At 42.0% G+C, this 104588-nt stretch overlaps 1 protein-coding gene and 1 long non-coding RNA gene across 10 annotated transcripts in view; one reads left to right on the forward strand and one right to left on the reverse strand.

Moving 5' to 3' along the window:
• Rtn4 (reticulon 4) overlaps window positions 1-6917 on the reverse strand; it is a 51683-nt gene extending 44766 nt beyond the window's left edge. The window contains exon 1 of one of the 3 annotated variants that reach the window (XM_021176410.3): window positions 6133-6917. In XM_021176410.3, coding sequence (XP_021032069.1) covers window positions 6133-6649 — 517 coding nt within the window. In that variant the 5' untranslated portion in view covers window positions 6650-6917. The remainder of the gene's footprint in view (window positions 1-6132) is intronic. The other 2 variants (XM_085829050.1, XM_021176407.3) reach the window with 2 other exon arrangements.
• A 49459-nt stretch (window positions 6918-56376) lies between these two features.
• Window positions 56377-104270, forward strand: LOC110304346 (uncharacterized). Of its 7 annotated transcripts, none has more exons than XR_015044794.1 (7): window positions 56377-56615; window positions 89299-89450; window positions 94172-94712; window positions 95911-96140; window positions 97698-97821; window positions 102954-103054; window positions 103942-104270. It is a non-coding gene; the product is annotated as an uncharacterized LOC110304346 (long non-coding RNA). The 7 variants fall into 7 exon arrangements; XR_003837951.2 differs by having other exon boundaries at window positions 102954-103006; window positions 103521-104270; XR_015044795.1 differs by having other exon boundaries at window positions 102954-103006.
• The last annotated feature ends 318 nt before the right edge of the window (window positions 104271-104588 follow it).

A 104588-nucleotide genomic window follows, 5' to 3' on the forward strand; every position in this document is an offset into this window, starting at 1 on the left:
GTTCTTTTAACACAATGTTGCTGGAAGTATAAGCTGAGTCACCCGCTCTATAGGGCACTTTGTCAACACCCAACGTTGTAAATACAAGCTCCTTTTGAACTAGAAATCTTACCTGAATGGATTTATTCTACAACCCTACAGTGAACCCTTCAGCATTCATCTCCAAGGAAATAATACATAAAGGTGTTCACAGCAACACTGTTTGTAACAGGAAAGGCTAATCTACATAACTACCAGAGCAGAAGAGATTAAATACAGCAGTTCTCTTATTCATGAGATCTTTTTTTTTTTACTATTGAGGACACCTGCAATTGGACTCCATATATACTATTCTTTGCCTATACCACACACCTATGATAAAGCTTAGATAAACTACTCTTGCACTTTGAGGTCATTATTAAGTGAAATAAAGGTCACGGATTCTCCATCAACCAGGGGGTATATGCCCAGATAACAGTGGACTCTTGAAAGGACAGTAAATAAACCCGAAATAAACTGATTTTCTCCCATATACAAATACACTTATGATAAATTTTCATGTTTTAATCAAGGGAAGTAATTTTACAGCTTTGCCAATCTCATTACTTTAGTGCTCATTTAAATATAAGCTCATTTGAAGTCACTAGTTTTTCTCCTAACAAAGAGACAAAATGGGAGGTACAACACAGACAGCATGGATACATTGGTTGGGAAAGGGATAATTTATCATCCTAATCAGATCAACATATCATTTAAAGCTAATGAGCTACTTCTGGAATCTTTCCACTTAGCCTCTCTTAACATAAAGTAATGAAATTCACAGAGTGAAATCAGACATGAGGACGACTGTGCTATCTGTCTGTGGAATCCCCTGCATCTATTTGTTTGTTTGATCAGTTGGGGCATGTGGATAGCAGTGTTTTTCCCAATGCTAAAAATCAAACCCCTGACTTGGAATCTTTGAGGCAATGCTCTACAACTGAGCCATATTCCCAGGACCTCTGCAGACACTTTGGTACAAAATGGAAAAGGTACACACATATAAATGCCATTCCACAGAACTGTAGACAGATAGTCAAGATACTTCCAACAGGTACAATCTGCAAGAGTACAACTTAGAAAAGCTGATGAGAAGGTATTTTTGGCATTACTTCAGTACTGTTCAAAAATACTATACAGAGCTTGGCTCCCACATGTCTACATCAATAGATAATCATATCTTTAAGAAGTGGGGACCACAGGTAGGCCTGTCTGCCCAAACCTGTAATTCCAGATACTTAATAAGCTGAGGCAGAAAGATCCCAAGTCACAAAATAAATGAACTTACATTAATATTAAAAGTGGAGAGGTTGGAGAAGTGAGTCAGTCAGTAGTGGCTTCACTATAGAACACAGGGCCATCAATTCAATACCCAGGGACAAAAAGAGAACAGCCTACTGGGAAGTGGTTGTAATCTGGGTTGTAATCCCAGGAAGAATAAAGGTTCTACCAGAACCTGAGTTCTCACAAGATGATGGTTATAAAAGGCCAAGACTGGTTCCTACTTTCTCCCAGGTTCCCTGTCTCACCATGTAATTGTGGTCCTCTAGTCCAGGCTCTCACCACTGTGACATTATCTACAAGATTTTTACCATGGCCAAGCAGATGACAGATGCCATGCCTTGAAACCACCATAACCAGAAGCTTGATAAATCTTTTTTCTTTTGAAACGAAACAAAACAGACTAACCAACTTATAAAATCTCATTATCAAGCTGGATACCACCGTCTAAAAATCTGTACTCAACAAGAGAGATACCCTCTTGTTCCTGGCACCTGCCCGAATGTGCACGCACACAAACACACTCACCTTTTTTTTTTTTTTTTTTTGGAAGAACCATTTTGATTTCATGATATAAAAGCAGCTTGACATGGCAGACTATGAATTAAAGTATGATAAGATCCAGATTCTTTTATTTTGACTTAATACCCTTCAGAATTCCGGATAATCTATCACACACTTTCAGTCACATTACCAATGTGTCTAAAGATCGGCTTAGTCATCTTAACTGATGTCTGCACTTTCCTCAAATCAATCTCTAAGTTTCCTTAGAACAAATGAACCATTCTCTCTAGAAAAATGGTCATCAAGTAAAAGGTACAGGTCTCAGTACATTACAATGGAGAGACTACAATCAGGAAAACGATAACTTACTAACTGAAGGATATCAGAGTTAAGGGAAAAAACGAATGTAAATAAATAGCAGTGTTAAACACACAGTTGCTAGGGTTTACAGCCTCTCCCAGTTTGTCTATTCTAACCAAGTACAGAGTGCTCTCACCTTTGTCTTTATTCTAATCATCTATAAACCTTCAAAACTACATTTTTGCTCCAAAATCACAATGTAATTATTCAAGTAGCATATTCCTAAAATAACTATTTTTTTAAGCCATACTTTTTACCGTGATCCAAAAGGCTCCTAATTACCTGACTTCAACCTGCCTCTGCATAGGTTTTCCTTACCTTTTTTTTTTTTTGGTTTTTTCAAGACAGGGTTTCTCTGTATAGACCTGGCCATCCTGGAACTCACTTTGTAGACCAGGCTGGCCTTGAACTCAGAAATCTGCCTGTCTCTGCCTCCCGAGTGCTGGGATTAAAGGCGTGCACCACCTCGCCCGGCGGCCTTACTAATCTTATTAACAAACAAGCTCACTCCTGCTTCAGGGTCTTTGCCCTAGGAATTCCTTTACATTTTTTTTTCTCTGCAGCTCAAACCTTGGTTCTTTTTCCTATCATCAAGCAACCTTAAAAAGGGTCCACATGGGGCTGGAGAGATGGCTCAGTGGTTAAGAGCACTGACTGCTCTTCCAGAGGTCCTGAGTTCAATTCCCAGCAAACACATGGTGGCTCACAACCATCTGCAATGGGATCTGATGCCCTCTTCTGGTGTGTCTGAAGACAGCTACAGTGTACTCATGTACATAAAATAAATAGATCTTTAAAAAGAAAAAAAAAGGTACACATGTTTCAGTTATTCTCATCCCTTCAAGCTGTTATCGTTTCATAACACCATCATTTTTAGTACTTTTTTATGTGCTTATTTTGTGTATTATCCCCATGAGGGGAGCGTGAGTCTTGCTTACTGTCTGTCACACCTTGGAAGCCCAGAGCTTTGTAAAGTGTCCTAGGTAATCAATAATAGGGACCAGCCAATAACCAAACTCTTCAGTGCATTAAGAAATCTAACCCCACCAGGCGTGGTGGCGCAAGCCTTTAATCCCAGCACTCGGGAGGCAGAGGCAGGCGGATTTCTGAGTTCGAGGCCAGCCTGGTCTACAAAGTGAGTGCCAGGACAGCCAGAGCTACACAGAGAAACCCTGTCTCAAAAAACCAAAAAAAAAAAAAAAAAAGAAAGAAAAAAAAAAAAGAAATCTAATCCCGCAATACCTCTCCTGGGCATATATCCAGAAGATGTTCCAACCGGTAAGAAGGACACATTCTCCACTATGTTCATAGCAGCCTTATTTATAATAGCCAGAAGCTGGAAAGAACCCAGATGCCCCTCAACAGAGGAATGGATACAGAAAATGTGGTACATTTACACAATGGAGTACTACTCAGCAATTAAAAAGAATGAATTTATGAAATTCCTAGGCAAATGGATGGACCTGGAGGGCATCATCCTGAGTGAGGTAACCCAATCACAAAAGAACTCACATGCTATGTACTCACTGATAAGTAGATATTAGCCCAGAAACTTAGAATACTCAAGATATAAGATACAATTTGTAAAACACATGCAACTTAAGAAGAACGAAGACCACAGTGTGGACACTTTGCCCCTTCTTAGAATTGGAACAAAACACCCATGGAAGGAGTTACAGAGACAAAGTTTGGAGCTGTGACGAAAGGATGGACCATCTAGAGACTGCCATATCCAGGGATCCATCCCATAATCAGCCTCCAAACGCTGACACCATTGCATATACTAGCAAGATTTTGCTGAAAGGACCCTGATATAGCTGTCTCTTATAAGACTCTGCCGGGGCCTAGCAAACACAGAAGTGGATGCTCACAGTCAGCTATTGGATGGAACACAGGGCCCCCAATGGAGGAGCTAGAGAAAGTACCCAAGGAGCTAAAGGGATCTGCAATCCTACAGGTGGAACAACAATATGAACTAACCAGTACCTACCCTGAGCTCTTGTCTCTAGTTGCATATGTATCAGAAGATGGCCTAGTAGGCCATCAGTGGAAAGAGAGGCCCATTGATCGTGCAAACTTTATATGCCTCAGTATAGGGGAACACCAGGGCCAAGAAGTGGGAGGGGTGGGTAGGAGAGTGGGGGGAGGGTATGGGGAACTATTGGAAATGTAAATGAAGAAAATACCTAATTAAAAAAACAAAAAAGGAATCTAATGTATTGCGATGAGTTAACTATCAATGACCACAACTCACTGTTGTTGTGTTCAATAAAGGGACTCAAGCTTCCAAAAAACACAATGAGTACAAAATTCCTGGGTAGACAACATTCCTCTTTTGTCTTCTAAACTTTGTTAGTATTTCTAAATCTTCTAAAATTTGTCAGTATTTCAAGAAAATGCTGATGCTGCCTGAGTCCCCTCAATATTCAAAGGACAAAACTATTATCTTGTTTCTATGAAAGTAGAAAAGATGAAAAATATAGTTTGGCCAATCATTATATTTCCAGTTTAAAATTTTAACTTTATTTTTTTCTACTTTAGTTTCCCTCAAAAAAAAAAAAAAAAAGGAATGGAAAATAAAAATGAAAAACCAAGGTAGTCTTCATCTTCTAAATTCTTTACTGTAGGCGTTGTTTTTGAATAGTGCCTTTGAGTGTGCCCATAATGAATTGTTACCCAGGAACACTTCTATTGGTTCATTATCCCCATTATAAAAGAGTTAATTGTAATAATAATAAAAAGATACTGCAAGCTCTCGGGGTGATATAATTTCTCTAAAAAAATAAAACCTCCTAGATCTGGAATGTTGTGAAAATTTCCCAGCAGGCAGTTATACCACTTAATTTTTTACCTTAATTTACAAAAAGAAAAAAAAAAAAAGCTTTTTGCTAGCAAGACACTTTGTCCCAAAGTAATAAACTACTTAAGATGCATTCTCGTTCTTTATCAAATTTGATTTTTTCCCTTTCCAAAATAAAGAGGGCAATAAAACAATATTCAATGCATTTTGTCAATCTAAATCATGTACTTCTAACTAACATAGGAACATTTGCCCTAAAACATTTCATTATGTCTCAGGATAAATCTACCACAAGTTCAACTAATTCCTGACCAGGAATCCACAAGTTTGCCCCTTTTTAAGGTCAACCATTTTGCCTTTTCTCTACAAGTCAATCTCGATGCATTTAAAGGCTAAGAGATGCCCATTAAATTTGGCAATTTCTTTTACAGCACAACTGAGGCCCTGGATAACTATGCCCCATCGGAACACAATGCCCAGATCTCGTTTCTCAGTCTGGTGTAAGAATCACCACATTAAACACAAATGAGCTGGGCGGTGGCAGAACTTCACCAAAAGTCTCTCCTTCCCTTTTCTCCTGGAACCACGCCACTGGAGGCGCTCGCTCCCCCTTCACCGCAGTTGGGTTACAGTATAGACGTTAGCAGCTCGGCCAGTTCCCCACCAGAAAAGGCAGAAAGAAACGGAATTAGTGCAAGGGGGTCCCCCGACGCCCGACTGGAAGGAAGAAGGCAGGCCCTAAAAAATAAAAAAACTGTAGAGTGGTCGACAAACGCCCATCCTTTAAATAAAGGGATTAGGGCACCACAGCCTTCCCATTCCCACCTCCAAGCCCTGCCCAGCCCTGCCCAGCCCTGCCCAGCCCAGCCCAAGGAATCCACCATCCTAGTTCTTCAACACACTGCTAGCTGCTGATAGGCGATAACTTCGTGCAGGAATGGGAACCAGCGACTTGGTTGGGGTGCACGTGCTCCCCGAAACCCCGACAAACAATGAAGGCACCCGGGCTCCGGCGTCCGCCCCACCCTTCTACCCGCCTCCCGCCAGCGGGGGCGCCATCACCCTGCCACTCGTAGACAAAGCCCTAGGGTCCCGAGCAGCCCAGCCCGTCCCCACCTCCCCCGGGCCAAGACACAAAAGAGGGAGGGGCGTAGCACAGCAGCACTCACCCACTGAGCCCGATCCCCTGCGCTTGGGCGCGGCCGGCGTGGAAGGGGGCGCGGCGGGCTCCGCTAGGGGGCTCGCGCCGGCTGGCGGCGGAGGCCGCGCTGGAGGCTCGTCGTCCTCCGGGAGCTTGGAGGGCAGGACTGCGGCAGCGGGCGGCAGGGATGGCGCGGACGGCGCGGGGCTGCGTTCCCAGGAAGGCTGCCTTTCGGGGGCGGTGGGGGGCGCGGCCGGCAGCGGCCCGCGGGGAGCTGGGGGCACCGAGTCGCTGCTGAAGTCCAGCAGCGGCGCGGCGGCGGCGGCGGCGGCGGGCGGCACCGGAGCCGCGGACAGCCCGGCTGCGGGCTTCCTCTCCAGCACCTCCAATTCCTCCAGGTCCTCGTCCTCCTCCTCCTCCTCCTCGTCTTCCTCGTCCTCCTCGTCCTCGGGCTCCGTCACGTACTGGTACTTGAATGCGGGCGGGAGCCGGGGCGGGCTATCCGCGGACGAGGAGACCAGCGACGACTGGTCTATGTCTTCCATGGTCGGCGATGATGCTGCAGCTACTGCCGCCGCGGGCCACTTCTCCTCGGAGCCGCGGGCGGTTGTGGGGGTTGGGCAGGACTGGCAGGGGCCGGGCTGGCCGAACCAAGCCGAGGAACCCGCAAAGGCGACAGCTCCCGGAACAATAAGACTTCTCCTCCTGCCTCCGCGCTCGAGATGCGCCACCCGCCCTGTCCTCAGTTGCAGCAGCCGCCACCGCCCAGACGAGCAACTGAGAGAGGCCAGCAGACTCTCCGCCCAGTTTGGCGTGACTCACCTTCCCGGCAGGGGAGGGCTGGCTGGCGCGGGGGACAGAGAGCCAATAGGCTGCGGGATAGAGAAGATGGATCAAGGGCTTGTCCAACAGAAATAGGGTGCAGGCGGAGCCTGCCATACTTCCTTGGCGGCGTTCAGAGGGCGGGGTTTGGAGCTGGGATCCACCCCCACCTAGTGTAGTTGGGGAATGGGGCGGGGACTTGGCCTTGCCTACAGCGGGATTTTAGTCCTCCAAAAGGGGGCGGGCTGAGGCCCCAGGATTCGGAGAGTTTTCCAAGAAGCCTGTGGAAGGGCGTTATCCTGGGGACCTAGGAGTGGAAAGTTTCCTCCCCCGAAAAGGGGAAAAAAGAAAAAAAAACAAACAGTGGAGAAAGGTACTAACAAGACTGAACTAGGTCTTACGGATTTTTTTAAATAAAAGACTTATTTTCAGACATGGTCCCAACGCATAACTACCACCACCTCAAAAGGAGAAAGAAAAACAAAACATTTATTTGACACTTTCAAGTTCCCTCCCTTTCTAGACTGCAGGCCTGGAATGAGGTAGGCAAAACAGCTGTGCTAGATTATCCGGAGCTCTGGGCTCACTGTTTAGAATGCTTTCGGCCTTGCATTCTGCTGGACTCTAAAAGTGCACGGAGAATGAGTCACCAGAAAGGGAGAAGAGGGAAGGAACATTGAAATAGATGCCTTGGAAGGCAAAATTGGTTCACTATTTTTCACTCACCTTAGGCTGATGAGTCAACATCCCGAATGATTCAGGCTTCCTAGGAGTCAGGAAGCCCTACACTCACTGGTTTGATATGCTGGAATGGCGCGTCTCCTGACGTGCGTTTTTCCCCCCCAAAGCTACACTTTAAAGAAAACGGTAGCCAGGCATGGTGGCACACGCCTTTAATCCCAGTACTTGAGAGGCAGAGGCAGGTGGATTTCTGAGTTCGAGGCCAGCCTGGTCTACAAAGTAAGTTCCAGGACAGTCAAAGCTACACAGAGAAACCCTGTCTAGAAAAACCAAAAAAGAAAGAAAGAGAGAGAGAGAGAGAGAAAGAAAGAAAGAAAGAAAGAAAGAAAGAAAGAAAGAAAGAAAGAAAGAAAGAAAGAAAGAAAGAAAGAAAACGGTAGAACATAGAAAACTTTGCTCCAAAGGTTTGGAGAGACTTTTATCTTTCTGATACACTTTTCAAAAATGCTGGCTACATGCCTACTCTGGAGAGAGGATTTGATTGCCTGCATTCCAATTGTTCAGTCTACATGTGCACTGTCTAGTACTGAAGCAACTGGCTGCTTTTAGCTCCTGAGCACTGAAATGAAGTGTGCTCTGTGAATAAAATACACACTATATTCCCAGAATTTATAAGAAATGTTATAATTTCTGTTTCACATTGGTTTTATGTTGGCATTGATAGTATTTTGAATATAGTGGGATGAGTACACTATATTATCAAGTTCACTTGTATTCTTTTTGAAGCAGCTTGTAGAAACTTTTAAATGCATGTTCTAATAACTATTTGATTGCCATGGATTTTGTTGGTTTTTAAGCAAATTCGTAGTCCCAACAAAGTAATTTCACCCTAGATTTAGTTTAAGTTTTAAGAAAGAATTGGGTGGGGTGGATGTTGGTGAGGGTTGCTGGAGAAATGGCTTTAACAAGACCTGAGTTCTGTTCCCAGCATCCAAGCAGCTCATAATCACAGCATACACACACACTCACACACATCTTTTTTTAAAAAAAACTTTAAAAATGTAATGGGGCTAGAAAGATGGCTAGTTAAGAGAACTTACTGCTCTTGCAGTAAATAAACAGCCCAAGTTTGAGTCTCGGGACCTACATGGTGATTTCCAACTCTCCATAACTCCAGTTCCAGCAAATACGAAGCCCTCTATGACTTCCTCAGGAGCCAGGCACTTGCGTGGTGTCCCACATATGCACAGCATAACATTCATACACATTCTGGTCATACTCATTCTGGAAGAAAAGAGACATTGAAAGAGACACCTAACTATCCCAGCCATAGTGATATTCTCTCAAAAATGTGACTTCATCCTAGAGCCAATATCCAGTCATGAAAAGTAATGTGTCACTGTCGCTTTAAACCACTGCCTCTTTAGGTGATTCATTACATAGCAAAAGTTTCTTGAAGTATCATCCGTTTTGTGTTTGCATTTTATGTTTTATTGGCTTTTACAAAAAAAAAATGCATTAGGTATGTACTCTATACCAGCACCAAACAAAGCAGATGCAAAGTTTGTCTATACATTTTCAGGTAAATGAAGGGTCACTACTCAGAAGAATAGGCTGTTCCAGTGCTATGGTATTAATACTATTGCAAAACACTTAATCACTACCTAAACTCATATGTGGAACAGGCTAAATTTGCCTTCTATCATGTATGCCCTTTGAAAAAGTTAAAGGGCCAGAGATGGATATATATATATTTGCATATATATTGGAATATGAAAGATGGGTTACAACATAAAACCTGTTTCAAGAGCTTTCTGCCATAGCTCTTTCACCTACTGAAAAGGACTTGCCTTTTTTCAAGTGCACTGCTGAGTTACATGAATCCTTTGTACTGGAAAAAAACAAAACACTGAAACATAATTTTGGCTTAAGTGGAAGTTTTAACAGCTTCCTGCATGATTGTCCCTAACACTTCCCTGGTTTTAGGTTCTGATATATAGAATTTTATGAAATGTAGCTTTGTAACCCTGGTTAATAAATGTCTTGGTTCAAAGTACATTCACTCACTAGTAAGAGTAAAAACAAAAATGAGATCATTTTCTTCAGCCATGTTTGTAATTAGTCTTGGACCTAAAATAAAAATTTAAGTCAGGAAAAGGAATCCCACTATCCAAATAGCCAGGAAATGGCAATTTACATATCTACCAACAGATGAATGGAGAATACAGAAGAAGTCCTGCACTTGGGAGGCAGAGGCAGGTGGATTTCTGAGTTCAAGACCTGCCTGGTCTACAGAGTGAGTTCCAGGACAGCCAGGACTACACAGAGAAACCCTGTCTCAAAAAACAAAAACAAAAACAAAAACAAAAAAAGAAGAAGTCCTGCTATGATGTATGAAGCTTTTGTCAACTTCCCTGTGACAGTCCACCTGTGCTAAATGTCATGTGTAATAACCAGGAACATCAATGAAGCTCATATAAGGGTTGGGTTTCCAGGAAAGTAGCCACTGTCCCATGGCCCTGAGACACATTTTGAACAAACTGGATGCTGATATTGTCTGTCTCCAAGAGACCAGAGGGCCCAGTGATATTCTAACAGTGAATATTCCTAGCTGTTGTTGCGAGCAGGGACTCCTGTTTCCATATCAGCAGTAGCTGTAAAGACTGCACTGCTCCAGTGGCTGCCGAAGTCCTGAGTGGTCTGTCTGCCATCCAGAACAGGGATGTCAGTTGCTTCAGAAACACAAATGAGTTCACCAAAGAGGATCTTCCCACACTGGATAGTGAAGGCCAGGGCCTCATCACACAGTACAAAATCCACACATGGTAAGAGAAAGAAGACCTCTACCCTAATTGATAGGTACTGCCCTGTGTGCATCCTGGGAAGCCTAAGAAGCTGAGGCTTCTTAAAGGCATGTTTCTATGGGCAGATCTGAGCAGAAGCCTACGCTAGCCATCATGTGACCATTCTCAGGGATCTGAATATGGCCCAACATCTCATTCACTACTATGAGGCAGGCAACCTGGTATTCTTTTAAGGAAACCAGGGCAGAGTTGAATAAGTAGCTTGCTCAGTAACCTGGGTACCAGGCCCCACATAGGGCTATTTACCAATAGTTACCACCGTTCCTGCCAAAGCAGAAAAAGACCTTCAACTACTGTTTGATGCTCAGTGGTAAAAGGCATCCCAACTACAACTCCTGGCTTGATTGCCTGCTCAGGCATAGGTCCCTGGTCATAAACACCTTCCAGGCCCCCATTCTGCTACCTGAAGTGATGGGCTCTGAATGCTGCCTGGTAGAAGCTATCTTGAACATGTCCTGAGTGCCAGCAAGATAGTGCCCAGACCCATATACCCATTTCTTCCTCGAGTTTCTTTATTACTTCTTGAACAAGAACTTGTGATTGGCACTTTGTTCTGCAGTTCAGCAAGCAAACCCAGGTCCAGAAGCAGCTAAACAAAACATGTTTGGGTTTAACCAGCCCTGGGAAAAGTCAGGCTGTCTCCACAAGAAGCCAGAAAAACCTGAGGAGCAGCTTCTGGCCTTCTCCAAACTTCCGATGTCATAACTGCAGATTCCAGAAGAGGATGCATTGGCCACAGTAGTATAAGAACAGCTTAGACTTTCAGAGGCTAAAGGTAAGAAGGAGGTACAGACCATGTTCTCTTTTTTTGTTTTTTTGTTTTGTTTTGTTTTTACAGAGACAGGGTTTCTCTGTATAGCCCTGGCTGTCCTGGAACTCACTCTGTAGACTAGGCTGGCCTTGAACTCAGAAATCTGCCTGCCTCTGCCTCTCAAGGGTTGGGATTAAAGGCTTGCCCCACTACTGCCCAGGCAGACCATGCTCTTGAAGACTATGCTAGGTATGGTCTCACTCATGCCTCTCTGAGAGGCCAGAGAGCCATGTGTAGTACATGCTGTGAATACACTGGACCTTCCCACCAAAATTCTGAATGTTTGTCTGGCTGTTGGCCTGGGAGCCCCTCCCAGGGGTGTCACCTCCAGGTCTAGCTGCCTTTTCTGAAGCAGGCTCCGGTGAAGCAGTTGAGGCCCAAGGATATGTGACATGGTCAGCCCTTGGAAGGTCCGATGCCACCTTTTCAGTTTTGCCAGTTTTTCATCCTTCCTTCTTTTAAGGCTTCCTTTTCTTCTCCTTTTCTTCCTTTTCCTGCCCCTCTTTCTCTTCCTCTAGGGCCTCCCTTCCTCTTCACACCTCTCTCTCATTCTTTTCATACATAGGTAGTAGCTGTGCAAGACGCTATAACTTAAAAATTTTTTTGGAAATGTATTTGTTCATAAACAAAATCTGTCTTTGTTTCAGAATAAAATGAAAATGTGACATAGAATTGCATATAGCTGTAAAGACAAGTGAAATGACATTTGCTGGGAAATGGGTGGGACTGGACATTGTGAAGTGAAATAACCCAGGCACAAAAAACACAAAGACTGCCTGTTTTCTCTCAAACAGGAAACCTAAGTCCAGAATGATATGCATGCTGGGGACATGTTTATCTATGTATGTTTGCTGGTCACAAAACTACAAAGGGGATTAGGAGAGAGAAGGAAGAGATTTGAAGGGAGGTGGGGGAAAGCAATGGCAATATATCTTAGGGTTTTACTGCTGTGAGCAGACTCCACGACCAAGCCAACTCTTATAAGGACAACATGTAATCCAGGCTGGCTTACAGGTTCAGAGACTCAGTTAATAATCATCAAGGTGAGAGCATGGCAGCATCCAGGCAGGTATAGTGCAGGACTGAGATTTCAATATCTTCATCTAAAGGCTGCTAGCAGAAAACTGGCTTCCAGGCAGCTAAGGTTAGGGTCTTAAAGCCCCCACTCACAGTAACACGCCTACTCCAATAGGGCCACACCTTTTAATAGTGCCACACCCTGGGCCGAGCATATCCAAACCATCACACAATAGAAAACACAGAATAGGAATAGAGAAGGAAGGCTCAGAAGGGAAGAAAGCTAACTAGCTTGGAATGGGGCAAGGGGTGAGAGGAAAAAATGAGAACATAGTTTAATGACACATTGATGAAACCTAGTACTTTATAGTCACCTAAATATTTAATTTAAAAACAATGAAAATAAAAAGAACCTAGGGCTGGGGCTACAGCTCAATTGATAGAGTGTGACCCTAACATGCAGAGAACCCTGGGTTTGAGACTTAGGACGATGTAAACTACAGGTGGTGGCACATTTATCACCCTAGCAATCAGGAATAAAGGCAAGGGAGCAGAAATTCAAGGTCATTCTTTGCTACAATGAGAGTTCAAGGCCAGCCGGAATGGCAAGAGACTGTACCAAAAAAGAGGGAGGGAAGGGAGGAAATGATTTAATCTCCTTAATCTCTAATTTTTTTTTCCTTTTCTTTTCTTTTTTTTTTTTTTCCGGTTTTTCGAGACAGGGTTTCTCTGTATAGCCCTGGCTGTCCTGGAACTCACTTTGTAGACCAGGCTTGCCTTGAACTCAGAAATCTGCCTGCCTCTGCCTTCCAAGTGCTAGGATTAAAGGCGTGCACCACCATGCCCGGCATCTCTTTAATTTTCATGGGACGTCCTCTGCATTATTACATTTCCTTGGGCAATTTCAATATGCATGATTTCTCTTGTGAAATATATTTTGATCTAGCAAAAGATTATATTGGAGCCTGAAAAAATTAATTTTAATATAGCAACAGAAATCCAAACTAAAATATACCTATGCCCCTTTAGACAAATAAAAACATGTCTTCATAAGAAACAGTGCAAGCTGGGTGTGGCAGTATATACATTTGTAGTGCTGGCACAAGACAGGCTGAGGTAGGAAGACAAAAAGGTTGAGAACTAGTCTCAGAAAACTAAACAAAAAAGAGGAAGTAGGGGAGGAAGAGCACGTGGTCTCACCACCTGATGATACCACCTCATTGTGAGGTTGTTTTATCCTCCCCAGGAGAAACAGAACCAAACTCTCACTATCTTTAGGATAGAAATTCTTTTATTTAACAATGTATTGGGTAGCCAGGGATGATGTTGAACACTTGTGATTCCAGGTAGAAGCAAGAGTTCAGGGGCATCGTTGACTTCATAGAGAGGTAGAGTCCATGGCACCTGTGCTTTGTAGACATCTATCTTAGCACTTCCTGCACCAAAAATTATTCATCATCTATAACAAATTAATAAATCATTTCTTGTTTTGTTTTGTTTTTAGATTTTTCGAGACAGAGTTTCTCTGTGTAGCCCTGGCTGTCCTGGAACTCACTTTGTAGACCAGGCTGGCCTCAAACTCAGAAATCCGCCTGCCTCTGCCTCCCAAGTGCTAAGATTAAAGGTGTGTGCCACCACGCCCGGCAATAAATCATTTCTTAATGCATGCTAAGGAAAACATAGTTTATAGTGTGTGTGTGTGTGTGTGTGTGTGTGTGTGTGTGTGTGTACAACAGGATTTCAAGAGAAGTACATAAAGTACTTGACACTTAACTTTTAAGGTAGAGAAGGTGTGGTGGTTTGCATATGCTTGGCCAAGGGAGTGGCACTCTTAGGAGGTGTGGTCTTGTTGGAGGAAGTGTGTCACTGTGGGTGTGGGCTTTAAGACCCTCATCCTAGCTGCCTGGAAACCAGTCTTCTCCTAGCAGCCTTCAGATGAAGAGCTCTCAGCTCCTCTTGCACCATGTCTGCCTGGATGCTGCTATGCTTCTGCCTTGATGATAATGGACTGAACCTCTGAATCTGTAAGCCAGCCCCAATTAAATGTTGTCCTTATAAAAGTTGCCTTGGTCATGGTGTCTGGCCACAGCAGTAAAACCCTAATGAAGACAGAAGGAAAGACAGATATTTACAGAGAGAGCACTAGCTCCAATAACAAAAAGGAGTAAAACAGCAAAACTAAGGTCTAGAAAGATGGCTAGCTAGAGCAGGTGGGAAGAGTCAGAGAAATGATTGAAGATAAACTAGGAAGTCACTTAAGTGTCAGAGAAGGGATTCAAATGACATGATACAAAGTAAAAGAATTATCTCTAAAGAAAAGGTCTTTAAGCAAAATGGTAAAATGACCTGATTGATAATTTATAGAAGTAATACTGATAAAGGATGGATTTTGGGTGCTAGAGTGAGGAAGGGAATATTAAAGATGCGATTGTAATGTTTTAAATAAGTGCTCCATAGCTTTATTTAAATGCTGTAGTTTAAGTAGAAGATAATTACCACTTGTACTTCAGGCAAAAGCTAATGAAAGCCAACCCCAATAACATAGAAAACGGGAGGAAATAAAGTTGGAAAGTACTAAGATGAATTCACAGAATTTGGTGACTAATAAAATGAAGGTCTGATTAAAAAAAAATGATTCAAAGATTTATGCTTGAGTGACCAGATAAATTGCTGCTGCCTTTACCCAAGGAAAGTCAGGCAATGTAGTACAGTTTAGATGAGTCACACTGGAGAGAATACAATGATCTAAGCTTTAAATATATTCAACTTAAGTTGACTATGGAACAATGGGTTATAAATAATCAGAAAGCAAATTGGGAGATGGCTCAGTGGGGAAGATTTCTTGCTGTGCAAGCCTGAAGTCCTGTAGAGTCCCCAGTACCCAAGAACAAAAAGCACTGCTTGAAGATGGAATTGTCACAATAACTCTCCATCCCAAATATGCCCCGGCAATGAAAACACAACACAATTAATATGAATTCATGTTGTGTGCCTAGATTGGACAGATCTACCACTACACTACCATCTTCCACATCTGAGACCCCTTAGAACTTGCAGTTTCTCCAGGCCATATGCTTCTGCTCTGCTTTTCTTCTTCCTTCTCCTCCTCTGTGTCCTCTCCCTCTTCCTTTTTCTCCTTCTTCTCCTTTCCTCTCCTTCCACTCCACCTTCTCTTTTATCTGCCCAATCATCAGCTCTCCTTTATTTTACAAATTAAGGTGGGAAGCAGGTTTACAGAAAATCACCTGAGTACTGACTTGAGAACAGAATTAACATCAAATATAATTAGCCCCAGGGCTATCCACAACTAGGAATGCTGGAGACTGGATTGCTGGAGCTTGCTGACCTCTAACCTAGTCAGAAAACAGGCTTGTTTCAAGGGAATGAGGAAGGAGTGATACAGGAGGATATCTACACCCTCCTTCAGGCTCTGCACAAGCACACACACTGCATGCACCGCATACACACCAGAAGAGAAGGAAGAGAGAGAGAGAGAAAGAGAGAGAGAGAGAGAGAGAGAGAGGAGAGAGAGGAGAAAGGAAATAAGGGAGGAAGAAAGGAAGGATGGACCAGAGAGCAATATAAAAATAGATAAGATTTAATATAGCAGTTTTCTTAGTTTGGGTTTTATTGCTGTGAAGAGACACCATGACCATGGCAACTCTTATAAAAGCATACATTTAATTAGGGCTGGCTTATAGTTTCAGAGGTTTAGTCCATTATGTGGGAAGTATGGCAGTGTGCCAGCAGACATGGTACTGGAAAAGGAGCTGAGAGTTCTACATCTGGGCCTTCAGGCAGCAGAAGAAAACTGTGTACCAAACTAGGTATAGTTTGAGCATAGGAGACCAGAAAGCCTGCCCCCACAGTGGCATACTTCCTCTACACCTTCTAGTAGTGTCATTCCCTATGGCCAAACATTCAAGTTCATGAATCTATGGGGGCCATTCCTATCCAAACCACCACAGGGGTTTATTCTGGAAAGCAGGTACATAAGTCTATTAATTATGTTTCATGAATCAAGGTTTGGAAGCAAATATTGGGTTAGGGAAGGGATAGTGAAGACAGTTTCTGCTACCTATAGGAGAGACAGGAATGAATCCTTCAAAATGTCAACATATACTACCTCAGGATGTATTCTTATAGTATTGCTTCAACCTTTAAAACAAAAGCATTCCTTACCCCAGGCCCAGTGCTTAATTTTAAAAAATAGTCTGTCTACCTTAAATATAAAACTCAGGACTATACAGAGAAACCCTGTTTCGAAAAAACAACAACAAAAAAAAAAACAAAAAAAAATAAATAAATAAAACTCAGAACTAAAAATATTATTTCTGTAAGTGCTCAGTATATTTAATACCAAGTAACCTGGTGCATAAGAACAGCACCAACGACATAAGCCCACAGATGACCCTCGCCGCACAACAAGCTGGGAGCTCCAACCTCTTACCAACCTGCTAGACTCTTGCTTTTTTCTCTAAGTATCCACTTATGAAGAAATAAACTACAACTAAAACACAATCAAATGGCTAATGAAATGGCTGAAAGAACCAGGGGTATAGCTTAGCAATAGAATGCTTGCCTAGCTGTACTGGTTAGTTTTTGCTAACTTGACAAAGACCAGAGTCAACTGGGAAGAGGTAACCTTAGTTCAAGAATTGCTTTCACCACACTAGCCCATGAGCATATGTGTGGGACTATTTTCTTTTTTTGATTGCTATAAGATGCAGAGAGCCCATTCCACTGTAGGCATGCCCTTCCTAAGCAGGTCATCCTAGGTTGATGGTCCAGTAAACTAAAATCTTCAATTCTTTAGTTCTTTTTGGTTTTTGTTTGTTTTTTGTTTTTTTGGGGGTTTTTGGTGTTTTGTTTTGTTTTGTTTTGTTTTGTTTTGTTTTTTGGAGACAGGGTTTCTCTGTGTAGTCCTGACTGTCCTGGAACTCACTTTGTAGACCAGGCTGGCCACGAACTCAGAAATCTACCTGCCTCTGCCTTCCAAGTGCTGGGGTTAAAGGCATGTGCCACCTCGCCCGGCCCAGTTCTTTTTTTTTTTTTTTTTTTGGTTTTTTTCGAGACAGGGTTTCTCTGTGTAGCCCTGGCTGTCCTGGCACTCACTTTGTAGACCAGGCTGGCCTCGAACTCAGAAATCTGCCTGCCTCTGCCTCCCGAGTACTGGGACTAAAGGCGTGCGCCACCACGCCCGGCTTTTTTTTTTTTTTTTTTTTTTTTTCCGGCCCAGTTCTTTAGTTCTTGATTCTTGGTTTCTGCCTGCTTGAGATCCTGCTCTGACTTCCCTCATTGATAGATTGTGATTGGAATGTGTAAATCAAAAAACCCCTTTCTTCTCAATTTGTTTTTGGCCTGTGTTTCATCACAGCAACAGAAAGCAAACCAGAATAGTGGGCAGAATCTGAGCACATTGTGATTTGAGGAGTTTGGATGGCTTTGGAATAGAAACCTGGCTGGATGCTTTAAGCTGAGCTTCAAGAGCCATTCTGGTAAGAGCTTGGAAGGTAGTCGTGCTGAGAGCAATGGAGACTGTAGGAACCCAGTTCAGAGGTTCCAGAGAGAAGCAAGAACTTGAACAGAAATGGGACTAGAGGCCGTTCCTATGATAAGTTGGCAAAGAATCTGCCTGCTTTCTGCCTGTGTCTTAAGAACTTGCCTGAGGCTAAATTAAAAAAATAAAGGATTAATTTTTGGCAAAGGACATTTCAAAGCAATATAATGTAAAGTCTGGGATATGGTTGTTATTAATAACTCTTATGCAGATTTATACTGAAAAGGAGCAAAAGGGATAGAAATAAAAACAAAATGTATAGTTTGAAGATAAACAGACCACCAGGAAGCTAATATTACAGCTAAAGTACATGCTGAAAGGGAGGCTGTAGTTGTTAAAAAAAAAAAAAAATTAAGTGTCAAGTAAAGAGAGGCTTCCTTCTCTGAACTGGAACAAGGGGAAAGGTGTCCAAGGTAAGACCCTACCTACCAACTAGGAGAGCTCCTAGAAATAAACTACAGCCAAAACCAGAAGCTGCTGCCTATGAGATCTAAGGGGGGAGAGTCCTTCCCTAGACTAAGCTGCACTTGGCAGTGTCATCCATGTGGTACTTGGTTTGTACTCAGGAAAAGATGCAAGAGTGGTTTATGAGTTCTTCCTCCACAGTTTCCGAGAGCCACTGATGCCAGGCATTGCTGGTGTCGCCTTGCAAAGAAGGCCCTGAGAGACTGTTTATGAAGCTTGTATTATGGTAGAGATGTCCAAGATGTTGGAGCTGCCTGAACAGTAAGACATCTGCCAAGGAGAGCTGCACGCAGAGAATGAAACCAGCCAAAGAGAGAGATGTAAATTACAGGCAGCAAATCTGAAGGAACAGGACCATCTAAACCCTTAGATATGGGACATGGAGCTGTGGATTTGGAGTTGGCCCTGCTTGGTTTCAATCTTGCTTTGGCCCAGTATTTCCTTGCTATACTCTGATTCCTCTCTTTGGGGATGAGAATATATACTCTATGCTACTGTACGTTGGAAGAGGATGATTTTACTCTATAGTGGGTTAATGGGTTAAAGTTAACAGATTGTCTCAGAAGAGACTTTAGACTCTTTTGTTTGGTTGGTTTTGGTTTTTTGAGATAAGGTTTCTCTGTGTAACCCTGGCTGTCCTGGAACTCACTCTGTAAAACAGACTGGCCTTGAACTCAATCTGCCTGCCTCTGCCTCCTGAGTTATGGGTTTAAAGGCATGCGCCACCACTGCCCTGTGGGACTTTAGACTTTTAAATTTGGACAAAATGCATTCTGTATGATAATATGTCAATGAGTCTATGGAGAGTGTGGAGAATGTGGTGGCTTTAATGAAAATGTTCCCATAGTCTCAAGCATTTGGAGGCACTGTTCACAGAAGTAATGGGGAGGTGCAATCTTGCTGGAAGAAGTACTTTACTGGGGCAGGTCATAGGGCATTTATAGTTCCCCTGACTTCAAATCTGCTAACTCTGCTGCATATTTGGAGTTGAAAACATTCTGTCTCAGATTCCTGCTCCAGCTGCCTGTTCCCACACCTCCTCTGCCTTTCTAGGCTCACCATCTGGAAGCATGAGCCAAAATAAGCCTTTTCTTCTGTATGTTGCCTTTGGTTATAGTGTTTTATCACAGGACAGAAAGGTAACTGTTACAGAAGCCTTGGGTTCAAACCCTAGTATCCCTAGCACACAAAAAGAAGTGGTTGGGGCTGGCGAGATGGCTCAGTGGATAAGAGCAGCTACTGCTCTTCAGAAGGTCCTGAGTTCAAATCTCAGCAACGACATGGTGGCTCACAACTGTCCGTAATGAGATCTTCTGGCACATCTGAAATCAGCTACAATGTACTTATGTATAACAATGAATAAATCTTTGGGGTCAGAGCGAGCAGAGGTCCAAAACAAAAACAAAAACAAAAACTTCAATTCCTGACAACCACATGAAGGCTCACAGGCATCTGTACAGCTACAGTGTACTCACATAAATAAATAAATAAATAAATAAATAAATAAATAAATAAATAAATAAATAAATCTTTTAAAAAATGAAGTGGCTGATAGAAAAGTTTCATAAGTTTAAAAGCTAAATAAATGACACATTATATTTTTATATAATTTTTAAAAGAGGCATTCATGTTGGTAGTGACTACTAGCTGTCTTAAGTGAATCTTACATTCAACAGGAGGGAAACATGACAAGTACCAGAAATGTAGCCAATTTCCTGAGACTAGTGAGGCCATGGATCTTAGAATGAGACAGGCTGACTCCATGGCAGGCTTCGAATTGACAGTTCAAGAGACTAGGCATAAATCTGTTTCCAAGAGCTGGGCAAGTCCAGGCAAGTCCATGCAAGTCCAGGCCTCAGAAGCTGCCCTACCACCTGACCTGAGGCAAGGACAATGGGTCAGCAGCAGTTTCCAGACTTCCTCAGCAACAGTTTCCAGCCTCCCAGGCCCTAGCAATGGTTCTGGAATGTCCCTAGAGAAAGAGCCAACAGATTAAGATAGAGGTCACCTACTCCTCCCTGGAATTCCCCTAATGTGCTTTAAATCAGACCTGTGAGCTCACTCAAGCACCTCCATTTTGGTAGGCCCCAGCATGCTGGACTTCTGCCAAATAAAACTCTCTTTGCTTTTACATACTTTTTGAACCCAGGGTATGATTCTTTGGCGAATCATGGACCCTTACAAGAACAGAAACTACTACGACCACTTTCCAAGACCAACACCATTCCTTACTGCATTCTAAATTGTATCCTTACACCCACAGATAGGTGTAGCTCCCGCTCTCATCAAAGAATCCTCTGTGTACAGCAAATGGAGACCACCGCAGAAACCCATAATTGGACACAGTGCAGAGTCAATGGATTATAAGGAATCCAACCTCAATGGATGCACCTACATCCCTGTTCCTGCATCCGTGGCTCAGGGAGCATCTAAGAAGAAAGAGTATAAAGATTGTGAGAGCCAGAATGCCAGGAAGTCTGAGTGAAACATCTCTCCTAGAACAAGGCCTGAGCAATTGCAATATCAATAGAAATGCCCACACAAAAAGGGGAGGCAATCTCATAGGGTCTCACCCCTGGGCAAGGAACTACAGACAATTGATAACTGCTGACAGAGGAAGAGTTAACCTTCCCCAAAAAATGAGCCTCTTGACTCATTGTCCAATATAGCAGTGAGCTCTGAAACCCTATACACACAAACGACAAAAGTAAGTTCAGCAGGCTGTGTTTACTTATTTGTACATAGATATACATTGTGTGTGTGTGTGTGTGTGTGTGTGTGTGTGTGTGTGTGTGTGTAAAATATCAATAAGCAGGGAAGAAGGGAAGAAGAGTCTATCAATTTGAGAGTGGGGGAAACATGGGAAAAGTTGGAGGGAGGGGACTTGGGAGGAGCTGGAGAAAGAAAAGGGAAGGGAGAAGTGATATATTTAAAGTAAAATTAAAATATATTTAACATTTAGATTTATTTTATGCAAAAGCATTTTGCCTGCAAGTATGTATATCACATGCCTATTGAGCTGAGCACAGGACATCAAAGCCCCTAGAACTGGAGTTACAGGTACTTGTGAATCAACATGTGAGTGCTGGCAATCAAGCCCTGATTCTCTCAAAGATCAGTCAGTGCTCCTAATGGCTGAACCATCTCTCCAGCCCAGTAAATCAAGAGTCCCCCAAACACTGCCTTTCCCAGGAAATCTAGGCACAGAAGCTCTATATCATCTGCCTGTGGGTTTGTTTTTCTTTAAAGTTTATGCAATACAACATAATCTCCAACTTCACTGAGGTGGCTGACCACATCCACAAGGAAAGCCTCCTCTAAACAGAATACACTTGCTGAGCCAGCCCCAGCCTCAGCTTTCTTGTCAGTTCCAGGGGGCGCAGCATTCCTTCTGTAGGTGTCCCTGTCTGCCTACCAGTCTCAGGACAGCTGCGGCGAGGTGGCACTGCCTGTGGTTTTTTAAAAACGCACTTATTTTTACTATTTAAAAGTTATTTTGGAGCTGGAGAGATGGCTCAATGGCTAAGAGCACTTGTTGTTCTTGCAGAGGATGCAGGTTTGGTTCCCAGCACCCACATGACAGTCAACAACTGTCCATAACGCAGGGAGTCCAGTGTCCTCTTCGGACCTCCTTGGACACTAGGCACAGACACACGGTGTGAGTAAAACATTCATACTCATAAAAACATTTTAAAATCCTTTTGAAATAAAAAGTTATTTTGATTTAGAATTTCAATTATATCCTATCTTTATTCATTATCCTGAGTAGGAATTCTTTTTAAAGTGGTAAAAAATACGTAAATCACTTATGAATGACAAAACGTTACTTACTCTAATGAATTGAATAATGTGCAGCATGCATTTCCCTTCTTTGCAGCCCAAACTATCACAATGTCATCAAAGCAATACAGATGGCAGAATAAAGGCAGAGAGAATGAAGGAAAAATCACAATGAATCTACAGAAGGCACAAAAGCAAATGGAGGCCGGGCGTGGTGGCGCACGCCTTTAATCCCAGCACTCGGGAGGCAGAGGCAGGCGGATTTCTGAGTTCGAGGCCAGCCTGGTCTACAAAGTGAGTTCCAGGACAGCCAGGACTATACAGAGAAACCCTGTCTCGAAAAAACAAAACAAACAAAAAAAAAAAGCAAATGGAGAAGTTACTGGCTTGGCAGAATGAATGAAATCACAGCTTAAATAACTTGGTAGTGGGGAGGGGAGGGGATCACAACTGGAAACAAAACAGTTCCTGCTGTGATGCTGTGACAGAGTAGGGAAAAGCAGAGACCTTCCCTGCAGGAAGTGAGGCTTTAACATCTTCCTGTCAGCATCTCCTACACCCTGCTCCCCTGCATCCCCTGCACCCTGCTCCCCTGCATCCATTGCACCCTGCTCCCCTGCGATGCACTCTTCCCAGTGGGGTGACTCCTATGGGGAGAAAATTGCCTCCAGAGAAAAGTTTCAGTTGAGTAGCCTCTGTGGTACTGAAGGAGAGAGACCTGACTACCGCGTCCATGCACTTAGCATTCTGCTCCCTCTCCACAGGGTCCAATCCACTGCATTCAGTTTTGCACTCTGACATATGAAACAAACAAAATATCATGAGATGTTTGACTGAAGCTTTCAATGAAAGCTAGAAATGGAAACAAATGGACAAACAATGAACAAACAAACAAACAAACAAACAAAAAACCAAAAAGTACAAAGTTAAAAATAAGAGACAAGAGCTGTAGAGATGGTTCAGTGGTTAAGAGCACTGACTGCTCCTCAAGAGGCTCTGAGTTTAATTCCCAGCACCCACATGGTGGTTCACAACTGTCTGTAACTCCAATCCCAGGAAAGTCCAGTGCCCTCTTCTGGCCTCCTTGGGCACTGCACATACATGGTGCACAGATATACATGCAGTCAAAAAAAAATTAAGGAAAATTTTACTTAAAAAAAGTAAAAAATTGCCGGGCGTGGTGGCGCATGCCTTTAATCCCAGCACTCAGGAGGCAGAGGCAGGCGGATTTCTGAGTTCGAGGCCAGCCTGGTCTACAAAGTGAGTTCCAGGACAGCCAGGGCTAAACAGAGAAACCCTGTCTCGGAAAAAAAAAAAAAAAAAGTAAAAAATTAAGTAAGTATATCATTAGATGAAATATCGAATACACTTTACAAAATATACTATTATACTTAAGCTATAAAAATTGTTGAAAGGATACAGATGGATTAAAACTGATTTCAAAACTTTGATAAAGCTATTCAATAAAGACAGCAGAGGGCTAGGAAGATGGCTCTGTGAGCATGAGGGCTTCAATTCACCCTCCAGCACCCACATCAAAGACAACAAGCTGCACAGGCCTGTAACCTCACACTGCAGAGGAAGACACAGGAGGTCACTGGCATACACTGGCCTTCCATTTAGCCATATTAGTGAGAGCTGGACTTAGTGAGAAACCTTATTTTTAAAATAATATATAGACTTATTGAGAAAGACATTTTCAATGTCAACCTCTGACTCACAGGACCATGCACACGCATACACACACACAGAGGAATCTATGAATCCCTCTTAGGAAGACTCTGAGAGTCTTCTCAGGCTTCTGAGAGGCAGACACTTTCCTTTTACATGTTTCAAAGCAACAAGATAGAGAAAGAGGGGGCTGGTGAGATGGCTCAGCGGGTAAGAGCACCCGACTGCTCTTCTGAAGGTCCTGAGTTCAAGTCCCAGCAACCACATGGTGGCTCACAACCATCCTTAAGGAGATCTGACTGGAGTGTCTGAAGACAGCTGCAGTGTACTTACATATAATAAATAAATAAATATTAAAAAAAAGATAGAGAAAAAGAAAACCCACATGACCTGCTGAACTTAGCAGTCTGCTTTACTCATTTCTCATCTCTAGAAGCAATATGCAAACTGTGAAAAGCTGAGAAGATTTGCAAATATTTTCATGAAAACTATTCAAGTCAGTGACTTGGTCATATATATCAATCAAAATATAGGCAATAATGCCTGCAGAGCTCTTATCAAAGTTTTTAAAAAAAGAAGAAGAAATTCCACAAAGGCCGAAGTGACTTGAAAAATTCCATCACCATACATATTTTAATAGTGTTATTACTTTGATTTTTTTCCCCTCTATTTCTCCTTCTCTCTCTCCTACCCAATCCTTTTCAGTATCTCTAGAAAAGATTTTTGTACCAAGGGATAATCAAGGTATCTTTGAGTAGGCAAATACCAACTCAGAGGATAAGAACTTAGAGGATACCTGCCTGACAACTGTCCCGAAATAGCTAAACCACAGCACTTGTCAATATAAATCTATTTGAGTCTCCAAAATAGAAACCTAATAGCAAAAAATCTATTTCAGAACTCTGTGGTAATCCCAAAATGTCAAACTTTTATAAAGCCATGAAAGCATTAGACAGAAGTGTGCTAGAAACCTTTCAAACATACAGTTTACTGCCTAGTCTAACCATCTGGTCATGGTTAGTAACTTCAAGTGCATTCTTAATGTTGGCTGTTAATCATACCATGTGTGATTTTTTTTTTTTCCTTTTAGGTGTCTTTCTGGGAATCACAGGCACTGCAGGGTCATGCTTTGGCTTTAGCATGGCTTTCCTTAGGCCATCTTTATCAGGTCACACTAACTAACTCTTTAGAGCCTTTCAAAGACACTATAATCACTGCCGTTATTCAGATCAAAACCTCCCCAAAGCTGAATCCCATCATGTTCTGCCCCATTGTCGGGTCTCACCCAAGCTTCACTTACACTTCTACTTTCAGAAATCTGATGCAATCCAACACTGACCACCCAGAGGATAGAGGAAGAAAGTCTACTAGTAACAGACACTTGGGACTCAAAATGACTCCGTGGTTTAGAACACAGACTTTTCCAGACGACCCGAGTACAGTTCTAAGAATCCAGACTGGATGACTCTCAACAACCTGTAAGACCAGCTCCAAAAGATCATATGCTCTCTTCTCACCTCCCAGCGAACCCCATTCATATGGCATACACTCACATCTACACACAAGTCAAAACACAAATTAGTGATACAGAGCCTTCCAGACTATTCAACAAAAGATGTCTTTCTGCTAGGTTTGTCCCACCAACAGAATCATTAGCAGTACCTACCCATCTGGGCTGAAGATGATCTTAGGCTCATAAAATAAGCACCCAACTGATTTGTGGTTAGCATAACTCAGGTCATCAGCTTGAAAAATATTGGGTTGGTCCACAGTTCTTTTATCAAAATTTCCTTACCTAGGGCCTAAACCCTGACATCCACTATTTCTTGCAGAGTTCATTAAGCAAGGATGTGTGCATAACTCAGGTCAGGCCAGTTTCTTTCTCGATAAGAATTCTACTAGGGATTTGAACTGAGTTTGTGTAGACTAAGCAGCAAGGACATAGTCATGTTTTTCCTTAAGCATTCCTAAGCTGTACTACAGGGAATGGATAGTGGGTGGGGATATCAGTGGACTGTTGATTAGAGAAGAGAAAAAGAGGTATTTGTGTCCTTGATGATTTCCTTCCCAAGCCCTGGTGCGTATCTTTCATGAAAACAAGTACTTTCTCTCTTCTTTGAAACATTATTTTAAAAATATATTTATTTTTGTTTATGCTTGTTTTGAAACAAATTTCTCTCACCTGATCCAAAAGATCCTTGATTAATGAAGCAACAGGCATCATGTAATATCTAGGTGGTAAAATTGCTCAGTTTGTTTCTCAGGCTGGCCCTGAACTTGTGGTCTTCTCACTTGAGCCTCCCAAGTTCTGAAGGCATGAGTCATCACATCTGCTCAAATACTTTTAGTTAATAATTGCCTATATACTCAGGTGGGAGTGAGGCATCTCCCCCTAATCTTTCTATGCAGTTTTGATCTTTAAAGTATATATTACCATTCAGAATTTTACCTTTAAAACTGTTAATAAAGGGCTTAGGGATATTGCTTACCAAGTCTATGACGTGAGTTTGATCCCCAGGATTCACAAGTGCAAGGAGAGAACCAACTCTAGCAAGCAGTCCTCTGCCCTTCGCATATATATGCTAAACACACATGCACAGTTAAAGAGAGGCCTCCAGGACTGGTGGAGCACAAAGGATAAGGAAGAAAAGACTATCTTAAATTTTGTTGAGTGCATAGAATTATTATCTATCAAATACTACTAAGTCAGTCTGTCTAGTATGGATATTTGTTTTGGGCAGATAGGAAACCACCTACGGATTTCACCAAAGCTAAGCTGAGATACCATGTAGGAGGGAAAAGGGGGTTTCTCTTCAGCACGAACAGCTTTACACTGAATGTGTAGGTGGTAATGTTAAATATGCCACACGAAATCTCAGATCCAGTTTTTTACCCATATGGACTTTCTATGCTATATATGCCAGCTACTAGCCACTTACAGCCTGCTCTAAGCTTTACAATTTCTGAATTGTTGGATTCTAGTGGAGTTTGGTAGTATATTCCAAATGCTCTCTTACAATGTTCAGCACGGTTTGTAGTTGACAGACTGTTTTCTCTCTTGGTGATCTCTTGAATTCTGAGATTACAGACATAGCAGTTTACTTTTAAAAAAAGGAGTGGGGCAGGCTGATGGCTGACATAGTGGGTAAAAGAACTTGCTGCCAAGGCTGACAACCTAAATTGAACCCCCCAGACTCACACGGGAAAGGGAGAGCTAACAACTGTAGGTTGTCCTTTGGCATTTATATGAGTGTATGTTTTGTTTTTGTTTTTGTGGGTTTTGTTTGTTTTGTTTTTGGTGGTGGTGGTTTGTTTTGGCTTTGGTTTTTGTTGTTTGGTTGGGTTTTTTGTTTCTTTGTTTTGGGTTTGTTTTTTTTTTTTTTTTTTTTTTTTGGTTTTTTGAGACAGGGTTTCTCTGTGTAGCCCTGGTTGTCCTGGAACTCACTCTATAGACCAGGCTGGCCTTGAACTCAGAAATCCGCCTGCCTCTGCCTCCCAAGTGCTGGGATTAAAGGCGTGTGCCACCACGCCCGGCTGGTTTTGGTTTATCTCTGTATAGTCCTGATTGTCCTGGAACTTAATCTGTAAATCATAACCTTGAACTCATAGAGATCCACCTGTCTCTGCTTCTTAAATGCTGGAATTAAAGGCATGTGCCACAACTGCCTGGTGAGTATATGGTTTTGGTTTTTGTTTTGTTTTGTTTTGTTTTGTTTTGTTTTGTTTTGTTTTGTTTTGTTTTGTTTTGTTTTCGAGACAGTTTCTCTGTATAGCCCTGACTGTCCTGGAACTCACTTTGTAGACCAGGTTGGCCTTGAACTCAGAAATCTGCCTGCCTCTGCCTCCCAAGTGCTGGGATTAAAAGTGTGCGCCACCACTGCCTGGCTGGCCTTTAACTTTTAAAACCCATCCTATTTCAAGAATAACATCTTGAAATAACATCTCATTTCAAGAATAAATGAAATTTTGCTGCCAAAGCTCATTGTGAATGTAAATATAAGAAAAAAAGGTGACCTTGGAGTTCTTCTAAATTTCTTTTTAAAAATGTGTGTGTGTGTGTTTGAAAGAGTCCCATGTAGCCTAAGGTGTGCCTCTAAATTGCCATGTAGCAAAGCTGATTTTGAATTTCTGAAGGCTGGGATTACAGACATGTATACCACACTCATGCAGAACAGTGGCTTGAGCCTAGGGATCCACACATGTTGGCTGAGCACTCTACCAATTGAAGTATACCTTCAACACTGTATTTTCTTTGTGTTGATGTTAACTCTTCAAGAGCAAGATTTTTAATTTAAATTCAATCCATGTTTCATATATATTGAATATATATATAATAGAAATTTAACTAATTCTTTTGGTTAAAGGTGAGCGAAATTTTTCTACTTGGATGTATTTAGCTACTTGGATGTATTTTGCCAGCAAGGCAGCAAACATGTGTCTTACTATCTCACTAAAATGGTATAAGGGGAAAGGCAGAAGGTGGAGAGGGGAGAAAAAGGACCTCACTATATTTCTAAAAACCTCTTGAAAAACACCCAGAATTTAGTATTTAATATTTGGTTATTTTTCTCTTACCACAGCAAACCATTTCAATACTGCAGAGTTTGAGTGACTATGGAACAATTAAATTAGGAACATTATTTTAACAGTTATTTTACAATTTCAATGATTTCTCCTTTCCATTTCACTCTTTGCAATTTCATAGTTTTTCCTTTTAGTGTGTGTGTGTGTGTGTGTGTGTGTGTGTGTGTGCACATGTGCTTGAAGGCACAAATTTGACCTTTGGGGTCTTCCTTGAATTCTCTGTACTTTATTCATTAAGGCAGGGTCTCCCAAAGGAACCCATAGCTCACCAGTAGGGCTGGTCTAGCTGGCCAGTGGGCTCTAGGGTCTGCTTTCTGAGAGCTGGAATTAGGGAACCATGCCCACCCAGCATTTACAGTGCTTTTAACTCCAGTCCTTGCAATTGCTTCCAGCACATTAGCCACTGAGCCATACACTACCTAAAGATCCCTCTTAGCTTTTTTAGCCCTCATTGTTACATGGCCACAATGTGCCAGGTACACTTGCTTCTAGGTATATAGAGATCTCATGAATTAACACTTGCTGGATTCTCAGTGAAGGTAATTTTTGCATTCCTTTTGCATCTTCAGTCCTTTAAAAATTGTACTGGAGTCCCTCCTCCAATACTAGGTTCTGCCTTACAATGGGCTGCAGGGTGGGGCAGAATACTCACAAGTCCTTGCTTTCATGCTGGGAGGCCAGCATGCAGTGTGCTAAGGGTTTCTGGTGGGTCCCCAAATCTGCCACCTTCTTCAGAAGCACATTCCCTAGGTCATGCTAGAAAATTTCAATTGAATAAGTCACTATAACATTTATTCTCCTAAATCTTAATATGAATATTTAAAAACTAAGACCTAGCCAAAAGAGAATTAAAGTTGATAATAACTCCACAATCATGTGCTATGTATACCCCGACACACTAAAAGTCCTCTCACTGCCTATGACGTGAGCCCTTTTACAGCAGCTTTGTTGAGACTAGGATCCAACTGAGAGCTCTGTGCTACATCTTGTTGTGCTTGGGGAGGTGTGAAAATAATGATGCAGGACTCATCTATGAAATTCTCAAAAAATAAAAATTAAACTTAAAAAGACAAACTTAGAATATGTACCAAAACATAGTTCCTTTATTGCTGTTACTAAATATTACAGAAAGAAATACAGGCACTCCTATGTAGAATATCCCAGCTTTTTCAGTTTGTCCGTTTCTTCTAGGCGCCATGTGTTTATATTATTTTGTAGTTAACAAAAAGCTGGACATTACTGAAAGGGCCTTATTAGACTCAAATTAAACATTTTGGGCAAAATTACACCATTAGTATAATGGGACAGAATACTTGAGCAATGGGTAAAATAACATAGCCCCTCTGCTGAGGACCTCTAACCGCTAGGCTCCACCCACAAAACATTCTTAACTGCTCTAAGGCCCAGCCCCACCCCATAAAATAAAAAAAATCGAGCGCAGGACTTCAAATTCCACCAATCTCCACCCTGGAAAGCTCTGCTTCCCCTCCCCCAACCCCCACACAGGGAACCTATCTAAAGCATATCTTCTGCTTAGTTAGTTCTCTGTTGCTTCTCACCCAAGCATTTTTTTCCGGGTTAGCGGGGTGTGTTGAGACAGGGTTTCTCCGTATAGCCCTGGCTGTCCTGGAACTCACTTTGTAGACCAGGCTGGCCTCGAACTCAGAAATCCGCCTGCCTCTGCCTCCCGAGTGCTGGGATTAAAGGTGTGCGCCACCACGCCCGGCTATAAGTGCCCATTTCTTTTTAGCTATCCATTTAATAACACTGCCATTAGTATATCAATGACGATGGCTTCGCACAACAAATAAACAAAGCCTATTTGTGTTTACAAATGTGATAGCATCAGAATGTCCTGTTAAAACATGTTCTACAAGAATTCAAAAATCAAAGCACCTGGGAACATGGGCCTATGCACATTCCCTCATGGAGAGAAAGGAGGCTCACGGGCTCGCTCATCAGACTTCACAGGATTCTTACCAGAGATAAACAACTGAGTTGGGTGGCTGCTCTTTGACAATGTAACTGGACATAAATTGTCTAGGGACTCGTCAATGGGTGAGTTTCTGTAAATTGTCCATACAGCAGGTGGAAATCCTTAGGGGAACCTCTCGGTGATGTGTGTGTGTGTGTGTGTGTGTGTGTGTGTGTGTGTGTGTGTGTGCATGTGTGATTTTAAGACAGGGCTTCTTATACTTTCTCCACTTAGAACCTTTTTCATCCAAGAACTTTTTATGTCATTGCAGGTATACAGACATATCAAGTGGGTATATAAGTGGAACATATACAGATATTAAGCCATAAAAATCTGCATACTAACAAGGTGGACATACTTGTTTATTTTTACATAAAGACAAAATTTTGCTGAGTATTTGTTAATGCAGAACACACTTTTCAGCATTGTCCAATATTTTGATTTTATAGTCATTAAGGGTGAGAAGATCATTTCATATAAATAACAGAAGTGTGTTTAGGGCTATTTCAAAAATTGGAAAGTTTTTGAAAACTTTCCTAATCCCAAGAAAAAATTCATTGAACATTTTTTTTTTTTAAAAAAGAAACTTATTAGCAACTCAAAGAAGCTTTCAAAATCAAATACACTGGGAGGGACTTGGGGGAAAAAACTGAGTAGGGACCAGGAGGGGGGGACAACATATGGGATGTAAATAAATAAAATAATTAATTAATTTAAAAAATCAGCTGGGCAGTCGTGGCACACTTTAATTCCAGCACTTGGGAGGCAGAGGCAGGCAGATTTCTGAGTTCAAGGCCAACCTGGTCTACAGAGTGAGTTCCAGGACAGCCAGGGATACACAGAGAAACCCTGTCTCAGAAAAGGAAAAAAAAAAAAATCAAACATTCTACCACAATATAATTCAAAGATGGTCTAACTGGATGCTTACATGCTAAATAATGGTAATAAGAGAATATGTAAAGTTTTTCTTTCCCATAATTAGGCTGTAAGATACTAGAAGGGCAGAAAGCATTGCATATACATTAAAAATATTGCAGTCGCCAGGCATGGTGGCGCACGCCTTTAATCCCAGCACTGGGGAGGTAAAGGCAGACGGATTTCTGAGTTCGAGGCCAGCCTGGTCTACAAAGTGAGTGCCAGGACATCCAGGGCTACACAGAGAATCCCTGTCTCGAAAAACCAAAAAAAAAAAAAAAAAAAAAAATTGCAGTCCATTACAGAATAGTCTCAGTGTGGGGCTGGTATTTCAGCAGATATGCTCATTGGTGTTTCATGCATGTTGCATGTACTCTACAAGTGAACATGTCACCCATTCAGAACCATAGCTGCTGTGAGGCTGTGAGATACAATAAGCCCACAGGACTGTTGGGTTAATTTTTGGTTGTGCCTTCAGAAACCTTTTTCAGTTGCCACATTTTTATCAACTTCCACAATTAGTTACATGACCTCATGTGGGGAGCAGCCCAGAGTTTAAGAAACTTGAATTCACTAAATAAAATATATACACATAGGATGCACAAACATATATATTACAGATGGTTGTATGTGCTTGGACGATTTCTAGAAGGATGTACTAGAGTATAGGGCTAAGGATTAGGGTTTATATACAGGTTCTTACTTTTTTTTAGTGTATAACAGTTTTTAATACTTTTAATTTTTAACCTACCCTATAAGGCTTTGTTAATATTTTTTGTATTTTAGCTCTGTATTAGGTTGGTCCTATGAAATTATCATTTTGCAATATTTGGGAGAATATTGATAGTTGAAATTGAGATAAAAGTTATTTATAATTGATTTAGCCATTACTAATTCAGCATTTAAAATAATCTTTATGTTCATCATGTACTGTATAACTCAAGCCCAATGTGATATATATATGTATGTATATATATATATATATGTATGTATATATGTACATATATATATATATATATATGAGTTTAATGTCTTTTTCCAAAAATAATTTAATCAACTTGTAAAATGTGATTCACAAACTAATTTCTAATGTTTTCTGAACCTATTTTTAAAATAGTATTATAAAAATATGATTAAATTGGAAAACCTAGGGCCAGATCCTAGCTCTTTCACTGTGGCTCTGGCCCAGGATAAGGCAGAAATTATACATGTGACAAGCAGGGGAGTATACTAGTCACTGTTACATAAGGCAAACAGGAGGCTGACGCTGACGCTGAGGCTTTTGTTTGATTTTGTTTCTCGAGACAGGGTTTCTCAGTATAGTCCTGGCTGTCCTGGAACTCACTCTGTAGACCAGACTGGCCTGGAACCCAGAAATCTGCCTGCTTCTGCCTCCCAAGTACTGGGACCAGAGGTGTGCGCCACCACACTGAGCCGCGGCGGGCTTCTTTTTTTTTTTTTTTTAATATTTTTATTACATATTTTCCTCAATTACATTTCCAATACTACCCCAAAAGTCCCCCATAGCGCCCCCCACTTCCCTACCCACCCATTCCCATTCTTTTGGCCCTGGCATTCCCCTATATTGGGGCATATAAAGTTTGCAAGTCCAATGGGCCTCTCTTTCCATTGATGGCCGACTAGGCCATCTTTCGATACATATGCAGCTAGAGACAAGAGCTCCAGGGTTCTGGTTAGTACATCATGTTGTTCCAACAATAGGGTTGCAGATCCCTTTAGCTCCTTGGGTACTTTCTCTAGCTTCTCCATTGGGAGCCCTGTGATACATCCAATAGCTGACTGTGAACATCCACTCCTGTGTTTGCTAGGCCCCCGCGGCGGGCTTCTTAATGCCAGTACTATGCCCTTCATGTGTCCCAGCCTTCTTTGTCATGCCCTGTGCTTGTAGGACGTTTATCAGTACCCCTCGCTACTACCTACCAAATCACAGCAATATTTGCTACCTTTCCTGACAACCATTACTTGCTCAACATATTTCCATCAAGCGAGAGTTAAGAGGTTAGGTTGGGAAGTAAAACCACCCTTAGTTAAACACTACTCTCTGGATGTATTAATCTTTGCATATAAAACTCCCCACTCCTTTCAAGGATGAACAGCTGGTCTGATTTCTTTTAAATGGAACTTCAAAACCCCAGGATGAGTTCCTGGAATGGTTTCAAAGTCTGCCTGGCTGCTTAGTAATAATTTATAATAATAATGCTATAGTAATAATTTACTAGCTACAGGGGGTGATAGATCCTGCCTGTGATCTGCAAGATAGACTGCTCAGTTCAGAGCCATCATCTTGAGTTCTGTTACAACCCTACAATTAACTAACTCCTTGTGTCTCAGTTTTACTGTTTTTCAAGTGAGAGCAATTGTACCTCTCCCTCATTATAAACAAGGATGGCCTGTAAGCAGAAAATGAACAGAGCTAGGAAAGTCTTCTGAAAGATACACAATATACCAAACACTAACAAGTCAGTACTGTCTGGGGGTGGGGGTGGGGGATAAACATACATTAATGGAATCATCAAGATGGCTCAGTGGGTACAGGTGCCTACTGCCAAGCTGGGTGGCCTGAGCTGATTCCTGAAAATCACTGTGGGCTGGAGAAAGGAACTACCTCCCTCAAGCTGTGCTCTCACCTCTACATGCACATCGCATCATAAAGTTAATGAACACTAAAGTGTTCCATGTGTTTTCTTATTTTTGACTACGAATGATTTGTCTTGCAGTGTAGGAGGGGGATCCTTTTCCCCCTAAATGCCAGCAATTTGCTGCTGCTGAACAGAGAACCAATGTGCTCTGACCATTGTAAAAGACGGTCCCTGCATCTACTGACTTCAGACACTGAGACAGACATCCTAGCCCATGCCCGATTACAGAGACTATAGTGCTGTCAACAGAAATAAGCAAGGCAAACATGCCAGAGCTGTGTCAGAGGCTCCAGGGATGAGGAGTTTAGGACAGATGAATCCAAATTGTGTGGGGCATATATACCATAATAATTGAATTAGCTTTAGGATTTTAGGACCCAATGGAAAGAGACAATGACACACGAGAGAAAAGAGTGGAAGGGGAAATTGCAAGATTGCCAAGATAAATGTAAATTACTTGAAAATTTTCCAAGGCATAACAAAGTCACAATGTTGATAACTTTCCTCTTTCCACTTCCTGTATTAAATGGCTGCCATCTTGACACTTATTAAGATTATGTATAGTCAAGTGAGCCACAGTTTCTGTGAATAAGGTTATTGGTGGTTTATTATTGTTTTTGTTTTAGTATAAAGGGGACCCAAGAACCTGCCTATCCATCCACAGGTATGTCTGGGCTTTTATGTTAAGGACTGTGGCCAGAGTGCCTTGTATGTAGTTGTGATAACTGGTGATGAAGTTATGTCATGTGTCCTTAGCTATGTTACCTTGTCTAACTAGAACTTGGGTTTCTGGGTTGGAAGAGACAGAGTCTATAAATACATCTGTGGAACCCAGGTCATTGTGAACTCAATGAGTTTTCAAGGATATAGAGAAGGACACGAAAGAAAAATAGAAATATGTGTGTGTGTTCTGTTCAAGAGCTTACATATCTAGAAACACACGTAAAGTTTATTTATTGAAGTGCAAGCCACAGAAATATTCTTTTAAGTGTTAGGTGATTTAACAATAGCCAAGGCACTACACATCAGCTGACAGTGTTTGCTTAGTTGGGGTGGAGTGTTTCTGTGCTTTAAGCCCTGAATTGTAAGCGTGTTCACACAGAAAGACAGCTTCTTCATTACCAGTAACTTCATTAGCAGTTATCACAACTACATACAAAGCACTCTGGCCACAATGTATTTAATGTAAACAGTTTTCATCTTGGATTAATGGCACCCCAGACCTACTCTTTTATAATGTTTTCTCACAATGTGGAGGAATACATACTGAATACCTTCAGAGAACATGCTGAGGAGATGGCAAGAAGGAATGAACAAGAAATCAAGTCAAAAGGTAACTCAGAAATCATCTAACACCAGTATCCCATTTTCCAGAAAAGAAAATGAGAAGCTTGGCTATACTCACAGGTGATAAAGATGAAATCAGAGTTGGCCAGGTCCCCACAATGAGGGCAGGATCATACCCCTTCTTTTGTAGTCTTTACCCTGGCACCTGGAAAGTTAGCAGCACTAACAACATACAAGTCCATACAGAGATTTCTTTTACAGATGAGGCACATAGCTTTTTTTCAAAAGGACTGGGGAGTATATATATATATATATATATATATATATATATATATATATATATACACACACATATATATATATACATATATATATATATATACATATATATATATTTAAATTTGGTGAAAAACAGAAATTCCTGAAAGCACAGGAATAGAGGACCATAGAAAACATGCAATGTTTGCCTATCCACTGCTACAGTTCTTTCTGTTCACATCTGACTCTGGTCAGTGTAGCTTTCTTATATTAGTTGCATAAATACATATGTCAACTGCAGAAACTGTCTCCCTGTGTGAACACGCTTACAATTCAAGGGTTAAAGCACAGAAACACTCCACCCCACTAAACAAACACTGTCAGCTGATGGGTAGTGCCTTGGCTGTTTCTGTTAATAGTTCCTAAATAGAAGCAAGTGAGATGCTCCTGAGGTACAGTCTCTCTTCTAAAGTGCAGATATTGAATAAAGAAGCAACAGTGACTCTGTACTCCTGTGCTCCTAGTAGGACAGAAAGATATTTGCTGTGTTGAAGGGGTTTCTTGTGATAATCTCCAGGTGATTTCCAACCACTGCTTATAAGAAAGTTCTCTAGAGGCCGTGCGTGGTGGTGCACGCCTTTAATCCCAGCACTGGGGAGGCAGAGGCAGGCAGATTTCTGAGTTTGAGGCCAGCCTGGTCTACAAAGTGAGTTCCAGGACAGCCAGGGCTACACAGAGAAACCCTGTCTCGAAAAAACAAACAAACAAACAAAAAAACAAAAAAAAAAAAAGAAAGTTCTCTAGAAATAAGTAAGCCGCAAGCCGCTCTCCTAAGAATGTTGAGTAAGCAGTCACACTGATCTCGCCCTAATTATGCCTGGAAAATTAGGACAGAATGCGAGATGAAGGAAAGGGAAGAAAACATAGGCAGAAGAAAGGGGTAAATGGGGTCAACTCTTTACTTCCCTGGTAATAACCAGTAGATGGCAGGTAGTTGGAGAGCGTTTTAACGAACTCCTTTTAAGGTCTTGCAAGGACACTGTATTTTGATGTACTTGCTTCTGTCTCTGAGTGCTTCATTCTTTTTTAAAAGAAAAAAGAACTCAGGAAAGATTGTTAAAAAAAATCTTGATTATTTTTTCTTTTTATAAAGAGTGTGTGAGGCACTCCCTTTGCTCCCGATCACTAACACCCCAAGTTAATGTATCTAGATGACGGTAAAGGAGAGCCATAGCCAGGCGTGGTGGCGCACAAGAAAGAAAGAAAAAAAAGAAGAAGAAGAAGAAAAAAGGAGAGCCATGGTGGTATTTATTTGGGACTAACTCCCTCCCCCCATAATTCATATGGCTAAAATTGACCCCTAATGTCATAAGAGGGGGTGAGGCCTTTAGAAGATAATTGGGTTTAGATAAGATCATGTTGTGGGTTTAGTGCTCTAGACAAAAACAAAAAACAAAAAACAAAAAACAAAAACAAAAACAAAAACCAAGAGAGAGCTTCCTCCCTGTACTGTGAAGACAGCAGCATGATGGCGTTCTGCCAACTAGGAACAGAACCCCTGCTCTCAGGGACAGAATCTTCTAGCGTCTTGTTCTTTGGCTTTTCAGCCTCCAGAACACTGCAGAATAAATGTCTACTGAAGCCACCCATGCTTCAGCAACCCACCTAGAAGCTACTTCCTGGGTACTGCCAGCTCTCTAGATGCATCTCTGTTGATAAAGCAGCAATAAATCAGATGAGGTTTGGTTTTCATAGGACTTTGATTTTGTTGGGGAAATTCTGCCACAGATCATAGCAAGCAAGCAAGCACTAGCAAAGGGTGCTTTCTAAGGAGGGAATAGTTGAGTCAAGTAGCAACGAGAAGCAAGTAGAAGACAGACTAGTGGAAGAACAACTCAAGCACTGGGAACCAAGCTGTCAATATTGTGCTTATGTAAGATGCAACAGTTACTCTGAGTTATGTCAGTAAAGAATGACATAAGTACAAGATAGACTTGAGTATTAATATTCAGATATGGGCAGGCGGGCTGAATAGCAAGAAGATTCAGGAAGAGTCGGCTTTTAAATAGCAATAAGATAATGATGGTTTCAGAAGGACTGCTCATCCATGCAACAAGAGTGACACCATGAAGTTAACTACATCCACAACTTACTGTGTTCACTTGTAAAATTAACATCTTATTTTAGTGGGGTACTTTTGTTACAATTAATGGACCAATGCTGATACATCATTAACACAAATTCACACTTGATTCAGATTTCAAATGCTCCTTTTTATTTAGGATCCCATCCAGGGAAACGTACTGCTTGTAGTCATATTTCCTTGGGCTTTTCTCATGGCTATATGAGTTCATAAAACTTACCTATTTATGATAACCTTTACAATTTTGAGGTTATTGAATAGTGTGGTCAAGAGTTTTGTGACATATCCCTTGGTTGGAATGTCTATGCTTTCTAAATCATAAATAGACTTCAGATGTGGGTTACTGGGAGCCTACAGAAGTGTTACTCTCATCACTTACAGTAACAACATAATCATTGTTGATGCTACATTAGCAGAGGGGCCAAAGTCATCCCATCCATTTGTCATATTCTCTTGTCTCTAACATCAAGTCTCAACTACCCTCTCCCATTTTCACAGTATCCTCCTTCAGCATCCCCACCACACTACCAAAGCTGTCCTTTTGAAAATAAAGCTCTGATCAATGTTAATAAATAAAAATAAAAAAGCTGCTATCTAGTCAAATGGCCCCACCTGGAACCAGAGCCATTGTCTTAATGGGAAGATAAGGCCAACGCTTTACTGCATTCTGTTAGGTCTTCTTCTCAATCTGAAATAAGCTATTTCCTAGTTTCTTCTCCTGCACTAAACTCTGAGCATGTTGTGATACTCCATTCATGAATATTCACTCTATCATAAGGCATGGTAATTGTTTATAAAGCTTTCCTTCATCATCTTCCTAGGAACAAGGATGCAAAGACTAAAAGAGCTTCCTACTCTTAACAGGTCCTGTGCAGTTGGAGTGATAAGGCACAGCAACACATAAGTAAGTGCAGGATGTGAGGTAGGCATGAAGCATTCATTCAGGCATGTACAAGCTGCAGACAGAAGAGTTCAACTCAAGGAACTCACAGTGGACTCAGTACTTAAAGGCTGAGGATGTACCCAAAGCAAGTATTATCTAAGCAAACACCTGGAGAAAGATAACAGTCCCCTGAGCAAAGAGGCCTTGAAAGGTCTTTGCAGAGGGCACAGCACACAAAGAATTAGGCACAGTTACCAAGCAAGTTTTGGAGATTTTATTTTTAACTGTGTGTGCACACGTATGCATATAAGTACATAAAGGGGATCACATTTTTGAATCTGGATCACAGGTAGCTATGAGCTGTGCGATGTGGGGATTGTGGACTGAACTCAGTTCTTGTCACTGTGGAGCTGTCTTTCCAGCCCATGGAATTCTATTGTTTTGTTTCATTAACATTTTTAGAAATTAAACCTAAAAACTTCCACATGCTAGGAAATACCCTACTGTTAAGCTACAACCTCAGATAATATGGAGAATTTTCAAAAGAGGATTGAACCACACACTGGATCAAAACAGGAATAAAACTTGCACTTTCATCCAAAGAACAGTTGATTTCAACCTGCTGGTCAATTTAGTGAGTTCTAGTTATGAGTATTCTAATGTGAAATAGAAACATTATTTTTGTGGAAATTGTGTTTCTTTTCCTTCACATATAGGTGTGTATGTGTGTGTGTGTTTGGACTTGCAATGTAAAAAATTTTTTTTCACCAGAGATCACCTTTTACATGAGCTGTACCACACATTTTCCCAGTGGTGCCGCAAGGCCAAGCATTTTCAGTGTTTTCCACACTTCCTAAAGATAATAAAACAAGGTCCTTCTTAGAACATAAATTCCCTAAGTTCCCTGGCCCCATCCAAGACTCAGATAATCAGGATTTCTCAGGAGAACCTGGTCATTTGCATTTCTGATGAGCACAGATGGCATGTCTGAGGGGAGCTTTGGAGCCCCAGTACTCTGACAACAAGATGGGAAGTAGATTGAAATGAGAGGCTAGGGGTTCTGGAATACAGTTAGTGGCTAGAGAGGGCAATTTCTGAATACTTCTCAGGAGGGTAGGCCATGAGAATGAAATTCCCCAGCAACACAAGCCATCTTTGATGAGCAAAGGCAGGAGCACTAAGTGCCACCCTGACTCACCCTCTGCTTCCTCCTTTGCTTCTATGAGAGGCCCCTCCTCTAATCTCTTTCCCAGTACATCTTGTCAAAAGACAACCCGCAGCCTTACCATCCTGGACATATTAATGTTAGTATGGAGCCACAGTCTATCGTCATATTTTCCTGTGTTGCATCTCCTGTTATGGCTCCTAACAGTTAGCACACAGTAGGTATTCAGTAGATGTTTGTGACACTTTGGTAAAAATTTAAGGATAATTTACCAATCTATACTTACAACTCTAATACTTAAAGTGTAAATGAGTTTATACAACAATAGCTAATGACCTATAATAGCATGCCTCTGTTTCATGATATAGGTCTATCTTCCTTTTTTTTAATCACAGGTGTAATAGTTTATTTTATTATTATTTTTTATTTTTGTCTTTCTCTTTTTTAGATTTATTTATTATTATATCTAAGTACACTGTAGCTGTCTTCACACACACCAGAAGAAGCCGTCAAGATCTCATTACAGATGGTTGTGAAACACCATGTGGTTGCTGGGATTTGAACTCAGGACCTTCAGAAGAACAGTCAGTGCTCTTAACCACTGAGCCATCTCTCCAGCCCAGTTTATTTTAACAATAGCTACTCAGGAGGGTCTCAAGGCTCCAGTCACATATGTAGCAGAGGATGGCCTTGTGGGACATCAATGAGAGTAGAGGCACTTGTGTTGGGAGCTATTAAGACAACTCTATTGTCTTGATCTCCGAATTGGGCCTCTCCCCCGGAGAAGAAAAGGGGGTCAAAAGCGGGCCGCCGACGCACGGTTCCAAGAACAACCACAGAATGTTCCAGCCCTAAGTCAGCGCCAGATGTCCTGAACACAAGATGTACCCTGATACCACCAAGTTCCTGCTTCCCCATGTAGCTGCCAAAAGAAAAATTTCCGCTGCCCCATCCCTCCTGCTGAGAAGTACTTCCTCTTTTGCTTGTGCATTTCTGCTGCCCCATTCCTCCTGCTGAGAAGTACTTCCCCTTTTGCTTGTGCATTTAAGCCTTGAGCCTTGCTGAATACAGAGAGAACTTGATGCTACTTAGACTGCTTCCCTGTCGTTCTTGCACTTGGTTTCCGTCTCTCTCTCCCCCCATTTGGTTCTTAGGAGAAGGTCCCCTTGAGACCCTCAAATAACTGGACCTGCTGGATGGGTCACACTTGGTCCTGTGAAGGCTCTATGCCCCAGTGTAGGGGTGTGCCAGGACAGGGAAGCTGGCGTGGGTGGTTTAGTAAGCAGGGGGAGGGGGATGGGATAGGGAGGTTTTCAGAGGGGAAATGAGGAAAGTGGATAACATTTGAAATGTAAATAAAGAAAATATATAATAAAAAATTCTAAGTAAAAAAATAAAAATAAAACAATAGCTACTTAAACCCATCTTTTCCATAACACTAGATAACATATAAAGAATATAGCCTTGTGGGTGATATAAAGCAGCTGATAGGCTAGGAGTAGTGGGTGTGTCTGTGATCACAATACTTGGGAGACAGAGGCAGAAGGATTGCTATAAAAATTGAAGCCAGATTATTCTAGATAGCAAGTCCAGGCCATCCAGTGCTACAGAGTAAGACCTGGTTTGAAAAATGCTAAAATAGGAAATAAATAAATTTATGGTATAATCAACCCTTTTCTAAATACTTTGGACCAAATTACCCATGAACTCTTAGGTCAGAATCAGTGTACATTTTGTACAATACACATGTCAGCATTCAGTTAAAAATGTATCATAATGATCATCAACATAACACAATAGTGGAAAAAATAGTGACAACCTCTATGAGCCACTCCCTAACACCAGGAATTATCAGTTCTGGTACAATCTATTCATCCCTACCTCCTATTACAGAGCATATTATTTTAAAGTAAATCTACACAAAAACTTTTAAAAATAACCACTTTTTGGAGGAGACACAACTCAGCTATCAAGAGCATGTACTGCTCTTGCTGAGGACTCAAGTTCAATTCCTAGGACCCATGTCAGTCAACTCACAACTCACTTGTAACTCCAGCACCTCTGGCATCTGTGAGTGTGTATACACACACATACATACATACACACACAGAGAGAAATATATACCCACATACACACAAACATATTCACATAAACATACACACAAACACATACACACATAATACACATACAGTTAAATTAAAAAATTTAAAAAATAACCACATTATGAGGCTCCAAAAAGTTAACAATACTTTAATATCATGAAATGCATAGTCATTATTCAAGCAATCTGGTTTCGTTTATAATTTCATTCATGGTTTTAGGAAGTTAGGATTCAGAAATGGTCTTCGTGTTCCAGTTGGTTAATACATTTTTTTTTTTTTTTTTTTTTTTTTTTTTTTGGTTTTTCGAGACAGGGTTTCTCTGTATAGCCCTGGCTGTCCTGGAACTCACTCTGTAGACCAGGCTGGCCTCGAACTCAGACATCTACCTGCCTCTGCCTCCCGAGTGCTGGGATTAAAGGCGTGTGCCACCACACCTGGCTGGTTAGTATATCTTTAAAGTCTAATTTGATCTCACACCTTTCTTCCCTGTGGGCAATTCTTTACTGAAGAAATCAGGTCACATGCTGAGTCTCTGTCACCAGCATTGTGTGAGATGTTCCTCTTTCCCACAATCTTTCTGGAATTGGAAGTTGGAATGAAAAGCTTTGTGATGTCCAAGATTTTGCTTATTTTGGACAATTTTTTATGGGGGGAGGCATGTTCTTTTTTGACTACCGGGAGGCACAGATTGCTTGGCCATCTGTGGTTTTCTTGTGTTAGCAATCAGTTTTCCTCAAAGCCTAGTGACACTGATCTTTTAGGGCCTGTAGAAAGGTGTTGGCTCAGCATCCTAATCCAACAACCAAGAGTCTTTAAAGTCTTTGGGCATCAACTTGATACACATGGAACATTCCACACCTGACTCAGATAACATCTCAGAATATTTCGGACAAGATATATTCAGCCTATGCTCCAACTCTATCTCATCTTTTGTAGTAATAGTTACTTCGGGACACGGTCTACACAAGGCAACCAGCAAAAAATGGTAGCATTTATTTACCAGCTTCCTATTTGAGTAATGAATTGCTTTCCCATCATCCTCTGAACATGACTATTTTAGTGCTATGAACTCACAGATCTAAACGTATTTGATATGGTTCATTTTATCACTGTTATTCGTATTAATATTCAAAGTATCACCTCTTTGAGGTGGCTCTGGAGTCATTTGAAACTGCCTAAACATCTCTGACATCTTCATCACCATGTCTGATGGTAGTTCTGCTTCCTTTTGTGAATTCAGACTTGCTGCTTCAGGCTGTGAGTTACCATTTTATCAAGTAGTATGGCTTTTGCTGATGGAAGATGCTATTTCAAAACTTTGACCTGGAGTCCAAGGGTTCTTACTACTTGGGTGTTGGCTAGACATTAACTTTGAAATTGTGGGGTTCTCATTTGTGGCTAACATCAGAAGCTCCTGGGATAGACAACCACCTCTGAGCATTTCTCTTGCCACCTATTACATGCATAACATGGAGTTAATTTATTGACTTATTCATACTGCAGTTTAATTTCTGTAAAATGTGAATAACTGCGGCTGAGTTTGTAGGATTATGCTGAGGTTTGAATAATGTAACATAAAGAATGTAGAATAGGGCCTGACACTTAGCTCTGTGTAAGACAATTATCACTGTTCTAGTGCCTTTCTAGCCTAGTCACTGTGCTTGCTCATACTGCATTTTATTCAGACCTAGTGACATAATGGTTTATTTTAATAAGGCTATTCTAGAGTTCTATCTACAGCATTTATCCTAATAACATGTTGCTCTAAAATGACTCAACACACACCCATATTAGAGCATTTCCTGTGAAGGAATCCAAGATTTACAAAACTGCAAACATTTAGATTGTCCTAGATACCAGGATATTTCCTGCTTTTTAGACTTGTCTGGAAAAGGGTAAGTTGGCAGGACCTAGTTGGACGTGAACCAACCAAGGAATTAATGTTTCTTGCTAAGCTGGAGACTTTGACAAGCCACATGTCTGTTCTTCTCTGGTTAGACGTTTAGAGCTACAAGCATAGCCTTCTCCAAGACCATAGCTCCCTCTCTAATCAAACAGGCAGAGCTGCAAAAATCCCTGATCACATGAACCACACCCCAAATCCTGTGTGGAAACCTATCAGTACTGAAGTCTGGAGCCTTTGCCACACAATTCTTTCTGCAAGTTTGAAGACTTAAAGATGTCACAGTGGCTTCCCCAGAGTGCCCTAGACTGGTGACAGTCAAGAGCAGTGACCCTGTGGGTGCTCATGTGCCACAGACTGGACCCAGTCAGTCCCTCAACCAGAGAATTCAGGGTCCTGGCTCTCAGGTGGACAAGAAGTCGGGGGGGGGGGGGATGACTAACAGACATAGACACCAAAGAGAGTGCTGTATCTGAATGTAATTTCTCAGACTTATATTACAGAAGAAAACAAGGAAGTTAGGTGATACATCAGCCAAGGTACAATGAGATGCATAATGGCTCTTTACACAAAACAGAGAGAATGCATACATAAAAGGTAACAGGAACCAGGCAATGTTTACAACTGAGATAAGATCAGCCCTATCTAAAGTCAACTATTCACAGGAGCCAGATGAAAGGGCTAATATGCCCAGATGCAATTCTAGTCTATTGTTAAACCCACCACCAGGGGCCCTTTAGTAAATACCTAATTATGCTATTCCTCTGGGCCTAGAGAAAAACATGCACCAGTGAAGTTCCTTTCTACTAACCTTTTCATGAATAATACAATACTCTAGTTCCTCCTTAAACCACAACCTACCTTCTTTCTACTTTTATGTAATGTAGGCTGCCATTCATGTCGATAATGAGAATTCTAAGTTTACTTTGTTGAACTAGTCCTGAGATTTCTAGCTCCTATCCAGCAAACTGCAATGCTTGATTTCTAACTATCAACACTGAAGGCATTTTGTCTGAATGAGTAACATTCTTATGAAAATTCCAAGCCCAGGGTAGGCTCAAAGACTGCCTAGGACATCAGGACATTGGTGAAGGTCAGGAAGCAAAGTTTAGTCTAACTTAGCTATTTGTCAAATCATTCCTTGGGGGCACCTATAATAAAACAATGCTGAAAGGAAACACTTTAAACCCTTCACCGACTATCGCAAAGGCATATCTGGAACATCTGTGCTATGGGATGCCAAGGCTCCAGGAGACAAGTTTCCATGAAACTTTTTGCTTCAGGACTGCAGCCAAGCTTTTGGACTTGCCACACAGACTTCACCAGAGTGGGTGTGGCACTCATGTGATCCATCAGATCTCAAGAAAGTTCCAGGGTACTTCTCTAAAAGTGGGACCCCCCCCCCAGGCCTAAAAGCGGCATTTGTTGGCAATTGCACATTTTAAAAAAATTTTATTGGATATTTTATTTATTTACATTTCAAATGTTATCCCCTTTCCCAATGCCCCCCCCAGAAGCCCCTTATCCCATCCCTCCTCCTCCTGCTTCTGAGGGTGTGCCTCCACCCACTCACCCCCAACTCCCTGCCCACGCATTCCCCTACACTGTGGCATCGAGCCTTCACAGGACCAAGGGCCTCTTCTCCCATTGATGCCCGACAAGGCTGTCCTCTGCTACATATGGGGCTGAAGCCATGGGTCCCTCCATGTGTACTCCTTGGTTGGTGGTTTAGACCCTAGGAGCTCTGGTTGGTTGGTATTGTTGTTCTTCCTATGGGGTTGCAAACCCCTTCAGCTCCTTCAGTTCTTTCTCTAATTCCTCCATTGGGGACCCTGTGATCAGTTCAATGGCTGACTGCAAGTATCCGCATCTGCATATGTCAGGCTCTGGCAGAGCCTCTCATGAGACAGCTATATCAGGCTCATGTCAGCATGCACTTCTTGTCATCCACTATAGTATCTGAGTTTGGTGACTGTATATGGGATGGATGGATGAGGTAGTCTCTGGATGGCCTTTCTTCAGTCTCAGCTCCACACTTTGTATTTGCTTTCATGAGTATTTTGTTACCCCTTCTAAGAAGGACTGAAACAACCACACTTTGGTTTTCTTTTTTCTTAAGCTTCATATGGTCTGTGAATTGTATCTTGGATATTTCTGAGCTTTTGAGCTAATATCCTCTTATCAGTGAGTGCATACCTGTTGTGGTAAATCTCCTCCCAAATATGCCCCGGCAAGGAAAACACAACACGGTTAATATGATTACATGCTGTTCGCCTAGATTGAGCAGATCTACCACTACACTATCATCTTCCACAGCTTATGAGACCCCTTAGAACTTGCAGTTTCTCCAGGCCATGTGCTTCTGCTCTGCTTTTCTACTTCTTCCCCCTCCTCTGTGTCCTCTCCCTCTTTCATTTTCTCCTTCTTTTCTCTCCCTCACCTTCCTTTCCACCTTTCCTTTTATCTGCCCTGTGGAAAGCCTTTTGGGGTACCGCTTGGCAGGAGTCTGACATTGGCTAAGGACAAAGAAGTGGGCTTCAGACAGGAATCTGACATTGGCCTAGGACAGGGAAGTAAGCTCAGACAGGAATCTGACGTTAGGGCAAGATAAGGCAAGAATCTAACTTTAGGCTGTAATAGGGAAGTAGGATAAGGCAGGAATTTTGGTCTCAGGGTGGAACTAGGCCTCAGATGAGACAAGGCCTAGTTTGGACGAGGAAGTGGGCTCAAGTTTTTCAGTCATTATGATAAGCCCTTTTTAAACAACTATCAGGAGTAATCACAGGACTGCTTTGTTAGTCATTCTTTATCATACTGCTGCTTTGTTCCTTATTGTACTGCTTGCCCAAAATACTTGCATGTAATTAAAATGGTATAAAAAGTGGGTTGGAAAATAAAAATTTGCCTTCAGTCTCAGAACTGACTGGGGTCACACTACCATGTTGTCTAAATGTCTTTTTTCTTTTTCTTTTTTTTTTTTAAAGATTTATTTATTTATTATATGTAAGTACACTGTAGCTGTCTTCAGACACTCCAGAAGAGGGCACCAGATCTCATTACGGATGGTAGTGAGCCATCATGTGGTTGCCGGAAATTGAACTCAGGACCTTCGGAAGAGCAGTCAGTGCTCTTAACCTCTTTTTTCTTTTTAATCCTCACTCCTGTGCTGGAGAACCTGTTGGCTGACTGAGTGGGCTTGGTCACTGCCCAATCTTTAGCTCTCCTTTATTTTACAAATTAAGGTGGGGAGCAGGTTTACAGGAAATCACCTGAGTGCTGACTCATTCCTTGTTCTAAGCCACTCATAGGAGAATGGAATTAACATCAAATATAATTAGCCCCAGGGCTATCCACAGCACATACCATGTGTGTTCTTTTGTGTTTGGGTTTCTTCTCTCAGGATGATATTTTCTTTCTCTCTCTCTCTCTTTTTTTATAGTATAGAATAGAGTTTATTCAGGGCAGAGGGAGGGGAGTCAAGAGAGTAGTAGAGGCAGAGAAAGGGAGAGAGAGAGAGAGAGAGAGAGAGAGAGAGAGAGAGAGTGAGTAGAGGAGTAGAGGCCATGAACACATGGAGGCAGGGAGGGGGGGCAGAGAGGAAGGGAATGGGGAAAGGGTGAGGGGACAGAGCCAGAGCAAGAAGGGAAGAGCAAGAGAACAAGAGAACAAGAGCAGGATGATATTTTCTAGTTCCCCATTTACCTAAGAATTTCATGAATTCATTATTTTTAATAGCTGAGTAGTACTTCATTGTATAAATGTACCACATGTTCTGTATCCATTCCTCTGTTGAAGGACATCTGGGTTCTTTCCAGCTTCTGGCTATTATAAATAGGGCTGCTATGAACATAGTGGAGCATGTGTCCTTTTTACCGGTTGGGACATCTTCTGGATATATGCCCAGGAGAGGTATTGCTGGATCCTCCGGTAGTACTATGTCCAATTTTCTGAGGAACCGCCAGACTGATTTCCAGAGTGGTTGTACAAGCTTACAATCCCACCAACAATGGAGGAGTGTTCCTCTTTCTCCACATCCTTGCCAGCATCTGCTGTAACCTGAGGTTTTTTATTTGTTTGTTTGTTTGTTTGTTTGTGCGTTTGGTTTTTTAAAAGATTTATTTATTTATTATATATAAGTACACTGTAGCTGTCTTCAGATACACCAGAAGAAGGTGTCAGATCTCATTACAGGTGGTTGTGAGCCACCATGTGGTTGCTGGGATTTGAACTCAGGACCTTCAGAAAAGCAGTCAGTGCTCTTAACTGCTGAGCCATCTCTCCAGCCTGTAACCTGAGTTTTTGATCTTAGCCATTCTGACTGTTATGAGGTGGAATCTGAGGGTTGTTTTAATTTGCATTTCCCTGATGTCTTGTTGAGAGCTATTAAGACAACGCTATTGTCCTGATCTCTGAATTGGACCTCCCCCCCCCCCCAGAAGAAAAGGGGGTCAAAAGCGGGCCACCAATGCACCGCTCCGAGAACAACCACAGAATGTTCCAGCCCTAAGTCAGCGCCAGATGTTCTGACCACACCCTGATACCACCAAGTTCCTGCTTCCCTGTGTAGCTGTCAAAAGAAAAATTTCCACTGCCCCACCCCTCCTGCTGAGAAGTACTTGTACTTCCCCTTTTGCTTGTGCATTTCTGCTGCCCCATCCCTCCTGCTGAAAAGTACTTCCCCTTTTGCTTGTGCATTTAAGCCTTGAGTCTTGCTAATACAGTGAGACCTTGATGCTACTCATACTGCTTCTGTGTGTCATTCATTGCACAGGGTTCTCGTCTCTCCCTCCCCCGATTTGGTTCTTAGGAGAAGGTCACCTTGAAACTCTCGAATAACTGGACTTGCTGGACAGGTCAATGACTAAGGATGTTGAACATTTCTTTAGGTGCTTCTCTACCATTTGAGTTTCCTCAGTTGAGAATTCTTTGTTTAGCTTTGTACCCCATTTTTAAATAGGGTTATTTGATTGCCTGGAGTCTAATTTTTTATATTCTTTGTATATATTGGACATTAGCCCTCTATTGGATGAAGGATTGGTAAAGATCTTTTCCTAGTCTGTTGGTTTCTGTTTTGTCCTATTGACCATGTCTTTTGCCTTACAGAAGCTTTGTAATTTTATGAGGTCCCATTTGTCAATTCTTGATCTTCAAACATCATACAAAATAAGCCATTGGTATTCTGTTCAGGAAGTTTTCCCTATGCGCATGTGCTCAAGGCTCTTCCCCACTTTCTCTTCTAGTAGTTTCAGTATGTGTGGTTTTATATGGAGTTCCTTGATCCACTGTGTTGTCATTGCACCAGCCACAAAGTCATCTGCAGTTTGCTGCCGAAGCACCTAGGCCTTTCATTGCTTCCACAGAATATACTGGCTTGCTTTAGTTTTTACTTTTCTGTTTTCTGTACTTTTCCCCGCTTGACATCTTTTATAAAGTAGCTATTTGCCAGTGAGACTGTTTGGAATTTAAAGCACTTTAAAATTAATTGTAATCCAAATGTTTGTAACAGAGAGAAATGATGGCATATTCATATAATGAATACTCTTCAGTTATTAAAAATAATAAAGTAGACTTTGAGTATCATTAAAGAAACTTTTTTTTCAGAAAAAAAGAAATTTCAAAACATTATTATAGAGTAATATTGTATTTTAGAAAAAATAATTGTCATACTTGCTAAACTATACAGACAATTGTGACAGCAGACAATCCAGGCAGTTTATAAAAGTAAGTTGTCTTCAGAGATGAAATTATCATAAGTTAATTTCTCTCTATTTCTGGGAAATAAGTAGGAACATCCATATTAAAGCATTTCCTGTGAAGGGAATCCAAGCTTTACAGCTCTACAGAATTGCAAGTATTTAGATGTCCTGAGGACCAGGATATTTTCTGCTCTTTAGAGTTCTCTGGAAAGGGGTAAATGAGCAGGAAGAGCTAAGGGAGCACCAACCAAGGAGTTAAGGTTTCATGTTGAGCTGGAATCTTTATTTTGAAATATTTTTTATTTTTTTATGAATATGTATTACTCTTTCGATCAAAACATTTTTTGTAAATTCACTATTGTTATAACTTGTTCAGAACATATATTACTTATTGTGATAACAATTTTAATGAGATTTTTTTGTGATACTTTCTTGGGTACCTTGTATAATGTTAATAATCTTCTGAAAATGGAAGTTATGATTAAAATATAACTAAAGTATTTGAAAACTGTATATTTATTCTTTGTTGACTCCAATATAGTTTTATATATATATATATATGTATTCATATGTATATATACATAAAACTTTATATGTATATATCTTCAGAATAACCGGCTGACCACTTTCATTCTCTAAACATTCACTTTGCTACATTTGCATGTAGTAGGCAATGTGCTAAGCATCGCAGTACTAACTCAATAGTGATGAAAAGGATGTACTTAGGTTCTGTTCTCATCTTTTTTTTTTTTCTTTTTTTTATTAGGTATTTTCCTCAATTACATTTCCAATGCTATCCAAAAAGTCCCCAATACACTCCCCCTCCCCAGTCCCTCACCCACCCACCCCCACCCCTTGGCCCTGGCATTCCCCTGTACTGGGGCATATAAAGTTGGCAAGTCCAATGGGCCTCTCTTTCCAGTGATGGCCGACTAGGCCATCTTTTGATACAAATACAGCTAGAGTCAAGAGCTCTGGGGTACTGGTTAGTTCATAATAATGATCCACCTATGGGGTTGCAGTTCCCTTTAGCTCCTTGGGTACTTTCTCTAGCTCCTCCATTGGGGGCCCTGTGATCCATCCAATAGCTGACTGTGAGCATCCACTTCTGTGTTTGCTAGGCCCCGGCATTGTCTCACAGGAGACAGCTATATCTGGGTCCTGTCAGCAAAATCTTGCTAGTGTATGCAATGGTGTCAGCGTTTGGAAGCTGATTATGGGATGGATCCCTGGATATGGCAGTCTTTAGATGGTCCATCCTTTCTTCACAGCTCCAAACTTTATCTCTGTAACTCTTTCCATGGGTGTTTTGTTCCCAATTCCAAGAAGGGGCACAGTGTCCACACTTTGGTCTTCGTTCTTCTTGAGTTTCATGCGTTTAACAAATTGTATCTTATATCTTGGGTATCCTAAGTTTTTGGGCTGTTCTCATATTATGAACCAGCACTGAGTGTGTTTTGTAGCACAGCGACAATTTACTACAGGATTACTTTACAAGAATAAGTCACATGCAAATTAATTATAATTCTAATCAAAATTTTACTGCTAAGATTATTTTGTTATTTGATAAGAGATAAATGCTTGAAAAGATTATTTATTTTATCCCCATATTCAAGTTCTAAAGCCATAAAAAAAACCTCTTTTATTTTGACTTACAAAGTCAGCATTTTTTTCTTTTTCTTTTTTAGTTGGGTATTTATTTCATTTACATTTCCAATGCTATTCAAAAAGTCCCCCAAGTCAGCACTTTAAAACCATCCATATCAACATCTTTAAAGATGAAATTTTTATTTCATAGCCTTCAGTCCAAATGATATGTGTACTTTCATGAAACAGATGAGGATGTGGGGAAAGGTAGAGAGGACCAATGCCAATAACGAGTAAAATGCAGCAGAGTGTGGCCAGATAGGCCTGAGAGTCTCAACACTGCTGTGGTGGGGCAAAAGTAGCCACAAAAGATACAAAAACAAATGGACATAGTTATACTTCAATAAAATCTAAATTATGTACATTGAAAATTATAATTATGTAATTTCCATGTTACAAGGTTTGTTTGTTTTTTTTTTTGTTACTTTTTTACTCTTTCCATTATTGAACAATATTAAATTGATTCTTGGCTGGCCAACTTCACAACAAAATGGTGTCAGGCTGGACTTGATCCAAGCCAGCAGCGGGGTCAGTTCATGTTTGGTGTTTAGAGTCAGCAGGTGCTGGAGGTGGGAACAGGCAGAGGATGGGATGGAATCTAAGAGATTAATAAAACAAAACATCATAATATTGTTTTCCACAAAGAATGAAATATAATCCCTTTATTAACTCTAAGTTGCTATTATAAAGAACATATTTTGCTTTGTTCCATTGAGAAAGGTTTGCCCTATTTTGCCCAGGCTAGCCCAGAACTTACTTCAAAGCCCACTACAGCCTTGAACTCTGGATCCTCTCTGCTTTCTGCTTCCTGAGTGCTGGGGTTCCATGTATGTGCTATCACACTCAGTGGAAAACAATTTAAAACCAAGTTCACAAAATACGTTTTTTAAAAAAGCAGTGAGTTTTAAAGGTTAACTTTAAGCAAAAGAGGTGCCTATCCCTCATTTTTTTTTTTTTGCTGGATATTAAAGAGAAATCATTCCTTTCCTTTCCTTTCCTTTCCTTTCCTTTCCTTTCCTTTCCTTTCCTTTCCTTTCCTTTCCTTTCCTTTCCTTTCCTTTCCTTTTCTTTTTGGAAAGAAAAAGAGTGAAATGCCCACACTGACAGTGTGAAGCCATAGCTCTTGCTTTCAGCAACACTTTGGATGAAAATGTTGTTCATCTTCATAGGCTTTTATCTTTTTTCTTTTTCTTTCTTTCTTTCTTTCTTTTTTTTTTTGGTGAACTGTTCATTGTCTTTTGACTTTCTATTATCATGTTTATTTTCTAATTTGTTTTATGCAAGTTATGTGGATTTATGATACTGTCCTTTATCCATTGTTAAGTCATTGTTGTCAAAATAAATCTTTTGTTTCTTTTTTTAAAAACCTTGTTTCTTTTCTCTTACACTTAAAATTAACTTTCCATAAGTCACATTGAGGGCAAGGATCCTCCAACACTCGGGAGGCTGAGGAGGGGTGCTCTCCAATTCAAGACCAGCCTAAACTATACAGAAAGACCTAGAATCAGGATTAAAACATATCTCCCTATCTCAAGATCATGTTACCATTCAATCATATTTTCTGCTATAGGTAAATTTTTATTTTTAAATATCAGTAAATGATTGGAATTTGGAATTTAATATAAACCAGTTGTCAAAAGTAAAGCTTTTCAGGGCCGGGCGTGGTGGCGCACGCCTTTAATCCCAGCACTCAGGAGGCAGAGGCAGGCGGATTTCTGAGTTCGAGGCCAGCCTGGTCTACAAAGTGAGTTCCAGGACAGCCAGAGCTATACAGAAAAACCTTGTCTCGAAAAACCAAAAAAAAAAAAAAAAAAAAAGTAAAGCTTTTCTAAATACCTCACTCATCCTCCTGTGTGATCTTCAACCCCAGAACTATTACACGGGCTCTGACTGTGTTGTTGTTTTCTTCTCCTTCTTCTTCTTCTCCTTCTCCTCCTCCTCCTCCTTCTCCTTTTTCTTCCTCTTCTCCTCCTCCTCCTTCTCATTTTCCTCCTCCTCCGTTTCTTTCTCCACCCCCTTCTCCTCCTACTCCTTCTTTTCTTCTTCTTTGGTTTTCTCCAAAGTTCTCATCTGAGGCCTCACATAATTGTGGAAAGAAAAGGAAAGAGATGGCAGCTTTAGGCTCTACCCCAGAACTGCTGGACCCCCCAGCCTGCAGAGAAATATCTGCTGAAACTTTATAGGCAGGTTGAAACCAGCATCCTTGTACATATGGGGGCTTTATGATAGAGAATTTAAGGCAGCCCTTATTTGAATAAAGTTGGTATTTGTAGAACAAGGTCACACACTTCAGGCTAAGCAGATAGAAAGGTGAGAGCAATGTCAGAGAAGCTCTAGACAGATAAAGGGCTCTCTGAGCATCCAGAGCCTTCATATCTGTCAATTTCAGGAATGTTAGTGTTAGAGACAGCAGGTTATGATGTTATAATGACAAAACCAGACATTCTGAAATACTGCAGCACTCAGAAAAGGCTACAGGAAAGGTGTAGGTAGGTAAATGTACATTAGCTCTGGAAGATCCTTTTGCTGATTTTAGAGGCTGGGTTTTAGCTGTAAAACATGCTTCTCCTCCATGTTAGATTTAGTTTGATATAACTTCAGGGCACACATGCCTGTCTCATGTCAGAAGGGAGAGGGGCAGAATGTGGAGGGAAGTCCATCATGGGTGGTGTGCCCACAGGCCTAACGGGGAAGAACAATAAATAGATTAAGAACCACAAACTGGTCAAATGTGACATCCTTGCTAGCCTTGGTAGAGGTTTTAGTTTAGTTTAGTTTAGTTTTTAACAGTGTTTTGAGGGGTTGAGCGCTCCAATAGAGAAGGCAGGGGGAGGAGCTAATCAAAGATGGTGGAACTAGTTCAGAACTAGTCAGAAATAAGAATCACCATGTTCTGTTTGTCTTCTGTTTCTCTTTCTGTCCCACAAAGAAGCAGTGACCAATGCCAATGACTACAATTGCAGGAAACCATACAAGTTGAGGATCTACATATTCTGTCCAGCTCTCTTTGTGTTCCTAAGAGGGCTGGACAGATGGCAAAGATGTCATCTGGAAGCTTTTTCAGGGCCACGAACCACAGAGAGCCAGTGATGACACGTTCAGGGGACCATTGCTCCAAGTTAAATTTCTGAGTTAGGGAAGGTGAGGCTGTATTAAATCTATGGGCCAATCTCCCTTGTCAAACCACAATCTTTAAAGACCGACAAACTACAAGGTCCTGAAACCTTGACATTTTAAAAAAAGCTACATATTAAAATGCTACATTGTAGCCGGGCGTGGTGGCGCACGCCTTTAATCCCAGCACTCGGGAGGCAGAGGCAGGTGGATTTCTGAGTTCGAGGCCAGCCTGGTCTACAAAGTGAGTGCCAGGACAGCCAGGGCTACACAGAGAAATCCTGTCTCGAAAAACCAAAATAAATAAATAAATAAATAAATAAATAAATAAATAAATAAATAAATGCTATATTGCTTTTTAAATACTTTAGTTGGCCAAAATCTAGCCATAACAAAAAGCTCAAGCAGAGGCCTGCAGAGCAGAAAGCCTTTGCACAGCTCTAGCATGTCAATAATTGATGCAAAGTTAAGAAAATGTCAATACCCATAATAACTACTGAGGGAGAGCCAAGCACAGTTTTATTCCACTGATCACCTCAAGTATTAACTGTGCTTGCAAAAGCAAATGTCCTTCAATCCTCACACTCTACAGAGAAACACACACGTTCAGTATCAGGGTAGATGGGCCTCCAGAAGGAAAAGCTCAGTTTTGATGAGAATATTCATTGCTAGAATTTCTGTACTCTAAAATTACAAAAAAAAAAAAAATATTCACTTACTATTCCTCAACCACTCTACTGAAACATCTAGAAGAGAAAGCACGTAAGCAGGGTAGTTATTTTACAACCATGCTTTGGAGTAAAAGCAAATTACTGTGCCAGGGGCTCATCTAGCACACGATGGAGGTAACACCTTTACCTCCCACCTTCCATGTGTGCTATACAGAAGTGCTACAAAGCCTCACAGTTCTGAAAAAGAAGAGGTGCAAAGTCTTGGGCTCCTGGAGAGATATAGTAACTGTTCTCACTTTAAAAAAAAAATGCTAAATAGTGAAACAAGAGAAAAATTTTGACATCTCAAATATCTCATCAATACGAAGTACAATTGCTTATGTGCAAGAAACAGACTCCAGGATGACTCCAGTGTCCCTTCCTTCTCACTTCCTGTGTTCTGATGATGGTGGATGTTCACTCAAGCTGATAGTAAGTACAAGACAGAACCATCAGTAATACCTTGTAAAATACTACCGTCAATAAAGGCTCAAAAGAAAAAGGTCTTGGGATGAAAGCAAGTGTTGCCAAGCACCACGCAGCACTTCCTGACTCCTTATTAATAATGCAGATGAGTGTCCCCTACCTCAGCAGGCTATTCACCCATCTGGATCCTTTAAAACTTGTTTAGCAGTCTTTAAATAGATGCTAATGCTATTCACTCTAGAAATAAAATGCAAAAGGCAACCTCAGTCAGTAAAGACACAGATCTAAAGTTTATGTATTTTCTTTTTTTTTTTTTTTTACTAACTTGTCAACTTATCTGCTAACCTGTTACTTTCTGTTTTCCAAAATTTTATTTTTCAATAAGTTATGAGGAAATTTTAGAATACCCCTTTGATAAGGAACTTTTTCACTTTAACTTATTCTCCAAGATCTTACAACACTGTTCAGGGGTGACTGATGAAGCCTTTGGGGTATAAGACATTCTCTGATCCTATGCCCCAACAGCAGGATCAGCAGAAACAAATGAATGCCCATAGGCCTTATAGAAAACAGATCTTAGTGCATACTCGGTGACCCCCTCTCTTTTGTGACACCTCACTCAACCTTGGCAGAAACATATGATCCCATAACTTTACCTATTGCACTTCGGGGTAGAGTGGAGGAGGGGGGAACATTCTCCTAACCAGGGCCACAGAAGGGGCTTTTTCCTGTCCACAAATGCCCCTCACCCTCCACTGAGAAACAGAGAACTATTTCAAGGACTCCCTGGGCTGTGGGGACTCCCTGGGCTGGGTCGACACCCTGGGCTGCGGGATCTGGAGCAGTGTGAGAAGGAGTCTCTCTTGAGAACTTGAGTGGGGTCCAACAAGTTCAAGCCGATGAGTGGTGCTCTGTAAACATTAGCACTCATCCTCCTTCCCTTCACCCAGACATAGGAACCAACATTCACCACATGCCTTCAGCAAACACTGCAATTTATGGCTGTGGGGCCTGCTGTCTGCTTCAGTGACTGGCTTTGCCATCAGACCTTGCAGTATGACTCAGCATACTTGAATCTAACTTTGTGGGCATGCAGAACTGTCAAACCTGCTTTGACTACCAAGTCAGCTGATTGCGATGAGTGCCCAGGGACTCTGCTGCAATGCCGATACTGAGAAGGAGTGACCACAAGGACAGACCCTTCTGCTACAGGAGCCCACCAGAGCTGAAGTGCTTAGTGGCTCTTTTTAGGTTTTTTTGAAAATGCGTCCTCAGTATGATCTTCAGGCTGACCTCTAACTCACCATTCTCCTGACACATCCTTCCAAGGCCTGGGATTACAGGAAGTCAGCCTCCAAAGCTCCTCCTGTAGGTAAGTTTTCCAGCCTGTGAATATGGACCTGTGACAGTGATGGCCATGACAGTAGTAGATAATACTGAACAAGATGTTGTGTACTGAGTAATACTTAGGTGCTGAGCCCTTGGTATGTGCTTTTGTCTCCTATAGCAGTCCGGGGGGGGGGGGGTGGTGGCGGGGAATGGGCAGTTAAAGACTCACCTTACAAGTGAGGGACCAAAAGTCACAGAACCAAGTCAAGCAGTGAATTACAAGGTGTGAGTCCAGGTGGTGGGTGTCAGAAAGGTACACTTTCTAGGCTAGTGCTGTTCCAGATCTGAGGGATGCAGAGCCTCTGAGTGACCTCTGCACTTGATATAGAGTAGCTCTTTCCAGATACTTCCCCTCCTGCAAACTAGGAGCCAGGTTGCCCCAGCTGCAGCAGCAGCAGCTCTCAGCCTGACCATGCAATTCCCTGCATCCAGGCTGCCATGTGTTCCTGGCCCAGTCTTGCAGCTTGAGTCAACTTAATGAAAAAAAATTTTGGGCTGGTGAGATGGCTCAGTGGTTAAGAGTGCCGATTGCTCTTCTGAAGGTCCTGAGTTCAAATCCCAGCAACCACATGGTGGCTCACAACCATCCGTAACGAAATCTGATGCCCTCTTCTGGAGTGTCTGAAGATAGCTACAGTGTACTTATAATAAATAAATAAATAAATAAATAAATAAATAAATAAATAAATCTAAAAAAAAAAATTTTTTTTCCTGAAGGTTCAGGTCTGCACTCCTATAACCAAATAATTAGTGGTTGAATATCAAAGATAATTAAAATAACAGATAATCCTCAGCTCTCTTGATGACAGGAGCAAAGTTCTCTAATTCACCACAGTACTGGATTCTCTATTTTATTTTTTCTGTTAACCCTCAAGTGGAGTTATAACTTAAAAAAAAAAAAAAAAAAAGGAAGCAGACAGCAGTGGCAGCAGCAGTGGCGGCGGGAACAGCAGTGCTGGTGATGTCTGATACAGGGAAATTGGTGACTGAACAACTGGGGGCAGCTCAACAGTCAGCAGCCCTGGCCACACAGTGACCCCAGGAACCCAGTGAAACACCAGGGCTGGTGCGAGGGAAGACTCCAGTCTGTGAGTGACAGACAGAACATTGTGCTGTAAATTGGTGTGCAGCTTCACCTGGCAGCTTGGGGGCGAGTCAGTATGTAGAAAAAAATCATTCCTCTAGGCAGGGGCTAGAGCTGGAAGGGGAAAGGAAGCCCAAAAGTCATTCCCTGATGATGGATGTTCACTGAAAGGCAGTGGGAGGGCAGCATGCCCATTTCGGCTACCTATGGGAAGCAAACTTGCTGTGTGTGTCCTCTGAAGAGTCCCTAGCTGCAAAGGCTGAGGAACAGTCATAGCTTGAAGGGTAGCAGCCCCACTCTCCACCTCCTGGGAGGGTTTATCGTCTGACAGCCAGCGTAAAGGATGGCTGAAGAGAGCATCTAACTCCTCTCCTCCTCCTCTTTTTTTTTTTTTTTTAAGACTTTCCAACTTTTTCTTTTCTCTCTCTCTCTTTTTTTTTTTTTTAAAATTTATTTATTTATTATATGTAAGTACACTGTAGCTGTCTTCAGACACACCAGAAAAGGGAGTTAGATCTCATTATGGATGGTTGTGAGCCACCATGTAGTTGCTGGGATTTGAACTCAGGACCTTCAGAAGAGCAGTTGGGTGCTCTTGCCTGCTGAGCCATCTCACCAGCCCCCTCCTTTCCTCCTCTTCATCTCGCACTAGCATGTACACAAGAACTCCTACACATGAGCCTGACCATATATTCAAGAATGGGAGAAAAAAATAAAAAAAGATCCCCCTTTATAGTTGATTGATTTTCCAAATTATATTCTCTTTTAAATTTTAAGACAATCACATGATTTATCTATTGTATAATACAATTTGCTTATTTTGTAAAAATAGAAGTTAAAGTGGCTTATCCAGTTTTCAGAAAAAAAAAAAAAAAAAAAAAAAACCTACCAAATTATATTCTTACCATATCAGTTAAACTGTGCATTGTAGCTTTCTATTGTTGTTTTTTTTTTTTTAACTACAAATTGATGATTTAAAACATACACAGCTGGGCGTGGTGGCGCACGCCTTTAATCCCAGCACTTGGGAGGCAGAGGCAGGCGGATTTCTGAGTTCGAGGCCAGCTGGTCTACAAAGTGAGTTCCAGGACAGCCAGGGCTATACAGAGAAACCCTGTCTTGAAAAAACAAACAAAAAAACAAAAAACACACACAGTTATGACCATAGTGACTTTTTCTATCACCTATATAACAGGGGGCAAGCAAGATGGCTTAGTGAGTGATGGCAACTGCTGCCGTGTTTGACAGCCTGACTTTGATCCTCGGAACTGGGCTCCACATGTGTAGTGTGCCCACATACATACATATTAAGTAAATAAATAAACCAACATATTTTAAAAAAAATCTAACATAATGCAAGTTAAAAATCAAGATGCCAGTTTGACCATGCTCCTTTCAGGAGGTAGACAATCTATTTACATGTCTTTTTGACTTTGAGAAACTCTATTTTCCTTGACTTTTAGGCTCACCTTGGTTTGTTCGTTTTGTTTTTTGTTTTCTCCTTTGTTGATGTTATTTTTGTTTTGTTTGGAGACAGAGTCTTCACTCTTTAGCCTGTGCTGGCCTGGACCTATACAACCCAGGCTGGCCTCAACCTGCAAGCAGTCCTCCTCCTCCTCCTCCTTTTCTTCCTCCTCTTTTTTCTTTTCCTCCTCCTCCTCCCCCTCCTCTTTTTCCTCCTCCTCCTCCTGCCTCTGCCTCACACATGCTGGAGTGACAGGTAAGTCATTCTGAATGTTCTCCAGTTGCAAACGAGCTTCATTTCTAATCAGGTAGAACAGGGAGTTGACAGGACCCTGGCAACATCAGAAGCTACATGACAGGTGAAAAGCAAGCAAGAGGGGTCTTCCAGGCAGCCCGGCAGAGAGAAGCACTTGCAGTGTGAGCCTGCAACCTGAGTTTGATCCCTGGAACCCACATAAAGACAAGTAGGGAAAACTGACTCGGTAGAGTTATCCCCTGAAGCACCCCTCAAAACACACACACACACACACACACACACACACACACACACACACACACCACACGCACGCACTTTATTTTTAAAAAAGCAAATTAGAGAAATACATCAACATAATGATCAGGAAGGTTAAATTGTCTCCACCACAAACAAGCCATCAGATCTTAGGCAATTTGGCTTTCCTGAGCCACAGTTCCCTCACATGAAGATTAGGGTGACAATAGACTAAATCATTACTGTATTCTGACCAGGCCCCCTCAGTCAGTCAATGGGTTCTCCAGTGTGGGAGTGAAGATTAAAAAGAAAAGACAGACAACATTGACCCCAGTTGCCAGGCGTGGTAGTGCACGCCTTTAATCCCAGCACTCGGGAGGCAGAGGCAGGTGGATTTCTGAGTTCGAGGCCAGCCAGGTCTACAAAGTGAGTTCCAGAACAGCCAGGGCTACACAGAGAAACCCTGTCTCAAGAAAAAAAAAAACAAAACATTGACCCCAGTCAATTCTGAGACTGAAGGCAATTTTAATTTTCCCAATCAGCTTTTTATACCATTTTAATTACATGCAGGTATTAAGGGCAAGCAGTACAATGAGGAACTAAAAAGACAATAGTCAAGGAACAAGAAAGACAATAAACACACAGCCCCCCTGATCACTCCTGTGATAACTGTTTCTAAGGATGATCAAGATATCTATGCCTACTTCTTTGTTCTACCCTAAAATCAGATTCATACTTCCTTGTCCTTGGGCAATGTCGTTTCCCTGCCTGTACTTACTTCTTTGTCCTGCTCCAATGTCAGATTCCTACATGAGCTTAGTTCCTTGTCATGGCCAATGTCAGACTCCTGCCAAGTGGCACCTCAAAAGGCTCTCCACAGTATTCCATTATCTTGACCACTGGAAGCTTTTGCTCACTGTTGCCCGGGGTTACTTTAGGTGGCATGCTAACCAATTTTGAAGCATTTCTTAACTAACCATCACAGCCCCACAAGGTGTGTCCTAGCATTAGATTCCATTCCTAAGGTGAGGAGGAGTCTATAGTCACAGAACACAGGTCACAGTAAGCCTGGAGCCTAAGCTGGTTTGACTCAAAGACCATACTCAATTTCTGTGGCTGTTCTGGTTAATTTTTTGTCGACTTGACACAAGCTAGAGTCTTAAGAGAGGAGGGAGAGTCAGTTGAGAAAATGCCTCTATAAGATCAGGCTGCAGGCAAGCTTGTAGGCATTTTTCCTTAATTAGTGGTTGATATGGGAGGGCCCAGTCTATTGTGGATGGTGCCATCCCTGGACTGGTTGCTGGTTCTGGGTTCTATAAGAAAGCAGGCTGTATAAAGCCATAGGGAAAAAGCCAGTAAGCAGCACCCACCATGGCCTCTCCATCAGCTCTTGTCTCCAGGTTCCTGCTCTGTTTGAGTTCCTACCCTGACTTCTTTCAAAGATGAACAGTGATGTGGAAGTGTTTACTGAATAAACCCTTTCCTCCCCAAGTTGCTTTGGTTATGGTGTCTCATTGCAGCAATAGTAAGCCTAACTAAGAGTGAAGAATAAACAGCTTGGGGAAAGATCAAAGATACTGCTAAATGTCCCATCTCATCTATACACTCTAGTCACTGCCTTTTGCACAGTCTAAGGGACCAGAAAACCTCAGTGAAATGACTGAGACACACATATTATCTTGGAGGAGTCCTGGCTTTCCCCATGCCTCATCCAAGATTCATAGAACATTAGTTTTGTGTTTCTGGGAGCTCATAGCTCAGATCATTTCCTTCAACAAAGCACCCCCCCTAACACACACACACACCTATGAAGGGTTCCCTGGACCACCCATCTCACAGAAGGGCAGAGAAAACACAGTTGCAGCCAGAAGCAGTAACCCTGGTCCTGACTCCGCAACATCCAGAAGAAGGGGATGGCTCAAGAAATATTGCAAAATCTCTACTCACCAAGTTTACTTTAATTTGTTATAACTTAGAGGGAAAAAATATGCTTCTCTGAGGTCTAGAAAGTAAGGGGATGTGATAACTCTACAAGGGGAAAGAATTGCTGTCTTGAAAACTTAATGAAATCTCACAAAGTATTGCCAGCAAACAAACAAAGAAACAAACAAAGACACAGCTGGGTCTGCTGGCCTGGAATGCAGGAAGGTCTGAAGTTCAAAGCTAACCTGGCAGCTTAGTTAGACTCTCTGTATTAAAACTAAAGGTGGAGTCTACAGATATAGTTTAGTAATAAAGCATTTATCATAGCAAGCATGAGGCCCTAGGTTTAAGTCAAATACTATATATATATATATATATATATATATATATATATATATATAAAGTCAGTATAAAACTCTAGAGCCTTGGCAATTCCACTTAGATAATGTAGAAGCTAAACAGCACAGGGAGAACTAGCCTGTGCTATGGAGGGATGCAGTTTTAGAAATCAAAAATGGAACTGAGAAAAAAAAATTGATCACCACATTAGTCAGTTACTACTGGATGAACAAAGGGGTTGAATTCTACTGGGAAGGGATTTCTTGGTGTGTTGACAATACTCCTTGACCTAGGTAGAAATGGCACTGGGTCCCTGTGGTGGTTTGAATATGCTTGGCCTAGGGAGTGGCACTATTAGGAAGTGTGGCCTTGTTGGAAGAAGTGTGTTAGTTGCTGTTGAGGTAGGCTTCAGAGTCTTCTCTTTGCCTTTGGAACAAGATATGGAACTCTCAGAAACTCCAGCACCATGTCTGTTTGCATGATGCCATCTTTCCCACCATGATGATAATGGACCAAACCTCTGAAACTGTAAGCCAGCTCCAATTAAATGTGCTGTGGTCATGGTGTCTCTTCACAGCAAAAGAAACCCTAACTAAGACAGTCACATGGAGTGGCTCTATCAGGAGCTGTGGCCTTCTTGGGAGTGTGTAACTGGGGTTAGCTTGAGGCTTCAAAGACTGAAGCCAGGTCCAGTGGTTCTCCTTTGCTGCCTATGAGTCCAGATATAGTCCAGAACCATATCTGCCTGTATGCCACCATCCTTTACTGTGACAATAATGGACTAAACCCCCGTAAGCCAGTCACAATTAGTTTTCCTTTATAAGAGTTGCTGTGGTCATGGCATCTCTTCACAGCAATAGGAACCCTCATTAAGACAGTCCCTTTCATGTTAGCTCACTCAGGTCTATAAGAATCCTCTAATGTAATCCATGTACTTTTCTGCGTGTTCTGTTTCAAAAGAGCAAAGGTATTATTATCATCATTTTGTTTTGTTTCAGTAAATTTCTAACAAGCTGCCAGTTCCCTGACCTTGAGAGACAGCCAATGATTTATTCCATGTGACTTATGTTATGAGCTTCTGCCCCACTTCTAGTTTGGGCTGATTACTGAATCTAGTTCAGGGTTATATATGGAGTCCTCTCCATCCTTCAACACACACACACACAGATACACACACACACACATATCAACATTTATATCCGTGGTTCTCAACCTGTGGGTGGTGACCCCTCTATGTCCAAAAATATTTGCATTATGATTCATAACAGTAGCAAAATTATAGTTATAAAGTAGCAATGAAAATAATTTTATGGTTGGGGGATCATCGCAACATGAGGAACTGTATTAAAGAGTCACAGAGTTAGGAAGGGTAAGAACCACTGATCTATATCAAGTTCAATTTTTGCCAAGTCATGAAGAAGTTTAATGGTTTCTGAAGCCTTGTGACTATCCATCAGCACCAAGAGAAGTGAGGGATTCTGAGAGCATCACTGTTCTGCTCTGATATTCCTCCTCCTCAACCTTTCTATCACTCATCAACTCTGGACATCTTATCTAGAAGCAACTGCCTGGCTCCTCTGCAGTTTAAAGTCTGCATTTGTATTTCCCAAGATGCTACACAAAATGCAAAACAGCAGCTAAAATTAGAAACAAAGGTGCTGGCAAGGCTCACTGTGTGGGGAAGGCAGATCATGCAGTGGGATAGGAAGGACTCAGAGGAGGAAAGGGCCTGGCAGGCAGCTGTAGTCTAACCAGTTTTATATCTTCAGAGACTCTGTATGAGGTTTTTGTTCCTTAAAAGCTCCCTGACCCTGATTCATCATAGCACATTCTTTGTGAACTGCAGTCACATTTCTTACAATTACCCAAGGTAGTTTGGTTTTCAGCATTGGGAGCTACAGCCTTGGTCTCTGTATAGTGCTTAGCTAATGATGACTGTCGAACAGAAAGCAATCTGCAGTTTTTTTTTTTTTTTTTTTTTTTTGGTTTTTCGAGACAGGGTTTCTCTTTATAGCTCTGGCTGTCCTGGAGCTCACTTTGTAGACCAGGCTGGCCTCGAACTCAGAAATCCGCCTGCCTCTGCCTCCTGAGTGCTGGGATTAAAGGCGTGCGCCACCACTCCCGGCGCAATCTGCAGTTTTAAATGAATGCATCTGAAAACTTTTGAGAAACTGTTGAGTCTATTTAAGAACAAGGAGCTCACAAGATATCTGGCTTCACCCCTCACATTTACTAGATATGACCAAAATGCCTCACAGGAGGAATAAATATAATAATACTGGGATTGATAGGGCACTTTTCTTCACAGAACTTATGTTCTCTCTGTACAGAGTAACCAGCCCCACTTGGAACCATGCATACATTCCATTATAGCTGAGGAAATAGTCCAGGCAGTGGTGACCAAGGATGAAAAGCTAGTGAGACAAGCGAACAGCTGCTCAGGGGTCTCCCAGGGTGGCCCTGCTGGGAAGCAGGTGGAGCGCTGCTGAAATCCAGGGCAAATGCTTTGAACAGCTGCCTCCGCCCTTCGTCCTGTCATAGGAGACTACTGAGAAAATGAGATTGACCACGGGATCAAATCATAATGTTACAGAAGTGGAGGGGGCCAGGTTCATGACGAGTTGACGTTTTCTTTCTGGCAGTGCTAGACACGGTGCTGGACTTTGAACATGTTAGGCGTGAACATGTGGTGGTGTGAATGAAAATGGTCTGCATAGACTCATAAGGACCAGCATTATTGGAGGTATGGCCTTGTTGGAGAAACTGTGCATAGGGCTTTGAGGTTTCAAATGCTCAAGTCAAGCCCAGTGGCACTGTTCCTTCCTGTTACCTGCTAAACAGATGTAGAACTCTCAGCCACTTTTCCAGCACTATGTCTGCCTGAGTGCCACCATGCTTCTCACCACTATGACAATTGTCTAAGCCTCTGAACCTGTAAACCAGCCCCAGATAAGTGTTGTCCTTTATAAGAGTTGCTGTGGTCATGGTCATTCACAGCCACAGAGCCACAGTCTCTATACAACACTGAGTAAGACACTAGGTAAGTGTTCTCTGTTCATATCCCTAGTTGGCTTCTTATTCTTCCTCCTCCCAGGCACTCACCAGATTCAGGTGCAGAAAGGTTCATATGGGAGTCCCAAAGCCCAGCTTTGTTCCCGGCTCTAGTTTTGGCACAGTCATTGCATGTAGCTGTTAAAAGCAAGCCTATGGTTTGGTGTGGGCCATGTGCCTCCTGGACTGCCCTGTGGGCCTGGGACGCAGGTGATGAATGATTCCCATACCCGCTGTGTGTTCAGAGCCTACCCTGCAGCTCCTGAGGAGGGCAGAACTGCATGGCAGCACCTAGGGAAAGAACAGTCTGGCTCAGGCACCAGAAGCAGATGCTCTCAGAAGGAAAGCAACTTTCCTGCTCAGCTTTTGTACTCAGCTCTTCCAAGAGGCTTTCCCAACACTCTTTCTCCCAATCCAAGGTGCGCACAATTAGGAAGAAAGTACAGGCTGATATCCTGAGGACACCAGGAAAACTAAAGCACAGGCTCTGTGCCACCTTCCTTCCTATCCAGGATTCCTGAGAAGCCTTCTCCTCAGCCTTGAACTGGCATCCTTTCTCCTTGCCCTCTACAGAAGATCAGCAAGTCATATTAGATAACTTGAACCTGACCACATTAACTTGAATACATTTTCAGCAGTTCTGCTTTTTTTGAGTCTCATTCCAAAGTCCAGGGGGGCAATGTCTGCGTGAAACTCTCAGGCACGAGTAAGAATACAGTGTTGTTATAATTAGTGCAACAGGGAGGGAGGGAGGGAGTCATGCCATCCCTGGGCAGGGCTCTGGTGGGCTGTGTGGGAGGCAACTGTCAACAGCTGTGGAGGAAAGCCTGTTTATTGTCAGCAGCCAGGAACAGAGAATCAGACAGACTCGGTCTCCAGATCACACCCACCTAGCTGCAGACAGCGGCTGTTGCTGCAGACATTGCATCCAACTGCAGGGTCTTGGGGATAACTCAGCCCACAAGGAAACAAAGGACGCCACCAAACAGCTGGGCAACTTCCCAGGGGGCCAGACAACCACACATTACCATCACAAAAGTACAGCATAGAATGCCCACTCCCACGGATGAAATCAAGCACCCTGAGCCAGCTCGAACTCCACACATGTTCATGTGCAGCCATTTTGTGAATGGTTACATTCACCCAACACACACTGCAAACCTCTACTGTGGGGTTGGAAACAAGGCAAGCACCAAGACCCCTGCTCTCACTGAGTTTAGAGGAAAGTTAACTGCAATTAGATTGGTTATCATGTCACAAATGTTAGGGAAAGGTCCAGGAACCATGCACACAAATGAAATCTAAAATGACAAGAAATAAGTACCTGACAGTGAACGACCACTGAGAGATACTGTGAAGTCCATGCTACTAGGATCTCAGAAGATGCCAGCCTCAGGCCATCTCATCTTCCTTTTAGCCTTCAGTTAATATCTGCCCATCTGGCTCATGTTTTAATTCATTATCAGTCTCTGGAGCAGAAAAATCTGAGAAAAAAATAATTATAACCAGAGAGTATCCATCAAAGTACCCAGAATACCTTGGGAAGTATGGTAAACCCACTCATGCAATGGGGCCAGTGTAATTGTACTTTGTTGATCCTTAGCTTGGCTCTTCCCTTGACAATGATATTCATAAGGAATCTCTCCTGAGGGAGGTCCAGCCCTCTTTGATCTTTATATCAATAGAGTTTTGGTTAGGCACCCTCAACCCCTAGTGTTCTGCAAACTTATTTCTAAGGAGACTAAAAATATATCTTTGCCCCTCAGAAGGGGCACCAAATGATATATGTACCAAAGTACAGTTTCTCCAAAATTCAACTTGGGAAACCAATGACTTTATTAGGCTTACTCACAGAGCATGGGTAAGGGGTCATTTACATTACATGGGGGCTACTTACTGCCCCTAGAGCAGTCACACTACTGAAAGTTTCCACCAGCACAGATGGCTACTTCCCCATAGCTGCGTAGATAGAATCTTCAGTTAGCTCTCTAGTACCTCCCCAAACCATGTGTGGATGGGGCAGAAATGCATCCAGCTGAGATCCAGTGGCAGGGTGGAGTCACACTGTTCAGGTGGCTGTTACACTCACTCGATAGTATTCCACAACATCTGGGTAGAACGAGTGATGTGCTAGGCTTGGTGGCCCAAGCTTGATTGTAATTCCAGGTACTTGGGAAGTTGAGGCAGGAAGACTGCAAGTTCAAGGCCAGATTGAGAACTTTAGTGAGACCCTGTCTTGTCCTTGACTCAATATACTGTGCCATCAAAAATAAATAAATAACAGCCGGGCGTGGTGGTACACACCTTTAATCCCAGCACACGGGAGGCAGATGCAGTTGGATTTCTGAGTTCAAGGCCAGCCTGGTCTACAAAGTGAGTTCCAGGACAGCCAGGGCTATACAGGGAAACCCTGTCTCGAAAAACCAAAATAAATAAATAAATAAATAAATAAATAAATAAATAAATAAAGCAAGCAACAAAAGAAATATAAAAAGAAAGAAAGAGAAAGGGAAAGAAAGAAAGAAAGAAAGAAAGAAAGAAAGAAAGAAAGAAAGAAAAGAAAGAGGAAGCAAGGAAGGAAGGAAAGAAGGAAGGAAGGAAGAGGAATGAGGCTCAGCAGGTACAGGGGCTTGCTGCCAAGGCTGATGCCCTAAGTTTGAGCCCCAGGACCCACATGAAGACACCTGGCTGTGACAAATTCTTCACTAACCTCCACATGCACACCATCATACAAGCACACAAGTACACTAAATAAATGGTTTGTTTGTTTGTTTGTTTGTTTGTTTGTTGAGGCACAGTCTCACTATATAGCCCTGACTGGCCTGAAATTCACTATGTAGACCAGGCTGGTCCTGAACTCACAGAGATCTGCCTACTGGGATTATAGGTATGATTTTGAAATTTTTAATAGAAGGTTGAAAAGGTACTCCAGTTTTTCTGTCAGTGTGGCAATCGTGGTGGCAGGTCTGACAAGAGTCTCTTCTGATCACAACATTCCCACTGTAAGTCCTGATAGCAACTCACGAGGCCCTACAAAATTCTCTCCATTCCTCTGCTTCTAGGCTCTCCTGGCTTACTATGTAGCTCCTTGACGGTGTTCAGACAACACACCAGGAGCACTGCATTCTCTGAGAGTTCAGATGGAATTCCCATCCTTCCTGCCTTCACCCACATACTTACTCTCTCACCTGGGCCGTGTCTTCACACAGATATCATATTGACAGTGGTAACATTCCTGGTGGTACACACCTTTAATCCCAGCACACGGGAGGCAGAGGCAGTTGGATTTCTGAGTTCAAGGCCAGCCTGGTCTACAAAGTGAGTTCCAGGACAGCCAGGGCTATACAGGGAAACCCTGTCTCGAAAAACCAAAATAAATAAATAAATAAATAAATAAATAAAGCAACAAAAGAAACTCCTGACACAACCCTTTTCTTTTGGGGGCTGTACTTGTCTTCCTAGAGAGCATCTCCATCTGACATGCTATATACTTGTTAGTTTCTCTTATTGCCATGGAATGTATCCTTGATATCATGTCTTTTCCCCAGTCCTCCCTCTATCCTGCATTATCATCAGTGTTGGAACAGTGCCTGATACACAAGGAAGACTTGGCCAGTATTTGTTGGCTGAATAAATGTGAAATTAGTTGGGGGATGGAAGGCACTTGCATAAATGATACTGAAATTGGGTCATTCCACATAAAAAAATAACAAAATTAATTTCTACCAAAGAAAATTGTAGATAGATTAAACATCCTACCTATCAGTAAAGATCTTTATATAATTAGATAAGAGATTATCTTTTGGCTTCAAAATAGGGTTAATTTTCTTAGCTAAAAATGATACTGTGAAGAGAAAACAACAAAAAGAATGCTCTCACAGGGGCCGCAGAGATGGCTCTCACCGGGGAGAAGGAGAGAGGGGGAAAGAAGGAGGGAGGGAGGAACAGACTGCGATTGAAAGTAGAAGTTATTCTTTGAAAAGAAGGGAAATGGGATTTAGGTGAGGTACCAACAGGAAATAAACTTTATCATTTACATTTTACTTTTTTTTATACAAAACAATCTGAAGCAAATAAGATAAAAAAATATTTAATCATTAAAGGTATTGGATATGTGAGCGCTTACTGTGTCAATCCTTGTATCTCACTATTTGTTTTCTGAGGCACAAACAGAAAACTAAAAGGGAAGTCTGAAGCTTGTCCCGAGGTTAACTGCATTATCTCCATCAGGTGGGTGTGTCCATCTGATGGTAGGTGTGTCTGTCTGATGCGTTAGTTTCTGTCCTTATAACAAAGTAAAGAGAGGACCAACTTAGAAAGAGAGGAGGTTCACTCTGGCTCACAGTTTTGGAGCTCTGTAGAGAGCTGGAGCATCATGGTGGGGACACATAGGAAAGCAGTTCATTTCATGAATTGGGTGCAAACAAGAGAACTAGAGCCACAGGATCCCCCTGAGGGCACACCCCAGTAACCCAAGACTTCTCCTGGACCCTGTTTACTGAAGCTCCACAACCTCCCGACAGTTCAGTGACTGTGGACTAAGCCTTACACACCGGGGCTGGGACAGTCATTTAAGACTGAAATTACAGCTGTGAACTGCTCTATTCTCCCTTATCTTTAATTTCTAAATAAACACATCTAAAAATATGATTTGATTTTGTAACAAAAAAATAGTTATAGAATCTTTCCAAGGCTATAGCTTAACAGCTGGACATGCCTTATTTATTTTGGAACCCTGGAAAGAAACAAATTCTACTAATGTCTTCAGGGATTTTGAGTGTAAGGATGAAGAAAGCACTTATTTAGAGCCAAAACAAATGTCTTGCCTAGACATAAAAACAGGTCTGGGTTCTTCCACTGTCCATTCATCTCTTTTGTTGGGTGCACTGAAGCCAGTGCCACTGCCCCCTCTGCACTGTTGGCAGCATGAACACCAGGGTATCGTTATCAGTGAGATGAGTCAGCTGGAACCTGACAATGATCTTTCCATGTGCTGGAGTGGCCCCCCACAAGGCCAAGGTCACCAGATCTTGGGTTGAGGATGGAGAAAATAAGAATTTCAACAATAAGCCCTCCAAACAAAGATACTTGCATTTTTACATCAGGCATACAGAGCTTCTATTTTTAGAACATACTCCAGAGTTTTATGGGTCCCCTGACTGAGAATACTTTCCAGTTGCAATACAAAGAGGCCACACTAAGATCTGAATACATGCCTTGAGTCAAAGCTGGCTCTGTGGCCCACAAACTGCAGAGTCACGCAAGCTCAGCTCTCTGAGTAAATTCCACCTTTGGTTGAATGATTTTACATTATTATTTTGATATTCTTAATAGATTCTCTTCAAACTTGTGTTCTGTAAGTGAGATCTGATGACTGGTGAGGAGACAGGTATGTGAGCTGAAGACAATTGAGTGTACTGACACAGGCTCAGTCCTGTGGGTACAGTGGACAGAGTGCTGACATGGAGCTAGACCCAAACCTGAATCCCAGCTAGTGATGGGAGTGGGGTGTGGGGTGGGATGGGGTGGCAGTAGTGACCACCCACCTCTACTCTCCCAGGAAAGGGAAAGGAGTTTATGTGGAAGTTCCCAGGCAACAGAGGGAAGCAATATACCTCAGGAGTCTATCCTTGCTTCATCTGCATCAATAATAACTCTCAGGGTCCCTAGTGTGAATAATGGGGTAGAAACTGCCAGTGTTCTGAGTAAGCATGTGTCGGTTAATTGCTACAAAATAGAAGCATTTGCACAGACTCTAATAAATCTAGGGGAGTTAGTAGAGTCCTCTGAAGACTTTAGATTTTCAGGTTTCAGAAACTGACACATCACCATAATGCTAATATCTGCAGGCTTAGAAAGAGGAATTAAAATGAAAGAACACTACAGTTTTTACATGAAGCTTCACATGAACAAAGTTAGCAAGAAATATAATTTAAAGCTAGGGTAGCGGCAGCCTCAGGAAAGAGAATCATGGGCTCAATGGCCAATGTGGACAACCTACTGAGACCCTATCTAAAAATAAAATTAAGATGGATTTTATGCCATAGGAGATAAAGCAATTACACCTAAGCAGGCATCTTTAATTATACGCAAATAATGAAACCTTTTTTTGTTGTTTGCATGCTTGTTCCTTTTTTCCTTCCCTTCTTTTTTGAAAACATCATCTGTGAATTCAGTGTGTTCTGGTCTCTGTAACCAAGACTGGCTTTGTACTCACACGTAAAGGTGTGAGCCACCACAGCCAGCAACTTTTATGGATTTCTTAAAAGAAAGACCAAAACACGAAAACACAATTGCAGACATTTATAATTCAAATTAAATTCAGATTTCCATGCACCTTCTTAAGATCTACCAAACATCATTCAAGACCTTGCACTTGCCAAGAAGTGACTAATATCACTTTCAGTGATATCAATTGAAAAGGAAGCTGCTGAGATAAAACTTAGGACGTAGTAAATGAATGTGCAAAGCAAGTGAGCCAGAAAAAACCTGATGAACAAGATTCTGGTCCATCTGTCCGATGATATTTTGCTTTCCTACATTTAGTTAAGTCAAACAACATCATTCCTATTACATTGTAAAATAAGACATTTTGAGGAGGATGATACCTTAACTGAAGTTTTTGCCTAATTTTAGATCACTGGCCCATTTTCATTTTGTAATGGACCCTGCAAATTGTGTAGTCAGCCTCCCTCTGCTGTTTTCTAGAGGTGGTCCACCAGACAGCTGGCTTTAGGTAATAAAATAGTCCATTCAGAGACGGACTTGGGACTTGTATACTCACTGTGCCCATCCATAGCTGAACAAAAGTAAACCTAACACAGAAGCCAGTCTCAGGATTCTACTATGGGCCTCAGTGCAACCACCTGCCTTCTATGACAGGCTCTGCAGTGAGGCTTGGGGGAGAAGATCACACTAGAATCCTGTCCTTCATCCATATTTGCACTCCTTTGGAGATACACCATAGATAAAGCCTGAATTTTCAAGAAGGGACTGAGGACAGGACACACTGAGACTCAAACAGCCACTTCTCACCTGAGTCCTGCGTGATGATTCCTGGTCTATGTCCCAGGTTAATGTGTCAAAGTTGTTAGTATCTCAGCAGTGAATAAAGCCCTATAGGTATATGAGGCTAAATGAGGCTAAATCAAAGGGAAGAGTCAGCATCAGCTGGGAGCAAGGACTCTGCCCCATTGATTTCAGAATAAGGCCGAACAGAACCCAGAAAACAAGACTGAAAAGTTCCACTCCACTCCACTCCACTCCACACATTCAGCAACTTTCATAAAAATATAAATAGGATTGTATTCACATCACCTACCACTAAACCTTTCTCCAACTTGTACGACCATACAGTTTCACAGCTAGATAGTTTACTGTGCCATTTTCTGCTCAACAAGAGTTTCTTGAACACAAAGCCACACTCTCCTCTTCCTGTCTCTGCCCAACAACCAGAACAACATAAGTTGTCTGTCTTAAGAGTAACCCTTCAAGCTATAATTCCCATTTCACAGAGGAGGAGATTAAAAGTTCAGGAAGATCACTGACAGTTCCACAGCTCCTAAAGGGCAGAGTTGGAACCAAACCAGAGACCCATGAGTCCATTCTACTCAGCCCTATTTAGGGCACTAACTCTTCTAAAACAGCAGCCTTCACTCTAGAATCACCCCTTTGTACATGGGAGGGCCCTGTTTTCTTCTGAAATTTAGAGAATGTGGGGTTCTTAAGCCCCCACAACATTTTCACCAGACTCCAACTTCTTTTCTGAGTCCCAAAAGTCAACTAGATTCTAGTGGTTAAGATAATAAGTCAGTGAGGCCCCAGATGCCTCACATATCATCATCGTTGTCGCCATCATCACCATCATCATCATCATCAAGGACAACAACAACAACACCTGGCAGTGGTGGCACACACGTTTAATCTCAGCACTAGGAGGAGAAGCAGGTGATTTCTGTGAGTTCCAGGCCAGCCTGGTCTACAAAGCAAGTCCCAGGATAGTTAGAAACTCTGTCCCCAAAACAAACAAACCCAAAAGCACACATTATGACACATTATGACCCTTAGTGCTTAATATATCAAGGTAGTAAGACTCTATCACTAAAGACAAAGCACACTTTGGTTCCAGCACACAAGCCCTAGACACACACACACACACACACACACACACACATCCTGTTAGCTAGTAACTCTCACAGTGCCTAAAGGTTTTACAAACTCTGCTGGAGGAGTAAAGTTATCAATAGTGTTATCCATGAGTGGATCCTGCATTCTATAACACTGACAGGCAAGCTGTACCAACTGGTACAACAGTGGCCCGACTCTTACAGGAATAACTAATACTTGTGGTTGGACTTGAGGGTCCGCTCCACAGGAGAAAACTCATGCCTAGTGCTATAAACCTGTTCAAAATCCCAGGAGGACACAGGCTGTAGGGGTGCTCCTGCAAGTGTTATTTTGATAAATGGGCATGTTGGGGTGGACTCTCAGCCTTGAGTAGAGAAGCTGCCTCTCACAGTGAGCACCAGTCTAAGTGCTGAGAGTGAGTGAGTATTGAGCGCTCATTCTTAAATGACATAGCTATTCCTCACACTCCCTGGCTCAGGTAACATCAAAGAAGAGGGAACAGGAAGAATATAAGAGCTTCCCCAAATGGGGAGGAGGTACCATGAAATGTCATCTTCTGGACACAACATGGTTATTGTACTCATCAACTAACAGTAGCTATGGTTACCGGCACAAAACTGGGGCAGTCAACATTCCAGTATGGATGGGGGAGGGAATCATGAGGCTCTACTCTAGCTGAGGAGATATTAGAATTGATGGCTGCTCAGCTACAGGGAGTCATTTTTCTCCAAGGACTGTGACTAATGATAGGTTGCTTATGCTTCTGTGGATGGCCCCTCGTCCATGTGCATGCAGGCAACACTAATTGTTCTCTGTTGTTATCAGAGAAAAAGAAGATGGAAGAGGAAATGATGGCATAAAGGAAGGTGTTGGGGGGGACTCAGGGAGGTGGAACTGTCGATGATCAAGATACGTGAATGGAATGGCAATAATACATTTAGAACTTTTTAAAAAATGGGAAAAGAGCATAAAATTCCAGAAGTTATGAAGAAAAAGACTAAAACCCAGATGATATAGTAATCTAAAATTCAGAATAATGAAACATATAATAAACAAAATTTAAAAACATGTTGTTTTGAAATACTAGAAGGTTAATAATTCTTATATTCAATTTTACACTGGGCATCAGTCATGAGGTTGACACGAATTAGGAGTTTGGAGGACAATTAAAGCATGTCAAGTTTTAAAATATGTGTGCTTTTACAAAAAATATTATTATTTTACTTTATGTGTATGAGTGTTTTACCTGCATATATGTATGTGTACCACATGTATAAGAGACCATCCTGACATAGATATCACTATGCCATCTAGTTTTGATATCACAAAACCACTAGTTGCCAATACAGTGGCAGCTGGGGCAACAAATGCCTTAGTCCTGAAGAGAAACTGGGGAAAGTACACCATGTCCAGAGGAATTGGGACCTGAGTAAGTGCCCATTTGTAAGAGAAGAAGAAATTTCTAAGGAGCACAAAGTCAGACCCAAGACACTGGGAGGGCTTTCAGGTGTATCCTGGGAGTCAGTCAAGACAGAAGCATGGACTTAAACAGCCAAGCCCAGGCCTTTCCTATCATGTCTACATTATCAACTCCCTCTATAGGATTCACGATGCCATATTTAATGGTGGGAAATTTATTGGAGGGGGGGGAAGGGAGGATGTTTTAATTACAAACAGCTATGTTTTATTCTTAAATGCTTGGGTAATTATCCTGTCTTAAGTTACCTTTATCCATAAAGAACCTAATTACAGTAAATCAGATCCATTGTTTAAAAAGTAGAAATGGGGAGGGGAAAACCTTCTCTGCTGCTGTTGCTATCTCAGCTGTCTGTAACTGAGCCTCGTAGCATTTTCCATTCCTGTCCTGTCATTCTGTTTAATTTAGGCTCTTCTGCATGAGGTCCACATTCCACAGAGGGTTAGTGGCTCTCATCATCCTGAATGCCGAGCCCAGAATGATCCAATGGTTACAAGAATGGAAATGTTTATTCTAATGTTATTCCTCTTTACAAAGAAACTACTCTTTTCCCACGAACTCTGAAGAAAAAAAAAAAAAAAAGCCTGCAAGTGATGGTGGGCATGCCTGTCTTCCAGCAGAGGTGGGTAGATGGTAGGCTCAAAGCCAGTCTAATGAGACATTATTTTAAGGGTGGGGAGGATCCTAGATTAAGCACTATTTCTGTGTGTGTGTGTGTGTGTTTGGATGAAATTAGTATTTGAAGCAGTGTAGGTAACATAGAGCCTTTGCCAGGGCCAGCAATTATTATTTGCTCCGACACTAAATACCAAAAGGCAGAAGAATCAGGAATTTGCCCTTTTGCTTCATGCCTACCTTCAAACTTATGGAAAAAAAAAAACATTGGTAGTGGGGTTTACATATGAGCTCCTTGTCCTAAGGTCTCGGACTTAAACTGGAATTGCAACATTGACTTTCATAGTGTGGTGGTTTAAATAGGTTTGGCACCTACAGACTTGGCATTAAATGCTTGTCTCATAGGGAGTGGCTTTATTAGGAAGTGTGGCCTTGTTGGAGGAAGTGCATCACTGTGGGGGTGGGCTTTGAGGTCTCCTTTGCTCAAGCTCCACCCAGTGTGGAATCCAGTCTCCTCCTCGCTGCCTTTGGTTCAAGATATAGAACTCTTGGCTCCTCTAGCATCCTACCTGCCTGCACACTGCCATGCTTCCTGCCATGGATGAAAATGGACTAGATCTCTGAAACTATAAGCCAGTCCCAATTAAATATTTACCTTTATAACAGTTACCTTGGCCATGGTGTCTCTTCACAGCAATAAAACACAAACTAAGACACCTGGGTCAGCTTGGACAGCTAATCACTAGACTTGGGAATTTCCATAATGGTCTAAAACAGTTCCCATAGTAAGGCTTGATCATTCAGCTTTCTATCTAATCTATCCATTCATCCCACGATGGTGGACACCTGTTGTGGTCTCCCTTCTCCCACCTGCTTGAACCTGCTTGCTCAAGGGTGGAGCTTCCTGCTCATTCGTCCTGCCACGCCTACTGCTAGACCCTGCCTTTGCTGCTTGGAGGCACACACGTGTTTGTCCTGCTACTGGACCCCGAGATTGTTTGGCGGGAAATCGGGTTCCCTCCCCCTTCCTTTAAAACTGAGTGTCTGGAAATAGTAAAATTGAGCTTTGATCAAAATATTGTCTTAGCTTCATTCCCTTCTCTCGCCACCTAGCCCCTCTTCTCTTCCAGGTTTCCAAAATGCCTTTCCAGGCTAAAACCCAGGCTGTGATCTGCTGGCCAGACACAACAACCTGTAATCTACCAATTGGTGGGCTGAGGCAATTCAACAAGTTCAAGGACATCCTAAGAGATACACAATAAGGCCCTGTCTCAAATAAGAGATGGGAACATAGCTCAATGGTAGAATGCTTGCCTAGAGTATGTAAGATAATGGGTTACATCTCTAACACAGCAAATGGGGAAAGAGGAAGATGGAGAAGAGAGATAGTCAGCTAGGGAGAGGGTGGACAGGATGGAATTTGAAGACTTCAATTTGTACTTATAGTACTCCTTAAGCTAGGTGGTGGGGACAACAGTGTACTATTGTGTCATAAGTGAGAACATTAAGACCTCTTATATCTTATAACTGTATAAAATACTTTTTAAATGTTTGCCCAATCAGAACCTTTTCAGCTTATTAATGTACATGTTTATGTTGATCCTTACTCTTATTTGAGATATTATGTGGCTTAAAAATAGAAAGACCGCATTGGTGTCTATTAATTACAGTGATATTCTTTAATAAAGACTCATGGAAGACTGATGGGCATGAACAAAAGATAGCCTGCCTGCCAGCTTTTTAGTTGTTGTTTTACTGCCAGACACCTTGGTCCTTTGAGGCAGTAGACATAACTAGCTTTAGTCAAGTAAGCTGTCACTCTGCCCCATGGTGTCTTCCTTCTTCCCTCATACTTTGGTTGCTTGATCTGTCTCTTTGATCTTCTCGTTCAGCCTCTATCCACCTCAGAAACAAAGCAAACTTCTCACATGCACAGGAGCAGGTGCCACCTGTCTCAGGGGCCACTATTAAACCCTTGGACATCCCTATCTCCTGTGTGCTATAAATGACCTGGATTTGTAATGCTAAGACGTGATTGCAGAAGGCTCAGGCCTTCTTACTGCACAAAGGGCATCTGAGAAGGGAATGTGGCCACCAGAGCCCCCCTCTCTGCTTTCTGGAGTCACTGCCCAGTGAAACCTCAGCAGCAGATTGTCAACTGTTCCTTAAAAGACCAGAGGGTCTGGGCAGCTCGTTCCCGGATTCTTATGTCCTCCAGGATTCTGTGAGTACACCTGCCTAGGAGATGATGATATTGTTTCCTGTTTGAGTCCACTATACATCCATATGAATGGATTTGCTTCTTTAAGTTTAAAGCTGACTGCTTGAAAATCTAAAATGTGGCTCATGTTATATTAATATTTCCTTTTAAAAAAAAACAGACTCTCGAGCTGGGCAGTGGTGGCTCACGCCTTTAGTCCCAGCACTTGGGAGGCAGAGACAGGCAGATTTCTGAGTTCGAGGCCAGCCTGGTCTACAGAGTGAGTTCCAGGACAGGCTATAACATAAATAGATAGATAGATAGATAGATAGATAGATAGATAGATAGATAGATAGATAGATACAAAAAACAAAAAAGAGTGGACTCTCACTTTGAAGCCCCAGCTGGCCTTGAATTTGGGGCAATACTCCTGCCTCAGTCTTTCAAGTGCAGGGCTATAGGTATGAGCTGTCACACCCAGATCACATTACATTTCTGCTAGTCAGTGCACATGTCATTTATGTACTATGTTCCCCACTTTCCTGTGTTCAATTTTTTACCAACATGACTTTATTCAATCACCTGGGACCCTGAGCCCAGTACATAGCAGGGAACTGTAGCTACAAAAGGTGAAGATCCAAAGAGGGAAAACACTGACTGTATCCTTCATTTGTACTGCAAGACTCCAGCCTCCATTCAACAGTCCCTAGATCACAAGAGGAGAAGAAAGGGAGAGCCTGGGAGAGCTATGGAGGGCTTCAGAGAAGCGGGAAAGAAGCTCTTGCTGCCTGGGGAGCTTGAGAAGCACCTCCTGGAGATGTACCTTGTGCTGAGGCTGGAGGATAAGAACTCACCAAGCCAGTGGAGGAAGGGTTTTCTATGTGCTGGAACAGGCATAGAGGTATCCCCTGCAGCAAGCAGGTTCTAGTCTAGAACTGTAGAGAGGTAGGTTTGAGGTGGAGTGGTATTAATACAGGCTGGAGAATGATAGCAAAGTCCATATTCATCACAGCTGGTGAGGCTCATCTTGTGTCTAGTACCTTTGCAAGCTGCACATTCAGTTTTGAGCAGTCAGCCTTGGGCTCCTTTGTAGCAGACACTGTTGCTTTCTTCCTTTAGACCTTGACTAGAAAAACAGAGGTTTGGTTTTGTTCTTCCGTTGTCTTGCTTCTCTCTGGAATCTTCTTGGGCTCCGGTGGCATACACCATGGATTAACTCCTTATTCTGCCTCGTTGAGTGTTTGCAGAACCCACTCTTAAGGAGCACATACAGAGACAATGTGAGCTGGAGCATTCAAGAGGACTGAGACATAGAGACAAGGTGCTGGACAGGCAGTAGCAGCCTTCCAGGAAGAGTCCTGGCCTGAGCAGAATGGAAGAGAATTAGTGTACAGTGGTGGGAAACACTGGAGAGGAAATTGAGAGTGGCATCAGAAAGACCCAGATTACTGAATTGTACAGGGCCTTGGGTGCTAATTGTGATGTACTTATAAAGAGAATAGTGGGCTAGAATTGGTTCTTAAGTCCAAGTCTGCAGGCATGTTTCAGGAAAAAGGAGAAAATAAGGAATGGGCATTCATTGGAGGAGGAAAAACACAGTAGAGTTCTCTTGTCTTCAAGAGACTCATCTTGGCTCTTTGACACTCCGTCTCCCCACCCTAACCTCAGCCTTTTAACAGAGAAGCTACATCTCATATGATCCAGCCATGTGAGAGAAGAAACTTCTCTGGTTCTGTAGAGTCTTTCTTCCTCCCCATGATCTATAAACAATTAACAGCACATGATAAAAGTGGGGGCAGGGGAGGCACATCAGTTTCCTAGTGGCCAGTAAACTGGCAGGTTTGCCTCCAAATACGGCTGAATGACTCTTGGGAGCCGAGCCTGGTACGGATGCAAATTAAAATCAAAACTATATAAACAGCAACACAATCAAACCATTCAGGGAGCCTTCATTAGCAGCCAGCCATCCAGTGCCACTGCCCACAAACACAACCTCCCTTTCTTCTCTCTGCTCACCAATTCCCAAACTGGTCAGCAGAAAGATGCAAAGAACAAAGTGGTTCTAATTGATGATTAGAACCTGGGAACAAGAGAAAGGAGGGAGATTCATTTTATGTGTGCAAATCAAAAGGCAAAAATGTGGTGTGTTAGATCAGCTGAGAACAGGCCCCCTGTAGAAGTGCCAGGTCCTCTTGAGGATAGCAACTGAGTGGTTACACCCACAAACTCAGGCTGCCCAGTGCCTGAGAACTAAATCCCAAAGTGCTGATGAGCATAAGGGACTCCACTGGCCCAGCAGGCCTACAGTATAATGACACAGTACAAGAAAGAGGCTGTCTAGTGTGTTACAAATCCCTGTTATGTTGGGCAGTTGTAGTGAAAGACAGTTTCCTCAAAACCACGTCTTGCTGAATGTTCAGGTTCCAGGTGGGAACTTTTCACAGTCCATGGGTCTTATTGATCTTGCCATTTTACCTGTCTCTGAAGGAGCCTCTTGAAGTGAAGAGAGCGTTCTCCTCCAGCTGCTTGTCCCTGCAGCCCACATCCTGGCCATGGAGATCCTGCACTGTTTCAGACTGCTTCCCACTTGTCTTCCATCCTTTACCCATCTCTCTGTCTGGTTCTCCTGTTCCTTCCCTGTCCGCCCATGTGTTCCATGCCTATGTCTGTAAGACTTGCTCTCCTCTTCTCAGTGGCTAGAGGGAGATGCCTATGAAAGTAACCATGGCACAAATGTATTGACAGAGAGGTCTTCATTGCAGTAAAGACGTGGGGGACAGGAAAATAATGGGAAGTACCCTCTTCACCTTCTGCATCCAGCATGGCGGTCCCTGAGCTGAGTGACTGCTCTCTTACTGCACTCTGCTGATAAGAATTACATGGTATCTGGTGTGATCAAGTTCTAGGCTTCAGGGAAAGAAATCCCAAGATTGATAGTTGGCAGTACATGGTCTAGTATGGTTTTCCTCAAAGTCTCTCAGCCTAGGCAAGGCTGTTGAAGGATAATGAAGTGGGCTGGTGTGCTCAGATCACTGGTCTTTGCAAAGTTCACTCAAATCAGCACTGTATCCATTTCCCAGGTTGTCACAAATTACCCACAATCTAGATGGCTTAAAGCAACGGAACCTTTTTCCTACACTTGATGGAAGCTAGAACTGCTAAGTCAAGGGATTGTTGGGGTTGGTCCCTTCTGTAAGCCCTGAGGGAGACCCAGCTTCATGCCCCTTTTTTAACTTGTAGTAGAAGAGATGGCTGCTGGTCATCTTTGGATCTTTGGTGATCTTTAACTGGTACTTCAAAACCTTGTCTCCCTTGTCACATACCCACTTCCTCCGTATCTCCTCCCCTTCTTCTCCTTCTCCTTCTCCTTCTCCTTCTCCTTCTCCTTCTCCCTCTCCTTCCCATCCAGGACCTTGGGCTATGCTGTGCATGTTCTCTACTACTGAGCTACAACCTACCCCTCTTTTTTTGTTTGTTTGTTTGATTGGTATTGAGACGTATCTTTCAGGATAGCTCTGGCTATCCTGGAACTGTCTATATAGATCAGGCTGGCCTCAAATTTACAGTGATTTACCTCTGCCTCTAGCTGTAAGGATAAAACGTATGTGCCACCAAGCCCAGTTTATCCCTATTCTTTTGTTTAAGATGTATTTACTTTACTTGTATGAGTATTTTGCTTGTATGCATATACATGTGCATCTCATCCATACCTGGAGCCATGAATCCCCTGCAGCTGGCATTACCAACAGTTGTAAGTGGCTCTATAGATCCTGGGAATTGAACACCAGTCCTCTAGAGGAACATCCATTGTTCCTAACTGCTGAGCCATTTCTCCAACCCTTATTCCTATTCTTTAAAGGACATTTTCCATTGGATATAGATGATCTCATCTCCAGATTTTTATGTTAGGGCCAGTAAGCAAAAGAATTAGCTTGCTGATAAACTTGAGTTATATTGTCAGAACCTATATGGTGGAAGGAGAGAACCAATTCCTGCAAGTTTTCCTCGAAAGTTTTCCTCTGACCTTTATATATGCATATATTCACTGTGGGACACACACACACACATACACACACACACATACACACACACACACACATACACACACACACATACACACACACACACACACACCCCACCGGGGTGGAAGAGAGCTAGAGTTAAATAAATATTAAAGAGGGGCAGCTAGAAAACTAGTTCAGCTGTTAACCCTGGCCTCTTCTCAATGATGCAAGTTTAGAACAATGCCTGTTATACAGCTTCCCTTTGGGCAGAGAGGCCGCTTAGTGATTACTAAACAGTGCTCTACTTCATTAGACAGAACTTGGGGAATTCTATAGAATAGAGGGACTAAGGATTGAAGGAACCAGAGAGGTCAAGCACACCACAAGAAAACACAGAATCAATTAACATGGGCCCTTAGGGGCCCACAGAGACTGAGCCACAGAGAGCATACATGGGATAGACCCAGGCCCTCGCTCCCCACAAATGTAACATTTGTGTAGCTCGAGCTCGGTCTTCACGTGAGACTCCTAACTGTGAGTGAGAGCTATATCTGATTTTATCCCGCTTCGGATCCCTTTCCCCCAGCTGGGCTGCCTTGTCTAGCCACAGTGGGAGAGGATGCACATCGACCTATTACAACTTGGGGTGGATTGATATCCATGGGAGGCCTCCCTTTTTCTGAGCCTTTTCTGAGGAGACAGGGAGGACAGGGGGATAGTGGTGGTGGTGATGGGGCTGGAACTGGGAGAAGAAGAGGGAGGGGAGGCTGTAATTGGGATGTAAAGTAGATAAATTAATTAAAAAAAATAGAAACTACTGTTTTTGTAGGGGACCTGGGTTCAGTTCCCAGTACCCATGTTGGGTGACTCAACCACCTATAACTCTAGCTCTAGGGTGATCCAACACCTCTGGCCTCCAAGAGCACCTCCATTCATGTGCGTACACTTACATGTAGACACAAACATCTAATTAAAAGTAATAAAAACAAATATTTTGATTTTAAAAATAAGTGAGCAGAGGGAGAGTGAAGAGTCAATTGGCAGCCAAAACAAATCAAAAGTTGATAGACTGTTGCAAGAACTAGAAATGTCAAATAGTAGGGATGAACTAGTGAGGGGACAAGCTCATGTAACCATGTGTCCAAGGAATATAATATATGTCAGAGATGCTATGGGCTGGGTTTCTAAAAGGCCTGAAAATGCAAAATAGCTCAACTAAACAGTCTCCTGCAATCCAAAGAACCCGTGATTCTGTAAATAAGAGAGTGGCCCAGTGTCCACATGGGGAAGATTTGTGTCCTGAATCATATGTGTTCTCCTCAAGCCCTTCCATGTCATAGTCACAGCTCAACAAACACCATACCATCATACCTAAAGTCACTTCCACAGTCAACCAAACTCCAGTCACCAAAGGTCACAATATAGGATTAATTGGGCAATTTTAATATAGATATAAGAAGTATCCTTCCATTTTTCAAATGAAGCTGTGTGGCTTCTGGTTTTGGAGTAGACAGCAATAAGGGGATGATGGAAATAATATAAGTCACAAGAGGTGACTTATATTACGGTGCATGCCCGTAATCCCAGTCACTTGGGAAGGACTGTGAGAAAAAACAATTGCAAGACCAAGACCAACCAGATTAAAGTATGAGACTTGGCCCCAAATAAAAGTTTTAAAAGGTCTGGAAATATAGTTCAATGGTAGGGTGCTTCCTTAGCAGAGGCAAGACCCTGAATCAATCGCTAGACTTATTAATTAATCGGTAGTTAACAATATTGGTATTTACGACATTGTGACAATCTTTGCCTGACATAAGAGGACACCTGTGATCCTACTGACCTTCATAACAGAGTTTTCAGAGAAACAAGGATGATAGCCATTTTCATTCATTTGTATAGTACAAGGTTCCACATGACTGCAATAGTAAGTGGCCACATGAACTAAAACATAGACTTATGTCTATGTTTCCCATGTAGCTTCCCATGTATTTGAGTAACACCTTGAGGATAATACAGGTTGAATTGATAGACACTATTTTGATCATTTCATTGTAGGGACCACGTGATATTTGGATTTTCACTCCAAATTTCTTTCAAGTCCTCACAAGGTGGTCATTTTGCCCAATAGAACCTAGAAGAAGGAATTAGAATGTTGTACACTTACCAGTGTTGAGTATTCAGCCCTAAACAAGATATGAATATCACACCGAACCCTGAGGCCCAGAGGATATTTCAGAAGAGGGGGCAGAGATTATGGGAGAAGAGCAGACAAATGGGAGAAGTGCTGTAAAATGCTCTCTTCTGAACACAGGACGGCATAGCACTCATGAACTCACAAGCCACTATGATTATCTGACACAGTAAGGAACCCATCATAGAAGGGAGAGAGACACATGCTTCCCACTCCTACCTGAGAAGCTGTTGGTAGCTAATGGCTGCTGGGAGAGTGGGAGTGATTTTTGCTTCATAAGTGAAGCCACCAGTAAGCTGCCCATGATCCAGTAAAGACTCCACATCCACTGTGCACATGGGACAACCACAGTTAAGCAGAGTAAGTTGGTTTTTTTCTTAAGCCACAAAAGTAGTAAAATGAGATGTTGGGAAGGATTTCAGAAGTAGCAAGGAAATAAAAGAGGAGAATTGGGGGCTTATCAAAATATATTATGTATGTGTATGAAGTTATCAAGCAATAATTTTAAATTAATTTTAAGAAGAACCCTGTGTACTCAGTGTACACACTGTTTATGAGCCTACCAGAGAGTTTTCCAGAAAATATTAGAATGTGATTTTCATCCTCAGGATATTCTGGGCCTGGGAGGCAAGATACTGCAAGAGATAATTGTCAGGGATTACACCACTTACATATAGATTATCATTATTATTTATTGCTCATATCAGTAATATTGCATTTTATATCCTGTATTCCCACCAAGGTTGACTGACCATTCTATCACAACACTTGCCTTCAAGCTCCCAGAAGGGAAACATTGTGCAAATGATAGTTAACCCATGTGCTAATTAGAGGCTGTTTGCAAACTGTCACCTGAAGAAACCCTTTCAAGCAGCTAGGGTTCTATTAGGGTGATTAAGTGGGCTTGTGAACAACTAGAGGCAATCATCTCAGCTTCTAAAGCTGAAAAACATCTTCAGAGGCAGTATTTAAAGCACCAAAAGGTTCTAACAAAAAAGTGCAGGCTACAAAAGAAGAAATGATTTCAGGCAAAACAGCCTAGAAATATCCCTGGGTGCTGGAAACTGAGCTCCGGTCCTCTGGAAGAGCAGCAAGTGCTCATAAGCACAGAGTCATCTCCAGCCCCTGTCTGTTTTGTTCTGTGGCGTATATCTTTCAATAACTTCCAGAGCCCTTAATAGTCTAGCTGAAGGATAGCATCTCTAGGCTTTACTGTATAGTTGATGGCCTTTGCAGGTGTGCCTGAGTTCTTGTCCTGAATTTGAACACTGGGATGCAATATCATGGTAAGTTGCATATGACCGCCAGTGCTCAGTGATTCTACACCACTATGAAGAATTACCTTTACTGAGTGTCTTGAGCAGCGGACATAGAACCATCCACCTTGGACAGCTGGTTTCCACCTAAACCATTTAATCGTCTAGTTACCATTAGTATTATCTCTATTAATAAAAATCACTCTCTGGGACTAAAGATTTTATATAACTAGAATGAAAGAGCAAGTCCAGCCCTTATCTCGTCATCTGCATTATTGAGAGATACAAGCCACAAAGAGAAACAAGCAAACGTTGGAGAGATGCCTCATTGGTTATGATGACTTGATGCTCTTCAGAGGACCTGAGTTCATTTCCCAGCATCCTTGTGAGGCAGCTTACAACTGTCTGTAACTCCAGTTCTCCAATTCTGTCTGTTCCTGGGTCTCCAGTTCCCTCTTCTGGCCTCCTGAGGCACCCCTTCAATGCATACATAGACATGGACATATAACTAAAAGTAAATCATTTTGAGAGGTGGCAACATACTATCAATCACACACATGAAGGGACTGCCAAGGAGAAAAGATGATTGTCCCTCTTAGCATCGCTGGGGTTCGTCAATGTCAAACTGTTTGCTCCCTTTGTGTGCAATCCCTAGCCACCATCCTCTGGGATTCTATCTGCAAAGACAAAAGCCTGCCTTCCACCTGATTCTGTTTCTATATATCAGTTTGAAGAAACAAAACTGGAAGTCCTTGATTCTTGAGTCTCCATTCAGTATGGATATTGGATACCCCATCCTCCCTGAATCTTACATGACTCACAAGAACTTAGAATACTAAACCTTTGAGCCCAAAGCTACCTCCCCACCTAGGGTGTAATCTGTTTTACCTTAGATGGGAAAGAGATTCTGAGATGATACTGCAGAGGGTGGCTACCCCAGAGTTAAGTCTCAGACTGTTAAGCTCTGAGACTTTAACAGCCCTTGTAACAATGCAATTTCTTTTCTTTTCTTTTTTAATTTTCTCAATGTTTCTTCTTACATGCATTGGTATTTTTCCTGCATATATGTCTGGGTGAGAGTGTTGCATCACCTGGAACTGCATATATGTGGGTGCTGGGACTTGAAACCTGGTCCTCTGTTAACCACTGAGCCACCTTTCCAGGCCCCAACATGCAATTCAACACCTGTCTTCCACAATCAGCTGTGAGTGTCAGAAAACTGAGGACCAAGTCTTCTCACTACAGTCATGGTGTCAGCAAATAGCCTGATACACCTGGTGTTAAGAGCCTGATTTGCCCAGCGGTGGTGGTGCATGCGAGGCAGAGGCAGGCGGATTTCTGAGTTCGAGGCCAGCCTGGTCTGCAGAATGAGTTTCAGGTCAGCCAGGGCTATACAGAGAAACCCTGTCTCTAAAAAACAAAGAACAAGAGAGAGAGAGAGAAGGAAAGAGAAAGAGAGAGTGCGCGCTTTAGATAAAGTATGAAAGGCTCTTCATGGCTTTGTCAGAAGAGCCTGCAAGAGTGTACAGTAGACAAAGACTTTCAACCAGATGTTTGAGCCTTAAGAAAGGCATTAGTGTGGTAAAATCTGCATTTTTTTAGGGCAAGGCTGATAGGAGCATATTTCTGGGTCTTTGTGATTTCAGCCCAATTAGCAAGTGTGAATTTTCAGCTTGGCAGAATCTAGAATAACCTGGAAGATGGCCCTCTGGCCATGCCTATGGGGAATTATATTGACTGTTTGTTTTATTATTTGTTTGTTTGTTTGTTTGTTTGTTTTGTGGAAGACCCATCTTAATTGTGGGTGGAGACCATTCCTTGAGCACAGAATTCTGAAATATATAAACTGGAAAAAGCAAGCTGAGCACTGGCTTGAATGCATTCACTTTTTTGTCTGCTTCTTAATTGTCGGTGCAGTGTTACCAGCTGGACCAAGCTGCTGCCACCTCCACTGCCCTGCCACGTGGACAATGGCATCGTGAACTGTGAGCTATAGTAAACCTCTTCTTCCTGAAGTTTGTCAGAGAAACTAAGACAGCTGGTAGCCAACCTCTTGTGCTGTGATAACTAAAGATGTACCATGAAACATTGGTCTCACCAAGAGCAAGTTTACCCTAAACAACCCTCAGAGTGGCAATTACCACACACACATGTGTCCTCACATATGCAATGTTACTGGTGATCATATGACACAGAATTTCTTTTCTAAATTCCTAGGCATTTGAGTTTTGGAATGCATCGATAAAACCAGCAGTTACCAAAGGCTGTTACTGTAGACGATAAAGGGGTTGCCAGCAGCTCAGCCACTGAAATAACTAGCTAGATCAATACTGAGCCTGGCAATGACATTGCCTAAGTGACTGGAGACTTTTTCTGAGGCTTCAATCTATTGCAATACAACTAGCAAGTGTGACAGCAGTGAGGATTGTCAACTTGATAGAATCTAGAACACCTGGCAGTGATATTTAGGGGATGTTGGGATAGCATTTGCCAGATCCAAACATTTCTGAATGGCAAACTTTTGCAGGAACAGATGTACGGCAGTGCACGCCTGGATATGCTGAGAGCCATGGAAACTGTTTTGCAAGCTGCCACATTAGGCAAGTAATAATAAGAGCCAGTCTCAGTGCATAACCAGGACAGGTTTCAACTCATCAACCACCACACCCACTGTCTGAAAACATCCCAAGGAGGGTAAACATACATGTGATAAGAAGAACTGGGGCAGAGTTAATAGCTTCTAGGGAAGTCATATTACCGGAAACTGGGTCTTCTGCTGGGTGCAAGTGCAGCCGACATGCTGGGAAATCCAAAACTCCCCTTTCCCCCCAAATTTTTGTCAGATGGGGCTGTAAGAGGGACTCACCCCATTCCTGGAGTTTAAGGGTGGAGAGAGAAGAGCCCAATTGGAACAAGTGTGTCTCACACAAACCTTTCATTTCCTGGGCTGGCTGGAAACCAGAAACATATCATCTTCTCCACAGACAAGGGAGTTCAGTTTCAGATGATGCTGCAGCCAGAAGCAGAGAAAGATGACGCTTAGCACTGAACTCAGCTGGAGCCTTTCCTTCTAGGAGCTGCCTCTTCAGGGCAGACTGCATTCACTTTCCCTCAGAAATTTCAGAAGTAAAGGCAGGAGCCAGTGAGGCTCAATAGAATGGGATAATTTTGGAGCCACATAGAACTGACTTAGAATCCTCTAGTCCCTCACTTTATTAGACTGCCTATACCCCACCCTCCACATGTGTAAAGGAGGACCAATCTTCCATACTTGAGTATTCAAGACAGGGGCTGGAGAGATGGCTCAGCCACTATGAGTCTTTGCTGCTCTTGCAGTGGATGTAGGTTTAGTTCCAAGCTCCTACCTGGTACTACTTACTATCTGTAGCTCCAATTCCAGGGGACCCAGAAACCTTTTCTGACCTCTGCAGGCAGCAGGCATGTGGTGCACATACATACATTCTGGTGAAACATTCATGCCATAAAGTAAAATATCTAAAAAGATAATGTCTAGCAGAGTGACTGACACATGAGAGTTGCTCAATAAATAGAACCAGCTGTTACGCAATATGACTTAGAAAGAGAATGAAACTAATATTGACTGAAACAATTAGTTGGGTTTCACTTGGCAATATTTGTCAGGTCACCATGGGCTGGCTCGCTCACAATAAATGTTCAGGTCCAAATACTACTGTGCACAAATAGATGAGCTGTGAGTAAATAGTCTTTATTTGCATTACATTACTTTCCCACAGCCTTGTGATCTGCAACAGGCAAGTATCCTCTTGTTTTCTCAGTAGGAGAAACTGAGGTACAAAAGATCAACCGATTCTCTCAGTGAGTCAGAGGCACCTCCCCAAATAAAACCAGGAGCAACATGCTCTCTGCTCCTGTTGGCCTGGAACTGTTGTAACAAAAGATTCACACTGGTAGAAACCTCAGTGTGAGGAAGGAGGAGGCTAGCATACCAGAAGCGTACACCCTTATGTTTTTTTGTAATCTGGAAGTAAACTTGCCACAGCTGACTCTAGTCTCCAGAAGCCCCTGTTGGACACAGCTCTGTGTCAGTCCCTCCTCTCTTACTTGCATCCATTCTCACAGAAGCATGAAAAGACAGAATCCCACAGCTTATGATCTTCTGCAGGGTCTCCTGAGCTTAACCAATAGCTGCTGCCCTCGGGACTATATCCACTCCAGGAGTCAATCCCTCAAATCCTACTACCCGTAGAACCCATGCTAGTTCTTGAGCTTTCCACTCAGCTAATCAGAGGAAGTCAATGGAGCCTAGGTCAAATCAGACTGAGTTCCCCTCTTTGTTGTAGAGAGAAGACCAGTTTCATCAGAGATAAGCCAGTCTGAGCCCCCTGGCAGGACAAAATCACATCGGATTTTACTCCCCACTCTGTAGATCATTCTCTCACTTCTCCTGGTCTACTGCCCTCTAGGATTCCTATGAGACAGCTTCATGAAGTCCTAAGGAGAAGGAGGCTGAAGCCTATGGCCAAGAGACTGGCAGAAGCTGCTGAAGAACTGGTCCATCACATGGATATATCATGGTTCTATTAGAACAAGCATCTGGGACTTCCTCTCGATTCAGGTGTGTAGTATCCTGATGGTGTGTGCTGATGGGACAATAATTAATAATAATAATTAATAATAATAAGCAATCCTTATTAATCACAGCTAGCAGAGAGTAATTTGAACACGGAACAAAAAATTTGTGAATAAATGTTCATTGTTGGACCTTTGGGGTTTTGTTTGTTTGTTTTTTGAGACTGTGCTGCTCTGGCTGGCCTAGATGTCTCTATGGAGACCAGGCTGACCTCTGCCTGCCTCTGCCTTTGCCTCCCAAGTGCTGGTGATTATTTACCTGCTTCTCTATAAATCAATCCAAGTTCTCTTAGAGAAGCCACGAGAACTTAACCATGCTCCAGCCATGCTCAGGTAGAAACAAAACACCTGTCTCATTAATCATTTGTCCTTGAAAAATAACTCGGAGTCTGTTAACTGTTACAGCATCTAAGGGTCATGGATTCTCTGTAAACAGGGAGAAGAAACTCAAAGCAAGCATTTGGGACAAGTTAAAAGAGCCAAAGAATCTACCAACCTGGAAGATTTCATAGGCTTGAAGACTGCTGCCACGGTCACAAAGGCAATAGGAGACGCAGCAGCAGTCTGAGCTAGAAGGCTTGCTTTTAAAGCATGGTTGTGCTTCATCCTGGTTTCTCCTCTTTCCATTTTGCTCTCTAAATCTACTGCAGCATGGAAGCGCTTGCTCTCTGCACACTCCTCATGCCAATCTTCTTTCTAAGTGTTTTCTTTAAACATAATCTGCAGCTTCACTGGGATTATGTCATCTGGGTGCTATGCTAGGAGAGGTGACAACCCCTGGACCATGTTCTTGGTTTCAGTTCAAGTCTTAGGCTTTTCTAAGCCTTTCCATTGTGTTGGGGGGACATTTCACAGTCTGGTCTATGGAGGCACTGAGGACAAGAGCAGTGGACACCCTTACTTTGAATTTACCATGTGCCTCACATAGGACGGTGCTTGACTGGTCCCCACTGTCCAAGAATTCATTAGACACATTCTTGCCCCTGATACTTGCTGGAGCTTTGCTCCTTGCCAACAATGCTCACACTCCATTTCACTTATTGAAATCCCTCAGGTCCAAAATCAAGGTGCCTGAGATGCTACAGAAACCTGTTCTCTTGACAATTAACATACTATAAAAAGCATATTATTGTGTGTGTGTAAATCTTATCTCCTTAATTAGACCAAAGCTCAATGAATGCTTCATCTAGGTTAAAACAATTTTTGGGAACTCACAGCAGGAAGCCTTGACACCAAAGTAAGGGCAGGGCTCTTTCCGAATCAGATACAAATCAATGAGAGAAACAGAATCTATGTGACTTGCTATAAACACAGCAGCAAAGGAGCCAGACAGATATCAAAGCTGCCATTAGAGATAGCTAAAAATAATGCCCTTGCATATAGCTTGTATATTCTGATGCTGTTGTTGGCAGCCTAGGTTCTGCTTCAGCCAGCATAACATGGCCTTTAAGAAAGCATGTTGATGGCACACACCTTTAATCCCAGCACTCAGGAGGCAGAGGCAGGTGGATTTCTGAGTTCGAGGCCAGCCTGGTCTACAGAGTGAGTTCCAGGACAGCCAGGGCTACACAGAGAAACCCTGTCTCAAAAAAAACAACAACAACAAAAAAAAAACAAAAGGAGAAGAAGAAGAAGAAGAAGAAGAAGAAGAAGAAGAAGAAGAAGAAGAAGAAGAAGAAGAAGACCACATGCTAGCACAGGGCATTAAAGCAGCCATGGAAAAGCCAAACAGTCCCCAGAGATAGCAGGAAGGCCACATGGTTATTCATACAATCAGCAAAACAGGAAGCAAGCAGTAAGAGAAGAAAGGCTGAGCTAGTCTCAGCTCCAGAAAAGCAGTTTGGTAGGTAAACTGACTGGCTGGGGCTTACCTTTCTGTATGTATTATCTCAGGGCAAACAGACACTTATCTCTTATCAATCTGAGAAGTATAATGGCCAATTTACCCTGAGCTTACCTGATGGGAGGAGCTTCCCCGAGGGACCTGGGGTACAGCTCAAAGAGGAGCCAGGACAGTTGTCAGCTAGATAAGAAAAGCCACTTCCAGAAAACAAATAGTTTTAAGTTAATATCTGTACAAGGGCCCTGAGCCATTGCAGCATAATGCAGTGTGATTAGAGGAGAGTCTAAAAATCAATATTGATTGGGCAGCCAATATAGCACCTATGAAAATAGCCAGTCAATGGGTCTTCTCCTTCAAGAATCTGGCACCCATGACCCTCTGCAGCACTAGTAATAGATCTCTTTAAACCAAAACAGTGTCCAGGGGCTGAGAGACAATGAAAGTCAAACTGGCAGGAACATCTCTATACATTTCAAGAAAGAGAGAAAGGAAGGAAGGAAGGAAGGAAGGAAGGGAGGGAGGGAGGGAGGGAGGGAGGGAGGAAGGAAGCAAGCAGCTGGGTGCTGGCATACTCAGGAAGCAGAGGCTGGGGCATCCCTGGGAGTTCAAGGCCAGCCTGGCCTACAGAGAGAGTTCCTGGACAGGCAGAGCTACATAGAAAAATCTTGTCTTGAAAGACAAACAAACAAGCAAGCAAAACAGAAGGAGGAGGAGAAGGAGAAGGAGAAGGAGAAGGAGAAGGAGGAAGAGAAGGAGAAGAGAAGGAGGAAGAAGAGGAGGAGGAGGTGGAACAAGAGGAGGAAAAGGAGGAGGAGAAGCTAAAATAAGACAAAGCCCCTGAAGGTGGTCCATCTTCACCACCCTTATGACTCCTACTCACTAACTATAGTGAGGAGAAGCAGGTTGTTGCAGCCCTACACAACATCCAATAACTGCCCATCCAGACACTTGACACATCTGCTCAGCATCCTAATTCACTCTGTGTGAAGTAAATAAAGAGAGTAGGTCTGGGAACAATAAGAAAGCAGGGTGAGTGGAGATAGATACAGAAATGATTACCAAGTATTGGAGATGCCACTGAGTCCTTGGTCATATAAAGGAAAGAGCATAGTGGGAGGGTGGCCCTATGGCATCCTCACCAGGACCTATTTCTGGAACCTTGGAGCTGGGTTACATTTTGAAAGTGCCGAGATGTCAACTTCCTAAGATCTCACCTTACCTCTTTCTTTTTTCTCCATCACAGTAAGAAGGAACACTCTATTTACTTAGCAATCATTTACAATTTTCTTTTGGATTAGGCTGATTCTATCAGAGAAGCCAAGTATCTGGTAGGCACCTAGCAACATGAATTCCTGATAAATGAATCAAAGAAATGTCTTCTTCACAGAGGCAATGGACTCAGGACATGGAGGCAGTGTGGCATTAGCCTAGACCCAGCTCAGAAGGGAGCCCCTTCATGACAGGCAAGGGCTCCTGAACTGCTCTGCCAGGAGAGAGCTCTTGGCTCCTTTGATTCTTTCTCAGAATCTAACATTCTAAGAGAATTTAATAAAATTTGCCATGCACGTGTGCCTTTTTCCTTCCGAAGCCTGGCTTTCTCAGCTTCTGGCTGGCAGTTGGTAAAGTACAAAGTCTCCATTGATCAATGAATCCCTGATGATCACCAGGGCTGTCCCCCACAGTGGTGACCAGCTTCCTATGTCTCTTCATCACCAAGTGGGAAGGCTTTGTGTTCCACCAGCCACAGCAGATGTGCTTTAAAGTACAACCTGACATGAACTCCTTGGTGACCAGCTTATGCTGCTGCCATGATACCCTACATGGCTACTGAATGTCCCTGCTCCCTAGGCAAACTCAGCCTGCAGCTCCCGAGGCAAAAAGGGCAAAAATGCCAATAAAACTTGAGATAACAAATGGGGGTGGGGAGACTCTGACTTCAGTCAATGCCTAGCACCCTATGACAGGCATCCAATTTCTTCTATGGCTCCTGTTGTCCTTAGAGAGAAGAGGCTAAACCAAAACCTCTGAAGGTCAGACCTGAAAAGTGAAAAATGTCCAAGAGTCCTATCAAACCATAAGGCAGAAAATGAGCTTCTGGCAAATAGCAGTTACTCATGAAACATCTGCTAAATAATAAGCACATAAAAGCAGCTGAGATATGGCTCAGGTCCCTTCAAGCATTTTCTGAAAAGACAGACAGTACTAATAACTGGTGTGCTCTCAGCACATTCCCTTCCTGCCTCGCTGTGTCATTTTCCCTTTTCACATGTCATCCATCACATTTGATCTTTGCACCAAGGAAAGGGCATTGGAGCTAGGCTGAGAAATCATATCTAGTTTGTAGTTGGCAAAATTAAAACAAAGAAAAGTGACTCAGAAGGCAGATGGCAGTCATGAGGAGGGAACCCTGACTCCTAACTACAGGTTCCTAAGCACTCTCCCACTTCAGCCACCACTCCCCTGAGAGGAGACAGGATTCAGGGTGCAACAACATCTGGTTCCTGCTCAGCTCAGCAAGGACTTGGGGTGATGAAGTATTTATATGAAAGACCTTGCACTTTGGATCAAATGTCTGCTCCTGCCTGGATTACCTCACAGTAAAGTAGGCTAATGCCCATGTCGGTTCCTGCTCCCTAGTTGCCTCTGGTCATGGTGGGGTCATCACTCCAGCTTGCATATGGAGTACTGAGTTAGGAAAATAATCAATGGAGATTTGGAGACACAAGTACGTACTCAACTGCAGAGCTCATGTGTTCTTCTGAGAGCTCTGATCTACTTATATTTCTGTTGCTGAAATAAAACCATGACTAAAAGCATCTTGGGGAAGAAAGGTGTTTTGTTTGTTTGTTGTTTTTAATTTACAGGTTACAGTCCGTCAGGGAAGAAAGCCAAGGCAGGAACCTGAAAACAGGAACTGAAGCAGAGACTATGGAGAAAGGCTACTCACTGACTTCTTCCTTGTGGTTTGCTCAGCTTGCTTTCTTGTACAACCTAATACCACCTACTCAGGGGTTGTATCTCACACAGTGGGCTGGATCTTCTCACAGAAATCATTAATAAGGAAAATGCCCCATAGGTCACTCTTCCAAGGAAAATTAACCAGCATATTTCCACAGGGCTCCTCATGTGACCACCTTGTGGGAAGAAAGCTCAAATGTGGGGGACTGAGAGTGTGAAGACAGTGGACAAGTGCTCACTCTCCCAGGGATGTCTGTTCTACTTGGTAGTCCAGGGTTGGCCTCTGTTGGGTTCTTCATCAGCTCATTAGCCTGGCATGCTACCATTGTGAGTGTGCTCTATTTATCAACCTCTTGCATTCCAAAGAGTCCTGGATCTGCCTCCTTTACAAAATAATACTGAGAGCGAATGTATTTGGTGTTGGTGCTATCATCTTGTGGATGCTAGGTGAGCATTCTGTTACTAAGCTATATCATCTTTTAATTTTTTTTTTTTTAATTTTGAGACAGATTCAATAAGTTAACCAGAATACTTTGTATCCCAGATTGGCCTTGAATTTGTAATCTTCCTATCTCAGCCTTCCAAGTTGTTACTGAAATTAAAGATCTTTACCACCAGGCTTGATTTATAAACTTTTTCCTATAAATAATACACAATAATTACATAACTCATCAGTATGCTACTGGTTATTCTTTTTTTTTTTTTTTTTTTGGTTTTTCGAGACAGGGTTTCTCTGTGTAGCCCTGGCTGTCCTGGCACTCACTTTGTAGACCAGGCTGGCCTCGAACTCAGAAATCCGCCTGCCTCTGCCTCCCGAGTGCTGGGATTAAAGGCGTGCGCCACCACGCCCGGCGCTACTGGTTATTCTTAAAGGCATGTGCGTGTGTACATGTGTGTCTCTGTGTGTGTACATGCATGCAGATGCCTGCAGAGGATCCCATAGTGAGAGTGAGCCACCTGACTTGGGTGCTGAGAATCCAATTAGGGTCTTCTGGAAGAGGAGCAAATGCTCTCAGCCACTGCACCATTTCTCTAGCATCCAGGACTGGCTGCTTTTTCATTCAACCCACATCTATGCAGCTTCAGCTCCCAGGAGGCTGGTCCTTGGTCATACAGAGCTTCCTGACAGTTAGCTACCACTTGGCCAGTGGGGGATGGCCAGTGGGGGATACCCAGTGGGGAAAGTGAGGGGAGGGCATCTTCCCAACCCCTCCCTGCTCTGGGTGCCCTGTTTGCAACAGTAGCCCATAGCTGTGTGTCCCTGATTTATGGCAGCGTCCACAGTCTCTATTTCTATAGTCCCCCATACTCATAACTCAAATTCAGGGTCTCCTTCCCCCAGGAAGGTAATAATTAGCTTCGGATAAATAAAGTCTCTGGGCCTTAAACATTCTTTATTTGTTCCTTTATCACTATATTTATCCATAATCCCTTTATAACTTTTTTACCCATTTGAGATAAATTCTCATTTCCTGTCTGGCCCCTAACTGACATATTCACATGTCCTCAGGACCTCCAGGTCCTGACCATTCTGCTGTCCTTCCCTTGCTTGGCAATAGAGAAATGTTTGCCTTTAATTAGCTGAAAAGTTTGGCCGTGCCCTCTAGGAGATGAGACCAAAGTGTTCAATGCTTTCTAATTCCAGGCAAAAGTGTCTTATCCTTCCTCCTCTCCATCTTTCTGGAGTCAGGCCCAGGAGCACACTCTTATAGAGCAACTCAGTGTGGGCTGTCAGCAATCTGCCACCATTGTCAAGAGTACAGAGAAACCTCTGAGGTCCCGAATTTTCTGGAATGTAACGATTCTGCTGATCCTGTTTGGCGATTGCTATTCCAATTTCAAGATGCTGAAATCACTTCTTTGTTCTTTTGCTGAGTAAGTAGGGCCCCACTAAGAGTCTGGAGGAAGAGTTGCTCGGTGTGTGTTTGTGTTGTGTGGGGTTGGGTGGGAGTTATTTTCACAAGCAGTAGCCTCCAGCTGACCCCTTCCTCAAAATAATGCTGCTACCACCCCCCAGTTTTTGACATTAAATGAACATACACAACAGGAACAGAGTCTGTGTGGGATCCAGGGTCCTCCTACTCTTTCATTTTTACCCTCCAACTTCTAGTAACTGCAGCCTTCTCGGATACACTATGACACTGGTGCCTTTGATGACTTCATCTCATGCTTATTTACCGAAGGCCTGGCATGAGCCTGGGAAACAACAGCAACCACTGTCTCAGCTCTTCAGGACCTCAAGGCAAACAGGCCTTTTGGATTCAGATGCTTTGGGGAGTCATGGAGAGGTGGTCACTGATGGTGATCGCTATGCTCCTGAGCAGGAGCAGTTTAGGGCAGGGAGCACGTTCACACAGACAAGCCCCCACTGCTCTCTGAACACTTTACCATCAAGGAAACAGGAGAGAGGGGGTGTCACTTAGTGGCAGAGCTCCTGTCTAGCATGCCTAAGGCTCTGGTTCTGTCTCAAGCACTGCAAAGGAAAAAGGAACCAAGGATTACAGAATGAGTCCAGCACAATAGGAAGGCTCCCAGAGCATTCTCAAAGCAGTACAAATCCAGTCTGTTCTCCCCAGCTTAACCTCACGCTTTCAGCCTGCAGGCACACCCAGAGCAGCTCAACAGAACTTGCAGACCTGACTGCCTTCCAGTGCCCTAGATCCTAGTGTCACCCAACACCTCAGATTATACCATAATAAGCAAAGAATGCACTCTCTTGAGTGGTTGGAAAGACTCTGGAAGAAGACTGCCCATAAGCATTGCTGTTCAAGCCCATGACTTCTGGTGGCAGATCCATCCATTGGCACAGAAGGCTAAAGGCCCAGCCCATAGCTCCATCTGGAGGCACCTCAGAGAGGCCCCTAAACATCCACCTTGTTGGAACTACTTCAGAGCTAAACTTTTCTCAAGTCCAGTCCTGCTTCCTTTCTTCCTTGTTCACAGTGCTAACATCAAGAAAGCTTGCTAATGAACAACCTGCACCCACATCATCTCTAAGTAGGTTTTGAAGGCACCTGACTCCACACTAGCTATTACATATTACAGAGTGTAGCCTCCCCCAGCCTTGAGCAGGCTGATTCAGACCTTGCTGCCACCGTGAATGAGACCACCTGGGGTGGAGCCTTCTGACCTAGAGGGTTCTATTGTTTTGCCACCTGCAGCTGCTCTTCTCCAAGACTCCTCTACAGCTGAGAGGCTGAACTGACTTTTTGAGATATTCCTGAGAGAGCTGACAACCTGTGGAATTGATGACCTAATGCTAACAGCTCTGACAGACTAGTACTAACAGTTTGGCAACAAAGCATCAAGAAGCCTGGCATGGCAGGAGATGGGCCTCCCCCTATATAAGCACAGACTGCTAGTAAACATCGGGCCATGATCAGAAAATTGGTCTTGATCTCTTTACTTCTCTCGCCATTCCCTCCTTTACAGCTCCCGCAGGCAGCTACAGAAGGCGCCTGAACACTAAACAGGGACTTAAATACGGGTGGATCAACCGAGAGAACGCTGTCTTGGTAGAGCTCTACAGGAAGATTAAGAAGATGTATCCAGCACAGTGAGCAACACTTTGTATTCATGATAGCGCTGGCTTTAAATTTCATCTTTTCGAAATTGTTGCTGTAGGTGCAAAAGGATACAGGCTAGACTGAGTCAGCGTTGGCCCAAGCGCTGATATCAGCTAGGGGTTGACAGTGAAAAATGGGAGTGAAAAAGAAAACAGGCATTTGTCCACAGTCAAAAACTGCATCAGGCGAAAAAAAAAAAAAAAATAGGGCGTAAAATAATAAAATAAAATAAAATAAAATAAAAAGAGTAAAAAAATAAAAAAAAAATGAATTTCAGAACTCTCCCAGAGACAGAGGGAAATCCGGAGACGTCCAGCCTTCTCTCTGGCCCCTACAAGAGACACTCTTAGATCTGGTTACATCAAGTTCTCTACCTTCTCTATATTGTCTGTGTTTGGTGCACCAATATGTCCACGTGTCAATTCATGTCTGTCTTTGTTTTGCTTTATGAATGACTGTTGTTCTATGTTTCATGTTTTCAAAAAAAAAAAAAAGAAAGAAAGGTTAAAACTTTATCTGCTGGCTTTCAATCTCTTGATTTAGTCAGTTTACACAGTGGAGGCTGATTTAATTTGCCCTACACTGTAGCCAGGAGTTATACACAGTAGGATAGCTCCTGCTTAAAAAAAAAAAAAAGGAGTCTACAATTTCTTAGCTCTAAGGCAAAAAAGCTAATAGTTGTTTTTTCCTAGAAAAATCTCTACAATTGGGTTCAACAAATGACAAAGCACTTTTTATCTTAAAATTATAGCTAAAAAAAGTAAAATTCTTTGATTGGTCTAAATTTATAAGATTCGTGTAGCCATTTCATTTGGTTTCTGACTGGTCTTAAAGGTATAAATATGCTCTACATGTCTTGGTCATGAAATATTGGCTTATATAAGTTATTGGGTATGATTAAAAAGGTGTGGGGGGGTCGGTATGGGGGACTTTTGGGATAGCATTGGAAATGTAAATGAGGAAAATACCTAATTAAAAAACAAAAACAGAGCCCGGCGTGGTGGCGCACGCCTTTAATCCCAGCACTCGGGAGGCAGAGGCAGGCGGATTTCTGAGTTCGAGGCCAGCCTGGTCTACAGAGTGAGTTCCAGGACAGCCAGAGCTACACAGAGAAACCCTGTCTCGAAAAACCAAAAAAAAAAAAAAAAAAAAAAACAAAACAAAACAAAAAAAGGTGTAACATTGGTTACCAGAAAGTTAACTTTAAATTGGTCACTCAGGGTTAGAGTCATTTTAAATAACAACACGTGGCAAAAGCCAGCCCCCAAAACCAGGCCTCTAGGATACTTCTAAATTGAGATATTTTATGTAATTCTTATCCTAAAAAAGTGGATTATAAGAGATGAGATACAAAACAATGTCTCTATATTAATGAAGCATTAAAATTTACAATGTCATGCATTCATATGTATAAATTGGCAGCCAAACTTCATAACATTAAAGTGATGTTTCTGATATTGATTTTTAAGATAATAAATTGTTTAAAATTGGGTTTTGCTTACCAAAAGTTATATATATATATATATATATATATATATATTCTAACGTTGCATAAAATACTTAAAAATTATGGTTAAAATTGCCAATGTTCCATTGACTGCAGTTTGCAGTTTAATTGCAAATTTAAGATCTTTAATTCACCTATATATTGTAATTAGGATGATTACAAGAGTAATCATCTTATGAGAGTGCTAATGCAGCTCTCTGGAGCCATCCGGCCATACAAAACAAAGACAGACTTATCTATATATTCATCTTTGTGCAAAAATTGGACTCTCCTACAATCAGTTTGGCTAAGGTTGCTGCCTTGCAGGGGATTACCATCCATACAAGCAACTTTTTCACAATACTAAAGTTATAAGAAATGTTTTAAGTATAATCATGTTAATAAAGACTGTCCGAAATTGGAGAATCGACAGTGAAATTGTTTCTCACTACAGGGCCAAGACTCAGGAGGCAGTATGCTCAAATTAAAATAAATAAATTAATTAATTAATTTACATTTGAGTTAATACAAAGCTCAGAGCAGCCTCAGCGGCTTATGCAGTGTTTCTTTTGTTTTGCAAACTGTGCCTGGGGAAGTTCTTGCCTGTCTTCAGGGGAATTTCTTTTTAGCTAAAACAACATTGTTACAGATTTATCCAGATGTTGTTCTAAATAAAGTTTAAATTCAAAATTTACAAAAAGTCAATCAGAGCCGGGCATTGTGGCACACTCCTTTAATCCCAGCACTCGGGAGGCAGAGGCAGGCGGATTTCTGAGTTCAAGGCCAGCCTGGTCTACAAGGTGAGTTCCAGGACAGCCAGGGCTACAGAGAAACCCTGTCTCAAAAAACCAAAAAAAAAAAAAAAAAAAAAGTCAATCAGGCTGTAAAACTTATAAAAGCATTACAATCTGGCTTGCCTACTTCATATAAAATTATTATAGATTTGAAAATTTGTTTTTTCCTTTGCGTCCTGATAATTGTAAAGGGTTTGCTCCTAGTAAACTGGTGATCACTGGACAATTTTGCCTCTAGGTATGGCTTATATAGTTTTACATTATGTAAAAAAAAAAAAAAATGTTATTGTCTCTGCTTCAATACAAGAAGCTAAGAGTTTGAATCTTTCAGTGTATATTGTTTCCTAAGTGAAAAGTATTTTATTAGCTAATGCCTCTAAAGGGAAGTTTACTTCAAATCTTTGCTCTCACACAATGAGCTTTAAAGTTCTGCAGAGTAGCCGTTGCTCCAGAAAAAGATTCAGAGGCAAAATCTTTTTAATATTTAAAGTTTTAGTTATACTAGAAAATTGTGGTACAAATTTTTGTTTTGTTTTGTTTTGTTTTGTTTGTTTTGTTTTTCGAGACAGGGTTTCTCTGTTTAGCCCTGGCTGTCCTGGAACTCACTTTGTAGACCAGGCTGGCCTCGAACTCAGAAATCTGCCTGCCTCTGCCTCCTGAGTGCTGGGATTAAAGGCATGCACCACCACATCCGGCCAAAAAATTTTTTTAAAAAATTGATTTGCTTCAATTTTTTTTTTCTCAAAAGCTCCCAGGAGATAGATGTTAATTGGCTAAGACCTCACCTTAAGGTCTTAAAGTGACTTAAACCTTTGTTAGATGTTATCAAGAGAGATACAAATTAACTAGTAAAGAACAAAAGATTTTACAAAAAAAAAATTTTTAAAGCTTTTATAATTGTTATCAATTATAATCAATGGTAATTAAATATTAGCTACTTATTTTATTTATGGTTATTAAATGTGCACACAGCAATTCTTTGACAAAAAAAAAATTAATGTAAAATCATCTTTCTTCATCTCCAAGTAAAGTTTTAACATCCTATTATAAGGCTGCTGTGGTGCTAATAAAAAATTGTAAGATAAATTCATGTATTTAAAAAAAACTATAACAAAAATTGTGTCTTAAAAACCTGACAAAGTATCTGTTCCTTATTCCAAACAGCAATTAAATTGGTTATTGCAAAATATTGATATTTGCCCTATTGCATAACAAACTTTTAGATAAAATTGATATTCATTATCCTAAAGATAAGCTGTTAAAATTTCTTTTATACATTCTTTTTTATTTTCTATAAATTCATGCATGCATGCATCCCATTTACTATATTTAAAAACAGCCTTCTATGGGAAAAAAGTGTATGTGATTGGATCATGTTTATTCTTTTGTGTTTCCTCCTGCTTCAGTACAAATAATTAAATTATGTGCTATAGATGGTGTTTTAAAATGTTAAAATAAACAATCTTTAATTTGATATATATATATATATATATATATATATATATATATATATATCAGCGCTTACAATTGCTTAAAATTGTTTGTCCCTCACATACTATGAATTCTCAAATTTGCAATTGTTTATGCATATACTATTCATAAAAAAATGCTGTTCTTTTAAAAAGACTGTCTCAGGGCGGTGATGGTGCACGCCTTTAATCCCAGCACTGGGGAGGCAGAGGCAGGTGGATTTCTGAGTTTGAGGCCAGCCTGGTCTACAAAGTGAGTTCCAGGACAGCCAGGGCTACACAGAGAAACCCTGTCTCGAAAAACCAAAAAAAAAAAAAAAAAGGACTGTCTTTGGACATTTAAAAGTTTTGTTCTAGATGCTTGGACAAGACCTCTTAAGGCAATGCCACACAAGATTTATATCCCAGGCAGATTATAGACCTTACACAAAAATAACTGGCCATATAATCTCATTCTTTACATCATCAAAATAGTAATGGCTTAAGATAATATTTTGGTTATTTTAAATAATGTACATGTCAAATTGTAAAAATTTGTTTAGTATCCTCAGTTTCTACCTGTTTCCACATAATGGTGTTAATTCTTGAGGACTTATACTTAATTGTCGCAAATAGATACTCTTATTTCTGATTAATAAATAAATATATAAAATATACACATATGACTATTGATACCTTTTCAGGCTTTCTAGTTACAACTACTCTACAAGAGAAACAACTAAGGGGCTGGTGAGATGGCTCAGTGGGTAAGAGCACCCGACCGCTCTTCTGAAGGTCCAGAGTTCAAATCCCAGCAATCACATGGTGGCTCACAACCATCCGTAACGAGATCTGACTCCCTCTTCTGGAGTGTCTGAAGACAGCTACAGTGTACTTATATATAATAGATAAATTAATTTAAAAAATCAGTCTAAAAAAAAAAAAGAGAAACAACTAAAAGTGTCATTGCCTATGTTAAAAAAATTTTTTTTAATATACTTGGTGTTCCAAATCAGATTAAAACAGATATTAGAACTGGCTATAACTGTCAAGTATTTGACATGTTTTATCAACAATTTAATGTTATCCATGTTACTGAAAATTTTTTATATAATTCTCAAAGACAAAGTATTGTGAAATTTTAAAAACTATAACTTCTTAAAAAACAAAGAAGGGGAGGAATTATATCCCCATGCTCATTATTTAAATCACATTTTTATTTTAAAAAATTTAAAATTTGGATGTCAAAGAACTTACTAAATGCCTTATAGTATCTTAAAACTAGGTATACTCATGTCTAGGTGAGATGAAAAGGGTCTACTTATTGTCATATGGCTTGATCCTGAACAGGTACTTAATATGAGGAAGAGGACATGCTTGTGTTTTCTCCACAGAATGCTGCGGGAACATGACAGCTGCCAGAATGATTCCTGTGACAGGCTGACCTGTGAGTTTGCTGAATGCCCTGACAATGGTGACAAGAAAGCTGATCTGGGTATATGTTCTTGACCCACCTTTGTTTGCCTTTGTCCCAGATTAGACAAGCTAAACTGCCTTGCTTCAAGCTTCTTAACCTTATGGGACAGAGAACATTAGAGACCGGGAAACTGACTTAGAAAAATTAATCATAAGGAGGAGTTACAATGACTCTTCTCTTTCCTTTAATGTGACCAGTTACTCTAACTCAATCTTGGACTGGTCTAGTAATAATTCCAATATTAGAGATTCCTATTATGAAGATAGCTAAAAATCTTTATTAGCTAGCAGAGTTAACTTGGATCTTAGCCTATTTACATGAGAAACAGCCTTTCTGTTGATACTCAACAGCCACCTCTCCTACACCCCGAGGCCAGAGTTTGAGCTTGATCATTGCTAATTTGCAACTGAATAGAGTACCTGGACTTCCCCAAAGACAGCCTTTATCCTGTTGCTTTGAACTCTCTCCTTTGTATTTCAAGCAGGTCAGTCAACACCCTACAGGCTCCTCTTCAACCATCCTGTAGGCTTACCTTCAGCAAGCACAGGTGGCAGAAATCCATCAATATGAAGAAACAGATTGAATATATATATATTGTGGCTTTGGTCTGATTGGGAATAAGGTGTGCTATGACAGGCCACAGAGATTTCTGGACTATTCCAAAATCTAAGACAGAAGTATGTGCCAAGAGGCCGTGATTTATCAATAATACACCACAGAGCCATGTTTGTGCAAAATAAACACAAGCAATCTACACATACTCTCCTTGAGGGATAGAAATAGTTCATAGAAAATCTAAGTTCCCAAGCCAGGCACAGCCGCCAGCCACCATAATTCCCAGGCAGGATCATGGAGCATAAATAAATTTCATGCCCCAGTCCAACTAACTTTTATTATATATTTAGAGAGGAATTGTAGCCTCCCACAGCCTTGAGCAGGCTGATTCAGACCTTGCTGCCACTGTGAATGAGACCACCTGGGGTGGAGCCTTCTGACCTAGATGCTTCTACTGTTCTGTCACTGGCTGCTGCTCTTCTCCAAGACTCCACTACCACTGAGAGGCTGAACCTATCTTTCTGAGATATTCCTGAGAGAGCTGACAACCTGTGGAATTGATGACCTAATGCTAACAGCTCTGACAGACTAGTGCTAACAACTTAGCAACCAAGCCAAGAAGCCTAGCGTGGCAGGAGATGGGTTTTCCCCTTTTATAAGCACAGACTGATAGTAAACATTGGGCCATGATCAAAAAATTTGTCTTGATCTCTTTACTTCTTTCACTGTTCCCTCCTTTACAGCTCCAGCCTCCCACTCAAAAACCCAGTTCGTGTGGCCCCAGGTGGCTACAACAGAGTGCTACTAACCATTGAGAGATCTTTACCTGCTGGCCCTGGTCAGACAACTTCTATCTTTAGAGAATGTAGCTGGATGTCATATCACTCACTGCCACAGCATGTGCCATCAGAGCACAGGAGCTGAATAGGTAATTCCTTCACTTGGAGAACCACATCTGCCTTAACCAACCAGCCAGATAAGGGTACAGATAATTCTT

Source organism: Mus caroli, unplaced genomic scaffold (assembly GCF_978045245.1).
Source record: "Mus caroli unplaced genomic scaffold, Mus_caroli_1 scaffold_13, whole genome shotgun sequence".
In the NCBI taxonomy this organism is placed as follows: domain Eukaryota; kingdom Metazoa; phylum Chordata; class Mammalia; order Rodentia; family Muridae; genus Mus; species Mus caroli.